The following is a 144,179-nucleotide window of genomic DNA, read 5'->3' on the forward strand; positions in this document are numbered from 1 at the left end:
AAACTGAGGATTTGAGTATCTGCCCTACCTATCGTAAAGGGCTAGTATGATTATTATAAGCACGTACATAAGAAAGTATTATTATAGATTTAAGTTAGTATTCATATTAAACTAATCTAGAGATAAACCCTTCGTATTTCAGCAGTTGTGACTTAAGCTGCACTCTCAATTTATAAATAAAAGTATAAATTGTATCAGCATGAGATGTTCACGGTTTTTCATAGAAGATGTGTGGCTTACATGATACCCACAGAAAGTCTTCCAGTGAAGATATATTACCATGAGTATCCCCAGAGCTTATGCAGTAAATTCCCTCAAAGCCATGCACATAGCAAGGATAAAAATAAACGTTATCTATGTTTATTACTTGGCTGTCATTATCGAGTCCCATAATTTTTCTTTTTCATAATTCATGTTCAAATTTTTCAAAAAAACAAAATTAGAATTCAAATATTGAAAGAGGCATAGACTAATTTAGTAAATTAGTATATTTATACATATTTATATGGATTTATACACACATATCCACACACACACACACAGAGAAAGAGAGATAGACATTTATACACTATAGGAGCAGGAAAAAAAATCTTCCTCTACTTATTTAAAGTTCTCCAGTTGGAACGCTGGAAAATAGGTGGGCCAAAGACAGATTAACAAAAGAAACACAGATTATTAACATGTGCATTGCATGGGTAACTCAGGGGAGAACCTAGAGATTAGTAAATGAAAGGATCTTTTAGAAGTTAGGTTTACATAATGTTTTAGGTTAAAGGAAAGGGGGTTTGGGGCTTCTTACCAGGGAGGTGTGTTTTGTGAGGGTGATTAGAAAAAGCTTTACAAACAAGGGTCGCTTAGTAAGGTTCGTTGTGCAGATTTAAGTTAGTACTTTCTCCACTAACAAGTTGTGTCCTCCTCTTCCTGATAAGGAGGAGAGAGACACCTCTATGAATGGAAATTTCCTTTTTAAATGTACATTTTCTATACAAGAGGAAAATTTGTACTCTGTTTTTAGAGCTTTTCCTAGTATGCTGGTTGCTAAGGGCCTTTAGCTCAAAATAATTCACATGCTAAAGAGGCATATTTTGGAGGTGACTATTCTGGCTTATGTCAATGCATAATTTGCTAATATTTATGCACATCTATGCTGAGATATCTATTAAGTAAAATTTATCTATTTATATACGTACTTGTCAATATACCTTAGGAGGGAAAAAGAAAGGAAACACATCAATATTTAACAGAGCTGACTTTAAATATTGATTTGATGGGATTCAAGACATGCTACCCCAAAATGTGGCACCTTGACGTTTGAGAAAACCACAGAAGCAGCAAGGTCTCTCTGACTTTCTCCCTGCCTTTCTTCCCTGAAGCAGGTCATAAAACCTAGGAAGAATTCTCTGACATTCTCCTGAAGGAAGTCATAAGACCTTCATTTGGGAAGTGCCTTCCCTATACCCAAAGGAAAGGAACAGAGAAGAATTTCAACAAACAGGCCTTGCTTGGTTTCCTATCATTTATTATCCTTGAACATGTTTTTTGTTTTTTATCCAATTATATTTCCCCAGTACTATATACTTCATCATCAAACCTAGCATAAAAAACATACAGGTCTACCTATGTCTTCAGGTCTTCATTTTCTTATAAACGTTCATGTGTCATGTAAAACTTACATTAAATAGATATGTATAGTTTTCTCTTGTTAATTTGTCTTTTGCTAAAGATGCCTTAGCCATAAACCTAAGATGATTAAGAAAGTTACTTGGTTTTTCCAACAGGTTATTCTACAGGTGGTTTATATTTTGTACTGTATACTATATATGTATGTGTGTGTGTGTGTGTCTGTGTATGTATTTCAATTCTTCAAGATTTCTGTAATGATTATATATTTTATATTCATAAAATAATATATAATTTATTTTTAAGCTGAAATTCAGCTGATATAGGACTATCATGCCACAGAGATAAAGAGCTCTTGTTATTACTGTATTGGGACATAACAAATTTCAAAAGATCTGCTCTTCTAGTTTACTAAATATTGACTTTAGCAAATCAATCACTTGTCTAAAAGATTTTATTTGGTTTGAAGTAAGTAGGAATAACCTTATAAAGAATGAATCACTCTTCTCTGTTTCAGAGTTAGTTTTAAGATATGGTAAATGATAAGTAAAGGGACTGCTTTCATTCCTTTTACCAAGAATGCATGGCTCAGAACATGAGAAAAGTTAGAAATAATTTTTGATTGCTCAGTTCTGTGGACCCGATTTTTTTTTTAAATAAGTAACAACGGATACTGAAAGACTTTTTATTTCCACGGTGCTTTAACATGATTTATTCAAATTTGATATGCGGAGTGCAGAAAGATAAACTTTTCACTAGCATTAGTAAAATAAAGAATAATAATTAAGCTTCTAATCTTTAACGTATATCTATAGAAATTAACTACTTCTTCACATGTGTTGTGAAACAGCCATTAAGCAGTGCTCACGTTTCAAACATTTTGCACGTGTACAGGCTTCACATCAAAGCCAAGCATAGTGAACGTATGAATCGAATTGAATAATCCTTGATGAATACTTATTTTGCATGATCCAAAATATAGCTGCTGTTGTTGTTTTCAAGAGGAAAAAGCATTTTTTTCTACTTTAAAATCCATTGACTATAAGAAGAGAAGATACAACAATAAAATAACTTCCAGAATTAAAATCAGAATAATGGCAAATTCATACTTCAGTATTTTACTGTGGCATTTAGTATTTAGTATCTTACTTTATATACTACTGTAAAAAAAGATTTCTATTAGGTTATTATACTTAAAAGATTAGAATTATATATATTTCCTGAAAAGCATTCAGTAAATTTACTTATTTCCACTAGCTGTTAACACCATAATTGTTATTGTTAATTCATTTTGTCTGTTTGTTTGCCAAATCTGTCAAGATTTTTTTAATTCTATCCTGAAAACTAAAAATGATTAAATATAATTAATTCTGCCACAGTAAAAGGCAATGAGATGGCATGTAATAAACAATTCTGCTGAGCTTTATTTCCCATTCCTGGGTGATAACCTCTAAATCTTTGGAATTTTTCAAGTGGTAGCAGTATCTTTTGTTACTCAGGGTGGATCCCTAGGACCACACCTGATAGTTTATGCTAACGAGCTGACTCCGAACGGCGGTTAGTTACCCAGAAAGACCCTTCATGGCAATGGAAGGCTGGGGCTTTCAGCTTCATGATATCAGCCTACCTTTCAGAAGGGGAGGGAGGCTGAAAATTAAGTAGAACCACATGGCAAATGATTTAATCATGAGTACATATCAAAGCTGCAATAAAATCTCTGGACAAAGAACCTTGGATAGGCTCCCCTGGTTGGCAGTTCTCTGCATATTGTTGTAAGTTTATGTGCCAGGAGGGTAATATGACCCTGAGAATTATGGATCATTTTGGGGATGTTGCCAGACCTCGCCTTATGTGTCTATCCCTTTGGCCTGTTTTTATTTGTATCATTTTGTTCTAATAATACTGTGATCATAAGTAGAGTACTTTCCTACATTTTGTAAAATCTGAGGGAATAGTGAAACATCCCGAATCTGTAGCTAGCTTGTGAGAAGTGAGAGTGGTCTAGAGACGTCCAAACTTGTGGGTGCTACCTAAAGTAAGGGCAAGCATGTATAGGACTGTGTCCTTAACTGTGAAGTTTAGTCTAACTCCTTGTAGTTAGTGTTAGAACCTATTGCAAATGGAGATTCAATATCTATTTGGGACAGCAGAAATTCTCTTCCAAATTCTCCCTTTTGCCAATTTATTATGACTCATCTAAGTTTCCATTTCAATTTTTTGGTATAAGAGGCATGCCTGCTTTCTTTAGCAAATAGGTTAGATTGCCTGATCTGATTTACTAATGGCTACAATCTTTATTCCAGACAAGAGCTAAGATAGAAACTCATGTTTGTCTACTTCTTAATATATTCCATTATCAGGATTTCACTGGATGCCCAGCCTCAAGATGACATCAAAATTACTCTTTCTATAATCTGATATTTTCCACCTTTTTTTCAATTCCAAGTCAATGTCAAAAGAAAACAAAAATGAAGGGAAGGTAAATAAAGACACTGAAAAAAAAAAACAGAAGAAAGGAAGAAAAATAAATGAGATAAATATTTATGTACGACTAGTATATTGTCTCTGAAAACAACTCTAAAAGTAAGCCTCCAAATTATTTGAAACAATGCAACATCACCTGAGGAAAAAGTGTTGCTTTCTAATTATTCTATTTTGCAAAGTATTTGCTTTGATATTTAAATTCAAATGAGAGTAAGTTCAGTCTCAATGCATTATTTCATTCTTTAAAAGTTATTGGTAAATGAAATGTGCAGAAGCTGGGTGGTGGTTACAATTCACTATATATATATATTCACATATATTTATATATATTCATATATTTATATTTTTATATATTCATTTTATATATATTATAAATTCATATATATTCATATATAGAAAGAGGACGTGGTATCAAATGCAGGATATGTCAGTTATGTTTGGTCATCACTAAAGCAAAAATCTGAGATATTGTTAACCTTTAAGGCAACAGTGGAGAATTTAAAGAAAACAAAAATATGGTTTAAAAAAACAGTGCTAATTGCATATTAAAGAAATAATTCTTTTTTTCTGATAAAATGTAGCTCGACAGAAAAATGTTCTATATAAAAGCAGAAAGAAATTAATGATGCCAAAGTTATTTATATCCATTTGCCTTGAGTAGTAGGTAGCAAAATGGAATTGTCTAAGTCTCTCTTTTTTAAAAAAAGATGAGGCCGAGGCGGGCGGATCACGAGGTCAGGAGATCGAGACCATGGTGAAACCCCGTCTCTACTAAAAATACAAAAAAATTAGCCGGGCGTAGTGGCGGGCGCCTGTAGTCCCAGCTACTCGGAGAGGCTGAGGCAGGAGAATGGCGTGAACCCGGGAGGCGGAGCTTGCAGTGAGCCGAGAGCGCACCACTGCACTCCAGCCTGGGCGACAGAGCGAGACTCCGTCTCAAAAAAAAAAAAAAAAAAGATGATTCTGTGATGTGGCTAAATTATCTGCCATACCAGCTCCTGGATTTCCAGATATTCATGCAAACCATTGTGTAATATGTGTTAAAATATTAATAAAATAAAATTATAGATGAATAAACTATAAATGTTGCTTATCATTCTATTTAATAAAACTTTAGATGTATTTTATGTGACTGCTGAGTTTGTTCTGTTTTGTCAATTTCTTCATGCATTTAAATATTTTATTCTTCTATTAGTCTGTTCAGGGTGCCATGAAAATATACCAACAGACTGAGTTGCTTAACCAACAGAAATTTCCTTTCTCACAACTTTGGAAGCTAGAAGTCGCAGATTAACATGCCATCGGGGTTGGGAACTGGTGAAGGCTCTTTCTGGCTTGCATATGGCCACCTTCTTACGACGTCCTCACATGGCCTTTTCTATGTGCACTAGTGTCGCAAGAAAGGTTTCTGGAATCTCTCCTCTTCTTATAAGAACACGAATCATGTTGAATTTGGGTCCCATCTTTATGATATCATTTTACCTTAATGACCTTTCCAAAGGCCCTATCTCCAAATACCATCACATTAGGGATAAGGGTTTCAACTTACAAACTCGGAGGGGACAGAATTCAGTCCGCAGTAATACTACACAATAAAGTGATTTATTGTCTCGTAATCCCAGCATCTATTCAGGAAACTTTTTAACTAAAATTAGATCTGAGAGACTTGCTTGCTTGTAGATAAATTTGGGAAACAAGACTCTTCAAAAGCCATTTTTTCAATATACAATGCTGAAAATACGGTGACTTTTTTTTTGCATAATACGAACACTTGCATTTCTATTATATCCCTGAAAGAGGGGAATATGAATACTACTTCATATCTAACAGAGAATAAAAATTGCCCATCAACCATATTTTGGCAATTTGACCAATATGACAAATCAAGTAGCAATAAAGCCAGAACCGAGTACCTGACTCCTTATTGCTACTAGAAACAGTCTGCAATTTTGCCACCATTTTTAAAGCAAGATAGAATAGAAGTCAAGGGAATTCAACTAAATTGGAAGTTAGGAGGAAAGAAAGATAGTGAATAACTGATCTCATTTATGTTAATGATTTTGAGAGTACTATTATCCCTAAAGTAAAAGTCTACTCCTCCCAATTAGAAAATTATGAGATTTTCTATTAATTAATTAATTAATTTATTTATTTATTTATTTATTTATTTTTGAGATGGAGTCTCACTCTGTTGCCCAAGCTGGAGTGCAGTGGCACAATCTTGGCTCAATGCAACCTCCACCTCCCAGGTTTAAGCAGTTCTCCTGTCTGCCTCCCGAGCAGCTGGAATTACAGGCATGTGCCACCATGCCCGGCTAATTTTTGTTATTTTTAGTAGAGACAGGGTTTCACCTTGTTGGCCAGGCTGGTCTCAAACTCCTGACCTCAGGTGATACACCCACCTCAGCCTCCCAAAGTGCTGGGATTACAGGCATGAGCCACCATGCCCGACTGAATTATGAGATTTTCAATAGCCTATTTTCTCAGGTTTATAACAGGGGGGGATACAGAACATCTTAGGTGAGAAGGTAAACTACAAGGAGGGTGTAGAACCTAACTTTAATTATTTTTATATAGTGCATGGAAAAACAGATCTAAGTGAACCCAAAGCAGATGTCAGTAGTAAGAAGCAGCAAAATAAGGTGCCATTTGAAAATTACCCTTGACTTTATATTACTAGGCAAGTATCTAATTAAGTTCATGTATGTTAAATAGATGAGTTAAAAATCACTCTCATTTTGCATAATAAAATACCAAAGCTAGAGACAGAGTGCTTTGGATTGTATTCTTCCTCATAAGAAACCTTTATACTAACTCAGAAATCAACCATTTCTATGAAAATCCTTTGTAGAAAGTATAACATGATTGGATTACCATTTATTTTCAGCATAGCCTAGAAATTGAACAGGTGGTAGACTTACTACCACTGTGATTCTGACAGCTGCATTGACTTTCAGCAATTTAAGGCAAAGGATAGTGCAATTTAAAGGAGGCTGTGTCACATACAAGAGTTATTGTACAACACATGCATGGTGATGTATATTTTTTATGAAATCATGAGCTATGGCCACTAAAGTCAATGTCCTATTATTTGGAAATTCTCCCATAAAAAATGTTTTGCATACCAATGATGCATCTGGCTTAACTAGTTGCCATGTTAGGCTTTGGACCCTTCAACTTCTGTTGCTTGGTACCAAAGCCCACATTTGGATGAAGTAGACATAATACTTTAAATTTTTCACCTAAGATTTTTTAAATCATCATCTTGAAGTATTAAGATGTCTCCAAATATTCATATCCTGATGCCTATAATCCCAGATTTTCAATTTCTCTACCTTGGTAAAGCAGCTGCTGATCATATAATCTATCTTACTGACACAGGCACACTACCTTGGGAGTAACTCAAACACTGATTAAGAGTAATCAAACACTGATTAAAACATCAGGACCCTGACTCCTGAAATGTAGTCATTTTATATAGCTAGTTGCTGTAAGCAGAGTATTTATTAATCAGCGGTTTTCATTGCTGTGAAGGGTAGAAATTATTAAGAATTTTAACATCTGCTTATAGCATTCTCTTTTATTTAAGTAGTTTTAAGTCTAAAATTAAGTTTTTAAATCTTTTGTGTGGGGAAACCCACCTACTTTGGATGAAATTATTTTATATTCACTCTCTATATATTCTGAAGAAGTTTTTGCACAATGATTTTTAAGACAAGGTCTGCTAACATGCTGCTTTTAATTTATCACATAAAAGTGAAGAACACCTGTTAATAAATCTATAATTAACTGTCTTTAGGTGTCCATGGTCTGAAACATTAGTAGGGTTTTGATACAAGCTTGGTAATTATTCACTTGTTAGTCTCTTTGTTTCAACCTCTTGATATTGTATAAATTCATCTTGCCACCACATTGATTAACCTACAAAACCCATAATTCCCAGAAAATTGTATTGTTTTTAGTAAAATACACTACAAATACAAATAAGAATGTATTTGGATATATCAAAGAAAATACAAGATATTTTAATTACGTATGTCTTGACTGATTCTCCAAGAGGTTCACAGTTAAATGTATTGCAGGAATTTTAGTGAAAATACCAACTTGTTTGGTTGTCTTAATATTGATAATAGTGTTGGAGGTAATGGGGAATTGAAAACAAAATATAAGAAGGGCTCTGACTGACCTTTTGAACATTTGGTAAGACCAATTGCTTCTGGGTAATTAATTACTTGATTAGAACATTATGTTCTGTAGCAATGAGCCTATGGCTACAGCTATTTTTTTGAAAGTCAACTATTTGTCCAGAAAAAAAGATGTGAAGGATATCATTCACTGAGTATATTTTACAGCATTCCCTAAGTCCCCAAATAGCACTGCTGGCAGAAGTGTCTGTAGGAGAAGAGGCAAATCCATAGCAAGAATTAGTATCTATACGAGTAAGAACAACCTTCTCCTTCCTTCATGATTGAAAAAGTCTTGATATGACAAGCTGCTTTCAAGCGCTTGGCTAGTCCTTACTAAGAATAGTTATACACTGAGGACTCATGGTATTTTCCTGTTGTTGGTTGGTTGGACACAAAGCAGTGGCAGGAAATAAATTAGCCCCAATCAGGAGAAGCCCATCTTGCTTAGCTCATGGAAAATTTCTGAGCCCCGTCTCGGCAATGAGCACTGTCTAGAGACAAGATACATGGGACACTGATATTCTATACTTTATACTCATTGTGAAAGATACATCCACATGTCTCTTCTTTAAACTTCTTTGGCATATTCTAATCACATTCTTCCCATATTTTGACTACCTCCCCAAACCATAAGCCACTGCCCCAAATTTAATACAGACTTGCACCTCTGGCCATCTCTTCATCTAAGCAAAGTAGCCAAGATGTAGTAGAAAATACCTACCCAGTTCAAGAATTTCCTTTTACCATCTTTCAGTATCATCTCAAATTGCCATGGAAATAATAAAACAATACCCTTCCGTATCTGTCAGAATATCATGCAGATATTTTCTTCCTCGGTGATGTAGTTAGAGAGAACTCAGTAGGAGACTATAGGTGTGGATGAAGACAAATAAATCAATGTGTATGTGTGTGTGTGTGTGCACTGGAAGTGAGGTAAGGCATTTAAAATCTGATCTTTAATTCAATTTCAAGTAAGCAATACAGTATTATTAACTACAGTGATCATACTGTCTATTAGACCTCTAGAACTTATTCATCTTATAACTGTAAGTTTTGTACCCTTGACCAGCATCCCCCCATCTTCCCCATTCCTCTAGCTCCTGGCAACCACTGTTCTCCTCTCTGCTTATATGCTTTAGATTCTACACACAAGTGAGATCATACAGTATTTGTATTTCTGTGTCTGGCTTATTTCAATTAGCAAAATATATTCCAGGTTCATCCAAGTTCTCACAAATAGCAGGATTTCCTTGTTGTTGTTGTTTTATGGCTGAATGACATTCGTGTGTGTGTGTGTGTATGTGTGTGCATTTTTATATGTATACTACTTCTTTTATTCATTCAGCCATCAACAGACACTTAGGTTGCTTTCATGTCTTAGCTATTTTTAAAATTCTGCAATGAACCTGGAAGTATAGCTCTCTCTTCAAGATACTGATTTTATTTCCTTTAAACATATACCCAGAAGTGGAATTGCTGGATCATATGGTAGTTCTATTTTTAATATTTGAGAAAACTCCATACTCTTTTCCACAATAGCTATCCCAAAGTACATTCCCACCAACAGTGTACAAGAGTTCTCTTTTCTTCAAACCCTCATGAATACTTGTATTTTTTGACTTTTTGATAATAGTCATCTTAGCAGATATGAAGAGATATCTCCTTGTGGTTTTTATTTGCATTTCTCTGATGATTCATATTGTTGAGAATCTTTTCATATATTCACTAGCAATTTTCATGTCTTCTCTGGAAAAATGTCTATTCAGTATAAGTCTCTTATTGTTAAGTGAGTGAGTTCTTAATATATTTTGGATATTAACTCCTTATCAGCTATATGTTTTGCAAATATTTTATCCCATTTCATGTTTTGCATTTTCATTTTGTGAATTGTATCCCTTGCTGTGCAGAAGCTTTATAGTTTGGTATAGCTCCACTTGTTTATTTTGTTTTTTATTATCTATGATTTTGTGTGATATTCAAAATAATCATTGCTAAGACTAGTGTCAAGGAGATTTTTTTTTTTTTTTTTTTTTTACGTTTTCTTCTAGGAGTTTCACACTTTCAGGTCATATGCTCATGTCAATAGATGCAGAGAAAACATTGAAAAAATTCAACATTCTTTCATAATAAAAACCCAACAAATTAGATACAGAGAGAATGTATCTGAACACAATAAAGACCACATATCACAAGTTTACAGTTACGATCATACTCAACTGTGAAAAATTGAAATATTTCCCTCTACAATCAGGGACAAGACGAGGGTAACCACTCTCTCCACTTCTAGCAAGATAGTACTGCTGGAGGTCTGAGACAATGCACACAAGTGAATGAAGAACAATAGCAAAGTGAAAAAAAATCAAAATTTGTAAATAGGCAAGTGATTAGAATCATTCAAATAGATGTAAGCAATGTATGTATGCCTTAATGAGATAATAGGAAATTTTCCTGGAAAGCCAATAAGTAGCCAATCAAAATTTAGGCAAAAAGAGCATTATGGGGATTGTGTGAGAGGGAGGGGAATCAGGCTTCCTGATAAGCAGTATCCAGTAGCCTTGTTGTTCCCCACAGAAAATCATCCAAACGTATTGAACTTAAAGAGGTCAGAATTTTGGTTCAAATGAAGATTTGGAGAAGCAGAAGAAGATCGCTATGAAAAGAAATACATAAATTCTCTATCTTTAAAATGTATAATAAAGAAATACCTTTGATATAATCTATAAATATATTGACTTATGAGTAAAGATAAACATGTAAAAACTGCAGCTAATTTAGAACTTTGTTTCTACTAATCTCTGAGATGTGTTTCTGTATAGGGGTGGGAAGGGGAAGTGATGCATCTTATAATGTTTTAATTAGATAGCATCTGTTTGAATTAAGTTCTTCATAGTACATACCACCTGTAGGTGAACACAGCTGTCTCTCCCCATGAAGAAACATCTGTGATGATATTGCTATTGTCTATCCTATGAAATACCTATAAAGAGACAAAATTATGTATAAAGATCATTTCAACATAATGTAAAGGTGATGAGAGAGTTTAAAAAATACAGCAGTAACACTAAATTCCAACCTGTTCTCTGGATGGGGATTGCTTATGAAACATCATCAACCTCAGATGAGGTTTACCTGACAAAGTGTTACATATAAAAGTTAATTCTAATTTGTTAAACTCTCTTCATGAGAGAGTAACAAAATTCATGAGATTAAATATTCTAGCCAGATATCTATTAGCTACTTACTCTTCACTATTAGGAAGCACCACCTCCTTTAATCTCCCTGTGGTTGTATCTTGCAGCAAGGTTTCTCCTATGGGTAGAAAGTGGTTTATATGGTATAAAACTAAAATGAGGTACTCTATTCATCAATATATGTCCCAAAATAGAACCTTGTTTCTGTTAAGTTCTGAGATATATGACAAAATGCTAAATTCAAAATTCATAACTATTTGGATTATATTTTCATATATTTAGTTTTTCTCATCAGCCTTTAAAATTATCAGAATTTTAGAACTAAAATATGTCATAAAAGTCTTTAAAACATATATATATATGTACTCAGGTATGCCACAATACCAGGAAGTGGGTTTGAATATCACATGTAACTTTTGCTCCTTTCACAGTATGGAAGGTAGCTTTCCTTTAGTTAAAAATAAATAGTTTATTTAAAGTTTATCATAAGTTGGTTAATGGGACCAATGAAGGAAAATGTGCATATGTAGACTATGCTATCAGGTTTTCTTTTTCACTAGTTCTTCAATATTCTTGGTGCCATTTTTGATACATATGTTTCATTGAAGGTTCTACTGAAACGTGATAAATACTACTAATAAAAAGAATTACTAATATCTTAGTACATTACACTGATTCTAGCCCTTAGGAAAAAAAAAAAAAAAACATGACATAGAAACTATACAAGCTTAAATAACGTTATTTTCTTCTGCATTTCTCAAGATTGGTAAAATAAGTTTTCTTTACCAAAATCCCTCTGAGATAGCATAAAAATAATTACATGGAAAACATTTTTGTCCAGGAAGATTATAATCAATCAGTGACAGCAGCATAACTTTATAAAAATAGAAATGAGCTAGTTCTCAGCAGAACTGGTTTTGGCCATTAAACTTAACTCATGTAACCTTTCTGGATTTCAGTTTTCTCATATGTAAATAGGCACAGCTACATTCACTTTCATTTCCCTTTTTGAGTGTACTGAGAATCAAATGATTAACATAAGACCTATAAAAGTTTTTGAGAAAATTCAAAATTTGGTGATAAAAGTTAAGATAATGCCGCACAGTCAAGACATGATGGAAATGTCAACAGAGGCTGAGCCTTCTTTCCATTCAATGAAGAGGACAACAGAAAGATGATCACACCGAGGATGCACAATGAGAAACTTTGATGAAAAACTCTTAAAAATATCCACCCTCCAAGACTACTAATATATTTTGTATTGGTAATGAAACCTGGCCAACAGAATCAGAGGTAATTAATCAGTGTCTGTCCTTATTGTAAATGAAGAACAGAATGAGCAATAGCAGCACTGTGTGGAGTAATTACTAAGAATATTAAAGAGGTAAGAATAGCTTGGCTCACAGCCTTACAAAAATTCAGTCAACAGATCTGAAGAAAAATATTCCCTCAACGCCCATTTACAATCATTTGACTAAAAGCAAGGAGATAAATACCTATTTATTGTGATTTGGAAGACAAGGAAAAGTCACAAAACAACTTTGATCATACAGTAAATAAAATATTAATTATAATATAACTTCTCAATGATCTTTTATAAAGGAGTTATCTTTAATCCTCAAGGTATGCAAATATTTTAAAAGATTTCTATGAAAGTATAGCCGGCTGATCTATAAATATAGACTTTCTTTGCATAAAAGTAAAAAGTGCAATTGCTATATTTTCCAGCTTATATTGAAGATTTGCTCATGAGGACTTCCTCTGGCATTTCTACAAAAAACTTTAATCTTCTTCTAACATAACTGCTATTTGACTCTTTTCTGCAACAGAATAACAATATCTGGGGGATATTCATAATTATTAGATTCGATGGTTGGTACACACATGAAACATGTATATTTAATGAATTACATGTTGCCAAATTTTGATCAGCAAATTACATTAAGTATTTCGCTCAATTCAACACATATTTTCTGAGTAGAAAGTTCATGCAAAAACGCTTAGAAAGGTACTAGATACAAAAATAAAAAGACCAATCTCTGCCCTCAGAAGACTTTTCAAGAAGTATAATGCATATATACATACAAAGACTACAATAAAATAATGACAGGATAAAGTAACATTAGTAAAAACAGTTAGAGATTAAACCTCTATTGTGGGAGGAAGAGTTCCCCCAAATATGTGGTATTTGTAATCGGATAAATAATATCAATAACTTAGATTTTATTGGTAACAAAAAGACATTTGACATAGACATGGACACATACACAATATTTGAGAATCAACAAATAGTTCTATTTTGTTGCCTAAAAGAATTTGGGTGACATCGGAATAAAAGAGAGAAAAGCTTACTTTTAGAACACTAGGTGGAGAAGAGTCTAGAGGCATAACTTTTAGCTAGAAAGCTATCGCAGTGGATTTGTTTAAAGATCCTGAGAATTTCATGTAAGGAGATGGTGTAGAGAAATGGGGTGCTGACAATTTACTGACAATTTACTAACTGTAAGGTATAAAGAAAGACAATGCCTGCAAAACTGACACCAAAGTTTTCAGCCAGGTGTCAGAAACAGAAATGGGAAACAGATTTGAGATTGAAAAACGGTGGGAGTATACTGAAATTTAGCTTCCAGCAAGATAGCCATCTTTTGATAATTTCATGTATGTATGTATTACAATATTCCAAAATCTATTCCTCCATAAAAGCAAAAAATAAACCGGAAATCCTGCTTAAGTCAAAATTTTTGGAACCCTAGAAACAAAAACTTACAGCAGCCATGGGAATGCATAACCAAAAAAAAACCTCAATAAATAAATTAATCCATAAATAAATTATGAAAATCTCAGTAAGAAAAAAGAGTTTTGTGACATTTAACTTACCCTGTTCCCATTCCCACTCTCAGTTCATTGGTTACCTTGAAGATAACAATGATATTCCTGGTTCAGGTACTGGTGCACAAAGTTGCAGAATGAAACTTACCTGCCAAGAATTGTGCTGGTGTGCTTGTGCTTGTGCTAGTGTGCTTTGAGCTATGTGTTGGCTCAATAGAGGATGTCCAAAGGACTGGTCTTTGGTCTACCTCAGAACAGTCTCAGTGCTGCAGCAGCTGCTCGGGACACATTTGTTTAAAGCCTTTAAGAGGCAAATGTATTAGCCATTATTGCCTGGGACAGTGGCTAATTGTGGGGAAAAACAATAGACTAAACAAAAATCTTGAAGGAAAGCTGGGGAATACAATTACTTGGGCACTAGGGCTTTGAAAATCTCCAAAACATTTATGGGACTCTAGAAAGCCATGAACACATAAAGATATGCACATGCTTAGGAAAGTTCTGAAAATGCTCTAAGCTCTTATGTCTGGGTGGCATTTAAGCTTAGTGGAAATCAGAAATAAAGGCTCGGACAGACTTGTAAACTACCTAGCTGTGTCTCAAAGGCATGTGTGACCACTCAAAAAGCCTATGTTCAGAAACTGGAACACATATTTTTCAGTCCCAGACACTTAAGAAAACTTCTGGCCAACCCTAGCTAACAACACAGCTAATGAAACAGATTCTTCAATAGCCATCCATATCAAAAAATATATACACTACAAAATTAGTTCAGTAAAGTTACTAAAAAGGCAGATCTACAAGAAGCAACAACTACAAAACCTGAAAGATAATGTTTTCCAAAAATTAGTATATTCGAATATACATAATATTCTATTTTCAACAAAATTTATAAGAAACACACAAAAAGTAGTGTGGTTGCTACATGGGAAAATTCAAAAACTATAAAAACTCTTCCTGAGAAAGATCAGATACTGCAGTTACTAAATTAAGACTTTAAACCAACTATTTTAAAAATGCTCAAAAGATGTGCAAATAACCCAAAATTACCATGAGGAAACTTTCATACCAAGTAAGGAAAATGAATAAAGATACATAATTTATAAAAATGAAACAAATTCTGGAGACAAAAATTACAAAACTGAAATGGAAAAAGAAAAACACTAGAGAGTTTCACTGGCCGATCTGAGTAGGCAGAAGAAAGAATAAAGCAAATATAAAGATAGGTTAATTGAGATTATTTGATCTGAGAATATAAATAAAAAATATGAGACAAAATAAATAGATACTAAGAGTCCTGGGACACTATGATGTGTTACCAATATCTACATAATAGAGTTCCAGCAGAAAAGAAGAGGAAAGGGGGACAGAAAGAATATTTGAATAAATAATAGTTGACAGCTTCCTAAATTTAATGAAAAACATTAATCTATACAGCTGAAAAGCACAATGAATTCCAAATAGAATAAACTCAAAGAGATCCACACCAGACATGTTATAATCAAACTTTTGGAGGACAAAGAAAAAAAGAAAATCTTAGAAGCATTGAGAGAGAATCAGCTTGCCACATACAAGAGATTCTCAATTATAATAATAACTAATTTGTATCAGAAATTATAGAAGCTAGCACGTAGGGGAACGATATTTAAATTGCTAAAGACAAAACTCTTAACCAAGAATTCTGTATTTGGTAAAACTCTTCTTGCAAAATGAAGGAGGCGTTACAGATAAATAAAAATTGAGATAGTTTGTCATTAGTAGACCTTTCCTACCAGAAATGTTAAAGAATGTCCTTTAGGCTGAAATAAAAGAAAATTAATAATCTGAATACATACGAAGAAAAGAACACCAGTAATGGCAACTTCATAAGCAGATATGCATGTCAGGATAGATATATCTTTTGTTTGAAACTCCTCTTATTTCCTTATGATTTAAAAGGCAAGTACAAAAAACAGTATTATAAATCTGTGTAGATAAAAACACAGTGTATAAAGATGATACTTGTGACAAAAACATATTGAGGGGACAGGGCTATGTTTTCATATACTAATGAAACTAAATTGTTACTAATGTGAAATGAATTATTATAAATTATGTTAATTATAATTCTAAAAGCAAATACTAAGAAAATTACTCAAATATGTATAGTGAAAGAAATGCTAAGGCAATTAACATGGCACACTAGAAAATATCTATTTGACACAAAAAAAAGTCAGTAATAGCAGATCTGAGGAATGACAAAAAATATAAGACATATAGAAAACAAATTACTAAATGGTAGAAGTAAGTCATTTGTTTCCAGTAACTATATTAAACAATAATATACTATACAATTAAAAAGAAGAGATTGAAAGGAACACACATACACACACACACACAAACACACACACACACACACCAACCTAATCCAACTATATGCCATCAATAAGAGACTCATTTCAGATTCAAAGATGCAAATAAGTTGAAAGTAAAAGTATAAAAAAAGATATTCCACGCAAACAGTAACACAAAACAATTTGGAAAGGCTATGCTAATGTGTAGCAATATAAACCTTAAGACAAAACTGATGAGAGACAAAGGAAGACAGTAAATAATAATAAAAGTGTGTATCCATTAAGACAGTATAAAATTATAGGAATATATGCACATTTCAATGGAGCCCCAAAATACATGAAACAAAATGTAACTGAATTGGAGAAATATATATTTAAATAAAGATTGTTGAAGACTTTAACATTCCACTTTTATTAGTGAATAAAACAAGATAAATCACCAAGGAAATAGAAAGCATAAAAACACTATACACCAATTAGATCTGATAGACATCTTTAGAACTATCCACCTAACAAAAGATTACATGGTTTTCTTTAGTGCATGTGGCATATTCTTCAGAATAGACCATATTAGGCAATTAAACAAGCCTCAATAAATTAAAATTTGAAGTCATACAAAGCATATTCTTTGATCACAATGGAATAAATTTAGAATAGTAAAAGAAAATTTGGAATATTTGCTGCTATGTGGAAATTAAACAACATAACATTAAATAATTAATAGCTCACAACAATCTGTTGATTGTTTCTTTAGCTGTGAAGAAGCTTTTCCATTTCATTTCCTTTTATTTATTTTTGTTTCTGTTGCATTTGCTTTTGGGGCCTTAGTCATAACTTCTTTGCCTAGGTCAATGTCTAGAAGAGTTTTTCCTAGGTTTTCTTCTAGAATGTTTATGGTTTCAGGTCTTAGATTTAAGTCTTTAATCCATCTTCAGTTTATTTTTGTATATGGTGAGAGATAGGGATTTAGTTTCATTCTTTCTGCATGTGGTTATCCAATTTTCCCAGCACCATTTATTGAATAGGGTGTCCTTTCATGAATATGTGTTTTTGCATGCTTTGTCAAAGATCAGTTGACTGTAAGTATTTTACTCTGTTTCTGCTTTCTCTATCCTGTTCCATTGGTCTATGTATCTACTTTTACACCAGTACTATGCGGTTTTGGTTTCTATAGATTTGTTGTATACGTTGAAGTTGAGTAATGTGTTACCTTCAGATTTGTTCTTTTTGCTTAGAATATTTTGGCTATTCTGGCTCTTTCTTTGTTCTATATGAATTTTGGATTGTCTTTTCTAATTCTGTGAAAACTGATGTTGGTATTTTGATAGAAATTGTATTAAATGTATCGATTGTTTCGGGTACTGTGGTTATTTTAATGATATTGGTTCTTCTAATACATTAGCATGGGATACGTTATCATTCATTTGTGTTATCTATGATTTCTTTCAGCAGTGTTCTGTAGTTCTTGTAGAGATTTTCACCTCTTTACTTCAGTATGTTCCTAAGTATTTTATTTTATTTTATTTTATGTGCCGCTCATGTAAAAGAGACTGAGTTCTTTGATTCTTAGCTTGGTCACTATTGTTGTATAGCAGTGATACTAATTTATACTAGACATTAAATGAAGAATTGGTACCAGTACTACCTAAACTATACCAAAAGATTGAGAAAGAAATGAAATAACCAAAAAAGAAAGGAAAAGAAAACAATTATAGACCAACATTCCTAATGAATATAGACGCAAAAATCCTCAACAAAATAGTAGCAAACCAAATCCAAAAAGATATCAAAAAGATAATCCACCATAATCGTGTAGATTTCATCCCAGGGATGCAAGGGTAGTTGAAAATATGCAAGTAAATAAATGTAATTCATCACATAAACAGAATTAAAAACAAAAACCATATGATCATCTTAAAAGACATAAATAAGCCTTCAATAATATCCAGCATCCCTTTATAATAAAAACTCTCAACAAACCAAGCACAGAAAGAATATACATTAAAATAATCAAAGTCATACATGACAAACCTACAGCCAACATCATACTGAATGGGGAAAAGTTGAAAGCGTTACCCCTAAGAACTGGAACAAGACAAAGGAGGCCCACTTTCACCCCTTGTATTCCACATAGTATTGGATGTCCTAGACAGAAAAATCAGGCAAGAGAAAGAAGTAAAGGACATCCAAATTGGAAAAAGGGAAGTCAAACTATCTCTGTTTGCCAATGATATAATGATACATAAAGAAAATCCTAAAGACTCCTCTAACGGAATCCTATATTTGATAAATGAATTCAGTCAAGTCTCAGGTTATAAAACCAATGTTTGTTTTCAGTTGAGTTTAGATCAGTTGTTCTCTCATGTAAGGGGTAGAATGATTTTCATTGACTATCAGGCCTTAAGTATGGAATTTTGTAGTCTCTGGGTGATTTTTTTTTTCCTCTTACCTAGAGAGTTCACCTATATCTTTGCTTGAAAGACGGAACCACTAATCACCTTAATCGAATTTGGCGTCATCATGACTAAAAGTTTGACTACATTTTGAGTTAAGTCTCTACTCTTTGCTTCACCATGGTTCTAGAGCATAGACTTCAAGAGGTTCCAGCTGCGAACCTGGGTTGGTCTGTAACTGATCTGCATTCAAGCTGCACTGTAATTCAAGGGCCTTGAGTATCTGTGGTCTTTGGTGTTAAAGATGGCTACAAGATCTCTTTTTCCATGCTTCTTAGTATAACACCATTTCTCAAGTGTTGCTGAGATTCTCAACTTTGTTCTCAGAATTGGAAAATATTATGAGGGAAATAGCTGCTGCAAAATGTCATACCAAATTCCAGCACAACTCCCATTTTCTTGAAATTGTATTTCCTCAAGTCCTAGTTGCCTTACAAGCTCTCTGTTACCTTCAAGTACAAAGGAGATTTTAATTTTCTCTCACACAAAGGTCCACATGTCGCTGCAAGTTTATTGTCCTTTGGCTATGATTAAAACACTGATATTGCCGGGCGCGGTGGCTCACGCTTGTAATCCCAGCACTTTGGGAGGCCGAGGCGGGTGGATCACGAGGTCAGGAGATCGAGACCACGGTGAAACCCCGTCTCTACTAAAAATACAAAAAATTAGCCGGGCGTGGTGGCGGGCGCCTGTAGTCCCAGCTACTCAGGAGGCTGAGGCAGGAGAATGGCGTGAACCCGGGAGGCGGAGCTTGCAGTGAGCCGAGATTGTGCCACTGCACTCCAGCCTGGGTGACAGAGCCAGACACCGTCTCAAAAAAAAAAAAAAAAAAAACACTGATATTAATAGCGTATGCTTCTTATGTATGTTTGCTTATAATACTATAGCATATATGCAACTCTTACTATTTCAACTAAATTATTTTTCCTAAGGCAGCCTTCTTACATAATCCATTTATATATCAGCCTAACCTAAACCTGAGACAATAGTCAGGGCTTAATCATTGTTTATAGCTTGATTCACTGATGTACAAGAACTGACACCTGTGTTGTTGAATTTGCTCTTCTTGCATTCTTCTTTGTATAATAACTTCAGGGAAGTTGGTATAACTTACAATAGGGAGATAATACCTTATAGATGTAGAAAAATAAAACCTAGAGCAAAGATAATATGCTCTATACATTATAATTCCTAGAGCAAAATATAAGCATAATAAAATGAAGAAAACAATTGACTCCTATAACTCTGATTTTTCTGAAAATAGCTTCAATATTACTCCTCATAATTTGTCAGTATTGCCAATTTTAAAATAACTAAGTATTTATTAGCCAGCCCAGGCTGCAAAAACAAAAGACTGTGGACTGGATAGCTTAAAAAACAGAAATTTGTTTTCTCTCAATTATAGATGCTAGAAGGTACAGATCAAGGTTCTGACCAATTCAGTTTCTGGCAAGGGTATTTTTCCTGGCTTACAGACAGCCTACTTTTTACTGTGTTCTCACATGGCCTTTCCTTGGTGCATGTGCATGCAAAGAAAGAGAAAGGGCTCTCTGGTATCTCTTCTTACAAAAATACTAATCCTATCAGTTCAGGTCCCCTCCCTTATGACTTCACTTAACCTTAATTACTTCCTGGAGGACCCATCTTTAAATATAGCAACACCATCGGTTAGGGTTCAACATATAAATTTTGAGGAAACACCAACATTAAGTCCATAACAAAGTATATAATTAGAATGCTAATTTGGCTTCATTTTGTTCACGCAGATTTTTATTTAGAATTCAAATGAGAAGAGTCAAAAGTAAAGGGAATTCCTATAAATGTACAGATGAATATGTCTTAGGGCTATATCTTTATTAATTATGTGGTGATCTTCTAAGACATCAGAGATCTAAGCCAGGGCAGAATTCAAAATTCTTCTTTGTATTTTATGCACGCTTATGCTTTCTAATCAAGAATTATTTGTAGTTAAATGTCTTCAGTTTCTCCAATAAACATCATAGAAGTTTCTTTAAATATAAGACCACTTTCCACAAAGAAAAACGTGTAATAACCTTACAATATTTATTTCATACCAAAAAGGCAAATAGTCTATATAATTTACCACCACAATTATCTGAAATAAGTTATTATTGCTATGATTTTATAGTTGCCAAGCACGATATTTGGAGAGGTTCAAGTGACTTGCCAAAGGAGTTATAACTAACAATTTGTTGAGGAGGGGTTTTAAGTCTATAAGATATACTCCTCTCTGATGATAGTTTCTTTTGCTGTGCACAAGCTCTTCACTTAGATCCCATTTGTCAATTTTGGCTTTTGTTGACATTGCTTTTGGTGTTTTAGTTATGAAGTCTTTGCCTGTGCCTATGTCCTGAATGGTATTGCCTAGGTTTTCTTCTAGGGTTTTTAGTTTTAGGTCTTATGTTTAAGTATGTAATCCATCTTGAGTTAATTTTTGTATAAGGTGTAAGGAAGGAGTCCAGTTTCAGTTTTCTGCGTATGGCTAGCCAGTTTTCCCAATAGCATTTTTGCAATCTATCCATCTGACAAAGGGCTAATATCCAGAACCTACAAGGAACATAAACAAATGTACAAGAAAAAAACAACCCTATCAAAAAGTGGGCAAAGAATATGAACAGACACTTCTCAAAAGAAGACATTTATGTGGCCAAGAAACATATGACAAAAAGCTCATCATCACTGGTCATTAGAGAAATACAAATCAAAACCACAATGAGATACCATCTCACGCCAGTTAGAATGGCAATCATTAAAAAGTCAGGAAACAACAGATGCTGGAGAGGATGGGGAGAAATAGGAACACTTTTATACTGTTGGTGGGAGTGTAAATTAGTTCAACCATTGTGGAAGACAGTGTGGCGATTCTTCAAGGATCTAGAACCAGCAATAACATTTAACCCATCAATCCCACTACTGGGTATATAAGTCATTCTACTATAAAGACACATGCACACTATGTTTATTGCAGCACTAGTCAGCACAGCAAAGACTTGGAACCAACCTAAATGCCCATCAATGATAGACTGGATAAAGAAAATGTGGCACATATACACCATGGAATACTATGCAGTCATAAAAAAGGATGAGTTCATGTCCTTTGCAGGGACATGGATGAAGCTGGAAACCATCATTCTCAGCAAACTAACACAAGAACAGAAAATCAAACACTGCATGCTCTTGCTCATAAGTGGGAGCTGAACAATGAGAAGACATGGACACAGGGAAGGGAATATCACACACCAGAGCCTGTTGCAGGGTGGGAGGCTACAGGAGGGATAGCATTAGGAGAAATACCTAATGTAGATGACATGTTGATGGGTGCAGCAAACCACCGTGGCACATGTATACCTATGTAACAAACCTGCATGTTCTGCACATGTATCCCAGAACTTAAAGTATAATAAAAAAGTGGTAAGAAAAAAAAGAAAGATATACTCCAGAAACCCCACTTGATATACTTTCTTATGGCTCAAATTCATAAAATTTAATTCACACTATGGCAAAGAATCATAAACAGTCAATAAAAGTTTACTTTTCATGTTGTCTAGATGCTTCACCTCTAGATAAACTGTTGTTTATCTAACTTATGTACAATTTTATTTTTCAAGTGTATTTCTTTTTGGAAAACATAGATGGCTGTTACTTTTAGTATGACAGTCTCTTCTTTTTGATTGAAATTTTACAGCATTTACATTTAATATATTATTCATATGTTGGGGTTTAGATATCTAATCTTGCTATTTATATTTCTTTTGTCTCATTTATTCTTTTTTAAAAATGTTTCAACTTATATATTAGATACAAAATGGGATCCATCTCACATCAGTCAGAAAGGCTGTTAATAAAAACTCAAAAACAACAACAACAACAACAACAACAACAGATGCTGGTGAGGCTGCAGAGAAAAGGAAATGCCAATACACTGTTGGCGAGAATGTAAATTAGTCCAGCTACTGCAGAAACCAGTCTGGAGATTTCTCAAATAACTTAAAAGGAGATACCATTTGATCAGGTGATCTCATTACTGGGTATATATCCAAGAGAAAATAAATCATTCATTTGTTCTTTTTACTCCTTCTCTCTTCTTTCCTTTTAGATTTTTTTATGATTTATTTTATCATCTTTATTGACATATTAGCTACACTTGTTTATTAATAAGTGGCTGCCTTCCAAGTTTACAGGATACATCTTTACCTTAGCACACTCTGTGTTAGAATAACATTATATCATTTCCCAATTTCACATTGTAAATGAGAATCTTATAACAGTAAACTTACATGTACCTTCTCTCAAAATGGTATTTTCATATGTATTTTACTTCTATACAGGTTAAAATCTGTATAATGCATCGTTATTTTGCTGAATCTTTTAAAGAAATTTCAAAAATAAGGTTATGTATCATATACTTTTATTATTAATAGTTCTAGTGATATTCCTTCCTTTGTGAAGTTATAGGTTTCCTTTTGTTACTCACTTGGTTACATTTCTTACAAAGGGCTTGTGCTAGTAATAAATTTATTCAGCATTTTTAGGTCTGAAAATGTATCTTTTCTTTTTTGTTCTTCACAGATATTTTTATACTTTTACTGCAAATAAAATTTTAGGTTGACAGTTTTCATCTTTGGCTCTTTAAACATTTTGTTTCAGTGTTGCTTCTGATGAGATATATTCTGTCATTCTTATTTCTAAGCTTCGTTATACAATATGCTTCTTTTTCTGGTTGCTTTTTAAAACCTCTCATCATTATTGTTTTTAACAGTTTTCATTACGATGTATCATGATAAAGTTTACTGAATCTTTCATGTGCTAGAAGTTTTTTGTATTTTGGTAAAATTTTTATTTAACTTGAAACATTTTTGGCCATTAAATTTTCAAATATATGTTCTACAACCCCCTTTCTTTGGACACTTGAATTACATGTATATTAATTCCATGTGTGTTGAAGTATTTAATAGTTCTCTGATGCCTTATTAATTTTTCATTTTAGACAGTTTCTGTTGCTATGTCTTTAAGTTCAATAATCTTGTCTGCCATAATGTCTAATCTGCAAATAATTCTCCCTTAGGAGTCAGTATTTTTCCTATCAGACATTGTGTTTTTCATCTCCAGAAGTTTGAGTCTTTTAAAAACATATCTTTTTTCTCTTTAATGTATTTATGCTTTTCTCTACATTCATGAATATATGAACATTTATTTATGACTACTTAATGTATTATTTAACAAATTCTGTCATCAGTGTAATTTGGGGGTATTTATATTTTTCCACATTATAAAAAATACATATTTTTTCATTCCAGATAATTGTTTATTGGATGCTAGGCATTTTGAATTTTAAAAGTTTGGTAGCTGTTTTCTTTTGAGTGCATGTTCTTTTAATTATTTTAGAGTTTCGTTCTGGGAGGAAGATATATTCCCTGAGAAGAAATTTTGCATACTCCCTCTTCCCTGCCCCAGTCTTGCTTTTGAGCTTGGTTAGGTGGGGTTAGAGCAGGCTTTAGTCTGTGGCTAATGCGTCCCCACATTGACGAAATACCATTCTTAATACTGAATCCAATGCCCTGTGTATTTCAAAATTTCTCCACTCTGCTGCTGGATCTTGGACTATTTCCAACGCTATGGAAACCCTGTTGATTGTTCTGCCTTCTCCTTTCTACTGGATCTTTCACCAGCCTCAGGCAGTTTCCTTACATATGTGTTTATTAATGTGCAGCTGGAAATTTTAGGAGATCTTCATTAAAGGTGTCTCCAATTTCATCCCCCTCTTTTTTTAAGCCTTCTAATCCCAGGTACATCCTCCTAAAAATTCTAGCCACTTTAGCCTACCAAGTATTTATCTCCTTTTTCTCAATTCAGAAAATGTGCCAGGTTTTGTTTAGATTTACTGTGACTGTGGGGCATGTACTGCAACCTGGAAACACTTTCCAATCAGTAAGTTCGGATAATTTAGAATTCACCTTATTTGTTTCTCAACCCTCAGGGATCTCTGTATTGTGCTGCCTGCTGTCCATTGCCTGAAAATATTTTTATTTTCAAACATTCTCCCAAAGTTTCTTAGTTGTTTTAGGCTGGGAGGTATATCTGGTGTATGGTACTCTGTCATTGTCACAAATGGAAGTCTCTGCCATCTAATTTTGTGTTTTCCATTTATTATCTTTTCCTTAGCCCTTAGTTCTTTGTCCCCATTTCTCGAGGCTTCTATTATATTGATCAAGGTTTTTCCTCATTTATCTATGGAACACACACAATCGAGTTAATCATAATGTCCGTTCACAATAAATCATCATTTTTTAAATTCATATTTTATCATTTTATTTCATATATGCTTTTCTCCTCCTGTCTGATTCCCACTGCCCTAGCCCTCACCCTCATAGATATTTTAATAAAGGTTGATACAGTTCCTTATATGTGCATGCATGGATTGTGTATTTGTGGGTATTTACTTTTAATAGATATGTCACCTAAATATTATTCTATTTTTCTACTTCTTTTTACTCAAACTTGTTTTGATGATCCGCCCATTTAGCTGCATTTTATTGTACTCAATTACTGCATAATACATACACAGCATAATTTCTCTACATATTTCTAATCATATCTCCTTAATCATGGACAGTGACTTTCTACTAGTCTCTTGTGAGGACAAACAATAACTAATTTACAATATATGAATGTCCCTTTTTGTTATGCATAAAAAGTCCTTCTGGGAAATATGCCAGCAAATGTGATAGTATGATAGGATATACAAATATGAGTATCTTTAAACTCTGCCAGATTACTTTCCTGAATGGTTTCTAAGATTCAATTCTTTGCCAGCAGTCTCCAGGAATATTCTTCTGTGTACATATTATATTTATACAGCCTCCCAATAATAACGTTTTAATGGCACAAACAGATATTTTATTACATAATTCGCCATTTTCTGATTTCTATCATACCTTAGTCTTTTAATCTTATGTGATTGACTATTGATATAATTTGACCATATTGCCACCCTTCTTTTTTTTTTTTTTTTTTTTGGTCTCTTGTTGTTGTCGTGCACAAGTTCTTTGTGTATTCTAAATGTTAATCTCGTCAAATTTTGTAAAGGAAAACTCTCTCCCCTGTTTATCAACTACTATTGGATTATTTGTTAAAAACAAATCCTTAACTTTAATATAGTTAAATCTAAAGATCATTGAAGTAAAGATATTTCACCCACACTAGGTCAAAAATATATCACTGGACATGCACTGCAATCTTACCAGGTGGTATGTAGTTACAAATTTGTTTTTTTTTGTTTTGTTTTGTTTAGAATCTCTTTGTGATATTATTTTGAGAATGTGACTTTATTTAATTATAGAAATTTTTAGGTTATTTTCTCTTCTTATATTGACTTCTTTCATTCTCTCCTATTGTGACATCATTTCATTCTGTTCTCCCAAATCTAAGGTTTTCATTTTCCACATTTTTATTCCAGTCTGATGCAGAGTTAGTAACTTTCCTTTTTATATTCCATTCATTAATTCTCTGTCTTGTTCTAACTAGTTGACTATTATTCTTACCCATTTTTCTTTTAATTTCAATGACTAGCTATTTATTCACTTTGAAAATAAATTCATCCATTCTCATTCATGTTATATAATTTTTATTATTTTATTTATATTTTTTGAACATTTTTAAGTACACTCATTTTAAATTCCCTAAGACTGTGATCCTCTGTATTTCTTGGAGAGTAAATGTTTCACACTGGTTCAATCTATAGGCATTCCATTATAATGTTTAAAGTAAAAGTGGAAATTTTTCTACTGTGGTTTAGTCCATCATGTTAACGGAAATTCACAAAGTATCTTAATAAAGGGAAAGTTTTAACAATTGACTTTCCTTAAAGTTACTTCTGATTAGAAAAAGCTTTAATGGATTTCTATTAAATACATTAAAATTCAAAACAAGAGAAAACTTTAAAACTAAGGGTTTTCCTAGATGAACATAAACATTCTTCTATTTCCTATCATTATTTTCCTATTATGCTTTCCTAGAATAGCCAAGGTAACTGCTTACTGTATATTCCTTCCAGTTGTGTTCTATATAAATAAACAGACAAAAAAACACACATAGAAGGCCCACCTAACCTGCCTGCCTTCTTTAGGTATGTAAGTCATGTCATATATATGTCTGCAACTTCTTCAACTTATTACAAACATCAAAATTCTGCCAAAAATTATATAAATGTACATGTTAATCAAAATTGCATAATAATACCTGTTTCTCTAAATCCTTGTTATATTGGTTTTTCCACATCTAATTCAATTTTTTTCACATATCACCTATAAAATAGGAGAAAATAGTATGCTTTTCTACTAATCAAAGTCTTCTGATATAGTTCTATTTAAAGCATCAAGCTTTCCTTTATCTAGTTGCAAAGTTAATATTTAAATTGGAGATAATGTTTTAACAACATTTTAATTTTACAGATTAGAAAAACAAACATCATAGAGTTCAATTCTAGAGGTGAGACTCATATTTTCTGATATATCTTTTGAGACCTGTGGTGTCAAATATGGTCTCAAATTGCCTTTTTAAAAAATCTTTTAATCTCTGCTTTTCAGGTCTTCCCTCAAAATCAGAATTGTAAAGTTGAAGACAAATCGTGCAACTTTCCTCCCTTTACTGTCTACATAACAACCCATGCAACCACATTATACTCTTTTATCTAAGAAATTAAATCATTTTTCCTAGTCTCTTTTGCTTCCTTATTAGCCCGTTTCTTTCTTTACAAACTCTTGTTTTGAATACACTTCTCTCATCAATGGTACCTTAGTGTACTTTAATGTTATCTCTACTTATAGACCTTTGCTGTGCTTTTATACCTACAAATGCATTTACACTATTCTCAACCAACAGCTATAAAAGTAAATGTTTTCTTTAATAAATGTTCTTGGGTGTGATATCTCTTGGTGCCTCTTGAGGAAAGGAAATAGCATAAAGTATCATTAGTTAGGATGACAAGCCAAACAGAATTAACATCTGGCCTATGAAATGCTAATTTTAAAAGTCTGTATCCAACAACCAATTCTGACCAGAACCACACAGTACTGCAATAATTGCATAAATTCATTGCAGACTAAACAATGTCTAAATATTCAATATTGGGGTTGATGGATCCTTGATGACTGGAAGACAGCCACTACATTATGTTTACTTCAAAGGATCTCAGGAAGTTAAAGTGAGTTTTTTGTTAACTCAAGGAATCTTACAGAAATCTAGAGCTGCTCACATCAAAATATTTTCTTAGGGAAAGTTTGGTCTCTGATGATAAATTTAACCTGCAACTACTTGGAGAATTTTCAGAGCAGATCCTTTTCCCTTGAATGGAAAGAGAACTACTCACATAGAGAACATTTTCATTAATTTTATGATTCATCATATTGTAAGTATTTTGATAATCTGTTATACATGCTCTGTTGGGTGATGCCAAAAGAATTCTATGAGATAGGTGACATTTATTTACATTTATTTTTCTCACTGGGAAACTACCATAGTGAGGAAAGAAAATGACAACAACTTGTCTATATTCCATAGCTAGATTTCAATATATGCATTTTACATGTGGTAAAATATTAATGACAATACTTAGGTGGTGGATATATGGATATTAAGTTACTTTTCTGCTACAATACTTCTATTTAAATGTTGGGGAAAATATTGCATAGATAATACCTAGAAAACTTGGAATTTCTATCACCCCTGACTGCTTCTGAAAATAACTGCTCTACCCCACCTTTGCTCACCAGTTTTGCAGAAATATCACCAGAACATAGCTTTTATCTTCTTTTGGAAAGAGAATACCTACTGGGAACAGAAGATCTGAGTTCAAGTCTCTGCTCTTTCCACCTTTTATCTTTTTTAATCTTGATTACTAATCAAAAAAGTCAAACACAGAGCACTTGCAACATTGCCTGTAATAACATTTGTGAATTAGTATAATAGTTGTATTTAAGTACCATAAAAACCAAGTTTTAGAACAAATATGATGCAGAGAAAGAATCAGTTTCTTAGTTTCATTACTATTTTCTGAGCACAAGACTATCAAGGTGGATAAACAGTGACTCCTTTTCAGTAGGACCCTGTAGGCCTTTTTTGAGAATGGCGAAAAAGACTTCCAGATTTAAACACTGTAAGGGAATGAAGACACAAGTCTCAATAAAAAGGGGTCAGGAAACTTAGGGAAGGGAAGTACTGTGGGCGATCAAGAATTCAGCCTGAGAAAAGAGTGAGTTGTGTAATCCAGGCTTTTTTTTTGGAAAATTAGTTTGTGGACTTTGGGAAGGGTCATTTTGAACACGGATACTGGCTGAGTCTCCTTAAGCAACCTATGTAGTGGAGAAATGCAGAAACAGACATCAGGGAGGTATAAGACTTGGACGTACTTGAAATGTGGTTCACATGGCAAACTGATATGGATTTAAGCTATCAGTAAGCACTCAGTTGCATGCTGAGGTTGTTCCTGTACCTCGCACTAGTGGGCAGATAGTTATTACAATTCCGATCCTCAGAAAAATCAGGAAAGAGTGAAAACACAGAAGATCTACCAGCAGAATAACAAAGATTGCTTCCTGAAGAATTTGATTATTCTTGCCCTAATCAGATAGCTTTATTAGCAACAGCAACAATAAATTAGGAATCATAAAAGCAAAAAGAAAGTTGCTACTTCATGGGAAGTGCTATTCTCTATGACTTCTACATGTGAAATGTACATGGGAAGTTGGACATTTTTACCCACGTTATACTCCTTAATAGCATCAACTATAGATTTTTCAGTCAATCACATTTTCTTTATTTTGGGATGGTCATAGAGAAGACTTCCATAAAAGGGTCTACTATCTCCACAGATCACCTCTTCGAATAACTTGTTTCTTGACCAGTGATCTCAAGTATCTGCTCTTTGACAGAAATAAGAATATCAGAAATCAGGGCCAAGATGAAGTCAAAACTTCTCAACACAATATACTCAAGTAAAATGAGTACTCCTGATGGTTAATGACCAAGTGATATTATATTTCTTAGGAGGTTTGAATATGAAATTATCTAGGATACTTAGTTGTTGGCATTGAAGCAAGATGAAATAAGTAGAGTTACGAGGCGGGAGAAATAAATAAGACTATTAGAAGACTGCTAGAGTTTTAACTACTATATGGAAGGAGCAAAGTTTTAACCACTGTACAAGTAGACTGGAAGAAGCAAAACAAGTAACAAGAAGAGAGAGAGAAGAGCTAAAGTAAACAAAGAGAGCAGAGCTGCAGTTAGAGAAGGAAAGCAGCAGATAACCCTGAGGCCCAAAGATTGCTAGGAAGATAGAATGACATCTAGGAAACTCAATAGCTGCTAGCCATTGAGAAACAAACAGAAGCCAGCGGGTAGCCAAGAAGAAAGAAGGATGAAAGCCTCTCAGACGGCCTTTCCCTCTGCTTTGGTCATTCTCTTTGGCTCATTTGGCCTAGAGGAAAACTGCTATAAAGAGACAGGTACTATGGGCTTAGAACAAAGTAAAAATTTATATTTCCCAAGTCAAAGTAAAGTTACACATACTGAATATAAAAGTTGTTTTAATAGATACTTTAAAGAGAAAGCAGCGCCAAAATATTATAATAATCTATATCACTGAATCATATAATAATTTCAAATAGGATCTAGAGATTTTATGTTCATTAATGACATGCAATAACTATTTTCTATTTCAGGGCGTCTATGACCTGGGCCTGTGATAACAACTTTACATATAGTTTCATGTAATCTCAGTTATAACCAATCATGTGGGAATGCTATTAGTCCCATATTATGCTTAAGTAAACTAAGTGCTACTATGTAAACAGGCCATTGTTTGTACCAGTAAAGTCAATAACACATATTTTATTACAGAGACCAAAAGTGTTTTTTTTCTTCATAAAAGTGAAAATGGGCATAGTGTAAGATTCCTTTCAATTATCACTAAATACTAAGGAGAATACATTTCAACTGCTGTATTTAACATTTGACCAAGATGGTTTTATGTTTTTTTGTTTTTGTTTTTTTGACGGAGTCTTGCTCTGTCACCAGGCTGGAGTGCAGTGGCGGGATCTTGGCTCACTGCAACCTCTGCCTCCCGGGTTCAAGTGATTCTCCTACCTCAGCCTCCTGAGTAGCTGGGACTACAGGCCCATGCCACCATGCCTGGCTCATTTTTTTTTTTTTAGTAGAGACAGGGTTTTACACTGTTGGTCAGGATGGTCTCGATCTCTTGACCTTGTGATCTGACCAAGATGGTTTTAATGTACCCCTCAGCTTGATTAAACTTTAAACATATTTCTTCATGACTATAGGCCTGGACCTTTTTTCTTAGAAAACTTTAGAAATCTTTCAAAGGTAAATTCTTTCCTCACCCCTTTGAGAATTAAATCTTTTCCAAGCCTTTTGCTAGTTTTACAACCAGGAGCAGCTTTCTCAAGGACCAGGGAGCCATTCTTTGAAATGTAATCCTCGAAAAAAAATAAATAATGCCCTTATCTCCCAGTTTCTGTGAGAAAGTAGGAGGCTAACTTCAATTAGCAAACACTGGGGGCCTCTCACGTTGCCAGAAGTCCAACATGCTTCAGTACATTTTCACTAGTTCACCCAGTGCTTTAAAAAACTCATGTTTTGTTTCTGCAGACTTGAGTTTAATCTCTGTCCCTACAGCAATAGTCTTGAATAAAATCTTTCTTACCTGCTTAATTTGTCCAATGGATTTTTCTTTGACACATTACACACAGAACTTAAAATTGAATGAAGCCGCCAGACATCTCTTAACAATTTAATAAGCTCAAGCATCAAACTGACATTTATTTTCTAATTATTTATTTGCTTTTCCACTAGAATTTAAACTTTGAATATACGATTTAATTCTACAGGATGCATTCAAACAAGCTTTGGAAAGAAATAATGATATTAAAACTTAGTGTTTTTCAGGCTTTTGGTAAACCTTTTGTAAAATGAGAAGTGATGTGCCATCTCAAGATTAGTGTTTTGATTTAAAATAAGCTGCATTGCATCACTGAGGTTAGGGAGCATATTGAGTCTGTTAGGATGAGAATTTATCGCACTCAGGTTCTGCTAAATTTGAGTGGGTCAAGATATAGGTTTTCTATTGCTTTCCTATAAGCAGGTATTAATTTCATCCATTTCTTCTGCATTGCAGCTATATTTATACAATGCCAACTATGTCCTAAAAAAGTAAGATAAATCCATGCATAGATTCTCCTAAATGTCCAACTGTTGCGTGCTATATAAATAACCATCTGAATATTTTGTCTATGCTATGAGCACAGTGTGATATGCACAAGGGTAATTCTGTGTGGCTTCGTTCCCAGGAAACTTACTATCAAAATGAGTCTCTCTTAAGACTCTTTTGGAGAAGGCAACTTAAAATAAAACTTAAAATCAATAAAGATTCCCAGATATGCTTTGGTTACCAGAATCAAGAGAAAGCAAATAATATTTTAAGTGATGAGAAAAACATGCATTTGGAGTCTGTATTGATTTGCTTAAACTCTGTTTTAGCTTTGTGTATGCATATACACTTATTTTAAATGTAGATTGTTCAAACTGTCCATATTAAAACATTAAAAATAAGTTTAGTAATTTTTTCACTGCTTTAATATATCCATCAAGACTCCATGTTTCCTACATTTATTTTATGTCATCTTTTTAATCAAAGCAATGTAGCATCTTCTATCATAGTACTAATATTGCCCCATCATGTAGTTTGTATTAAAATTATAATGATACAACAAGATCTCTCCTAGGGGACTCTTAGTTCCTGTTTTCACAGATGTTCCTGCTGCTTGTGAAAACACGTTTGGATATGGTAAGTGGGCAAAGCTAGAGCGGCAATAAAGCGATGATGAGTTCAAAATGGCAATGGAAAGTATGAAAATGGGAAATTAAGGCTTTTACATTCAGAAACTTTGTTTATAATTAAACTGTGTTATTTTCCAGGTGAATGTCGTTTCCCTGGGTTTCCAGGGAACCTGTGTCTAATGATTATTACTGCTTCCTGAAAATGGCCACTCATTAAGATCACTATCTTCTGGCAATCTTACCTTATAAGGCATTTCTTCATGTTATGGAGCAGATTGAAAAATAAAGAAATTTTTTCTGGTTGGATTTGTTAATATAAAATAATAAAGTGAAAGAGTCACATTGAAATATCTTATTTACAAGAAGACACTGGGGATGGGATATAATAAATACATATTTAAAATATGAAGAATATAATTTACAAAAATGTAGCAGCATTTGAAGATACAAACAAATAATAGTCATGCAAATTAATACAAATTAGCAAAGCATGAATAAAATTTAAGATTTAGGATACGTTCAAGTTTGTGGTAGAAATGGTTATTAAATACATATTTTTCTATTTGTATATTTGTTATGAAATGATTGAACACAGGCTGGGCGTGGTGGCTCATGCCTGTAATCTCAGCACTTTGGGAGGCCAAGGCAGATGGATCATGAGGTCAAGAGATCGAGACTGTCCCGGCCAATGTGGTGAAACCCCATCTCTACTAAAAATACAAAAATTAGCTGGGCATGGTGGCATGTGCCAGTTTTCCCAGCTACTCAGGAGCCTGAGGCAGTAGAATCACTTGAACCCAGGAGGCGGAAATTTCAGTGAGCCAAGATCCCACCACTGTACTCCAGCCTGGTTTCAGAGTGAGACTCTATCCCCCCACCTCCCCCCACAAAAAAAGTAATGATTGAACATTAGACAGGACTACAGGATTCATTTTACATTTGGTATACCTCTGGATCTATGAGCTACACATAAATAATGGAGAAAAAGTAAATATGAATATATTTTAAAAATACAGATTACTAATATTTTTCATATTGGCAATGAGGTCATCTATAATATCACATTATCAGTTCTTTAGTATTACAGCTTTATATCTTCTGGAAAAAGAATTCTGAGTACTTTTATTGGAAAATATCACCATGCCTTTTGTACTTAAAGTATAGCACATTCACTGTAAATACACACACACACACACACACACACACACACGTACTCGCATGCTTTTGACAACAGCAGTTAATAGGTCATAAATAATTGAGAAAAAGTCATATCTAATTCATAATATTGTAATTTAAATATAGCGTAACACTATTTCAAAATTTACATAGTATTGTTTTCATTCAAAATAGTATCTAATCATGTTATTTTCTTCATGATTTGAAACCTCCTGAGCATCACAATCTACTAAATATATATATAATTTCATTTATTTTCAACATAGTTGTCTATTTAAGTGGCACCAGAAATTATACTAGTTCATATTTTAAAAAAATAGTTAGTGATATATATATATATATACATATATGTATATATATATATGTGTATATATATATATATATCAACCTCTCTTAAGGAACTCCTCACATCTGTCAAGACTTGCTGACATCCATAGGGATTCTCAACCAGTCTACAGTTTCTGCATTGATTTCGGACCCATAGAATTGAAGAAATCCCAGACTGTGTCCAAGGCTCCACTAGGTGCTAAATATGCCTGCCATGACCACTTGAACCGCTCCCTTCGTGTGCTATAAGGAACTTGTTTGTCTTGCCAGCATGTTTGTGAAACTGATCGTGTGCAAGCAATTCAATTAACTCAATATGTACATACCCATTATCAACTTTTTTTAAAGCCCTTATTTTTCAATTTTCACTTTCAACGAACATCTCTGATGGTTTTACATTATTTTTACATTATTTAATCTTATTAAAATCTAAGATCCTTGCTTAGGAGCTAAAAATCTTCAATAAGTTTTCTGAATTTACCTTTACAAGCATACCTTTGACTGTGCTTATAGGTAGCAGTAAAGGATTAGCAAGCCCTCAGCATGAATTCCTAACCAAAATATATGTATATTTTTTCATAATTTACAAAGTAAATTGAAAGTAGAAATGATTGTGACTATAAATATGCTTTGTAAACAATTACATTAAAAACAAGAGATCAATGGATTCAACATCATGGTTAGTTGAAAATACACAAAAGGAATTTTTCAGTTAGTATTTGATTCCAAGTTCTAAATACTGCATTTCAAATCATCATTTTCTTTGTAATCCGAGCAATGAATATAGACAAAAGATCAATCTCAGCCAAATTCAGCTAGTAACTAATTAGTGGCCTGATTGTGAATGAGCAGATGTTTCAAAGCTGTTTGTTAACAAAATTGTACGGTAAGTGAGCATTGTTCTACCAACCATATGATAGATATGATTTCTTTTAGAGCCAATTGAAATATTGTGAAGAATAAGCAATGTAGGAACCATGATGATCTTTACCATCCTAATTCCTCCTCTTGGCAGAAAAGAAAACTCCTCCTTAAAACATCAAGGCCGAACTGGCAGATATGAAATGTACTCAGGGACTTGACTTCTGCTCCACATGTGCAGAAATGCAGAAGGAATTATATCCAAGCTGACGGCTCGCACTGACCAAATAGAGTCCAACCAAGAAGAAGAAAATACATTGACACTGTCCATCTATGACTCTGGTACTTGTTCACATGCTTGTAGAATAAGAAAGTATCAGGTTTTCTTAAGAAACTCTAATAACTGGAGAGTAATTGAAGATGATAGTATTTAGCAAGCTCCAGGAACCTTCCTACACCTGTTACCAGGCAGTAGAAAATATCTCGATTCTAGAACGGATCTTTTTACCTGGAACAACTCTATGCTTTGTGAAGAAAGGTTTGATTTGACATGCAGAACGGTCTACAAGGCAAAAGGTATTAGACAACTACTTAACATAAGAATAATTTATATGGGGACTCACCTAAGGTATAACACATTATTTCAGACCTTCGTGAACACACCTTCGTAGCAGTTCCATAAAAGTATCGTCTCATTATCATAGATGTCAGCACAAAAACAACAGAATTTTGAAATTCACCTGTTAATTTAATATCATATGACTGTCTGGAAAGTTAAAGAAGACAGATTTTGATGGATTTCAGTTCCTGTCTTCAACCTTCATACCTGCTTATAGGACATGTTGTGGTCAAAACAATGATAATACAAAAGATTTCTTATTTAGAAATAATCAAAGGAAAGCACAACATGCTCCCCTTGGAGGGAAAAACACAGTCTTGCGAGATACTTGTAACGTTTTAAAGTGTTTTCTTACATTTCTGGTGTTTCAACAATATTGATTGTCTAATTATGCTTCACAACTAACTTGGGAGGTAGGGTATGTAAACATTGTTATTCTCATTTTATAAATTAGGCAACTAGAAGCGATGTGAATTATTTAAGGTTTACATTTAGTTGATAGCAGAACAGTGTTGCTCAGGTTGCTATGCTTTGCAGTTGTAAGAAAGAACTCCCTCACTAGAAAGCGAGGAATTATAATAAATTTTAAAATCAAGACAAAATGATTCCAACCACAGGTCATCATGTAAAAAAAATCTTTTCTGTGTCAGCAAGCCTGAACAATAAGTTATAAGTTATTATGGTATATGCTTGTGGGACATATATACAAACCAGTAGATTGAGAAATCCCTAGTAATTTTCTCGGTATCATTGAGGAGTAAATGTTTTTAATCATAGCTAACACAGAACTATGTTTATATTGATGGCTTCATCTGTAAGTAATCGTCACACAAAGGATTATGATTTAAATTTCACTTAGAGTCTTACAAAAATATGTTATCCTTAGCAAGAAATAACAGCAAGCTCTACTTTACCCAAAAGTCTTGTGTCCTCCACAAGACTTTTCATGTGGTAGGACCTAACCTGAGTCGTCGTTTGTATGTAATCACATGCTCTGAAAGAATGCCAAATGTTGTTATTCACTAATGCCGTGAGGAATTACTGACTCTGAACCACAGCAAACAATGCCCATGCTTTTTGGAATACAGATGAAAATGACATTATTCTTACACTCTAGAAATTTCCATTTTCTAATAAGATAACACATGTACAAAAATAATTACAGCACATTAAGATGTGTGTTCTTACAGACATGGGCCATTGCTTACACAGAACAGTGAAAGTGAATAAGTATAGCCATTCATGAGCTACTTTCCAGAAGATCTCTATCTTTGACCTTAAAAAGTAACAAGAGTTTTGCCAGGCAGCAGAGAGACAATGTGAGCAGAGAAAATACATAAAGACATAAAATAGGCCAGGCACGGTGACTCAGCCTGTATTCCCAGCATTTTGGGAAGCCGGGGCATGTGGATCACCTGAGGTCAGGAGTTCAAGACCAGCCTGACCAACATGGAGAGACCCCGTCTCTACTAAAAATAGAAAATTAGTCGGGCATCATGGCACACACCTGTAATTCCAGCTACTAGGGAGGCTGAGGCAGGAGAATTGCTTGAACCTGGGAGGCGGAAGTTGCAGTGAGCTGAGATCACGCCATTGCACTCCAGCCTAGGCAACAAGAGCAAAACTCTGTCTCAAAAGAAAAAAAAAAAAGACATAAAATACAGGGGCTTTTTCTTTCAGAAAATAGAAATAGCTATATGTTAGTAGTACACAGAACATAAGCCAAAAGTAGGGAGTCTAGAGGAATAAACAGGAGTTAACAATTTTGAAAAGAAAAGATTTTGGTAATTTAAAACATTTGTAGATTTTCATAGAGATTTAGAATTTTTTTAAAGATTAATTTTAATTTTAATTATTAGGAAAACTGAAACGATCGGAACTGAATTTTACCAAATTATGTGTATCAGTGAGGAAACAGAGACTCAAGGAAGTTTAAGTAATTCCCCTGGAACCTGAGATTGAAATGTACTGCTAAATGATGCTATCGTATGCCGCTTCCCTATTTGAGACACTATAAAAAGGATACGTAGAGGGCATAAATTAAGAATGGCAAGAGGAATGGATATAGAATTGTGAGATTTGTCTGGATGAATTAAACACAGTAGATACAGAGGGAAATATTTACTGCAAAAGTGATGCCAAGAATAAATAGAAGGTGTTTAATCAAGATGGATTATATAAGAAAATGATGAGTGTGAGGAATACTTTTTTCAGGTACATGTTGCTCAGTCATGTAGGTAGAAATGCTGAAGAAGCATTGAAAAAACTGGAAGGTGAAACAGATGTATATGTTGACAATGTTAGGCATAGTATAATAAACTCATATGTCCTAAGGCTTGAGACCAAACAAGCTCTTAAAAGATTGAATAATGAAAGAAAAGAAGGGGACTAGGGATGGACTCTGTTAGTTTTCTAGGGCTGCTGTAACAAAGTACTAGAAACAGAACGACTTAAACAACAGAAATTTATTGTCACACAGTTCTGGAGGCTGGAAATTCACATATACGGGGGAAACACACACACACACACACACACACACACGAAACTAGCTAGTTCCCACAATTGTGTAAGCCAATTCCTTAAAATTACTCTTTGTTTTTTCAAAGTCGAACAGCAGGCTGAAAATACCAGCAGGAGTTTACGTTGCAGCCTTGAGTCTAAATGCAATCTGGAAGCTGAACTCTCTCCTCTTCCAAGAACCTCAGAGTTTTCCATTAAGGCCTTCAACTGATTGTGTGAGGCCCACAGACATTATGGAGGGTAATCTGCTTCATTCGAATTCCACAAATCTAAATGTTAATCACATCTAAAAAAGAAAATCTTCACAACAACATCTTGACTGGTGCTTCACCAAGCAATTAGGCACTATAGCTCAGCCAAGCTGACCCACAAAATTAATTCTCACAACTGAGAACAACAAAACTGAAGGAATAGGCAGAAGATGATTTTGTTAAAAAAAAAAAAAAAGGCTGAGAAGTATGAGTTATAATTATAAAAGGTAATGAGAGAGTCACAGGGTGGAAGCCCAAGAAATCAAGATGTAAAGATTTTTTTGGTCAGCTATAGAAGTATAGAGAGAAATTCTAGATTTTTAAAAAAGAAATCTGGATTTTTAAAAAAATGTTCATTATCTAAAGAAAGTATTGATCTTGAAACTTCAAAATAATGGCATAAAATCTAGATAGGAATGAATAAAAAAGAAAATTTTGTTTCCTGCTGTATAACTAAACAGATAACCTGAATAAACATGGTAAAAGCAATAAAAAATGTTAAAATATATTAAAACAAGTCATACTAAAACTTCTGCTGGACTAAGAAAAAAAATTAAAATAAATATTCAGAGGCCTTAAAACCAAGTAAAATAAGTTCAGATAAAGAAGCTTGTCCTCAGGTGGGTTTTTGACCTTGGGGTTCTTACAAACTCTAGTTACTAATGAAATTCTTATTAATGATGTCACAGGACAGAGAGACAAAGGTGAGCGTAAAATCTAACAGGAGATTCCATGCAACACAGTGCTTCCGAAATATGAACTAGAAACAAACTAAACATATGGTGATATGGTTTGGTTTTGTGTCCCTGCCCAAATCTCACTTTGTAGCTCCCATAATTCCCACGTGTTGTGGGACGGGCCCAGTGGGAGATGACTGAATCATGGGTGCAGGTCTTTCTTGTGCTGTTCTCATGAGAGTGAATGGGTCTCACAAGATCTGAAGGCTTTAAAAATGGGAGTTTCTCTACACAAGCTCTCTCTTTGCCCACTACCATTCATATAAGATGTGAATTGCTCCTCTTTGCCTTCTGCCATGATTGTGAGGTCTCCCCAGTCATGTAGAACTGTAAGGATATGTCTTTATCAGCAGCATGAAAATGGACTAATACATATAGGAAAAAGATAATGACTATTTTGACCCTGGGTCTGAGGAAAAAGGAAATAAGGAAAAAGATTGTCCATTGAAATTTGTATGCATAATCTGAATTTCTAAGGAAACATTGTATTTGGCATATTATGTAACCTGAAACTCCTTAAGGTGAAAAAGGGATCTGAGATTTTGGATGCCCTCAAGTATCTGGCAGATTCAAATAAAAATCTGTTTTGGAGAAGACTATCTTTTTAACCCAGTCATCAAAGAATTGCCACAAATGAAATTCCAAGGAATTTGAGACCATAAAAAATAACTGAAATACATAGAAATAGAATGCAGAATGAACAAGAGCCAGCAGTAACTGCAAAAAAGAGAAACAAACCAACAAAGACGTTAAATATTGAAATAATCTCCTAATGACGAGTTAATGGGTGCAGGAAATCAACATGGCACATGGATACGTATGTAACAAACCTGCACATTTACCCTAAAACCTAAAGTATAATAATAAAAATAAAAATAAATAAAATAAATAAATAAATAAAAAAGACCCTAAAGGTAAAAAAAAAAATTAAAAGACTGAAAAAAAAATAATAATCACAAAATAGAAAATAATTACATTTAATTTGTTGAAAATGTAAAAAAAATTATAAAAAATAAAAAAATAAGAAATTCTAAAATCAGCCAAGAACAAAGGAAGCTCTCCCTCAACCAAATGCCAATTTAACTGATGTTTTTCTTAACAGCAACCATGGAATCCAGAAGATAGTTGATTAATATCTTCAATGAGCTGAGAAGAAAAACTGCCAATCTCAAATTATTTTTCCATTATGAACGTCTTTCCAAAAAAGGCCAAAATATGCATTTTTATAGATATAATAACTGACAGATTTTTATCCCAACAGAACTTTATTAATGAGATTGTTAATTAGTGTACTTCAGGGAGGAATATAATTTCACAATTAATATACAAGATGAAATAGCAAGTACAGAATTTTGTAACTACATGTAAATTTAAACTAATATTGATTGTTTAACCCATAAGCATATCAAATTTGTGGTATTAAAAACAAACAAGATAAATCCAAATTACAGAACAACAAAAGTATATAAATCAGGTCCAGGGAGATAAATTAAGGTGTTTTTGCATCTTTATATTGTTTGATATTTAAACTGTTAACTTTGGACTTTACTAAGTTATGTATGTTAAAATATTCAGAAAAGTAATAAAATGCCATAGAATATATATGTAGCAAAAATGCAACAGAAAAAACACCTTAATAAATTCAAAGGAGTTAGTATATAAGAAGGCAGAGAAAAACCTTCATTTGAAAAAATGTAGATTTGAAGAGACAGATATAATTAAGTTGACAGAGGGTTTTTTTTTCTAAATAATGGAAGACAGTATACTTAGAAATTTAGGAAATGAAATGACCTTACTATCATTACTCATTCAACAGTTATTCCACAAATGTTCACTGCATCCTAAGCATGTGCTTAGGATTACCAGACACCTTGCTAGACACTAGATATAACACTGGTCGAAAGACAGTCCTTGACCTAAAGGCATTTGCAATAGGAGCATCTTATTAAGGATTTGGCCTTTTTAATGAGTTTGGAGAGTATCCTAGCAACAGGTAGGTATCAGAGAGTTTTAAGCAAGGGGATGACATAATTAAATTTGTATTGTAGGAATTCACTCTGAATTCAGGACAGATAATATATAATAGATTCCCAAGACTTGGGAAGCTTTGTGCCCAAGAAATGCTGATTACCTGAACAAGGTAGTAACACTGAGCACTGAAAGAAATGGACAGATTTAAATTTGAATATATGATAATTAATATTTTTTTTGAGATGGAGTCTTGCTCTTGTCACCTAGGCTGGAGTGCAATGGCACGATCTCAGCTCACTGCAACCTCTGCCTCCCAGGTTCAAGCGATTCTCCTGCCTCAGCCTCCCAAGTAGCTGGGATTACAGGTGCCCACCACCATGCCTGGCTAATTTTTGTATTTTTAGTAGAGACAAGGTTTCACCATGTTGGTCATGCTGGTCTCGAACTCCTGACCTCGTGATCCGCCCACCTCAGCCTCCCAAAGTGCTGGGATTACAAGTGTGAGCCACTGTGCCCAGCCGATAATTAATATTTTTATTATCAATAAGAAAACTGCAATACTCCACTGAGTGGGTATTATATAAGCAAGTACCTGCAATATAATGGAATTCATCATCATATATACAATTATGAGTTTATATGAGTTTAGAACACAGGCTCAGAAATAAAATGTGCTTGTAAGCCTCAAGTTTAATAGGCGGTGCAAGTAAATTCCCCAAATATTTTTCTGATGGCATCCTGCCCGATGAATGATGCAACTTATAATAATTAAGGAGGTATTTGCAGGAAATGATGTTCTATGAATAGACAAACTTTTTTTTTTTTTAAGTTTGACTTCACTTTTGACTTTTAACTTTGGAATAATGATGGGAAAAGTTAAAAGTTTCAAGTATTAGAGTGTTATAAGTTTTCTGCTTTAGAACATTTTTTTGAAATGCTTTATCTGAAGCTGCAGTTAATGATGTCCTCAGCTCTGCAAATTAAGCCGATACTCTGACATCAATGAAAAGAGGCATTGAGAGAGATGGAAATGTGCGGATATTGAATCTCAAGGACTATAAACCTTTTTTTTGCCTCAATGTTTCATCTCCAGAGTTTCATATTTTGAAGAGTCGGCCCAAAATATGAAAGGATAGATCAAGGGGATATTGCCTGTGTGACTCAAGAGTGTGGTAACCAAGCTTCCTTGACTCTCATCACAGAAATTCCCTGAAGCTGGGAAGCCAGTCTCTCCTTTTTTTTGAAGTTAGTTTTGCCAAAAGCTATAGTTAAAAGTACACGGGGAAACTAATATGGATAATTAAATTATTAATTATGCATTCATAATTAAAGAAAAATTATCAAACAAAATAATCAAAGAATAGAGCAAAATATTTGATATTTGTCTAAATTAATGCTGGCTTGTAAAGCTAAAACTCATTAGTATTTATTTTTACCATTCCTGAAAGAAGCTAAACCATCAGAGCTGTGCTAAGGGAAACTAAATTCTACTATATGTGTTCATTTAAATACTTCCCCAAATTCCTCTTTTTTTAAATTATGATCATTTTTTAAAAGAAAAAAATGTCTTTCTCAGCTATTTCTCTGCCAATTCATTATCGGTGTTCCCAAATATGATTTTTTCTGGATTGTCCGATAAAAGTTAAGACACTCAGTGTTTTATAGGCCTTCCATGGAGAGGCTTTTACAAGTTACTATTGGAAAAATGGAAAAAGCCATGACAAACTAATTAATTGTAAAATCCTGGTTAGATTGAAATTTGTTAAAGAGAGCCCAATTATTCTACTTTGGAAGAAAGAGAAAATTATAAAAATATCAGAAATTTAGCTGAAAAACAGAATTTCTAAGTTATAGTTTTTAATCTGTCAAGAAACAGTACAGTTTCTACCTTCAATTTCTGCACATATTTCTCCATCTAGTGAGACTTTAAATTTGTAATGCTATCATTTACGAAAGATAAAAATTGACAGATCGGTCGAGTGTGGTGGCTCATGTAATCCCAGCCATTTGGGATTAGGTCAAGAGTTCGAGACCAGCCTGGCCAGCATTGTGAAACCTGGTCGCTACTAAAAATGCAAAAATTAGGTGGGTGAGGTGGTCTGTGTCTGTAATCCCAGCTACTCAGGAGGCTGAGGCAGGAGAATTGCTAGAACCTGGGAGGCAGAGGTTGCAGCAAGCCGAGATTGTGCCACTGCATTCCATCCTGGGCAACAAGAGTGAAACTCCCCCTCAAAAAAAAAAAATTGTGACAGATCATATAATAAACTATTTTTTTCCTTTACCATACTTACTAATGGTAACTGGAGAAAAATGTTTTTCCATTTTAGTTTGCTTATATTGAAATCCCGCTTGATAACTTGATAAAACTTCACAATCTCCGAACTGATCATTTGCTGAATAGATTTTAATAGGTTATTATTATGTGTTTCATTAATTTCCACTCTCAATACATCTGATGCTAATTTTTTGAAGGTTTCAGTCATGCTTTATGCTTTTATTACACATTATACAGCATTAGAAATGTGAAAAGCACATGTCCCAAGCATTGTGAGAACCCAAAATTGGAAGCCTAAATACATGCTACAGTTAAAATGTTTGAAAAATTCAAATGAAGGTGCATGATTAGGCTGGGGTTATATTATTTTCGGCTACTAATCATTAAAAAACAAATGGCCGGGCTCGGTGGTTCATGCCTGTAATCCCAGCACTTTGGGAGGCCGAGATGGGTGGATCACGAGGTCAGAAGTTCAAGACCAGCCTGACCAACATGGTGAAACCCCGCCTCTACTAAAAATACAAAAATTAACCGGGCATGGTGGTGTGTGCCTGTAATCCCAGCTACTCGGAGGCTGGGGCAGGAGAATCACTTGAATCCAGGAGGCGGAGGTTGCACTGAGCTGAGATCTCACCATTGCACTCCAGCCTGGGCGACAGAGTGAGACTCTGTCTCAAAAAAAAGAAAAGACTTATCGGGAGGTAATGTTTGAGCACATAATTTAAAGCTAACCTAGAAAAATAAAATAAAATGGAAAATCAAGTAACCTGAAGACAAACTAAGAACAAGAGAGGGGCATACAAAGAAAAGAAAGTAATCTGAGTAAAGGTAGACTCACAGAGATGTGGGAGGTGTGAGGGACATAGGTTCACAGGAAAAGTAAGAAATATAATTGGAAGAGTAAATTTGTTATCAATTTTGGAGAGAAATAAATGCTACTCTGCGAAGTTTAGATTTTCCCTACACTCACAGAGTAGATCTTGAAGAGTTTTAAACAGAGAAGTGACAGGACCAAATATATGTTAGAAAAAGATAAAACTAGGTACACTGTCTTGGAAGGTTAATGGATAGAAAAAGAAAACTGGCAATATTGCCTTCAGAGAAGGTGATTCTGAAATTTGAAATCGTATCTGACAAGCAGAGATCTTGTATGCCTGCTTGTATATCTTCTTTTGAAAAGTGTTTGTTCATGTCCTTTGCCCAATTTTTAATGTTTTTTTTTGCATGTTTATTTGTTGAAGTTGCTTATAGATTCTGGATATTAGTCCTTTGTTGGATGCACAGTTTGTAAATATATTAACCCATTCTGTAGGTTGTCTTTTTACTCTGCTGATAGTTTCTTTTGCTGTATAGAAGTGCTTTCGTTGAATTAGGTGCCACTTGTCTATTTTTATTTTTGTTGCAATTGCTTTTGAGGACTTAGTCATAAATTCTGTGTCTAGGCTAATATCCAGAAGGGTGCTTTCTAGGTTTTTAGGATTTTTATAGTTTGAGGTCTTACATTTAATTTGAATCAATCTTGATGTAATTTTTTTTTTTTTTTGAAATAAGTTATCACTCTGTCACCTCTGCTGGAGTGCAGTGGCATGATCATGCTCATTGCAACCTCAACCTCCTGGGCTCAAGTGGTCCTTCCACCTCAGTCTCCAAAGTAGCTGGTGATTATAGGTATACACCACCACACTTGGCTAATTTTTGTATTATTTGTAGCGATGGAATTTCATGATGTTGCTCAGGCTGGTTTGAAAGTACTGGTCTCAAGTGATCATCCTGCCTTGGTCTCCCAAAGTGCTGGGATTATAGGTGTGAACCACCATGACCAGACAAGTTAATTTTTGTACATGGTGAAAGGTCTGAGTGTAGTTTCATTCTTCTGCCTATGGGTAGCCAGTTTTCCTAGCACCAATTTTTAAAAATAGGAAAACCATTTCCCATTACTTATTTTTCTCAACCTTGTAAAAGATCTGTTGCTTATAGATGTGTGCGTGTGTGTGTGTGTGTGTGTGTGTGTGTGTGTGTGTGTATGTGTCTGTGTGTGTTTCTGGGTTCTGTATTGATATGGTTAGGATTTGTGTCCCCACCCAAATCTCATCTTGAATTGTAACCTCCATCATCCCCACGTTTCAAGGGTGAGACCAGGTTGAGGTAATGCAATCATGGGGGTGTTTTTTTCCCATGCTGTTCTCATGATAGTGAATAAGTTCTCACTAAGTTCCCACGAGATATGATGGTTTTATATGGGGCTCTTTACCCTTTGCTTTGCACTTCTGTCTGCTGCCTTGTGAAGAAGGTGGCTTATGCCATGATTGTAAGTTTCCTGAGGCCTCTGTAGCCATGCAGAACTGTGAGTCGATTAAACCAGTTTCTTTTATAAATTACCCAGTTCTTGGGAAGTTGTCTTTCACAGTATGACATTAGAGTAATACAGCAAATTGTTACCACAGACAGTGGGGTGCTGCTATAAAGATAAAATGTGGAAGTGACTTTGGAAATGGGTAACAGAAAGAGGTTTTAAAAGTTTGGAGGTCTCAGAAGATGAAAGGACAATGTGGGAAAGTTTGGAACTTCCTAGAGATTTGTTTAATGACTTTGACCAAAACACTGATAGTGATATGGACATTGAAGTCCAGACTGAGATGGTCTCAGATGGAGATGAGAAACTTTTTAGGAGCTAGAATAATGGTGACTCTTGCTACGTTTTAGCCAAGAGACTGGTGGCATTTTGCCCCTGCCCTAGAAATCTGTGAAACTTTGAGCTTGAGAGTGATGATTTAGGGTATCTTACCAAAGAATTTTCTAAGCAGCAAAGCATTCAAGAGGTGCCTTGGGTGCCCTTAAAAGCATTCAGTTTTATTCATTCACAAAGAGATTATCTGGAATTTGAAGTTATATTTAAAAGGGAAGCAGAGCATAAAAGTTTGGAAAAGTTGCAGCCTGAACAATACAACAGAAAAAAAAATCCATTTTCTGAGGAGAAATTCAAGCTGGCTGAAGAAATTTGCATAAGTAACAAGGAACCAAATGTAAGAAGGAACCAAAATGTAAATTTGCATAAGTAACAAGGAACCAAATGTAAGAAGGAACCAAAACGTAAATTTGCATAAGTAACAAGGAAACAAAAGTGACAAGGAACCAAGACAATGGGGAAAATGTCTCCAGGCATCTCAAAAATCTTCATGGCAGCCCCTCCCATCACAGGCCCAGAAGCTGAGGAGGAAAAAAATGGTTTCATGGGGTTGGCCCAGGGCCTTGGTGCTTTGTGTGGCCTGGTATGCAGTGACTTGGTGCCCTGCATACCAGCTGTGGCTAAAAGGGCTCAATGTACAGCTCAGGCCATTGCTTCAGCAGGTGCAAGCCCCAAACCTTGGTAACCTAAAAGTGATTTTGGGCCTGTGGATGCACAGAATTCAAGAACTGAGGATTCAAAACTCCCACCTAGATTTCAGAGAATGTAAAGAAACACGAGGATGTCCAGGCAGAAGTTTTCTACATCGTTGGAGCCCTCATGAAGAACCTCTGCTAGGGTATGACAGAAGGGAAATGTGGGGTTGGATCCCACACACAGAGTCCCCACTGGGGCACCACCTAGTGGAACTATGAGAAGAGGACCATCATCCTTCAGACCCCAGAATGGCAGATCCACCAACACCTTGCACCATGCTCCCCGAAAAGCAACAGACACTCAACGGCAGCCCATGAAAGCAGCCAGAAGAAGGGATATACTCTGAAAAGCAACATGGTGGAATTCCCTAAGGCTGTGAGATCCCACCTTTGCATCAGCATGACCTGGTTATGAGACCTAAAGGAGATCATTTCAAAACTAAGATTTGACTGTCCTGTTGGATTGTGGACTTGCGTGGGGCCTGTAGCCCCCCTTTTTAGACCAATTTCTCCCATTTGGAACTGATGTATTTACCACATGCCTGTACTTTCATGGCATCTAGGAAGTAACTAACCTGCTTCTGATTTTATAGCCTCATTGACAGAAGGGACTTGCCTTGTCCCAGATGAGACTTTGTTCTTGGACTTTTGGGTTAATGCTGGAATGAATTAAGACTTTCTTGACCTGCAACAAAAGATGCATGCATAGCCTTGCCAGATGTCACTGTTAAGGTGAGGGCACTGATTGGAAAAGAATGACACCTTGCAATTTGGAATGGGGATTTGTGAGAGGACTCCAACGAAGCTGAGGACACTGCATTTGTAAACTCTGATGAACCTTATTTTGCCAGAAGAAACAGCTTCCCTATCAACATCCCCTCCCAGACCCATGCTGTCATTAGCCTTTCCACCTTTGTCTGAGGAGGTAAACCCTCTGTTGCCTGAGGCAACAGAGATGGCCTCCCCTGAGGCAGTTACCAGAAAAGATAATGTTGATTCTCCTTGGGAGCCACCCCCAACACCCCTTTTTGCTCTAGACCTGTAACTAGACTAAAGTTCTGGCAGGTCCCTAGAGGTGAGGTTGAGAGTGACCCATGAGGAGGTGCACTACACTTGAAAATAACTGGTTTTCTTATTTATATAAGCAGAAATCTCAAGAACAGGCATGGGAATGGATATTAAGGATATGAGATAATGGTGAAAGAAACATGGAGTTGGATTAGGCTGAATTTATTGATTTGCACCCACTAGGTAGTGACTCTGCATTTAATGTTGCAGCTCAGGGAGTTAAAAAGGATTCTAATAGTTTATTTGCTTGGTTAGCAGAAATATGGATTAAAAGATGGCCCACTGTGAGTTAGCTGGAAATGCCTGATCTTCCTTGGTTTTATGTAGAGGAAGGAATCCAAAGGCTCAGGGAGATTGGGATGGTGGAGTGGATTAGTCACTTTAGACCTACTCATCCCAGCTGGGAGGATCCAGGAGATATACCTTTGATCAGTGCCTTGTGAAATATATTTGTGAGGGCAGCACCTCCATCTTTTAAGGGCCCTGTAATTGTTCTTCTCTGTATGTCAGATCTAATAGTGGGAACTGCAGTCACTCAACTACAAAATTTAAATACAATGGAAATAATTGGGTCCTGAGGTGGCAGGGACCAAGTGGCAACACTTAACCATCAAAGGTAAGGTGGGCATACCTACAGTAATTGACAGCAGAGGTGAAGCAGCAATCAAAATAGTCTTACTTGTGTAGAGCTCTGGCATTGGCTAATAAATCACTGTGTTCCTAGAATTGAAATGAGTAGGAAGCCTACTGCATTCCTACTTAATTTATATAAGCAGAAAACTTCTAGGCCAAATGGACAAAAGACTTATTTGAAATATAAAACCAGAGAATCATGGCCCCTCAATCAATTTCCAGACTTGAACCACTTTACAGATGCAGAACCCCTTGAATGAAAGGGAGGCTGGATACCCTTGAGGAAGGGCCCCAGTACACTACCAACAATGTATGCTGTTAATCTTCCTCCCACCCTTCCCCAAGAAGACCTCTGGCCTTTTACCAGGGTAACTGTGTATTGGAAAAAGGGAAATGATCAGACATTTCAGGGACTACTGGACACTGGCTCTGAGCTGACATTTATTCCAGGGGACCCAAAACATCACCGTGGTCCTCCAGTTAAAGTAGGAGCTTATAGAGTCAGGTAAGTAATAGAGTTCCCAGGTCTTACTTACAGTAGGTCCTTGAACTCATCCTGTGGTCATTTCCCCAGTGCCAGAATATATACTTGGCATACACATATTAGCAGATGGCAGAACCTCCACATTGGCTTCCTGACTGGTAGGTGAGGACTATTATGGTGGGAAAGGTAAAATGGAAGACATTACTGCCTCTACCTAGAAAAATAGTAAATAAAAAACATTGTCGCATCCGTGGAGAGACTGCAGAGATTAGTGCCACCATCAGCGACTTGAAAGATACAGGGTGGTTATTCTCACCACATCCCCATTCAACTCTCCCATTTGGCCTGTGCAGAAGATAGATGGATCTTAGAAAGTGAAAGTGGGTTATTGTAAGTTTAACCAAGTGGTGACTCCAAATTGCAGCTGCTATACCAAATGTGGTTTCATTTCTTAAGCAAAGAATCAATACCAGCTACAACCAGTGACTAGCTGCAGAAATGGGGACTGTAATTTTCATGAGTATTTCCTTTCTTTTGTTAAGAACATGTTTGTGCATGTGTACACTTGTACTACAAAAATATCTTCATTGTATTTCCTTTCTCCTTTATTATGTGACATAAGATTTACTGACTTCATATCAACATTTAAGTATTGTTAACTTTGTGTAATAGTATTTGAGTTGGGGATTGGTATGTTTCTAGTTGTATTAAGGATAGCTGTATTATGTTAGGTTTAATTATGGCCTTATTATTTTCTTTATTTGAAGATCATATATGATCTCAGGAGATGTGTATGGGTTCAAGTTGACAAGGAGTGGACTGTGATGGTTAATACTGTGTGTCAACTTGATTGAAGGATGCAAAGTATTGATCCTTGTTGTGTCTGCAACGGTGTTGCCAAAGGTGATTAACATTTGAGTCAGCAGACTAAGAAAGGCAGACCCAACCTTAATCTGGGTGGGCACCATCTAATCAGCTGCCAATGTGGCTAGAATACAAAGTAGGTGAGAAATGTGACTAGACTAGACTGGCCTAGCCTCCCAGCCTATATCTTCCTCCTGTGCTAGATACTTGCTGCCCTTGAACATCGACCTCCAAGTTCTTCAGTTTTGGGACTGAGACTGGCTTTCCTTGCTTCTCAGCATGCAGACTGCCTGTTGTGGGACCCTGTGATTGTATAAGTTAATACTTAATAAATTCCCCTAAATAATATACCTTATTAATTCTGTCCCTCTAAAAAACCCTGACTAGGCTGGGCATGGTGGCTCACCTGTAATCCCAACACTTTGGTAGGCCAAGGCAGGTGATTCACCTGAGGTCAGGAGTTCCAGACCAGCCAGACCAATATGGTGAAACCTGATCTCTACTAAAAATACAAAAATTAGCTGGGTGGTATGTACCTGTAGTCCCAGCTACTTGGGAGGCTGAGACAGGAGAATTGCTTGAACCTGGGAATTGGAGGTTGCAGTGAGCCAAGATCATGCCACTGCACTCCAGCCTGAGTGACAGAGTGAGACTCTGTCTCAAAATAATAATAATAATAAAAAAAATTTTTAAAAGGAGAACCCTAACACACTAGGTCCTTGGTCTATGTATGTGTTTTGTGGGAATTATTGTTCTTTCATTTCTATGTTTAGAACATCATTAAACAGCTCTTGTAAGGTTAGTCTATTGCTAACAAATCCGCTTAGCTAGTGCTTGTCTGGGAAAGATTTTATTTCACCATCACTTATTTACGAAATTTAGTTTGGCAGACATGAAATTCTTTTTAGAATTTCTTTTCCTTAAGAATGATAAAAATAGGCTTCCAATCTCTTCTACCTTGTAAGGTTTCTGTTGAGATGTCTGCTGTTAGCCTGATCAGTTTCTCATCATAGATGGTATGGCCCTTTTCTCTAGCTGCTTTTAAGATTTTCTTCTCACACTGACCTTGGAAAGACTGATTACTGCGTGCACTGGGGATTGTTATCTTGTATAATATGTTACAGGGGTTATCAGAATTTTTTATATTTTCATGTTGACCTCTCTAGGAAGACAGAGGGAAATTTTCAAGGATTATCTTCTCTAATATGTTTTCCAAGATGCTTACTTTCTCTTCTCCTATCTTAGGAATGCCAGTTCATCATGGGTTTTGTTGCTTTACATAATTGCAGGTAGTTTGGAGGGTTTGTTCATCATTTTAATTTCTTCATTTTTCTCTGAGTTGATTTGAAGGAACAGTCTTCACACTCTGAAATTCTTCCCTATGTTTGGTCTAATCTGTTGTTAAGGCTTGCAAATGTACTTTGAAATTCTTGTAGTGAATTTTCAATTTCAGAAGTTCAATTTGGTTGTTCTTAATATAGCTATGCCATCTTTCAAATCTTGTATTATTTCTCTGGCTTCCTCAGATTGAATTTCAACATAGCTTAGATCTCACTGAGCTTCTTCACTATCCAGATTCAGAATTCTGTGTCTATCATTTCAGACCTTTCAATCCGGTTAGGGTCTACAGCTAGGGAGCTATTGCAATCCCTTGGAAGTAACAAAACACTCACTTTTTGAACTGTCAGAGTTCTTTCACTTATTCCTCCTCATCTGAGGGAGCCGGCATGTCTTTTTCTTTTTGAACATGCTGTCACTGGATAGGGATTTTTGTTTTTACATTATTTTTTCCCTTGAAGAATTGACTGCGATATATGCTGTATATAGTCAATTGGCTTTATTTCTGGGTGCTTTTAGCGGGCCAAAGCTCTGTGTGAATTCCTTGGTTGTAAATAGGTTCCTGTGGTGGGTTTCCCAGGTGGTGTGTGTTGAAACAATGCCTTTTTGTTTGGTGGTATAATTTAGGGTACAGTCCAGTAGGTTGCACTTAAGAGTATGAGCCAGCACACAGGCTTTTAGCCCCTTAGGTTAGGTTTGGGACGAAGGCCAGTCCTTGTGCCCAAGGACTCCAAAAAGGCTTCCCAGCTTTCTCACTCTTCAACCATGGTGTCTGTTGCCTCTCTATCAACTTTCAGTGCTTTCTCTCAAAACATCTATTTCAAGTGTGATGGTTTACGGATATTTTGGATACTCTTAGCGGAAGAGTCTCTGAGCTGTGTCTAGTGGGCCATCTTGCCTCAAAGTTACTATCTCTCTCTACTGTAGTTATTAACCACTTTTGTTGCTTGCTATAAGGCAACATGCCTTTGAAGAAAAAGTTGCATCTTAAACTAATATTGAAGATAGGTTTATCTTTTCACTTGTCTCTGAATTACTCAGAAAATTAGTATCAAATAAAAGTGAGCTTAATCACAAATTCTTATAAAAAATCAATTTTATCAACAGATTGAGCAAGATAAAACAGAATACAGCAGCAGAGGAGAGAAATTTCATGTGAAAATAAGTTACTTAACTAAAAATCTCTAATTATAAGCATTTTAGCTTACAAAAAGTTCAAAGACAGAAAAGTACTATGTTATAAAGCAATGGGGGAACCTACCCCAATATAGTAGATTAAAGAAAGAAGACATTCATGAATGAGAGGTCATGAACATGAATAGAGTTTGCCCACACATTCTCATAGGCGTGGGTAGGTTTAAATGGGAAAAAATTTTTTTTTTTAAATATATAGGCCGGGCATGGTGGCTCATACCTGTAATCCCAGCACTTTGGGAGGCCGAGTTGGGCGGATCACCTGAGGTCAGGAGTTCAAGACCAGCCTGGCCACTGTAGTAAAACCCTGTCTCTATTAAAAATACAAAATTAGCAGGGTGTGGTGGTAGATGCCTGTAATCCCAGCTACTTGAGAGGCTTAGGCTGGAGAATCACTTGAACTCGGGAGGCAGAGGCTGCAATGAGCTGAGATTGCGCCATTGCACTCCAGCCTGGGTGGCAAGAGTGAAACTCCGTCTCAAAACAAACAAACAAAAAATATATATAGAGAGAGAGTTAGTTTTAGTTCTGCTACTAACTTGTTATATAACCAAGAAAACGTCACCTAATACGTCCCAGTTTAAAATGGGAATATCTAGATTCAATGAGCTTTTAAATTTTTGTTTGTTAATTTTCATCTTGAAAACGATTTATGGTTGTATCATGGCTTCAGGGGGTCCATCATTTATTTCTACTCCCCTATTAAAAGGACCAGTTGACTTTTTTTTCTTTTTTTTTAGCTAACTTTTTTAAGCTTGAGAAGAGGAAATAATTACGTACTTTAATAACTTTTTTTCCAAATAAAATAGGGGAAGTATTAGAAAATTACCAAAGTATCTATCTCAGAAAATTAAAAACATTTTAAAAATTTAAGGTGTCTTAGACTTATACATGTGGAAACATATCTACAGCCTGATATGTTGCATTATTTTCTAGAAAAATCATAGAGATTGAACTCTAATTAATACTTGTCTTATATGGATAATTTTAAAGTGACATTAGCTCTTATCTGTGCCTTTATCTTTTGTCTTTTGGCCATAATTTCTCTATCTTTAAAATAAAATTTAAATGAATGTTTCTCAAACATTCCTTCCAGTTGTATGATCCCATGGAACTATAAAATATTTTTAAAAGCATTACTATTTCCCTTTTCAGTATGCGATCTCTATAAGTTGCTCTTACAAACTATCAGTAGTCACAATTTCAAAATGACACCCTTGGATACAGAAATAAAGGAATGAGACAACATGTCGTATTTAGAAATCATTTTAAAGAACATTTACTACTTAAGATTGTCTAGATTATTCTGTGGAAACAATCCTGGTATCTCAGTGGCTTATGATAGATTTATTTCTCATTCACACATGTCTAATACGGTTTGGAAGGTGAAATTTGCTATATCACTCGAGACCTAGGCCAATAGAGGGACCACCACCTGAGACTGCATCATGCGGAATGCACTACCTCCTTGGTCCCTGTGGCAAAGTATGAGCACTCCTGGTTTTCCGACCCTGGTTTGTGGGGGCTTGGTTTTGTTGCTCCTTGGTTTTCTATGTTTCTGCCTGGAAATGAACCCTGTCACTTCAACTGATAATTAGTCACATGGTATGTCTAACAACCAGGGCCTAGGAAGATAAAAAGAGCCATAAAAAGTGGCCATTAGCCATGCCTCCCACTGAACCCTGAAGTCTTAGAAAAAATAAGCTATTTTATAACATATTAACTCCAATACCTCCTTTAAAGCAGCAAGCCGACCCCAGAGAGATGAATTGAGTTCATCAGCCATATAGTCAGGTGGAGGCAAAGACGGAATAGACAAAACTAAACGGTCCTAACCTTTCCCTTCATTTCAAAATCTAAAGCTTTTTATCTTAATGGCCGTGATAATATTTTGTAAGACCAAAAGAGAGCAGGACAATGGTAGACACTGTGTATCTATCCAGTTCCATGCCTTTGAAGGTGACCCTTTGACCCTAGAAACTTCTCAGGTGCATTTTAGATCTAGTCTTATTTGGGTATGACATTTACTTTCAAGGTCATTGCCGGAATTTGAGGCAAGCAAAATCCAGATAAGGTGGACAAGGATGTAATTTCATTACCCCCTTTTATATATTAATTGTATAGCAGAGTTATCTTTTTAACACAAGCCTATTACTCATTTTCAATGGTAAATGACTAAGTTCACTACAGATACTTAAGTGCTAGCCAGGCGACAGTCCCAGCAGTTTCTCTTGAATATCATCATATTAAAAGGACTATTGCTCTTCCTGACCCTGCCATAATATCACTGTGCTCTCTAAAGGTTATTGATAAATGCTTTTGGCCACAGAGGACGCTCTCCTGCTTCATCTCCCTAGTGATCATTTTTATATTATTTTCTGAACAGAGATGATAAAGAAAAAAAAATTACCACACTTGAGATTCTTTTTCCTGTTACACATTTCTTCTACTGTCCAAATCTCTAGTTTTTTGAATTCTATATGTATGACCACTCTTTGATCTGTCCAAGAATTTTAGGCAGTAATGCTCAAAATGTTTGATCTCTTAAACTATGTCTAGCTCTATCAATTTTGCCATCTGTCTGTTCATAGTCTCAGTTAATCGTATATTAATTATTAAGAACTAGAGCTCTGCATTTTATTCTCTCAATGCTTAACTGCCTTGCCTAAACCCTTCCCCATGAACCCCTTGCTTTGAGTTCTGGACAGTTCATAGTCCAGAAGTCTTTTCCTATCTCATCTTCCCATCCAACTATTTCTGTTACTGTCTTATCTAATGAACTCACATGCATTAAAATCAATGCACAAATGGTTGAAGTTAGAATAATGCATTGTCGATCAAGCAGCTTTTGCACTTTAGTATAAACCGTTAATAAAGAAAGGTGAATATTACAAATTTCTGGACACTTCAACCTGTTAGTGAGGGGAAATCTTTTTTCCTGAATTAACTTTTAGTTTGTATTTCAATGATTTTCCATTGTGGTTTTCTTCACTGTACAAATCCTATCCCTCTTGCTTACTCTGTGAAGGGAGGTCATGATGGTACCTCCCATTGCACTGGTGTCAGCTGTGTCATTTTCGCATTCTGACAAAGCAGCTCCATGAAGACCTGGCACATAGGTTAATGGTGGGCTGTTTCTTGAACAGGATGAAGGACATTTTCTATTTCATCTATGGAAGAGGGCTGTCTTAAAAAGGAAACATGTAAAGAAGACTTTAACAGAAAATATTCATCTCCATTTGTAAACCATGTCCTTGGATCTGATTTTTTGAGGACTTGAAACCCTTTTACAGATGATTAAGAAATGAATTTAAGGGGAGGGACCAAGATGGCCAATTAGAAGCAGCTCGTCAGCGGCTACCACCAAGAAGAATGAAAACTGAAAGTGAATCCTGCACCTTCAGCTGAGGTATCCGGGTTCCCTCCTCAGGACTGACTAGGTGGTTGGCATGACCCACAGAGAGAAAGGAAAATCAGGGTGGAATAATGGCCCACCCAGGAGCCACATGGAGTAAGAAGAACTCCTGCCCCAGCCAATGGAGGCAGTGAGTGAATGTGCTAACCCACCAGGGAGATCCATGCTTTTGCCATGGATCTGTGCAACCTGTGGATTAGGAGATCCCCTCGTGAGCTCACACAACCACTGCACTTGGTCCCAAGAGCAAAACTGTGCAGACTCTCAGTGGCCGCTTGGGTTATAACTAGCAAGAGCAGGCTGGAGAATGCCTAAGATGACTGAGTTCCCCGGGGGAGGGGCGGCCACCATCACTGTGGCTCCAGTCGGCCGTTTTCCCCTGCCAGTGCCAGGGAGACTGGGCAATTTGGACCGGGAGGAATTCCCCACAGCGTGGTGCAGTGGCTGTGGCACATCATGGCCAGAATGCTTCTTTAGATGGGCCTGGATCCATCCCTCCTAATGGGGCAGAATCTCCTTGCAGGAATTTAAGCAACTCCAGCCAGGGGTTTAGGGACAGAATTCTGATCTCCCCGGCAAGGAGCCACTGAGGAGAAGAGCAGCCACAGTCCTGAGCTCAGGGGACTTGACTTAGTCTTTCCCAAGTCCAAGCAGTCCAGACAAGTGGGATTGCCCCCAGTGCAGTGCACCCACTCTGCCAAGAAGCCAGACCGCTTCTTCAGGTGGGTCCCTGATCCTGTGCTACCTGACTGGGTGAGACCTCCCAACAGAAGTCACCAGACACCTCATAAAGGAGAGTTCTGGTGGCATCAGATCACTGCCCCTCTAGGAGGGAGCTCCCAGAGGAAAGAGCAGACAGACATCTTTGCTCTTCTGCAGCCTCCAATGGTGACAACTCCAGTCGTCGGGTGGGGGACACAGGTGAAAATGGTCTTCAGTGAACCCCCCATCCACCACAGGCACCCTGTAGAAGAGCAGCCTGACTGTTGCAAAAAGAAACAAACAGCAACAACAAGAAGACTAACAACAACAAAAACACCAAAAAAACCCATCTGAAGTTCAGCAGCCTCAAAGATTGAAGGAAGATAGATAAACCCACAAACATGAGAAAAAATCAACACAAAAATGGTGAAAATTTAAAAGCCCAGAGTGCCTTTTCTCCTCCAAATGACTGTAACACCTCTCCAGCAAGGGCACAGAAGTGGGCTGAAGCTGAGATGGATGAATTACCGAAGTCAGCTTCAGAAGGTGGATAATAATAAACTTTGCTGAGTTAAAGGAGCATGTTTTAACCCAATGCAAAGAAGCTAAGAACCATGATAGAACATTACAGGAGCTGTTAACAAGAATAACCACTTTAGAAAGGAACACAAATGACCCAATGGAGCTGAAAAACACAACAGAAGAACTTCACAATGCACCCACAGGTATGAATAGCTGAGTAGACCTAGTAGAGGAGAGAGTCTCAGAGCTTGAAGACTATCTTGCCGGAATAAAACAGGAAGACAAGATTAGATAAAACAGAATGAAAAGTGACAAACAAAACCTCTGAGAACTATGGGATTATGTAAACAGACCAAGTCTATGACTGACTGGGGTACCTGAAAGAGACAGGGAGAACAAAACCAAGTTGGAAAATACATTTCAGGATGTCATTCAGGAGAACTTCCCCAACCTAGCAAGACAGGCCAACATTCAAATTCAGAAAATTCAGAGTAAGGCCAGTTCACCTACAAAGGAAGTCCATCAGACTAACAGCAGACCTCTCAGCAGAAACCCTACAAGCCAGAAGAGCTTAGGAGCCAATATTCAATATTCTTAAAGAATTTCCAACTCAGAATTTCATATCTGACCAAACTAAGCTTCATAAGCAAAGGACAAATAAAATCCTTTTCAGATAAGAAAATGCTGAGGAAATTTGACACCACCAGGCCTGCCATGAAAGAGCTCCTGATGGAATCACTAAATATGGAAAGGAAAAACCAACCACTTCAAAATACACTGAAGTACACAGACCACTGACACTATGAACCAACTACATTAACAAATCTGCAAAATAACCAGCCAGCATCATCATTACAGGATCAAATTCACACATAACAATATTAACCTTAAATACGGTTAATAAATAAATGGGCTAAATGCCGCAATAAAAAGACACAGAATGGCAAGTTGGATAAAGAGTCAAGACCCACTGGTGTGCTATATTCAAGAGACCCATCTCATGTGCTAAGATAGACATAGGCTCAAAATAAAACGATGAAGGAAAATTTACCAAGTAAATGGAAAGCAGAAAAAAGCGGAGGTTGCAATTCAGACTTTAAACCAACAAAGATCAAAAAAGACAAGGAAGGACGTTGCATAATGATAAAGGGTTCAATTCAACAAGAAGAACTAACTATCCTAAAAATATATACACCCAGTATAGGAGCACCAAGATTCATAAAACACGTTTTTAGAGACCTACCAAGAGATTTACACTCCCACAAAATAATATTGGGAGACTTTAACACTTCACTGTCAATATTAGATTACCGAGAAAGAAAATTAACAAGGATATTCAGGAATTGAATTCAGCTCTGAATACAGTGGACCTGATAGATATCGACAGAACTCTCCCCAAAACAACAGAATATACATTCTCACAAAAACAACTCCACCCAAAAACAACAGAATATACATTCTTCTCGGCACCACATGGCACTTACACTAAAATTGATCACATAATTGGAAGAAAAACACTCCTCAGCGAATGCAAAAGAACTAAAATCATAACAAACAGTCTCTCAGACCACAACTAAACTAGAACTCAAGATTAAGAAACTCACTCAAAATCACACAAGTACATGAAAATTGAACACCATAACCCGAATGACCCCTGGGTAAATCATGAAATTAGGGCAGAAATCAAGAAGTTTTTTGAAAATAATGAGAAGAGACAATGTACCAGAATCTCTGGGATGCAACTAAAGCAGTGTTAAGAGGGAAATTTATAATACTAAATGCCCACATCAAAAAGCTAGAAAGATCTCAAATTGACATCCTAACATCTCAACTGAAAGAACTAGAGGACCAAGAGCAAACAAACCTCAAAGCTAGCAGAAGACAAGAAATAACCAAGGTCAGAGCAGAACTGAGAGAGACAGAGACACAGAAAACACTTAATCATTGAATTCCAGGAGCTGGTTTTCTGAAAAACTTAATAAAATGGACAGCTCTCTAATAAAGAAGAAGAAAGAATAATCAAATAGACAAAGTAACAAATGATAAAGAGGATATCACCACTGGCCTCACAAAAATACAAACAACCATACGACAATACTATAAACACCTCTACACAACTAAAAAAAAAGAAAACTAGAAGAAATGCATAAATTCCTGAAACATACACCTCAGAATTCTGAACCAGGAAGAAGGTGAATCCCTGAAGAAACCAATAATGAGTTCTGAAATTGAAGCAGTAATAAATAGCCTACCAACCAAAAAAAAAGCAGGGACCAGACAGATTTACAGCTGAATTGTACCAAAGGTACAAAGAGGAGCTGGTTCCATTTCTTCTAAAATTATTCCAAACAATTGAAAAGAAGGAACTCATCTCTAGCTCATTTTATAAGGCCAGCGTCATCCTGATACCAAAACCTGTCAGAGATACAAGAAAAAAAGAAAACTGAGGCAAATATCCCTGCTGAACATCGATGCAAAAATCCTTTATTAAATACTGGCAAACCAAATCCAGCAGCACATCAAAAAGCTTATCCGCCATGATCAAGTCAGGTTCATCCCTGAGATGCAAGGCTGCTTCAATATACACAAATCAATAAATGTAATTCATCACATAAACAGAACATGATTATCTCAATAGACACAGAAAAGTCCTTCAATAAAATTCAACATCCCTTCATGTTAAAAACTCTCAATAAACTAGGAATTAAAGGAACATGCCCCCAAATAATAAGAGCCATTTATGACAAACCCACAGCCAATATCATACTAAATGGGATAAAGCTGGAAGCACTCCCCTTGAAAACGGGAGCAAGACAAGGATGTTCTCTCACACCACTCCTATTCAACAAAGTATTGGAAGTTCTGACCAGGGCAATCAGGCAAGAGAAAGAAATAAAGGGTATTCAAATAGGAAAAGAGTAAGTCAAATTGTCTTTGTTTGTAGATGACATAATCCTGTATCTAGAAAACCCCATCTTCGCAGCCCAAAAGCTTCTTAAACTGATAAGCAACTTCAGTAAAATCTCAAGATACAAAATCAATGCACGAAAGTCACAAGCATTCCTATATACCAACAACTGACAAGCAGAGAGCCAAATCATGAATGAACTCCCAAGTCATAATTGCTATGAAGAGAATAAAATACGTAGGAATACAGCTAACAAGGGAAGTGAAAGACCTCTTCAAAGAGAACTATAAACCATGGCTCGAGGAAATCAAAGAGGACACAAACAAGTAGAAAAACTTCCCATGCTCATTGATACAAATAATCAATTTTGTGAAAATTACCATACTGCCCAAAGTAATTTATAAATTCAATGCTATTTCTATCAAATTATCATTGACATTCTTCACAAAATTAATTAGAAAAAACTATTTTAAAATTCATATGGAACCACAAAAGAGCCCATATAGCCAAGACAATCCTAAGCAAAAAGAACAGGCCGGGCACAGTGGCTCACGCTTGTAATCCCAGCACTTTGGGAGGCCGAGGCGGGCGGATCACAAGGTCAGGAGATCGAGACCACGGTGAAACCCCATCTCTACTAAAAATACAAAAAATTAGCCAGGCATGGTGGTGGGCGCTTGTAGTCCCAGCTACTCGGAGAGGCTGAGGCAGGAGAATGGCGTGAACCCGGGAGGTGGAGCTTGCAGTGAGCCGAGATTGTGCCACTGCACTCCAGTCCGGGTGACAGAGCGAGACTCCATCTCAAAAAAAAAAAAAAAAAAAAGAACAAAGCTGCTGAAGGCATCTCACTACCCAAACTCAAACTATACTACAAGGCTACATTAACCAAAACAGCATGGTACTAGTACAAAAACAGACACATAGACCAATGGAACAGAATAGAGAACTCAGAAATATGACCACACTTCCACAGCCATCTGATCTTCAACAAACCTGACAAAAACAAGCAATGGGGAAGGGACTGGTGCTGGGAGAACCAGCTAGCCATATGCAGAAAACTGAAACTGGACCCCTTCCTTACAGCTTATATAAAAGTTAACTCAATATGGATTAAAGACTTAAACGTAAAACCCACAACTGTGAAATCCCTAGAAGAAAATCTAGGGAACACCATTTAGGACATAGGTATGAGCAAAGATTTCATGACAAAAACACCAAAAGCAATGACAACAAAAGCAAAAATTGACAAACAGACTCTAGTTAATCTAAAGAGCTTCTGAAGAGCAAAAGAATCTATCATCAGAGTAAACAGACAACCTACAAAATGGGAGAAAATAGTTGCAAACTGTGCATCTGACAAAGGTCTAATACCCAGCATCTAAAAGGAACTTAAACAAATTTACAAGAAAGAAAACAGAAAACCTAATTAAAAAGTGGGAAAGGACAGACATTTCTCTAAAGAAAACATTTATGCAGCCAACAAACATATGAAAATAAGCTCAACATCACTGAAAACTGCAAATCAAATTACAATGAGATATTATCTCATCATGGTCAGAATGGCTACTATTGAAAAGTAACAACAGATGCAGGTAAGGCTGTGGAGAGACAGGAACAATTTACATGGTTAGTGGGAATGTAAATTAGTTCAACCACTGTGGTAGACAGTGTGACAATTCTTCAAAGACCTAGAACCAGAAATACTATTTGATCAGCAATGCATTACTGGGTATATACCCAAGGAAATATAAATCATTCTATTGCAAAGATACATGCATGCATATGTTCATTGCAGCACTATTCATAATAGTAAAGAAATGGAATCAACTCAAATGCTCATAAATGATAGGCCAGATAAAGGAAATATAGTACATATACACCATGGAATACTATGCAGCCATCAAAAAGAATGAGATCATGTCATTTGCAGGGACATGGATGGAGCTGGAAGCCATTATCCTCAGCAAACTAACACAGGAAAAGAAAACCAAACACTGCATGTTCTCACTCATATGTGAGAGCTGAACCATGAGAACACATGGACACAGGGAGGGGAACAACACACAGTGGGACCTGTGGGGGTTGCAGGGGGAAGGAGAGCATCAATAAAAATAGCTAATACATGCTAGGCTTAATACTTAGGTGATGGGTTAATGGGAGCAGTAAACCACCATGGCCCACGTTTACCTATGTAACAAACCTGCATATCCTGCACATACACCCTGGAACTTAAAATATTTTCAAAAAGAAATGAATTCATGAAAGCTTCCACCAGGTGTCATGACCAACAGCTGGGTTTGGGGAGGTATTTAAGGCCAGTCCAAGCTGACGATGAGAGATCTATATTTTCTAAGCCAAATGATCTAATTGTGTGTTATAGCTCAGTGTTCATTTCTCTTGTGCTTGCTCTGACTCTTTAGTAACATATTGTTTAAGTGATCCTTTCTAATTTATCTCAGCTATAGATCGCTTGGGAAAAATATTTAAGTAATCACTTAGGAGGTACATCAAAGGAGCAAGGGTAACCCCTAAGGCCCATGTGGTAGTGACAGCATTAATAATAATAGCTAAAATATTTCAGACATTCTTTTTAAGTTCTACCCTGTATTTTCTCAACAATGATGTTTGTTAGTATTATTAGTAAGTCTTAATAGATGAGAAACTCAGGCACAGAAAATAAAGTAACTTATTGAAAGTCAAATAAATAGTAATCAGTAGAGGCTACAGCCTCAAAGGGAAGTAATTGTTTGGCAGTGCTAGACTCAACTTTCCTTTTCTATATGATGATTGTCTCTCCTGTGCTGGTCCTGGGTATCATGCTTTATTTTATCGAGGAAGGCAGCGGGCTTTAACACATCAAAACACTGTAACTTACCAAGCTTGGTTTTTTGGCTCCTCTATTTCCCTCTAATGGCAATACAATAAGTTATTTACCTCCTTTCAGTGATCAGATAATTAGGATAAATTACAGAGCTATCACTACATTGTTCAAATCTGCTTAATGTTATTTCCAAGAATGCCTTACTTTTTCTAGTTGTGTTTTCTCTCAAATATCTCAGGCTGTTGGAAAAATTCTTCTACTTTTACTTATTCATGCAACTAGTTTTCACTCCTTTCTTGTAAAGGATTCCCTCTCTATAGTAATGAAAAGCGTTTGCTTGGCTTACCTAGGCAGCGACTTTCAAAGATCAGTCTTTCTTAAGAAAATGATTAAATGAATTAATAAATTCTAATGTTCTGTCAAATAGCCCAAAGTTAATGGCGTTGTCTTTAACAGGATGGATAACACATGAATGAATGAGCAGCAATTTATCAGACATTTGAAGAACTAATGCATATCTATCTAACATCTTCCTAGTCTGTTAGAAGTAAAAGGGTTTTCCACCCTGGCCTTCCTGAGACATGACAGGGAACAGAGAGAGTGAAAGAGAGAAACAATTCAAAGGCAGACATTCGGGTACTATTCTAGAGGTGGTAATAAGGCACGAAACAAGAACAAGGGCAGCCTATCTACCATTCAGGCTGATTTTAACAGAGAAGCTAAAAAATAAAAACAAAAGAAAGAAGAAATGAAAGCCTTGATTACTTTCTAGTGTTCCCATGTATATTTTTCAAAGAAACCTTCATCCTAAAACAGCAATCAGTATGGGATCAAGTGAATATAATACTACAAAGGAATCGGTGTTAACCACCCTTAGATCTGTACCTTAAAAAGTATGTGCGTTCTAAAAAATACTATGTGGATAATTACTGTCCTTTTAAGACTGACATTTGAATATGTATTATTTCCTCATTATGTTCCTGAGTTGCCATGATTTGTAGAAAAGGACATGACGGTTATCTGAGAGAGGAAAAGATTTAGTCCCTTGTTTTGATCCTTAAAAATTGAGTTTTTAACTGAACAAATTGAGTGGTTTGAGGATGTCTTTTTGTGTTGCATACGTCATTGCAAGTATCTTTATTGCAGAAAAATCTTGGCTCAGGAACTGATCATGAAAAGAAGACCTGACGACATTCAAAAGAAAGATAGTGAATTTTCAGGAGGAATTGTTTCAAGTTTAGAAATCACAAGGGAAGAGTTAAAGAACTTGGCAATTGTTTTAGCTGGTTTAATATCCTGGTTTATTTTTGTTGTTTCCTTTTTTTTTTTTTTTTTTTGAGACGGAGTCTTGCTCTGTCGCCCAGGCTGGAGTGCAGTGGTGCGATCTCGGCTCACTGCAACCTCCGCCTCCCGGGTTCACGCCATTCTCCTGCCTCAGCCTCTCCAAGTAGCTGGGACTACAGGCGCCCGCCACCACGCCCGGCTAATTTTTTGTATTTTTGGTAGAGACGGGGTTTCACCGTGGTCTCGATCTCCTGACCTCGTGATCTGCCCGCCTCGGCCTCCCAAAGTGCTGGGATTACAAGCGTGAGCCACCGCGCCCGGCGTTGTTTCTTTTTTAAAAAAATCAGGGGCTCTCTTAAGTCTCTTACATCTCTATGACTATATTGCATGTTTGGGACAGGTTGTTGAATTTGCATCAGTCACTGATGGGAAGTTCTAAGGTCAAAAGTCATAGGCAATGTTTGTGGTATATATTTCTTACTCCAATCTGTGCTGAAATAAGTGACATTTTGGAGAAATGTTGTCTGGCAACGGAGTCTTTATTTTGATTAGCACTGGAAAGAGAGAGACTGATGACAGTCAAGGTTGCTACTTTCCCCATGGCATCCCCTTGTCTTTATATGTCCATTACACACCAATGAGATTTAAAAACATAAATATATGTCCATCTGTTATGCTTTATGGTTTATAGTTTCTTCAATTTTTTTTTATTTTCATTATTTGGCCTTGTAAGTTAAATTATGTGCAACTATGAACTAAGCAGTGTTTATGAAGTTTTAAGACCACATTGCTGTAGAGAGTCATGTCAGATGTCTATTGAAACAAAATGAAATTTACAATTTTCAGATATGGATAATAGAGATGAATGATCAGGAATAAAAATCAATCTATCTATCTATCTATCTATCTATCTATCTATCTATCTATCTATCATCTATCTATCTATCTATCTATCTATCTATCTATCTATCTATCTATCTATCAAATCTCCATAGATCTTTGTGGGCAAGCATAAACAGAGCAGGAAAATAATCTGAAGACAAAAGATTATCTAAATTTTGATTTCAGCATATGGCTTCAGAAGCTACTCATCCACACTGGCCTTTAGTTTTCTGCCTCAGGAACTCTGTACTTCCTATTACCTTTTTTTGAAACCTTTTCTCAATATACTTGAACTTATTCCTCCCTTCTCAGCTTTCAGGTGTCAACTTACATATCACCTCCCCAGAGGCTTTCCCTAAATAGCATCATATTCTAATTAGCTTCCCACCCCCTTTTACTCTCTATCACAGCAAACATCCTTTTGTTACCAACACAGCAAGGCTTGTCATCTGTCATTATTTTGTTTCCCTGTTTTTTAAAAATATAATTGTCTCTATCTCCCTCCCACTAAAATATAAAGGTTAGGAGAATGGGCTCGTGCTTGTTAACCTTCACATCTGAAACTTTGTACCTTAAAAAACATCCCACAGATAACTGTTGAATGAAGAAGCATTGGGATTATATGCTAATATGAAATGAATCAAGTAATAAATATAATTCCATATATCAAAAAGCAAAACCTCTATAAGAAAAGTTTCCCAAACAAATAAGATGCTGTTGTAGATATTTTCTAAATATTCCAGAAACATGATCTGTGAGCCAATTTTCTTGATGTTTTCTTTGAAGGAAGATGGCCATAAAGGGTCACAGAATTCTGTCTGCGAATTCTTTTGTATCCACTGTTTGTGGATCAGAGACCAAGGAACCTGAACCTGCAGAGCTCCATTTTTATGAATCTTAATTCTAATATGAGGGCTGAAGAAAAAGAGAACAAGGGCCTCTATATGTTTTCTATTTGTAATATTGCATCATAATATGCAGACTGCTATTTTAAGCTTCTAATTGTTGTTTGTGCTATTTTTGAAACTCTCACACAGGCTAACGGATAAATTAGCAACTAGAGAAACTAAGAGCTCTATATTTTTGTCTGTGATTCAAGCTAACCATCCCTTTACTAAGAGATCATGACTCAACTATAGAATCATTGAGGGGTGAGTTTAAGGATGTCCCAGCATGACTTGGTTCCTAATTTCTAGGTTATTCTTTCTAGACCAATTTCTTTCTTCTTCAAAGAAGCAGGAAGTATGCTAATGGAATATGTGGATTGAATCTTAATAATGAATTTTTTTCCTTCATTTTTTCTTTTGGGTGACTTTAGTTTTCTGGCATCAGATATAGAGTATGTTTTATTCAATAGTTTCCAGTTATAATATAGTGTATGGAATCTGATCATTTTATACCTGTTACTGCCCTTCAAACAATAGAAACAGTTTTGAATATCTTATTTTTATTGGGCAAGTAAAAGTTCTGATGTTGGTTTTTATCTTCTTGACCCACTGTAGAAGTTGTTCTAAGATTTTCCTCAGGACTGGAAGATATGTGGGTAAATCCAGCAATATTCAATGCTGATCACAGACTTGGCAACAAGGGAAATGGAAAATAGAACAATCCTAAGGTCAAGTTACCATGGTTATGTCTTCTAAATATATGCACGTACTCATTTTCCTTCTTCCAAATTTACACAGATTTGTTGAAAGGACTTTCTAGTTCTAGTGGTTATATATTATTATTTTCTCACTGTGTTACAGATAGAAACATGCTAGTGAGAAGGAAACAGGGTAGTCACATATTCATCATTCTTATTTGCCCTTTTTAGATATTCTTGTCAAACTTAACATCTGTCACTAAAGATGGAATTTCTTATCTTCCTAATTTTGGTCAATGTCTTTGAGAGAAGTAAGGTTTGATTGTAACATTCTTTCTAAGAAGTATTTATATGATACCTCTTCAGTCACTCTTACCATTTGTCACATCTAAGTTTGCCATATGCTCTTGTCTCTCTGAATTTTTATTCAAATAACTTGATGCTGCTAAGAGTCTTTATGTGTCTAGTTCAAAAGTCTCTCATTTTGAAATAAAAGAAGTTTGCACTGTACTAAAACCACATTGCTACATATCCGATCTCTATTAAAATAAAATTTTAGATTTTAATGTATGGATAGATACGAATTATGAGAAACAATCCTCAGATTTCTGTGAATAGTATTAATCCACATTAATAATATAATTAATCCACTTAAAAATAAATAATTCTAATTGTTTTGGATAAGAATAGTTGAAATTTGAAATTTAGAAATCTTATATCTTCTTGTTCAGCAACAATATTTGAACTCACCTTTCAATATCAGCTCCTTTTCCAAGACATAAATTTGCCTCTTTTCTCTTCTGAGGTAATTCTTAATTGTTCATTAGCGTCCTCAACATAAAGCTCCCAAAAAATGAGAGAATTACACACAACTTACATATATATAGTGATTAAAAATCACTTAGATATTACATCAATCCATACTGCATATTTCAGCATAATTGGTTATTGTCTTGTGATTCAACACATGACACCCTAAACTCTATCATAATTTTTTTAGGCTGAAAACTACCCCACATATTAATTGGACAACTGCCAGGCTACCAGGCCTAGTACTTTGCCTTTTTGCCCTGTACAAAAGATTGATTTATTTTAACTTACTATTTTTAGTGAACTTTTTTTTTTCTACTACAACTTGATCTAGAAATGCCCACTCCACTACTGCAAAAGTACACCTCAATTATATTTGGTCTTATTTTCATGTATGTTATATTATGCCCTGAGCCAACATCTTCTACAATGTAAACATTCTGCTGCAAACTTGTATTTTTAAGAAAATATTTAATATACATATTGATAATCCAAAACTTCCATTTTTCTCCCCTCTCAAAAACGTTAACAAATAATACAAAAAGGGAGCTTAGCACTTAAGCAGAGTAAATAAAGGGGACCATGTGTAGTTTGAAAAATCTCAGCAGATGAATTTAATGTTTCCTTTTTGGTTGAGAACTATGGCTTCAAAACATTCTAGTACACAGGAATCCTGGTTAATTTGCACTTTTAAAAATTTTCTTCAATATTCAATTGATTGTCTTTAAATTTATCCTAAGCATAAATGTGGGCTAGTGAAGGAGGACAAAAGTCCTAAGTTTTTAAGTGAATGATTAAGTGGTTTTGCTTTGTTGTAACTATGTGCAAAAGCCATCAGTCTTAAAACAACTAAAAGGTGACAGTTTTGAAATATTGCAAAGTGAAAATCTTTACATCTACTGCCCCATTTTTACCTTTTATATATTCCCTCTAAGTGATTCCGAGATTATATATGAATACTCACTTGTTTGTTATTGTTAATAACAAAATTGGAGGAACTTATAGGCTGTTTAAAGGAAGGAGAAAGGTAAGGAGGAGGCACGAAGAAAGAATCAGCAGTTATAAACAGGGAAATAGTTTACAAGTTTCACAAACAAAAAAAGTCATCCACTTCATATCATAGTCAGTTACCTTTCCCAATATCACTGGAGATTTGCTAGTTCAGACATCTTAGCTTCTGATGACATGATTGGACAGATAAAAATGTCACTCAGTGCATTGTTAATAGTCTACAAATCACTACACAATAGCGTCCAAGTTTCAAAAGTCTCTCTTCCATGGTTTTTAAACATCATTATTCTTAAAGAAGTTTCTATATATTTTTCTGAGATAATGACAGTGCTGTCAAGTTTTAGAGAAATTTCTGTATTATTTCAAAGATGGTAATTTCTAAGTTTCTATAAAAGGGTTTTTATTGCATTATGCAAGAACATCTCATTATTGCTTCACATTTGCCTCCAGTAAATTTTTCCATCTCCCTTCTTTTAAATATGTTGAATTGCCTGTCAATGTTGGTAATATATGTTTTGAAGAAAAATTTTGCTTGATCTAGTTCAGTTGTTCTTAGAAGTTTTTCTTTTTAATAAACGAAGCTCTAATATTTTTCTTTTAAAACTTTGCTGCAAATGAGACAGCAAGCTGACCTTCGTAGAGTGCTTTTTCTCTGATTTCTTTTTTCTGTCATCATCTTTAGCTGCTCATATCTTGATAGTCCAAACTGCCTGTGGCTTACATTTCATAATTAGAAAAGAAAAACTGAGCAAACTCTTAAAAGTGAGTACGTGGGCCCCCCACAACAGCTCATTTTCAATCAGTGACACATTCCTTCATTTAATACCATCCCATAATGCAAGTATTAATCAGCAAGTTCATGACACATACAGAGACTGTACTGTGATATATAGAAACTGCTTTATTATCCCCCTATATGCATGCTTACACATAAATTAACCTATCCTCATTCATAACAGCTATCATTGGCTGTGTTCATAAAAGCTATTTTTTTTTTTTTTTTTTTTTTTTTTAAAGACGGAGTCTTGCTCTGTCACCCAGGCTGGAGTGCAATGGTGCGATATCGGCTCGCTGCAAGCTCCACCTCCCGGGTTCACGCTATTCTGCCTCAGCCTCCCGAGTAGCTGGTAATACTGGTGCCTGCCACCACGCCCAGCTAATTTTGGTTCTGTATTTTTTTTTAGTAGAGACAGGTTTTCACCGTGTTAGCCAGGATGGTCTCGATCTCCTGACCTCATGATCCACCCGCCTCGCCCTCCCAAAGTGCTGGGATTACAGGCCTAAGCCACCGTGCCTGGCCTAAGGTTTTTGCCATTTCATGATAACCCATACTTTCTAGTCTACAAGTTTGGTCCAATACCTCAATTTCATTTCATAGAATCTTGCATTTATATTTTGTCCATTCCCATCCACAACCCTTAAATTATGTCACTGTTGTGCATGTACTAGCATAATGCTCATAACTTTCTCCAAACCAAATTTTTTATCACTCCATGTCCCCTGGCTGTATGGCCAGTCTTCTCTAACCAGCAGCGCCCCAGGATCACTGTGGGAATTTCTGCAGAACTTACCATTGCCACACCTTTTACATATAGTATAGATAACCTATCTTTGGCAATTAACTCAATTGTAATAGCTTTCATTTCTGTAGCCTTACGTCTCTTGGTTAGTACAGTGTATGTAGGCAATAGCACATAACATTGTTAACTTGATTAATTTATTAAATTACTTCCTGACATTACTTTCAGAGTAAAATCTGACAGTTTTAAACTTTTGTATCATTTATAATTGTTCAATTCATATTCTAAACACTTTTGCAAAAGTTATCAGAGATGGGAAAGGTAAACTAAAAAATGTCTTCTAGCTTTTCAAGGTGACAAGTTGGTTTATGGTGTTATATAAATCTTTTAAAATTGTACAGTTTTGTAAAATTCTCAAATGTCTAGAGAGAAGAAGTCCTCACTACGTAGCTTCTAGCGTGATAATAACATAGATATGATGGGTACTGAAATGGCTCAAAAGAACATTGTAGTGGAACAACTGTTATTTGGATCCACTTTTCATATATAAAAGAAGATAAAGAAAATTTTTGCTAGAAGACAGTGACTAACTCAGAAGGTTTTGACTGATATACTAATATAGAATATTTATTGGAATAATTGCCACAGATTAATACATTCCGTTATATGCCAGAACTTTAAGGATCCTTCAGATTCTCACAAGAACCTTAAAAGATATAGACGAGGAACTGATGGTCAAGAATGATAGTAACCATCTAAGGCCAAAGAGGTAACAACTGGTGCAGCTACTTGTCCTGTTTGTTCTATTCTTGATCCCATTTTCGTCCCACTATCTTAAAATAACTGAAGTTATTCAAGTAAAATTTTGGCTTGATAAAGAACAGGTATTTTGACTTCTATTGGATTTTGTGAACAATTAAAATAAAAATTTGCAACATTCCACAAAAATACCAAATTAAATATTCTGAAATGTAATAAATATGTGACTTCCTTGACAGATGTGATTCTGCTTCCCCCTTCTATCACTCATACTAATAACTTTCCAATTAGTTAAAAAAAATCAAACACACACAAGTGAAACACCATAGCCAGATAGAAATGGGCAGAGAGCCAAGGCTTAGAAGAATAGTAGAATGAACCCCGTGTTACATTCAACCAGAACACATTTCCAACAAATCAGATTAAAATCATAAAAGAAAAAAATAGGCTAGTTGATAAATGATATCCCTCATAAATAGATACAGGGTAAGTGAAATATAGGCTGGTATTATGATACTAAGATAGCAATTTCTTTTTTTTTTTTTTTTTTTTTTTTTTTTCTTTTTCTTAATGAGAGACAGGACACGCTAGACTAGCTAATCACTTAAATGTTTTTCAAGAGTGATAGTTCGTCTTTGTGGAATCACCATAATCTCAGCAGAGATATAGATAGCATCAGAAGATGGGATTTACAGGGATATTAAGTTAAATTTGATTATATGAAACAAAATAGAGCTTACATTTCAACTTATACATTAAAAGTGTAGAACTGGGTTACCTCTATCTCAAAATTAGAAAGATTCTATAAACTCCGGCATCTTGCTTCCATCCATCATTGCTGTGTCTGTTTACTCACCTGCTTCAATCTTCTCTTGATCTTTTTTTGATCCCTACACTGTAAGGCAGGACATAGTGGGTGATAAAACACTTAATTATGGGTCATGGAAACTGTTATTTTTCTCCATTTCTTTCTCTGATTCTTTTGTGTTTAAATTAATGAGAAAGAGATTCTGGCCCAACTTTGAAGAATCCTCCCATTCCAAGCCTGGTCACCCACTGGTGAGATCACCTGACGTAAACATGGCTGAAGAGTCTGTCCTCAAATGAGGCATGCAGATACAGAGCCCTCATAAACTGCAAGACAATCAAGTTCTATGTGAAGAATCTACTCATGTAAGGGATGGGGACATTAGACACTGGAGAACGCATTCCTAAGAAAATTGCCAAACGGCAGCTTACTATTTTTCTCTGGATAATTTATGTGGCAGGATACATATAGCAAATTATTTGATCAAAGAACTCTCCTCTAATTTGCTTATGATTTACCAATAACTGACGAAAGGTATAAAAAAGGCTGTAAGATATATAGAAAATTATCAGCAGTTGTTATCTTCAGTTGTTAGGGATAAAGTTTTGAATCTTCTTTGGTCTATTCAAATTTATCTGGGCTTTGAACACATTATATAAAAAACATAACATCAAAGATTTACATAATATTTATATACATACACATATACATATTATATCATGATGTATATAATCTTTAAGCTAAATGATATTTTTAAATGTTATTTACTTTTTAGAGTAACATGCCACATTCCTACTTATAAATACATGGAAGCAATGCATGCCCATTCTAGTAGTTCACCACTGAGCACTCATCTATAAACAGTGCTTCACAGTTTACTTCTTCTACCAGGGGTCATGCTGGAATCTAAGACCAGGTTAGAATATATTTGAAAGCCTTTCTCGACAATTTCTTAAAAAACACTTAGATCTAATAAAAATTTCCCTCTGATATTAAGGTTCTATCCTTTCTGTGATATTTGAGATGGGTTTCAGAGAAGATTCAATGCTAGATAAGACGAGGCGTAAAAGTTTGTCTTGTATGATAACTGCATGATCTTTCTACCTAATTGCTCTCCAGTGCAGCCATGACACTCTGCTGCGAGTCAAAAACAAGGGAAGTAACCTCTGTTATTTTTTTCCTCTGTTCTTTTTTGCCTCTGATATTAAACAATATTCCACACATTTCTTTCAGAAACAAGGCTTTTTTTGGATAATCTAATTAGTTGAAATGTGTGGGGAGAACAAAAACATAGGTTACTGATAAATGGTACTTAGTGACCACCAGGTACTTAGTGACAATTCTTGAATTTTTGGTGTGTTGGTTTGTAATATTTTTCATGAATTTTAGCATTATGATGGGCAGTCTACCAGCTTCTAAAATTGTGGTGAAAGCTATCTACAAAGTTATTCACTAGATTGATAAATGATACCGGCTACACCCTAGCCCATTTTTGATGGGAAGAAATTTTTCACCTGTAATAATTACCAACTTCTTATACTACATAATATATTCATTTAGGCAAAAACCTAAATCAACTATGGAATCAAAGATGTACAGTATCCTATATATTACAATGATGAGTTTTAAGAAAATAACTTGAAAATCATTGTCTAACGGAGTTTTAAAAAATTACCTTTCTTTGTAACCTGGTATTCTGTCATGGACTGATAAAATATAAACACTGGAAAAGAACCACAAAATATATTTTCCCAAACATACTGTTTCTTTAGCTGCTTCTCTTTCTGTTAGAAGGGAGTACGCTACACAAAAGGCATTTCACTTTAGCAAAGTGTTCTTGGCTTCTTGAAATACATAGTTTCTGTTAATTAATTTTAGATATCAATATTAACATAGAATTAGGAAAGCATATTAAACATATGAATCAATATCTGTATATTAATATTGCATGTAATAAACAATATTAATATACATCTAGAAAAGTTATATTTAGACTTGTAAACAATAACACACTAGAAGGAAAAATTAAGGACTGGCCTTTTACTATTCTTAACAACTAATAGGTAACTGATTCTGTTAATCTGAAAGCTGTAAAGAACTTCTGATTTAGATATGGGACCAGAATGGCCTTTAGTATGTATTCCATACTCAAATTATGACACCACATCACTTATTCGTTCACTGCCTCTGAGAATATCACCTGAATGCCTGTATTGACATTCAAATGTTTCCTCTGTAACAGGTACTCAATAATACATATTTTCAGAGTTATTGTGAGGATTAGATGACAACACTGTATGTAATATATGGTGCCTCTTCTAAAAAGTAATAGTTTCTCTTTTTACTAAAAATATCTGTTAGGAAAAAATTCATAGACATGACAACTCTGAGTAACAAGATATGTATTTATTCATTTTTATTGTTTAAGGGTGGCTATTTGTCTTATGGGTCAATGGTATTTGAATAAATATAAACAGGTCATTTAATATTAACATCCCCCAATACTATATTATAACAAAGGTAAATTTTCCAGAAGATAATTTGTATACTTCCCCAAATTCCACTCAAATCTTTAGCCAGTCTTCATTTTTTTAAATTTTAAAGTTTACATGGAAGTGTAAAACAACAAGAATAGCAAAGACACTCTTAAGGATGAAGAAACAAGTTGAGAGTATTACTCTACCCTGATTCAAAATATTTAGGTATAGTAATTAAAACAGCAATGTGTTGGTATAGGATTAGAAAAAAATAGAAAAGTAGAGCAAAACAGAGAAGCTATAAATAAATATGTGCCTACATTCAAACCCAATATATGATGAAGGTGGTGTTCTAAAAAGGTATTGAGTAAATAATGCTGTGACACTTGGTTATTCACAAGAAAAAAGTTAAAACAGGTGTCTTTCTCACACCATACTTAAAAATAAATTTCAAATCCATTCAAAGGCAAATATGTAAACATTTCAAAGAAAATTTAGGAAGAGTATTTTCATATTTTTAGTGTAAGGAATGATCTAACAAGCTATAATACATATATACTCTAAAAAATAACTCAAATTTAGAAGAATTAACATCTTTTGATTTAAAAATACAATAAAGGAAGGGTGGAAAATACAAATTTGGACAAAAGTGTTTTCAACATGTAAGTGACTGAGGCTTGTATTAATACAGGGAAAAGGATAATGGATAGAATGCAAGAGGCATATACAGGATACTTTAAAGACTGCAGTGAATTTCTGTTCTTTATATTGTCAATAATTGAATGACTGCTCATTTGATTATTCTGTGAAATGTTTACACAGACCTTACACAAGCTTTTTAACGCTAGTTAAAAGTGAAAATAATTTTATAACAAAAATGTAACTTAAAAAACAAGAATTTTAATACTTCCTTGATGATATAAATTGAGTGTCTGTAGTTGACATAAAAATGGCTCAAAAGCTGCTCCTTTCAAATGAACTTGAGACATTGTGGTACTTTTCCCCAAGCAGTCATCTGATTTGATGTATGCAGTAACAGTACTTTTGCTACCTCATATTTTCGTTTTCTACCTTTATTTAGGTTATGCTAGACCTTCAGGAGGTAAGGTGTGCTAGGAGACTTATTTGTATCCATAATATCATACCTTTATCAATTTTAAATATAATGTCGAGATGCCCGAAAAGCTAACTAAATTAATACAAGTGATCTCATGTTGAATAAGATGAAAATGCTATATTCCCTGTACCAATTTATGTTTCAGAATATCAGTATCAATAGGTATCTGTCTACTCTCAACAAACCTATGTTTTTAGCTGTACCTGACCTCTTGCCTGGAAATGCATGAAATCCCATTACACGTAAATTCTTAATCCATTTGTGAGAGACTGATTATGTTATCTATATATATATATTTTATTTATTTATTTTTTGAGACGGAGTCTCGCCGTGTCGCCCAGGCTGGAGTGCAGTGGCGCCATCTCGGCTCACTGCAAGCTCCGCCTCCCGGGTTCACGCCATTCTCCCGCCTCAGCCCCTCCGAGTAGCTGGGACTACAGGTGCCCGCCACCACGCCCGGCTAATTTTTTGTATTTTTAGTAGAGACGGGGTTTCACCGTGGTCTCGATCTCCTGACATCGTGATCCACCCGCCTCGGCCTCCCAAAGTGCTGGGATTACAAGCGTGAGCCACCGCGCCCGGCCCATGTTATCTATATTTTCTGGTCTCATGTTACATTCAGCATAGCAAAACGTGTGTGTGTGTGTGTGTGTGTGTGTGTGTGTGTGTGTGTGTGTGTGTATGTGTTCAAATTAGCTCATGACTGATTCTAGAGAACATCCATGAAGTTACTAATAATAAGACTTTAAAATTTATCTATTTTTCTGTAGACTTTGGGAATAAATGAGAGATAAAAATCATTTTCTAAGCTCGTAAATTTTTTGCAAATTTGGATTCAGACTTCTAGGGTACAGTAGTTTTTGCAAAAGAATAGTAAATGGATAAATGGTCAGCATGAGAAATATTTGCTCTAAGAGTGTGAAGGATTTTAATTTGATCATTCATCATCCATCTCTGCTGATTCTTTGCTCATATGTTGTGTGATAGACTAGAATGTGTTACTGAGGACATAGAAACAGTTAGCTTTCTTATTGCTAACATTTATAACCCTTCTGGAAACAAATTGTGACAAGCAGAAGCTTAGTGGGATACTAGCTATTCATTTCTTTGAAATGTTTCATATATACATTACTTACATCTTATTGTATGTGTTAACAAATGCAGTAAGATTGCATTGCTGGTGGCAAAGCTCAGCTGCCTTCTCAAAAATCAATAATAATTTTTAAAAATCACTTACATTTCACTAGATTATACATGCTCAGCAAACTTGAAAGACAAAATATTAATATTTATAGTTACAATGATGAAGCCAATGCCACTGAATTCTATTGAATCTCTGAAGAAATATATTTAGGGTAGTTAGAATTTTAACAATGGTGAATTTTCTTCATTAGCATGTTAGAAGAAAGAAATGGGAATCTGAAAGGGAATAAGGTCTTCATACTAATGCTTAATCCATTGTTAGTTCCATGAGCTGAGTCATGAATGGGCAGCCCATTCAATGGATATGTATTCCATTCTTAATCACTCTTTTTCTTTGAAGCATTAAAGAGCAAACGTTAATATATAAATTATATTAAAAAATCTCTATTGCTGGCCACATATTTCCATGGGCTTAAGACATAATTACAACTGGAAATATAATTACTTGGGTGTGGCTTTTCATTAAGTAGACATATAAATAATTATATAAAAAGTACCCTTCAAGACAGACCAAAAGAATATGGTAATCTGCTTCTTGTATAAGTCTTTAGTACATAACAAGCTACTTTCTCAAGAGATTTACTTCTGGGATCTAAAGAACTGTAAAATCCCCAGGGCCTTATATATGACCTATAAAAGTCAGAGAATTATGTAATTGAAAATCAATGTGCAGCCTTCACAATATGCAGATACATAAAATGAGGACTATAGAGATAAACTGATCTCTTTAGGGTCATACACTGACACTGTAGTACTGAGCACGATCAGACTTCAATTTTTCTAGTTTCATCAACATTTTTTCCTTCTCCTCTCTTCTTTTCTTCTTTCTTCACCTTTTCTTTTCTTTACTTTTGCTTCTCTTCCTCCATCCCTATCCTTTTCCTTAAATTTTTAACATAAAACACTATTCGTTTTTACTTCTTCACTTCCATCTTCGTGTTCTGTTTTCCCATCTTTAACTCCTACCTCCTTCGTCAAATAAAAAAGAAAATATTGTTCCACTGTCAGTTAAGTATCTAGTGTTGAGACCACATTGTAAGAGACTAGAGGCTGAATCATAAATTTATTACTTGAGGCAAGATGGGGTGCATCTTTGCATTAGAATAATGAAGGGAAAATATACACACCAGCAGATAAGAGGATATATCAAGTTTGGGAATCATAAGGACAAGAGTTTGAGGGAAAGTGGAAGAACACTGTAGTGAAATCAAAACATAGCTTAACCTAGAAATTTACAGAACAATTTCTGTGAACACCAGTGAATGTGGAAGGTTGCTCTTTGTGGGTCGAAGATAGAAGTGTGGTTTAAGTCAGATTTAAAAAAATTTACAAACTTTATATAATTGTAACATAATATGGAACAGCAAGAGGTGGTATACATAACCCTGTACCAACATATATCCCATACTTTCCAAACAGCTTCACATTTCTATAAACATGGACACATTTGATTAGCTCAGAGGCTCTCAGGCCGCATCTCCCTGGAGGTTGAGGACACAGCCAACTATTATAACAGCAATGGCTTCTAAAACTCATTGCAGCATTTATAATATGCTATATAATAATTGCTGCCACTATTTATCAGATGCATAGACTTCATCTTTCCATCTATAGGACAATATTTTTAGGCCAAGAGTTTTGTCTTACATATCTTTATTTTAGTCCTGACAGCTACTATCACCGTTTGAGACAGAGTACATGCTCATCAAAAGATACGTAAGCCTGACTCCAGCAATGAAGCCATTTAGTGATCTATGCCATTCTTAAGAGAGTAAGATGACCCTCACTGAACCAAATGCATAGGAATATGAAGAGATATTTGTAGTTTCATGAAAAACACAATTTCATTGCAATGGGCAATTCACATATTATTCAGAAGTTCTTGTGCCAAATCAGTCTTACATTTTTTGCAAGTCACATTTGATTCTAGATGTGTGTGTGTCTGACAGACCCATTGGAAAATAACCTTATGGAATCTATTCCATGCATGTTCCTCCTCATACTAGGATTTATATTTAGAAAACAAAACCTGGCTGGGCGCGGTGGCTCACGCCTGTAATCCCAGCACTTTGGGAGGCCAAGGCAGGTGGATCACAAGGTCGGGACATCAAGACCATCCTGGCTAACACAGTGAAACCCCTTCTCTACTGAAAATACAAAAAATTAGCCGGGCATTGTGGTGGGCGCCTGTAGACCCAGCTACTGGGAGGCTGAGGCAAGAGAACGGCGTGAACCCGGGAGGTGGAGCTTGAAGTGAGCAGAGATCATGCCACTGCACTGCAGCCTGGGCGACAGACTGAGACTCCATACAAAAAAAAAAAAAAAAAAAAAAAAAAAAGGAAAACAAAACCTCTAGGATAAAATTTATAAAAAGTAAATTATTTGGGCTGCCACTGAAGGATTTTCTAATTTTGTCCCAGCCTTTCACTTAAGTGACATATTGGTTGAAACTGTACTGTTTGATACATTAAAATACGTTCAGTAAGGTTTTATTTATCTCTACTCTACCTACATATGCACTATATTCTACCACATCATCGTATAAATTACATAAAATAAGAATCCCACAAGATATCTGGCACAAAAATCAGTATTAAAATGTAAGAAATCCTACATATTAAGTGTCATAATTCCCATCAAAAGCTTTGAAAAGACCAATAATAAAGAACTATGCTTAATTTTATTTAAACCCAGTTTCCTAAACATAACCTCTAGACCCATCTGTGTGTTTGCGTGTTTCTGTATGTGTAATAACTTCTGACATTCCCATGAAGCTTATTAAACAGATATACTTTAAATATGTCTTTATTCCTGGCATTCTACTGGGTACTGAACCCAATCTGAGATTTCAGTAATTGTGACTTCCAAGTATGTCTTCTGTTTCTTACTCGTTCAGCCATCCCCCACTGCATATGAATCTCAATCTGTTAGAGTCTTTGAAACATCAGTACCTTTATGCGTACTCTTAGCATTGGCTAGAACTGTACCTCTACATCTTATATTATATTCAAGTACCATATCAAAACATTCATTTTGTAAAACTTAACCCTAAATTCCTTCCCCACATCCAGAATTAACTTTACCCATCTCAAAACCTCTTGGTATTTTACTCACATTCATTGTATGGTGTAAGCTTCTCAACTGTTTCCCTCACTAGATTGTAGGTCACTAGATAGATATTTAGGTTAAGTATTTGGCGTGTAGATTAAATAAGAATATGTAGTGCTTATTTTAGCACATTGCCACTTTTTAAAATTTGATAATATTGGTAGAAAAAGAAATACTCGGTAAGAGATTGATTATGATCTCGAAAAGATATGTAACAATGTCATGTTCCTCCAAAGACAAGAAAGTAAGAAAATGATAGGACAGATGATGGTACCGTCTTGCGGATATTTTTTGGATAGATGAATAATAATATAAAAATTACATTATCTCAGAACTGAAAAAATATTTAAGTGGTGAGGCTCATGCTTTCTATTTTAATCTGTTTAGCAACATTATTAAATGCACTTTAATCTAGAAACTTAATTAAAATGGAGAATTGCCTGCTCAATTGTCAAAGGTGAAAATGGGAATGATAGTCAGCACAGAGTAAGAGAATCGACATGCTAAAAAAGACCCAGATAGTTGAAAAGATCTGATAAAACAACAAAATGACATTGTTATAGGTGTTAAAAGAAAGAACAAAAGAGTACTGAAAATCTGCTATGTGCCTAGGTAATTGACACCAATACAACTATACACATCAAGTGATTGAACAGTTCACTGAATCTTACACTGGTTAAGTTGTATCTTAAATATAGCATCAGTTTCATATTAGTGATTACTGTTCATGTGTGAGTTCTTCCAAGGTTCAGAAAGACCCTGATTCATCAAAAGACTAGATGAGAAGGAATCAGGAAAATAATTAATGTATTTACAAATTTACATTTATGCATTGAATGCTTTCTTTGTAAAAGACTCTAATATTTTAATCTTCTGAATTTTCAGTCATAAAGCACAGAGATGTAGTCCCTGCTCTTATCATGAAGCATACAGCATAGAAAAATGGATATTAAACACATAATAAAACGAATAACAACGTAACTACAAACGCAATATGCGTTCTAAAAATAAATTTCAGAGAAAACTGCTTTAATAGGAGTTTCAGGGAAGGACACTTTAAGCACTATTGAAAATAGTGAAAGGTTCCCTCATCCCCGTCGCAGGGCATGTGATAGGGGTGTGACTCACTTCTTCCGTGCCCCGCTGCTCAGACCTCTAGGGGAGCATATAGATGGGCAGGCTGCGGGGCACCGACCCCACAGCAGTGCATACGAGTGAATGTTTACAACTCCTGAAGGATCGGTAGGCATGTGTTAGAGGGTGCTCTTTAAGTTTGCCTTCTAGAGGCAGCTTGTGTTAGTCAGCTCGATTAGACCAACTATCTTGTCTCATGGACAGAGGGCTTTCTGTATCCCGGGGTTTCTTGCCTTGATGTACAGGAAGAATCGAATCACAAGTGGGCTTGGAGAAGGAATGCAAGGTTTTATTGGGTGGAAGTAGGCCTCAGCACATGGGAGAATCAGAAGGCAGATGGTTTTCCCCTGGAGGCGGGCTGCTTGGTGGCCCGGGCTCTTCTCTGACTGCCCCAGGCAAACACCACGTTATTCTGCAGGTTGATGGCCTGATGGCCTGCTACGGCCTGTCAGCGTGCTCTTCCGCCGGCGTGCTCTGGATGACCAGTCACTTGTGTCTTCTTCTACAGATGTGCTCTTCATGACATCCAACTGCTTTATGTCTCTGCCTTGCTAGGGTCTCGGGTTTTTTGTTTGTTTGTTTTTGAAATGGAGGCTCTGTCGCCCAGGCTGGAGTGCAGTGGTGCAATCTCGGCTCACTGTAAGCTCCGCCTCCCAGGTTCACGCTATTCTCCTGCCTCAGCCTCTGGAGTAGCTGGGACTACAGGGGCCCGCCACCACGCCCGGATAATTTTTGTATTTTCAGTAGAGACGGAGTTTCATCGTGTTAGCCAGGATGGTCTCAATCTCCTGATCTTGTGATCCGCCCGCCTGGGCCTCCCAAAGTGCTGGGATTGCAGGCATGAGCCACCATGCCCGGCCGGGTAGTGGGTTTTTATAGGCTCAGGATGGGGACATGGCATGCCAGGATGGTCTTGGAAAATGCAACATTTTGGTATGAAGGCAGAAATGCATGTCCTCACCTACATCCGTGGGGGTGGAGCCCTAGCCAGGGACCCGCCTTCTCTACCCAGCACTTCTCTGCCCCCCTCCCATATCACTAGGCCAAAAACAAACAAACAAAACTTTTGTCATGTGGGTAATTGAAGAAATGGAATGTAGTTATATAGAGAGATTGAGTGTGGATAAACCAGTGCTTTAAGATACTTGAAGAGTTGATGTTTAGAAGTTACATTTAATGACTGAGGGTAGAAATATTTGTTTCTACTCTGAAAATTTATTGTCAAAATAGGTACAAGTTATAAGAAAATTGATTTCAAACCCAATTTTTAAAAAAATTAAGTTAGAGCTACCCAGCATTGAAGTGATTCACATGGAAGTGAAATAGCTCTCAAAGTGTATAAGCAGATGCAATTTCTTGCTTTTTTCCTAATTGTAGGAATTTTTAGCATATTTTATAGAGAAAATTTCCTTAGTTTACAACAATCCTTTTAGCATTTCTGTACCATATACCCACTACATGCCGCACACACATCAGCATAGATACTATAGTACAATTATAATTTGTGTCAAATCAGTTTCAATCTTATTCCGTGAATTTGAATATGGCTTGGCATCTTCAGAAGTATTAAAATCTGTTGATAGTGAAGACTACTATTATGTTGAATTATTATTGTCTTCAAGACAGTATAGCATAATGGTTAAAAGTGAACACTAAGGAGTCAGGTTGCCTGTTGGCAAAACCCCATGCCATCACTGTGTGTTTTTAGGCAAAATTACTGTGACCCTCAGTCTCATTTTCTGCATAATGAAAACTACACACATGTTGCAATTTAGTTTGGATAATTCAATCAGACAATACATGCCAAAATTTTTAGCTACTGTTAATATCTTTTTTTGTTTTTGGAGATAGTGTCTTGCTCTGTTGCCCAGGCTGGAGTACAAGGGTGGATCCTGGCTCACTGCAACCTCTGCCTCTGGGGTTCAAGTGATTCTCTTGCCTCTGTCTCCTGAGTAGCTGGGATTATAGGCATGCACCACCATGCCCGGCTAATTTTTGTATTTTTAGTAGAGGTGGGGCTTCACCATGATGGACAGGCTGGTCTCTAACTCCTGACCTTAAGGATTCCCCCCTGCCTCAGCCTCCCAAAGTGCTGGGATTACAGGCGTGAGCCACCATACCCAGCCAATATCTTTAAATTGTTTATTTTCTAATATGATAGCCTTAACATCCTAGAATGGCACATAGATTGGTACCACTAGTATTTCCAAACTGAATTTAGAGTGTTTGCTTCTGTTATTTAGAAGCAAAACCACAATATTGAGTGATAAATATTTAATCTTAATATTAAATATCTAATAATGTGACTATTACAGAAAGTAACTAAATTATAAAATAACACAACTTTGAAAACCATTTATCTCAGCCCACACTACATATAAACTTACAAAATCCATTGAAGAACACAATACCATGCATAAATGGACTTGCAAAAAAAATCAGATTTAAATGCAATCACACTCTAATTCCAGTAATTAAATTTCAGGAAACAAAGAGGAACAGAAGAACATGACAAACAACATGAAAGAGGTACAGTCAGTGTAATCTAGACTGTGGAGAAATGTCAAGATAAACTACCCAGTATTTCCAGCAAGAAGAAAGTGAAAAAGAAAAAGTGAAAGAGAAAAAGAGTGAGAGAAAAATCACATATTAGGAGAGGCTCATGAGAACTATCAACCAATATCCACATATGGACCTAGTTTTGATCCTAATTAACTCAAAACAAAAATACTTGTTTACAGTAAGGCTGGGTGTGGTGGCTCACTCCTGTAATTCCAACAGTTTGAGTGGCCGAGGTGGGCAGATCACTTGAGGTCAGCAGTTCGAGACCAAACTGGCCAACATGGCAAAAACCCATCTCTACTAAAAATACAAAAATTAGCCAGACATGGTGGCGCATGCCTGTAGTCTGAGCTAAGTGGGAGGCTTGAGACATGAGAATTGCTTGAACCTGGGAAGCAGAGGTTGCAGTGAGCTGACATCATGCCACTGTACTCCAGCCTGGGCGACAGAGCAAGATTCTGTCTCAAAAAAACAAAAACAAAAACTGTTTACAATAAAACATAAAGGAGATAGTTAGAAATTTGAATACTGACTGGATATTTCAGAATATTTGATTTTTAGATGTGATAATGGTTAAATATGGATATGTTGTTTTTTTATTATTGTACTTTAAGTTTTAGGGTACCTGTGCACAATGTGCAGGTTTGTTACATATGTATCCATGTGCCATGTTGGTGTGCTGCACCCATTAACTCGTCATTTAGCATTAGGTATATCTCCTAATGCTATCCCTCCCCTCTCCCCCGACCCCACAACAGTCCCCAGAGTGTGATGCTCCCCTTCCTGTGTCCATGTGTTCTCATTGTTCAATTCCCACCTATGAGTGAGAACATGTAGTGTTTGGTTTTTTGTCCTTGCGATAGTTTACTGAGAATGATGGTTTCCAGTTTCATCCATGTCCCTACAAAGGATATGAACTCATCCTTTTTTATGGCTGCATAGTATTCCATGGTGTATATGTGCCACATTTTCTTAATCCAGTCTATTGTTGTTGGACATTTGGGTTGGTTCCAAGTCTTTGCTATTGTGAATAGTGCCGCAATAAACATACGTGTGCATGTGTCTTTATAGCAGCATGATTTATAGTCCTTTGGGTATATACCCAGTAATGGGATGGCTGGGTCAAATGGTATTTCTAGTTCGAGATCCCTGAGGAATCGCCACACTGACTTCCACAATGGTTGAACTAGTTTACAGTCCCACCAACAGGGTAAAAGTGTTCCTATTTCTCCACATCCTCTCCAGCACCTGTTGTTTCCTGATTTTTTAATGATGGCCATTCTAACTGGTGTGAGATGGGATCTCACTGTGGTTTTGATTTGCATTTCTCTGATGGCCAGGGATGATGAGCATTTCTTCATGTGTTTTTTGGCTGCATAAATGTCTTCTTTTGAGAAGTGTCTGTTCATGTCCTTTGCCCACTTTTTGATGGGGTTGTTTGTTTTTTTCTTGTAAATTTGTTTGAGTTCATTGTAGATTCTGGATATTAGCCCTTTGTCAGATGAGTAGGTTGCAAAAATTTTCTCCCACTCTGTAGGTTGCCTGTTCACTTTCTATTTTTTTGTATACTTGAAATTTTCCCTAATATAAAAAATGTTTCAAGAATCAATAAGAGAAACTAGGCAACTGTAAAGTTGGGAAAACAGTCTAGACAATTAAGCTCTTCAAACTAATTGTTTGAACTATGGCATTTGAGAAGAAGATATATAGATATAGACATAAATCTAGATATACCTAGAGATAGACTGCATTCTCATATAACAAATTCGCATTCTGACATTCATAATTCTCAGTTAACTGGAGCTAAAATACCCCATTACCCTTTTACCATTAACAAAAACTATTTTATTTTTCTGACTTATCCAGATAATTTCCCAAATCTTCACATTTCTTTCTGAGCATGTATATACTCAGTAAAGAACTACTTTGGGAATTCTTTATCAAAGCCACGAATTACAAACATTATCTTTCAGCTGTGCTAAGAAGAAATAGTGATGTTTTGTGAAGAGAAAAATGTGCCTGCTGAGGAAAGCTGATTAGTAAGCTTAAAAAAAATCTATTTTTCTGGAAATAGTTTTAAATCAAATGTACTAGATATAGTCCATGCACTACAGTATGACATATGAAGAGGATAACAAGATTAAAATCGTAAGGCTAGGCTAGGCTTGGATAATTTTCCATTATACTCTATGTCACGGGAATAGACACATTTCACGCCAATTTTGTTCTGTATACATTTTTCATAATGGGGAACATAAGTAAAAGAGCATTTTAGCTTTTTGGTTATTTGGAAATACTGTGTTATAATGCATAAGCTAACATATTACTTCAAACCAAGACAAAAATGATCTAGTAAATACCATATGTTAATTAACACACGTTCATCGAGCAAGGCTCAAGTGGCACCCATGTTGTGAAAGGTGCGGTATAAAGTTGTATCACACTAGGATTGATGCTCATGGTGTTCATTAATATATATAAACACACACACAATTGTGGCAAACATGGATCTCATACTTTGCTATTTCACTTTTTCATTTAAAATGGCAATATTAATATTCGGACAAAATGCCCTCCAGCATTCTTTGTAGACAGATGCCCTATGACAGTTCTCTCTAATGGGATGTATAGTCAATGCCTGATACCTGTGAGAGAATGATTCCAGGACCAACGCAACATCAAAATCTACCAATACTGATGTACCTGATACAAAAAATGGTGTATTAGGTTGGGGCAAAAGTAGTATTTGACATTGCTTTTAATGTTATTTGCTTATAACCTATGCATATCTTCCTTTATTCTTTGATCATCAGTAGAGTACTTAAACTACCTAATACAATGTAAATGCTTAAGTAGATACACTGTATTGTTTTCAGATTTGTATTATGTCTAACTGTCTTATTGTTTTTTCTTCTGAATATTTTCCACCTGCTAGTTGGCTGAATCTGCTGATGTGGAGCCCAGAGATAGACTGTAAATAGAAGTCACAGTTTAGTTCTTCTGGAAAAGCACTTTTAAAAAGAACAGACTCATTAGCATCCACATTTCACTTTTTGTCATTTCCTCTTTTTGCCAGAAACAAAGGAATAATACCTGGGAGTGCTGCAGCTGATTGTGACCATGAAGACAGAAGAAAAAGGTGAGGTTTCCACACTGGATCTTTGAATTGCTATATCATCCTCAAATGAAAACTACCTCTGGATTTCATATTATATAGAATTGATACAACTCTTACATGTATGCCACTATTTTGGGAGGATGAACGTTATCTATTAAAACAAATATGATTCTAATAGATTGCAAATTGTAAAATTTTATAATATTTAAAGGAATATATAATGCAAATTTATATTTATCATATTAAGAGGAAATATTTGTGCCATTTTAACTACCACAAATCTCAATTTAAATCTTGACTTATGACAACATATAAATGTAGATATATTTTAAATTAGTATATACCTAGATGCACAAGCCTGCTTGGGAATTATAATTCAGGGATGTGACCTTTGTGACTTTCTCTTACATCTAATATCTGTACACAGATAACTACAACCTTATTGTTCCACAGAAGGAAATCTCTAATGCTACATTACACAAGGAAGCTGATCTGATAAATCTTGTTTGCATGTGCACATTAAAGAATCAATCAAAACAAATGTGTATTTTAAGAAAGGATGGCTGCAGAGGACTAAAAAATACAAACGTAAGTCATACTAATATATGTACCAAACTTTTTATTGCAGCAGTGCAATAGGAGTACATAAAAATGGGAGTAATTGAATAAATTATAATACATCCACATGTGTATATTACATTGATATTAAAGCAAGTGTGTTAGATATATGGAGATGTGTAAAAATTACCATAATTCCACTTTCAAACTTTGCGTGTGTGTGTGTATGTATATCCTTTTGGGATTGTGATACACCAAAAGTCTGTATTAGCATAGAAAGAGAAGGATGTCCACCATACTGATAATACTGGAAAGACTTACAGGCATTGGGAGTAGGATTGGAGGTGAGGTAGTGGTGGAGATTTATTGTTTTATTATCTTGTCTTCTTCTGCATTATTTAACATAATGGAAACATATATGATACATACACACATAAATTTGTAAAGAAAAAGATTCGAGAGGTAAAGACAGAGGAAGAAGGTGACAGAGAAAGTGATTCTAAAAGACAACAAAATGGTGGGATTTCTGGCATTATCATACAAGGATACGTGAAAATAAAGAGGAGCAGACTGCATGTAGCTGACATACTACATTATGTAAGTGTTTATATGTGTGTTTACTATAGTAAGATTTGCATCCATAATTGATATCACAGTATAAATAGCACAGAGTATAATAAAACCCAAATTCTCAATACAGATCTGATATAATTTGGATATTTGCTCCTTTTAAATCTCATGTCGAAATATGACCAACCAATGTTGAATGTGGGGTATAGTGGGAGGTGTTTGGGTCATAGGGACAGATCTCTCTTGAATGACTTGGTGCCCTCTCCCTATAATAAGTGAGTTCTTACTTTATTAGTTCATCTAAGATCTGGGGACCCCCCCTTTCTCCCTTTCTCTTACTGCCTGTCTCATCATATGACATGCCTGCACTTCATTCGCCTTCTGTGATTAAAAGCTTCCTGAGATGCTCACAGAAGTAGATGCTGGCACCATACTTCCTGCACAGTCTGCAGAACTATGAGCCAAATAAAACTTGTTTCTTTATCAATTACTCGGTCTCAGGTATTCCTTTATACCAACACAAAATAGACTAACACAAGATCTTTGCTATTATGGCTTTTTGTTGTTACCTTTTATGCTGCAAACTGACCATCAACTTTGTTTTCTAAGCACAGTCTTCTGCCTTAATGCGTAAAAGGCAATTATGTCATTTAAAGAACATATCATGAATGCAGTGACTGCTCCTCCAGTCTTTATTGAGAATGCTCGGTTTATTTTCAAAGGCTGGTAATATATCTTGCTCTCTAGCACTTTTCAAATCCCTTAGCTCTAGGAAGTATCAAGTATTATCCTTCTTTTTATACTCCGTTCATAGTAATAAACTGTAGACAGAAAGGAGCTGGGAAGTCAAGCATCAGAATCATTCTGGGGACCTTTTAGATGTGATGTCGAGCTCCTCTTGCACAACAGATATTTTCCTAATACCTTCACTTAATCCCACTATGCCTCTCCAAGAGTAAAAAATCTCTGCTTCAATAGCTCTGAATAGTGGACTGTTAAAACTTCGTTGTTGATTATAAAAGTAAATTATTATTTAAATTAAAAGTTAAAAGAAACAGCCAAAGAAACATCTACCTCTTCTAAGACCCTATACAAACAACTGATAAAGTAATTAAACAATCCTAGCATAACGGCAAGAGCTTAAGGCCCTGGACCCAATCAAATCCCAATTCTTAGACTTACTATCTTCATAAATTTGGAAAAATACTCATTACTCAAAGGCTCAGATTACTTACCCAATGAAAGAATCATAACAATACCTAATTTATGGGGTCACTGGAGGATTAAATTAGGTTAGGCACATACCTCAATTACAGAATGTGATCAATGGAAGTTAATCATCATCATATTGTTCTTTCACCTTAATATGAATAAACGTTAGCATGATTTTCCAAGTGCTTACTGTATTATAATGCCTGGTATTTATTCAAAAGCTATTATGGCATTATTTGCAGTGTTGCATGTGCATTAATTAATTTAATCTATACAAACATCCTAAAAGGAGGTAGCGGGTATTATGCACTATTTATATACAAGGAACCTGAGGCACAGAGAAACTAGTCATTTATGGAGATGCGATTCACACTCTGGCAGTTTAGTTTCCTGACAGCAGTTCCCAAACTCTGAACCACTACAATATACTACCACTCATGTAGCTCATTATTCTATCTTTAAAGAACATCCATCACTTTTAAAACCTACTTTTGGCTAAGCAGTTTTGTTGAAATTACATTTTATCAAGCTTCTGCTTTTTCTAGGGCAGCCTGCCCTGAAATTTCAGATTTAATTCTGTACTTTTTTTTCCAATTTTCTAATTTAGTCTCATTTTCACATTTGCTTAATAACCTGAGGCTCACCCTCTCTCTACTACCAATCTTGGATCTTACTGGCATCTTCCCTATTTATAGGTACTTTGCTCACCAAAAACCACCCTGTTATACTCCCTCATCCTTTTGGGATTGCAATTACTCTTCCCTGCCTCATGCATGTAACTCTCTCCCTCTTTATAAGAATGTAGCATTATTAAGAATAGGCCAACACAGTGTTTTAAGAATAGAGATAGAATTGAATTACTATGGTGAACACACAAAGCCAAATAATTTACTGGGATATTTCTGTCCTTTGTACTTTATTCTCAGAATATATGACATATTATCAGATTATATGACATTCTATATAATATTTGAAATTAATTTGAGGTGAAGATGTTCTTGTTCAAGTTCAGTTATAAAAAGGACATGATATAACTAGAATTATGAATTCCATGGATTAAAAGCTCACAAATTTCTGAGAGAAGATATAGGAGTATCAGAATTGAATACAAATAGATTAGGATATAAAATTCAAAAGATCTCAGAATGTTAAAATTGTATAATATGATGGTAAGTGCAGGATGAAAATCAAGGGACATGGAGAGCACATCCTGAAGTTTCTTACCTGTATAAAAACATTCTAGTAGTTTACAAAATAAGAAATAGCCCTGATACAGAAAATATTTTTTTAAATACTAAAACAACTCAAAGAATAATTTCCATATTGAAAGGGCTCACCAAGTACCACAAAGGATGCCACACATATGCATATATATATATATGCTTCAATGTATGGCAGTGACGTTTAAGAACACCAGTAAAAAAATAGAATCCTAAAATATTCCAGAAACAAAAAACCTTCACAGAATAGGCAACAGAAAAAAAATTATCCCTCAGCAAAACTGATGCAAAAGTGAAGAAATATCTTCAAAGAGATGAAATAGAATAAATTTGAAAACTGAATTCTTATTCCAGCCAAAATAACATATATAACTCAAATAACAATTAAAATTTAAAAAAACATAGGATCTTGAAAACTCCATTTTGTTATTTGTGAATTCTTGATGTATTTGAATTAAGGTTGTTTTAAAAAATAAATGTTACCCTTCAGAGATAAAAAGTAGATAAAAATAACAACCTAGCAACATGTATAACTAAAAACAGTATAACATTAATCCAGAAATTTTAAAGAATTTATTGATGAGAGATATACTAAATATTTGAATGGAAAAATGCAAGTATTTTAAAGATTTCAATTGCCCACAAATATAAATTTTTCAATCCCAGCGACAGTGTTATCAGTAATTTTAGAGAATTTGACTATGTGATTCTATAATACACATATAAAAATAAATGTAATATAATATCTAAGCAGCTTATTAAAAGTAAGACTTTTAAAAAGCAGATGACTTGCCAGATTTAAGAACATTTAAAAAGATATAATGATTAAAATATTGTGGCAGCAGAATAGGAACAGATGACAAAATCCATGGTGAAAAAAAATAGGCCACCTAGAAATAGCATATCACAGATATGGATAGTATTACAGTGCCATTTCAAATCAGTAGAAAAATATTGGACAATTTAATAAGTGGCGTGGGAAAAACTGGGTATCTATTGCAATAATATACAATTACTTTCCTATTTCAAAGCATGCATGAAATAATTACAGAGTGACTAAAGGCCTAACAACATATATTTATTCTATTTCATTTAAAAGGACTCATAATCATGGCAAAAAAAGAGTCAATTCAAAATATGCATGAACAGATTATGTAGTAGAGTAACGCTACTTGCAGGAACAAGCAAATTCCAAACTTTTAGTAGCATAAGACTAAACCTTTCATTTCTTGCTCAAGTTAACAATCCATTTTTATACTTTCAAGAAGTGATTCAGGGTCTCAGGCTCTTTCCATTTTATAGGTCGGCTGCATGCCATGAGGCTGCCAAGGCCACACTAAATCTTTCGCTTTCTAAAGAAGATATTTCTAATTATCTGGACATTCTCAGTTAGCTTGACACTCCAGAATACGTATCCAGTTTTGTGATTCATCAAATATGGTTTCTCTTAAAGATTTGCTCTATAATGGAGAAATTTTCAACTATATAAAATACATTTATGAACTTGCTTCATTCTTTGAAATTGCTGGATAAATGGAGTATACTAATCAAATAATGCCCAAAGTTATTTTTCAAGCTTAGTGTTTTAGAATGTCTTAAAGTTCTTTGGCAGTCAGTAAATATTTGGTGAAGTGCTAATCAAATAATCATCTAACATATACACAGTTTAAAATAGCTTGGTCATTTAAAAAGAAATTTACCATCTAGTTCAAAAAATTATTAAATGAGAGCAACATAAAACATAGATAAGACAACAGTATGTTTTTCAGCATTCAAACAAATCAGACTGAAAATCATACATTTTAAAAATTCTCTTCTTGATTTTCTAGGGACTGGGTAAGACCAAAAGTTGACTTGCCAGAAAAGATTTAAAGGAAACGATAGCCTGTAATCCCAGCACTTTGGGAGGCCGAACCTGGTGGATCATCTGAGGTCAGGAGTTCGAGATCAGCCTGACCAACATGGAGAAACCCCATCTCTATTAAAAATACAAGATTAGCCGGGCACAGTGGTGCATGACTGTAATCCCAGCTACTCAGGAGGCTGAGGCAGGAGAATCACTTGAACCTGAGAGGTGGAGGTTGTGGTGAGCCGAGATCGTGCCATTGCACTACAGCCTGAGCAACAAGAGCAAAACTCCACCTCAAAACAAAACAACGACAACAACAACAAAAGAAAATGATAGCATTAAACTGTCTGATTTACTAGTTATAAAAGTAACCTTTACATTTTATCACTTTAAACCAACTTTCCTAGTAATCATGCTTAGAAAAATCCACTATTAATAGATACTTCACTTGTTTTCATAGATCATCAGTTTCTTTGTTTTTATTCAGTTTATTGACCTGGCTACAATGCAGAAAGAATAAAAAGCATAGGTCACTACATCTTTTTTTCGTTCATCTTTATACAGGACTTAATGACTATCCCAATATACAATTTTCAAAAGCATTGAAAATTGTAATTACTGTTTCCAAAATTTGGGTAAAAGACTACATGTAAGTGGAAGGTATTAAGTTATTGTTGTTGTCATAGTCATTACTGTTGTTACTATCTTGGAAGAAAAAGGAGAGTTATAATTCCATGGCTTGTAACTTATAATCAACTCAGAGCTAACTCAAGAATAGCCTTAATATCCCCTCTTATAATTCTATTTTTATTCCTACAGAGAACCAGAAGTGTGGAAAAACTTAGTGTAGGAAATATTGACAGTGGGAGTGACAAATTTGTTTGCCTTTCCAATAGACATCTTTTAACATGGTTTCATACCCAGGGAAAGATTTTTTTCCCAATAAAGAGCATCATATGACTGTTACTGTAGGAATTTTATTAAGGAACCATTGGATACTTTAGATTTGATAGGTTAATATGGGAGAACATTATATTTATGTGCTTTTGTATTTTTAAAAAAATAAAGTTTATCTAAGTGACCATCTTACAATGCTTTTTGGCAAGTATGTACTGTCAAAGATCAACAATAATTGGTTTCTGATTAAGGCATGAGGGGAAGCAGTAGAGATTTAGGGATTATGAATATGTTGTTTAGAGAGGATATAGATGGGAAATAGTTGCTTAGTTGCTACTTTAGTAAAGAGTGAGAATCACATTTACCCAAAGTAATATGGTTTGTACTGTTTATAAAGCAAGAATGAAACACTGAAATAATGGCACACAGGTAAATTGAAAAGAAGACATAAAATCCGCTGTGGAAGAAAATTGGCTTTGATCTGCTTAAATCCTGTTCCCCTATGTTCCTAAGGAACTCTAAGCATCTTTCTTAAGAATCTTACATATCCCAGGTAGATCCAAGAAGGTATTTGCTGCAGTCCATTTAGTCTTGCTGTAAAGGAGTAACTGAGGCTGGGTAATTTATTTTAAAAAGGGGGTTACTTTGCTCGCAATTCTGTGGGCTGTTGGCGTGAACCTGGGAGGAGGAGCTTGCAGTGAGCCGAGATTGCGCCACTGCACTTTAGCCTGGGCGACAGAGCGAGACTCCGTCTCAAAAAAAAAAAAAAAAAAAAAAAAAAAAAAAAAAAAAAAAAAAAAAAGCATGGTACCAGATCTGCATCTAGTGAGAGCTTCAGGCTGCTTCCACTTACGGTGGAAGATGAAAGAAAGCCTGAATGTTCATAACGAGAGGAGGAAGTGAGAGAGAAGAGAGGTGCCAGGCTCTTTTTAACAACCAGCCTTCATAGAAACCAACAGAGCGAGAACTCACTCATTACTTCAAGGATGATACCAAGCTGTTCATGGGGCATTTACCCCCATGAATCAAACATCTCCCATTAGCCCTGTTTCCAACACTGGGAACCAAATTTAACATTAGATTTGGCAGACAAACATCCAAACCAAAGCAGAACTTGTGTAACATTTAATAGTAATGTTGTGATCATTTGTCATATGCCAAATATTGCGATAAGAAATGTGTATCTTACAAAAACTTTTTGGCTACAAATTTTTACCCATATTTTACAAAGCAAGGAATAAAATTAAGATCTAACTGACACCAAAGTCTATCTTTGCCTTCCTACACGTAGACAACACTCTCTACAAAATACTTTGTTAAAAGGAGATAGCATAAACTACTTAATATCCTTAACATTATATCCTTAAGATAATAGATTATTTTCCTCTTGTTTTTGCTTTTTCAATTGTACGTGTATATATTTTCTCTTTTAGATCAATTAATTGCTATATAGCCTTTGCCTTCTTTTCAAAACATTTTAAAAGAATATGTTACTAGAATATTTCCAGTTGCTACCAACCAAGAATGACAGGGAGTGAATTAGCCGCCCTTATAGAAGCTACAAAAAATTAGGACAAAATACCTGAAACAACTAATCTCAAGACATCAGGCAAAGAAGGACAGTTCTCTGTGAATGAAAGGAAACAAACTATGCCCTGTATGTATCCAATCGTAAGGCCTAGAAAGAGTTTTTAAGTTATAATGAAGGGAGAGGTAATACAGACAGTTCAACAGTCTCCCTGAATTGAGGAAGCATCACTGGATGTCTGTGGAGACTAAATTATGGATTTAAGAGTATGAGAAAGGATAAAGCTAAACTGAGAAGTCCCCCTCCAGCTTTGAAACGATTCCATATCTGTGCATTCACGTGAAGAAACTACACAAGGATAAGAGAAGAATCACACAAAAATATTAAAAGAGTAATTTCCAAAGATAAGACCAACAGTAGTTCCTATTACCACCAATGAGAGTGAAAGAGCAAATAATTCAGGAAGCATTGATTAGAAAAGTCAAAAGTTTACGTGAGCAGTGAAACAAAATTAGCCCTAGACTTAACACTGCTCGTCTCATATAACAAATTTAAAGAGCAAGACCCAGATTCTCATACTACTTAAAAATAATTTAATATGCCTCCCAGAAAAAAAGCCCCAGATTATTTCTAGGAATAGAAATAGTACCCAAAAAAGTAAAGTGTTAATATTTAACTAAAAAACTATAAGATACGGAAATAAGATAATATAGCTCATGAGTAGAAAAATCAATTAAAATTAACTTAAAATGATGCAGATTATAAAAGCAATCAATAACAATATAAAAACAATTGTTATAAAAATGTCTTATATTTAATAAATTAAAGTTTGAACACATATTAATATTGAAAACATTAATACCATTCAACATAGCACTGGAATTCCTAGCAAAAGCAATTAGGAAACATAAAGAAATGAGAGGCATTCAAACTGGAAAGAAGGAAGCCGAATTGTCTCTTTTGCAGATGACATGAGCTTACAGATAGAAAATCCTGAAGACACCACAATAACTGTTAGAATTAACAAACAGATTCAACAAAGTTGCAGAATACAAAATCAATGTACAAAAATCAGTAGCATTTCTACACGATTAATAGGAACTATCCGAAAATGAAATCAAGAAAAGAATCCCATTTACAAGAGGTATAAATATTAAGACACCTAGGAATAAATTCAATGAAAAAAGTGAAAGATCTTTTCCTTGAGAACTATAAAACATTCATGGAAGAAATTGATATTCCATGTTAAAAGATTGAGTGAATTAATATTGTTAAAAAAATCATACTATCTAAAGTGATCTATGGATTTAGTGAAATTCCTATAAAAATATGAATGATATTCTTCAAAGAAATAGAAAAACAATACTAAATGTCATATGGAACCACAAAAGTCACCAAATAACCAAAGCAATAATGAGGAAAAAAGAACAAAGCTAAAAAACAGACACATGGAACAATGGAAAAGGATAGAGGACCCAGAAATAAATCCACACACCTACAGCCAATTGATTTTTTTAAAAAGTACCAAAACACATTGGAAAAGGAACAATCTATTCAATAAATAGTGCTGGGAAATTGGATACCCACATGCAGAAGAATGAGACTAGAAACCTCTGTCTCACTATATTAAAAATAATCAACAGAGAGAGACTCCGTCTCAAAAGAAATAATAATCAACTAAAAATGGATTAATGACAAACGTAGGACACAAAACAATGATACTAGTACAAGAAAACCTGGGGGAATGCTTAATGACATTGGACTACGCAAGAACTTTTTTTAAAGATCTCAAAAACATGGACAACGAAAGTAAAAATAGGCAACAAAAGCAAAAATACTTACATCAAATTAAAAAACTTCTGCACAGCAAAGAAAACAATCAACAAAGTGAAGAGACAACCTACAAAAAGGGAGAAAATATTTGTAAAGTATACATCTGACAAAGGTTTAATATCCAGAATATATAGGAATCCAAACAACTCAATAGCAAAATAAAAAGAAAACAATTTAATTTTTAAAATGGGCTTAAGACCTAAGTAGACACTTCTCAAAAGACAACAAATAGCCAATGGGTATATGAAAAAATTTTCGACATCACTAATCATTAGAGAAATCAAATAAAACCGCAATGAAGTATTACCTCACCAATTAGAATAGCTATCAAAAAGACAAAAAATAACAAGTATTGGCAAGGATGTAAACAAAAAGGAACCCTCATATACTCTTGGTGAGAATATAAATTAGTAGAACCATTGTGGAAAACAGCATGAAGGTTCCTCAAAAATTAAAAACAGAACTACTATGTGATCCAGTAATCCCACTACTGAGTATATCTAAAGGAAACGAAATTGCTGTGTCAGAGATATCTGCACTCCTATGTTTATTGAAGGACTATTCACAATAGTCAAAATATGAAATCAACCTATGTGTTCAACAATTAATGAATGGATAAAGAAAATGTGGGATGGAATGAAATCTATGAAATACTAATGACATGGTATAGAATGCTATGGAATAAAATAGAATACTATTCAGCCATAAAAAATTAATGAAATTTTGCTATCTGTGAAAAACATGGATGAATCTGGAGGACATTATATTGTGAAATAAGTCAGAACAGAAAGACAAATACTGGATGATCACACTCCTATATGGAATCTAAAAAAGCTGATTTCATAAAAGCAGAAAATAGAGCAGTGGTTATTAGAGACTGGGAGGGTATGGAGAGGAAGGATGGCAAGAGGTTAGTCAAGGGGTACAAAGTTACAATTAGATAGAAGAAATAATTTTTGGTGTTCTATTGCATGGTATTGTGATTATAGTTAATAATGTGTATTTCAAAATAACTAGAAAGATTTTTAACATTCTCACCACAAAATGATAAATGGTTGAGGTGATAGATATGTTAATTACTCTGATTTGATCAATTCATAATATACATGTATCAAAATATGACATTGTACCCCATAAATATGTACAATTGTTATGTGCCTATTACAAATTTTTATATGGAAACAGGGTTTGCAGCCTAGCCATTTAAAAAATGTATTACAGAAGTAAATTTATAAATGAATAAAAATAATTTTTATTTATCTAAAAAAATTCAGAGACTGAAATAATTCATCACCAGCAAATGCAAAGTCCAAGAAATGTTAGACAAAATCTTTACTGAAGAACGAAAATGACCTGAGTGGAAATCAATATCTATATTGATATAATATAATATAATATATAATATAATATTGATATAATAAATAATACAATATAATAAAAAGAACCAGAAATGGTAACTACATGGGTAAAATATATATTCTTTACATTATCAAAGGTCCAAAAGAGAAATTACAGTTTTAAACAAAGATAAAAGTAATGTGTTAGAGTTCATGTTACATGCATAATTTATGAAAATAATAGAACAGAGGACAAGAGGAAAGAAAAATGATACTGTTTCAAGATTATACTATACATCAACTTGTATATCACTTGAAGATAAATTATGACAAGTAAAAAACACATTTTATAAATCCTAGTGCACACACGAAATATTAGAGTTAAAATTTAAAAAGTGAAAAAGAGAAATAACTTGTAATCATAACAAAGCAAGTGTTGGTGTCCCTGATTTTCTGTTTTATTGATTCCCACTCATTTGTCATCTCCTTTCTTTTACTGTCTGCATTAATTTGCTCTCCCTCTACTAGTATTTATGGTGGATATTCTGTGGTAATTGACTTGGGATCATTCTGCATTTCTTACATAGCTATTTAGTGCATTAAATTTACCTCTAAATACAGCTTTGATTGCCATGTACTTGATATATTTTTACATTTTTATTTAATCCAAACCACCTTAAAATTTCTCTTTTGTTTCTTCCTTGACCCATGAATTATTCAGATGTATGCTATGTATGTTCCAAATATTGGGAGATTTTTGAGATACACGTCTGCTATTGAATTCTAATTTAATTCCATTAGGGTTAAGGAGCAATCCTAATATAGTTTAAATATGCTTAAAAGCGTTCAACTTGTTTTTATGGCTCTAATATGATATATTTTAAAAGATGTTTCCTGTATATATGAAAAGATTGTGGATTCAGTTGTGGGCTGTAGTGTTTCGTATTGACAATAAGAACTCTTTTGATCAGTTTGGTCAATTTCACCTACAGTGTTGTTCAATGCTTCAATAAATCCAATGACTACCTTCTGACTACTTGTCCTATTCTTGAAATAAATACATTGAAATCTGTCTAGATTTGCAGTTGTCTATTTCTCCTTACAGTTCTATCTGTTTTTGCCTATTTTTACTGGTTCCTTGCAAAGATCAAACAAATTTCTAAACCAGACTATCCAGAAAGAAGGAAGTAACAAATTAGAAACATCAATTGTGAGAGAGGTAACAATAATATAGATTTATTTCATAGATAAAAAAATAAAGTATTAATTGTTCTATTTTTGTTGAGATCTAAAGTTAGGTTGATTTATCTGAAATCTTATTTTTTTTACTTGTTTATTGGTATAAACTATCTGGGAACACCTTTTGCTGCATGTCATAAATAAAATTATGTTGTGTTTTCATTTTTGTCTCAAGATATTTACCTTTTGATTTTTCATTTGATGCATTGTTTTTTAGAATGTTTAATAATTTCCAAATATTCATAAATTTCCCAGTTTTTCTCCTGCTATTTCTAGTATCATGCCATTGTGACCAAGAACAATATTTGATATGATTTCATTCTTCTTAAATTTTTTAAGACTTGTTTTGGGTCTAACATATGATCTACCTCAGAAAATGTTTCATGTGCACTTGAGAAGAATACGTATCTGTTGGATGCGATGTTCTGTACATGTCTGTTAGGTCCATTTGACCTAAAGTGTACTTCAATTCCAATGTTCCTTACTGATTTTCTGTCTGAATGCTGTAACATAGAACATACCCCCAAAATTAAGAAAATAATTCCATTTAGGCCGGGTGCGGTGGCTCACACTTGTAATCCCAGCACTTTGGGAGGCCAAGGCTGGCGGATCACGAGGTCAGGAGATCCAGATCATGGTGAAACCCCGTCTCTACTATAAATACAAAAAAATTAGCCGGGCATGGTGGCGGGCGCCTGTGGTCCCAGCTACTCGGAGAGGCTGAGGCAGGAGAATGCCGTGAACCCGGGAGGCAGAGCTTGCAGTGAGCCGAGATTGTGCCACTGCACTCCAGCCTGGGTGACAGAGCGAGACTCCGTCTCAAAAAAAAAAAACAAAAAACAAAAAACAAACAAAAAAAATAATTCAATTTAAAATAGCAACAGAAAAGAAATAAAATACTTAGAAATAAATATAACCAAGGAGGTGAAATATGTGTACTCTGAAAACTACAAAACACTGATGAAACAAATTGAAAAAAAAATTAATGGAAAAATATTTTATGTTCATGGATCAGAAGAATCAATACTTTCAAAATGTCCATACAACAAAAAGTGATCTATTGTAAATGAGATTTTCTTACTTTCTTTTCCATATAGAATTACTACTGATTTTTATATGTTGTATACTGCAACTTCATTGAATTTGTTTACCAATTCTAACATATATTTGGGAGTGTTTTAGAGTTTTCTATGTATAAAATTATGTCATCAGCAAACAGAAAATTTCACTTCTTTCCCGCCTATTTGGATGTCTTTTATTTCTTTTTCTTGCCTAAATGCTCTGGCTAGGACTTCCATTACTATGTTGAGTAGAAGTGGCAAAAGTAGGCATCCTTGTCTGATTCCCAATCTTAGAGAAAAAGCTTTCAACTTTTTACCATAATGTTAGCTGTGTATTTGTTGTATAGGACTTCGTTTTGAAGTATATTTCTCCTATATCTAATTTGTTGAGTTTTTGTTGTAAAACAATGTCGAATTTTGTCAAAAGCCTTCTTTTGCATTAATTGAGATAATCACAAGATTTTGTCCTTAATTTTATTGTAGTATGCCACATTTATTAACTTGTGTATGTTAAAGCATCCTCACATCCCAGGGATAAATCCTACTTTATCATGGCAAATTATTCATTTCATGTAGTGTTGAATTTGGTATGCTGGAATTTTTTTTCTTAAGATTATTGCATTCATGTTCGTCAGTAATATTGGCTCATTGTATTCTTCTTTTCTTTTAGAATTTGACCCCAAAGTACACTCAACAAAATAAAAAATTAAAAAATGGGATACATCAAACTAAAAAGCTTCTGGATAGCAAAAGAAACAACTACCAGAGTGAATAAATAACCTATGTGTCAGGAGAAAATGTGTAACAACACATTTGATAAGGAGTTACTATCCAGAATATATAAGGAATTCAAATAACTGAATAGCAAGAAAATAAATGAGCTGATTAAAAACTGGCTGAAGAACCTGAATAAATATTTATCAAAAAAGACATAGAAATGGCCAGCTAATATATGGAAAGATGCTCAACGTCACAGTTATTGGGGAATTGCAAATTAAACCATAATGAGATATAATTTAATGTGAAAAAAAGGAACTCTTATATGCTGTTGGTCGGAATGTTAATTAGTATCGTCACTACGGAAAACAGCGTAGAGGTTTCCCCAAAAACTGAAATTAGTATTACCATATGATCCAGCAATCTCAATTTGGGGTATAGATCCAAAGTAACTGAAGTCAAAATGTCAAAAAGAGAACTATTCTCATGTTCACTGCAGCATTACTCACAAGAGCCAAGGTATGTAATCACCGTAAGTACCCATCAATGATGAATGGATAAACAAATTAGGTAAATATATAAACAAGAATAAAATAACGATGCTAACGAAAGAAACTAGGCAAAAAGAGTATACTACAGTCTAGAAAATGCATACTAAACTTTCGTGACTGAAAGGAGATGAACAGTTACCTGAGGGTAGCGTGTGTGTGCTAGAGTGAGAGATTCAAAGGTGTATGAGGAGACTTTTGGGGTGATGAATATATAATTATCTCAATTTTGGTGATGGTTTCCACATGTGCAGATGTGTGTGAGTGTGACAGATGATGTGTGTCAAAGCTTATCAAATGTACAATTTAAATATGTGCAATATATTTTATATTAATTATATGTCAATAATTTGATTTTTAAAAAGAAAAATTAGGGTTGAGGCTGTTGTAACAAAACTGATAACAATTTTAAAACACTTAAAGCATCAAATTGCTTTCCAAATGAAGACATTTAGATTCCTATCTAAAGCTTTTTTCAGTTCATGTTTGAATCAACAGCATTTTTAAAGATAATCATAAAATATCATATTATTGCAATTTAAGTATTTAGATTATTTTAAATAACTACTGACTGTTGTTCTTCCAGAATAAACCATAGCCAATAATCTCAAAGCAAACCAAATGACTCCATTTCTAATCCAACTGAGTAGGATGTGAAGGGCCATTTCTCTAATATTTAGAAAACCTACTCCCCCATTACTATTCAGAATAACAGTCATCAACTTCAACCTACTACAATTGTAAATTTTCACAGAAATAAATATTTGTGCTCCAAATATCTTTAAAATAGGATATAATAATAAATTTGTTAAAGCACATTCTGATGGTGAACAGAGGAATTCCAGGCATGGAAGTTTTTCCTGCTTACCCCCCAAGTTATTAAAATAATCCACTCCATTTCAGCACTTGATTTTAGGAGACATAGCATGAAAAATATCCTCACAAAAAATGCTCACAGTAAGCTCCATATTAGTAGAAAATTGAGCTTTATCTATGAACAACCTTCCAGAGTCTTTTATAGTACTTAAAAATTTTAAAACTGAAATTTGGACAGTAGACATTAAGCATAAGCTAAGCACTTGTGCTTATAAAACATAAGGCTCAGATCACCGAGTTATAATCAAATTTAATCAGATAGAATTTCCCAACCATCACAGATGATATTGGTCACCACCCTAAGTAACAAATAGGAAAAAAAAAATCGAAAGTACCCTAATTCTTTAATTAAAAAAATTAGATTTAGGGGGTACATGTGTGTGTTACCTGGGTATTACAATGTGTAATGGTGTAAGCTGGACTTCTAGTGTGCCTATCACCCAAATTTTGAACTTTATATCCCATAGGTAATTTTTTACCTCTCATCCTTTTCCAACCCTCTCCCCTTTTGGAGGCCCCGGGGTATATTTTCCTCATCTTTATGACCATGTGTACCCATCTGATATGGTTTGGATTTGTGTCCCTGCCCAAATCTCAAATCGAATTGGAGAAGGAGACTGGTGGGAGGTGACTGGATTGTGGGTCGGATTCCCTCTTGGTCTTCCCATGATAGTGAGTTCTCACAGGATCTAATGGTTTAGAAGTGTGTGGTACTTCCACCTTCGCTCTGTGTCTCTCTCTTGCCACAATGTGAAGAAAGTCCTTCCTTCCTTTTCACCTTTCAACTGATTGTAAGTTTCCTGAGGCCTCCCAGTCATGCTTCCCGTTAAGCCTGTGGAACTGTGAGTCAATTAAACCTTTTTTCTTCATAAATTATCCAATCTCAGGTAGTTCTTTAAAGCCGTGTGAAAACAGACTAATATGCCATCAATCGGCTCCCACTTACAAGTGAAAATATGTGGTATTTTATTTTTTGCTTCTGAGTTCTTTTACTCAGAATAATGCCCCTCAGCTCCATCCATGTTGTGGGTATTTACCCAAAGGAAAATAAATCATTATTGCAGCACAGTTTACAATAACAAAGTCACGGAAACAACCTCAGTGTCCACCAACGGTTGACTGGATAAAGAAAATGTGGTATGTATACTCCATAGAACACTATGCAGCCATAAAAATGAACATAAGCTACTAGCATTTTAAGAGATCCCTTGATCAAGGCTGAAGAGCACAGTGATCTCCTCCTTCTCAACATTGCTTCTTGACTTTTCTCCCCACTGAAATCTTCCTTTGCTTTTGTCATATCTATTTCATTTGGCCTACATTAGTGTACTCTTTACTTCATTATGTTATATTAGTATCTCATTATAATCAGTAATATAATCCACAAGCTTCTGTTTCTAAAGAATGAAAGCCAAATAATTATTCTAAGTCACCTTCTTAAAGATTTTAGCTTGTCTACCATTTTGGAAACTGTATTGTACCGTCTTTCTACCTGGATATTTATGTGGATGTCATACCAATAAATTCTTTCTACTCCTGGAATAATTCTTCTGACTTTTGTCGAGAATTATGTATATCCCTTCTTATCTAATTATTTTGAAATATATGTAGATATAATATATAAACTTTATAGATTTATATATGTAGTTCATAGATGCATATGTTTGTGTGTGTGCATGTGTATATGTTTATATAAACATACAAAAAGAAAAAAAAACTGTCTTCAATGAAAGTTAACATTGCCCTCTTCTTTGATTACTGATTATATTACTTATACAAATAAATGTTGAGATTATTTTTCACTTATCTATTTGGTCCCTAGTTATGTAATAATGATCATATATTATCACATATTATGCCAAATAAGGTCTTTACATATAAACTCCATATTTTATACAGTGTGTAAAACAGTACAGTTTTCTTGCATTCCCACTGTTGATTTAGCTTAGTTTTTAGTTTAAGCAACTTGCCTAATGGAATTTTTGATTGACAAAGAGGTGCTACAGTTTTTCTTCTGTTGATATGTGGACAGCAGGTGGTCAACTTCAGACAGTTGAAACTACACGATAATGTTTCAGTTGTGGATATGCTGGCAAATGATACTAAATTGCAATATGTTTGGAACAACAGTTGTTGTTGTCATCTGCAACAGGGATAATGTATTTTATTTACATGATAGTGTATTTTATTTACATGATTCACAGCTCATACAGGTCAACAACTAGATCACTTGTGTCACTCAATACTGAAGCAAAGATTTTCCTTGAAAGTCTTCTTAGCCAACCTAAACTTTCACAGATTTCCTTTGATTCCTCTAACAGTCCAGTGCATAAAAATACCCAAGCTTATTTGATTAATGTGATAAATCATAATGGTTTAGCACAAAAGGGCTTTAAAGATTATTTCCTTTATCTTCTTATTTTAGGTATAAAAAGGCCCAGAAATACTAAGAGACTATCACATTACTTTTTTAAAAAAGGAAAATTTGTCAAGTCCATAATAATGAACAAATCTTGATTTTTGGTCTAGTGTTTTGCTTTCTATTGCACATTATTAAGTTACCTAAAGTGGAATATTCAAATGTATTAATAAAATTAATTCCAGAATTGATCTACTTATTAAAATTATATTCTTATTGAATCACACATTTATTCCAGAAAAGTTGATGCAATTCTGGATATAGTAAGGAAAACAAAGCCATTTCACTGCTGAAAAAGATTCTGTTTCTGCACTCTGGAGAAAGATTTAGCATGTTATGGAGATGACAATAAATATTTTTATCATAAAAGAGTCCATGGCCGGGTGTGGTGGTTCACGCCTGTAATCCCAGCAGTTTGGGAGGCTAAGCCAGGCAGATCACTTGAGGTCAGGTGTTCAAGACCAGCCTGGCCAACATGGTGAAATGGCATTTCTACTAAAAATACAAAAATTAGCTTGCCATGGTGGTGCATGCCTGTAGTCCCAGCTACTCTGGAGGCTGAGGCAGGAGAATCACTTGAATGCAGGAAGCAGAGGTTGCAATGAGTCGAGATCGGGTCACTGCACTCCAGCCTGGGTGGCAGAGCCAGACTCTATCTAAAAAAAAAAAAAAAAAAAAAAAAAAAGGAGTTCATGTGGCTAAACAATCAAATGCAGTTATTAATGTTTTCATTTGGGTCAACAAAATTAAGATGCACAAAAGTGCTGCAGTGAATTATCTGTTGGAAAAAAAGGTTTAAAGATCTCGAATTTTGGTTTTTTGAAATGACAGCCAATTAAAAAGTTGTAGCAGCAATATCCCTGATGAACATCGATGCAAAAATCTTCAATAAAATACTGGCAAACCGAATCCAGCAACACATCAAAAAGCTTATCCACCATGATCAAGTGGGCTTCATCCCTGGGATGCAAGGCTGGTTCAACATATGCAAATCAATAAATGTAATCCAGCATATAAACAGAACCAAAGACAAAAACCACATGATTATCTCAATAGATGGAGAAAACGCCTTTGACAAAATTTAACAACACTTCATGCTAAAAACTTGCAATAAATTAGGTATTGAAGGAATGTATCTCAAAATAATAAGAGCTATCTATGACATACCCACAGCCAACATTATACTGAATGGGCAAAAACTGGAAGCATTCCCTTTGAAAACGGGCACAAGACAGGGATGCCCTCTCCCACCACTCCTATTTCAACATAGTGTTGGAAGTTCTGGCCAGGGCAATCAGGCAGGAGAAGGAAATAAATGTTATTCAATTAGGAAAAGAGGAAGTCAAATTATCCCTGTTTGCAGATGACATGATTGTATATCTACAAAACCCCATCATCTCAGCCCAAAATCTCCTTAAGCTGATAAGCAACTACAGCAAAGTCTCAGGATACAAAATCAATGTGCAAAAATCACAAGCATTCTTATACACCAATAACAGACAGAGAGCCAAATCATGAGTGAACTCCCATTCACAATTGCTTCAAAGAGAATAAAATACCTAGGAATCCAACTTACAAGGGACATGAAGGACTTCTTCAAGAACTACAAACTACTGCTCAATGAAATAAAAGAGAATACAAACAAATGGAAGAACATTCCATGCTCATGGGTAGCAAGAATCAATATCGTGAAAATGGCCACACTGCCCAAGGTAATTTATAGATTCAATGCCATCCCCATCAAGCTACCAATGATTTTCTTCACAGCATTGGAAAAAACTACTTTAAAGTTTGTATGGAACCAAAAAAGAGCCCGCATTGCCAAGTCAATCCTAAGCCAAAAGAAAAAGCTGGAGGCATCATGCTACCTGACTTCGAACTGTACTACAAGGCTACAGTAACCAAAACAGCATGGTACTGGTACCAAAACAGAGATATAGACCAATGGAACAGAAAAGAGCCCTCAGAAATAATGCCACACATCTACAACTATCTGATCTTTGACAAACCTGACAAAAACAAGAAATGGGGAAAGGATTCCCTAGTTAATAAATGGTGTTGGGAAAACTGGCTAGCCATATGTAGAAAGCTGAAACTGGATCCCTTCCTTACACCTTATACAAACATTAATTCAAGATGGATTAAAGACTTACATGTTAGACCTAAAACCATTAAAACCCTAGAAGAAAACCTAGGCAATACCATTCAGGACATAGGCATGGGCAAGGACGTCATGTCTAAAACACCAAAAGCAATGGCAACAAAAGCCAAAATTGACAAATCGGATCTAATTAAACTAAAGAGCTTCTGCACAACAAAAGAAACTACCATCAGAGTGAACAGGCAACCTACAAAATGGGAGAAAATTTTTGCAATCTATTCATCTGACAAAGGGCTAATATCCAGAATCTACAAAGAACTCAAACAAATTTACAAGAAAAAAACAAACAATCCCATCAACAAGTGGGCAAAGGATATGAACAGACATTTCTCAAAAGACATTTATGCAGCCAAAACACACATGAAAAAATGCTCATCATCACTGGCCATCAGAGAAATGCAAACCAAAACCACAATGAGATACCATCACACACGAGTTAGAATGGCCATCATTAAAAAGTCAGGAAACAACAGGTGCTGGAGAGGATATGGAGAAATAGGAACAGTTTTACACTGTTGGTGGGACTGTAAACTAGTTCAACCATTGTGGAAGTCAGTGTGGCGATTCCTCAGGGATCTAAAACTAGAAATACCATTTGATGCAGCCATCCCATTACTGGGTATATACCCAGAGGATTATAAATCATGCTGCTATAAAGACACATGCACACATGTTTATTGTGGCACTATTCACAATAGCAAAGACTTGGAACCAACCCAAATATCCAACAATGATAGACTGGATTAAGAAAATGTGGCACATATACACCACGGAATACTATGCAGCCATAAAAAAGGATGAGTTCATGTCCTTTGTAGGGACATGGTTGAAGCTGGAAACCATCATTCTCAGCAAACTATTGCAAGGACAAAAAACCAAACACCACATGTTCTCACTCATAGGTGGGAATTGAACAGTGAGAACACATGGACACAGGAAGGGGAACATCACACACTGGGATCTGTTGTGGGGTCGGGGGTGGGAGGAGGGATAGCATTAGGAGATATACCTAATGTTAAATGACGAGTTAATGGGTGCAGCACACCAACATGGCACATGCAAAGATATGTAACAAACTTGCACATGTACCCTAAAACTTAAAGTATACAAAAAAAAAAAAGTTGTAGCAGCTTCAGGAGGCAACAACCAGAATGATCTTGGTCAGTCATTATATTAGCATTTATTTATTTAAGTATTTTAGGTTACCACAAACTTATAATTCACAATTCAATTAATTAAGTTCAGGTCTTTGTTTCCCTTTTTAAACAAAACAAAGATTCTCCTTATATACATATACTAAAGAAGTTAGGAATTCCATGTTTGATCAAACCTTTGCTCATTAGCGTATGTTTTTGGTTTTCTGTTTTTACCTTAATCCTAATAAAGCATTGTCCTTCAACCCAAAGTGGTAGAGCTTTAAAATCAATAATAACTTCAGAGTTTGACATTAAGAGCCTTACCATTTTACAAATGACTAAAAATTAGTGCCTTGCCCAAGTTCACATAAAAGTTTGAAGGTGCAACTAGCCCCTAAATATTCTAGCCCTGAATCCAGTTTTACTTCCACTATGTTATGTTGTATCTACCAATCGGAGTAAGGAATTTAAACAATACTTCGTTTTACTGTCATTGCCATCAAGAGTTGATATTCTTTGGAGATATTTTGCATAAAGCCTACTTCAATTATTTAAATATAAACTTAAGAAAAAGCATTTTACCCCATTTAAATCTATATTGTTCATCTGTTTTAGCTTTAAAGCAGCCAGCAGGGAATGCAAACTAAGCCATCTGAAACCTGGACAAGTTCCTGAATGGAGCTCAGTGCTGTCTCCTTCTGAAACAATCATGAACATTTACATTTTGGAAATGGTTGAAGCCTTAGGAAAAAAATGAAGCCATAATGATCTGCTGTTGCTGATAGTCTAATGATACATAATAGTCATCATGACAACAATAATAATGATAAATCCTGATCAGATGATGAGGCGGAAACAGAAAGCAATGGGTTTTGGATGAAAAAATGGGACAGAAAGCATTCTAAGGAACACAGGTGCTCTTAGCTTCAGTCTGTTTTCTAGGCCTATATAGAAACATCAAGTGAAAAGTGACAGATGCTGCCTCCTTCCTGCTGCTTTTGAAAACTTACTTTTCTCTATTTCAGAATGAAGAGCTTGAGTTCTTGTACTTTCTAAATGGAATCCTTATGTCAAACTTTAACTTAACATAAAACTCTAGAGAAACTACCATGAATGTGAAACTACCACATTGAGTCGAGGTCGTTTTCTTCTGTTGTTCCCTTTATGTTTATTTCTGATCTTATCATAAAACCTTACTAATGCTCTTTGGAATTTGTTTGTTTTGCTAGTTTATATTTTGCTACTTCACATGGGCTTTTTAATTTCCATTAACATGCATATTCATATCACACTTAGTCTCACTTTTGTCTCTGATCCTTCACCATGATGATCCCGGCAACTTAATGAGTTTGCTGGCCATCCAACACATCTTTGTACGTTGCTTAAAACACCTGCTATACTAAGTATACTTTTGCCATTCTACATATATCTGATATTGAGATTAACCGTGTTCTATATTTCAGACTAATATTTATCATCCACTAGCCTATAAATTTCTGAGAAGTATGCAATCTAAGAATAACTTTTTGTAACTTTAGAAGCACTATGCAACTACAAACTAAACTTCTACCAATGGTTCATTAGTGATACTTTGACATATAGAGTGTCTTTCAACTAGAAGTCATCTTCAACCTGCTCAGACTACTCACATGTGATACTAAAAAAGATCAAGGAAAATGATTTTCTTTTTTATTTTATTAAGCTTTTTCAGAGGATAGGAGAACATTATAACAACTACACAATATACCAGGAAAAGGAACTTGGGAACTTGTTAAGGAATATTAAAAGACTATCTATGCAAATCCTGAAATGCTTCAGTGTTCACTAATCCATCATTGTAGAAATACTAAATGAAGGTTGGATTAAATGCTATGCAAGAAAATTAAGTTATCCCTGTCCCATTACAAAAAAAAAATTTAAAAGATAGGAAAATCTTAGAATTCCATATAACTGGAAAGAATTTGAAAGCACAGTGGACTTCCAAGGAAAGGCAAATAAATCTGATGAACATGTGGCAATTATGTAACTCTGAATCAGACTCATTATTCAGTGGACTGAAAAGACTAAAAATGATGGAGCTAGGATTTTGGATAGATGATTGGATAGAAACAGAAACATTATTTCCCATAATACCAATATTTTACTAAAACAATCATTGAAATGAAACATAATTTTTAGCAAAAACCAACCAACAAAACATAATCCTCTCAAGTTCATTTTGAACAATTCTAGGGAGATTGTTTCTGTTACTCTCTCTTCCTATTTCAATCTTCAGACTTTCCCTTTAGTGTTAGATGGTTACTTCTTAGTTGGGTAACCTCACTGAAAATGAGATAGAGGACCTACAGTTTTCTTCAGTGTTCTTTATGTCTTTACAGATGAAAACTGCAAGCAGTCAAGCAACTGGAGGTTAATGTTAGCTCTCCCATATAGCTTGTCCCTTAGATCCAGCACACTGTAGATCTCTTTATGTTGCAAAAGGTTAAATGGTATAAGCTTTGACATTGGCCCTCTACACATCTCTAAAATAACACTGTTAAAACAAACTCAATATTCAGTCAATGTGAGGGAAGAAAAGTAGGGCTTATCAAAAGGTGCTGCAGGCTTAAAAAAAAAAAGATGGGAGCATACGTTCATTGGAAGGAAACACACAAGCATTTCCATTAAAATGGCTATATAATAAATGTAAATAAGTTACGTAACGTCTCCGTGAAACTGCCAAAAGGAAGCTAGGTATTAATGTTAATTAAATGAGAAAATAAAGAGTGAAACAAAAACTATAATAGAGCAAGACCTACTATGACTGAAAGGACTGATATGTAGAGTCAACTTTGTAAATATTCAAGCTACAGATGACAGATGACGGAGGTTCACTTACAAAGAGAAAATAAAGTGTGATATAGTGAGTGGTGAATAATGGAACAGAGATATATAGCTTTTCAATTATGATCATTTTTAAAGGAGAAAATAGGAAATAAACCAGCAATGGCAAATTACAGATAGAAAAGAAGAAAACCTGTATGTGAGATTGAGAGTTGAAAGGCCTGATCATTAGATGCTAAAATTAATAAGCAGAGATGAATAACATTCATATGCTTAAAAATATTTCAAGATAAATATTTCAACTATTCAAGGAAGAGGAAAGGTTAATTTTACCAAAGGTAGAATCATATTAGCTTTAGATTTATCATCTAAAAAATTAAATGCCAGATGAAATAAAGTAGAGTTCAGAAGAAGATCCACTTCAATAATTTACTTGAGTCATCTCTGATTTTCATCCATAGATTTTTAAAGAAACACTTCTATTTTAGTATATAAATTACATAGTTAATCAAATCCAACATTCCATTCTTGAAAATTTGACGAGAGAACATTTTTCAAGAGAAAATTTTGTCTAACATTAAAATATTGAATGTTTAATTTGGGTTACCCACATTTTTTCCTCAGTATCTACAGTTTTTGTAAGAAACAAATGAACAAATAAAACAATTGTTTTTCTGCCTGTAACTCATTAATGAGATAAAATCTAATAACCCTAATGATCAAATGTAATTACAAGTTTTGAGAGCTGGAAGAGAAGTGACTTATTTTCAGACAGGTTTTTATTTCAATATCCTTGTGTTGAAGTCAATATGCAACCAGATAAATAACCTAGCAGTAGTTATATTTCACCCTTGCTAAACCTGGCTAAAGTTGAGCTTTGTTTCTGGTTTATGAGTCTTCTACCTATAGATGAAGTTATTTTGCCAGTAACTAACATCTGCAAAGTCAATTATAATTTGAAAAGAGAAAATGTAGCTGGCATATTATACAAAATGAGGATGCTTGGAAATAAAAATAATTTTATGGCAACATTGCAAAATAATAAAAGTTACTCTGATTTAATAGAAAAAAATGGTTTAATTTTTAATTTCTAAATAATGATTTAATAAAATTACCTGATACTGTGGCAATGCATCTCATTAGAAATTTTATTTTATGGCCAGAAATAGACGTTTGAGAGTTCAGTTGAATAGAGAGTTGGCAAATAATTATTTTTGGTTTATTATGTTACATTGGAAACACAAAGCATCCTTATAATAAAATGTTATACACTATATTAATGAATCTTAGAAGTATGATTAGATAATATCTAATGTTGCCATGCATGTAAAAAAATTAGCATGGGTATAAAATGTTAAACTGTCATTCTTATATTTCAAATAAGTTGACATGGGGAAAGGATTCCCTATTTAATAAATGGTGCTGGGAAAACTGGCTAGCTGTATGTAGAAAGCTGAAACTGAATCCCTTCCTTACACTTTATACAAACATTAATTCAAGATGGATTAAAGACTTAGATGTCAGACCTAAAACCATAAAAACCGTAGAAGAAAACCTAGGCAATACCATTCAGGACATAGGCGTGGGCAAGGACGTCATGTCTAAAACACCAAAAGCAATGGCAACAAAAGCCAAAATTGACAAATCGGATCTAATTAAACTAAAGAGCTTCTGCACAGCAAAAGAAACTACCATCAGAGTGAACAGGCAACCTACACAATGGGAGAAAATGTTTGCAATCTACTCATCTGACAAAGAGCTAATATCCAGAATCTACAATGAACTCAAACAAATTTACAAGAAAAAAACAAACCCCATCAAAAAGTGGGTGAAGGATATGAACAGACATTTCTCAAAAGAAGACATTTATGCAGCCAAAACACACATGAAAAAATGCTCATCATCACTGGCCATCAGAGAAATGCAAACCAAAACCACAGTGAGATACCATCTCACACCAGTTGGAATGGCCATCATTAAAAAGTCAGGAAACGACAGGTGCTGGAGAGGATGTAGAGAAATAGGAATATTTTTACACTGTTGTTGGGACTGTAAACTAGTTCAACCATTGTGGAAGTCAGTGTGGCGATTCCTCAGGGATCTAGAACTAGAAATACCATTTGACCCAGCCATCCCATTACTGGGTATATACCCAAAGGATTATAAATCATGCTGCTATAAAGACACACGCACACGTATGTTTACTGTGGCACTATTCACAATAGCAAAGACTTGGAACCAACCCAAATATCCATCAATGATAGACTGGATTAAGAAAATGTGGCACATATACATCATGGAATACTATGCAGCCATAAAAAGGATGAGTTCACGTCCTTTGTAGGGACATGGATGAAGCTGGAAACCATCATTCTCAGCAGACTATCCCAAGGACAAAAAACCAAATACCGCGTGTTCTCACTCATAGGAGGGAATTGAACAATGAGAACACATGGGCACAGGAAAGGGAACATCACACACTGGGTTCCCTTGTACGGTGCGGGGAGGGGGGATGGATAGCATTAGGAGATATACCTAATGTTAAATGATGAGTTAATGGGTGCAGCATACCAACATGGCACATATATACATATGAAACAAACCTGCACATTGTGCACATGTACCCTGAAACTTAAAGTATAATAAAAAAAAATAAAATAAAATAAGTTAACAATATACAGCAGCAGCCTTAAAATGTTGGAAGCTAGTTGGCATGATAATTCATTAAGAGTTTTCCTATGGGAATAATAGGAAAAAGGCATAAGTCTCTATATATAATATATACATATATAAATATATAATATATATTTGTATAATATGTATATATTATACAAAAATATTTAAAAATATATTATATATTTAATATATAATATTAAATAGATACTATTTAATAATTAATATATATTTATAAATATATGTTAAATAATATATATTAATATATAATTTATATCATTATAATTTATACAGATAACCATAATTCATATAATACATAATTATATATATATAATTAATATATAATTTTATAATATATATTTTATAATTTTACAATATATATTATATTTTATAATGGATAATATATATTTTTAAACATATATTACATATTTGTAATTATAAATTGTAAAAATTTTGTAAAATTTTTACAATAATATTTAAAATTTGTAAAGGTATACAATATAATTGTATAATATATTTTATATATAATATTTATACATAGCTTATAACATAATATATAATACATATTATATAATATGTAACATGTATATAATATATAACATATATGTTATATATAATTAAGACATTATATAACTTACATTTATTATATAGCCATTTTAATGGAAATACTTGTGTGCTTCCTTCCAGTGAACATTATATTATATAACATATTATGTTATATAACATACATTATATATTATATAATGTGTTATGTAACATACATTATATATTATATGTTATGTAACATATATATATCTAAACTATGTATATAACTAAAGCTTTTTGAGATATATTAATCACTGAGATAACATATATGTGTTACATAGCATATATATGTTATATAACATTTATTATATATTTTATATATGGAGGGAGCAGTATTCATTAGTTATTAAAACAGCAAAAATTGAAAGCAAACTAAATTTCCAGCAACAGAAAATTTCTGAATAATGAAAAAACAATTCAACATCATATTATCACAATAATATCATTTAGATCATATACAATATGTAGAATATTATTCCATTAAATAGAAAAAGTTCTAGAAAATATAAGAAAAAATATTAAAAATTGTTAGCTTTTTGACAGGGCGAGGAGGAGATTCTATAAGATTTTATCATTTTTTTCACCTGTACTTCCTGTGGAATTTAAAATAAAAACGTTAAGAGTGGAAGAAAGAGTATGGAAGTGCCTTAGGGTCTGGGCAGTCCTTTGGCCTTGTAAGATAGTCTGGATGTATGTGCATGAGTGGGAAAACATGGGTATCCACTCATGTATATGTTCTTCCTTGTTTAATAACCTTGTAACTACACAAGTTTATCACCAACGTATTTAGTGTTTCATATTTCCAGAAGACCTTACTATCAAGCTAAATTTTGACTAGTGCTTGATCTACGTATGTAGTCTTCTTATAGAGATCCAAGAGATTCACTTATGAAAGAGAAATAAAAGTTCAATATCCATTTTGAGTTACTAGACATAAGTTATTGACATTCTACTTCATGACATAATAGGAAATTTTATGTTCTAAGATTCATGGTCCTTTAGACTCACTTTAAACTGAAGTTATTTTTCTCTCGTAAAAGAAAACGGAAAAAAATTCTTTACCTGAGGGTACCCTTTTTTGAGCTTCTGTTTTAAGCATACAGAAATGTAGCAAGACTAACGTAGTTTAATCCAAATATCAGCAAAGTGTCTTAGGTTGGCCAAGTGCAAATACACAACTCTAGTAGGGCTCTCCATGTATGAAACTAAAGCCTTCTGAAATATATTAATCAGTAAGATAAACGACATATTAATAAATGAATTGATGGTAACAAAACATGTGCCTTTCCCCCAGAATTCTAGAAGAAATTATTTAAACTACTTTCTACTTTTTTTTTTTTTTTTTTTTTTTTTTTTTTTTTTTTGAGACGGAGTCTCGCTCTATCGCCCAGGCTGGAGTGCAGTGGCGCAATCTCGGCTCACTGCAAGCTCCGCCTCCCGGGTTCATGCCATTCTCCTGCCTCAGCCTCTCCGAGTAGCTGGGACTACAGGCGCCCGCCACCACGCCCGGCTAATTTTTTGTATTTTTAGTAGAGACGGGGTTTCACCGTGGTCTCGATCTCCCGACCTCGTGATCCGCCCGCCTCGGCCTCCCAAAGTGCTGGGATTACAAGCGTGAGCCACCGCGCCCGGCCTTTTTTTTTTTTGAGACAGAGTCTCGCTCTGTCGCCCAGGCTGGAGTGCAGTGGCGCAATCTCGGCTCACTGTAAGCTCCGCCTCCCGCGTTCACGCCATTCTCCTGCCTCAGCCTCTCCGAGTAGCTGGGACTACAGGCGCCCGCCACCACGCCCGGCTATTGTATTTTTAGTAGAGACGGGGTTTCACTGTGGTCTCGATCTGCTGACCTCGTGATCCGCCCGCCTCAGCCTCCCAAAGTGCTGGGATTACAAGCGTGAGCCACCGCGCCCGGCTAAACTACTTTCTCAATCTTCATACACTTGTGACTAACTTTGAATTGGTGGCTTTTCAGTCCCAAAACTGATAGGGGATGGATATTTTGGGATTATTAATGCTGCTCAGTGACTTCACATGATTTCATTCATTTACTATGAACACAATACAAGTCACACAGTTTACTTTCTAAATTTATACAACCTAATTATATGCATTTATTCTAATAAAATTATGAAACTCACATTTTGGTCTCCAATGATCTTTAACAAAATTTTATAAAATTATCTAGTGGTTAATGTGATACTATTTTGCTGACTTTTTTTCTTTTTTAAAAGAAAATAACTATTATAGCATTTCTATTCTACCTTTTTTTTTTCGAAAATAAAGGCAGCTTTAAAAGATGCACATAATATCATGAAACAATATCAATGGATATGATAGCATATTTCTATTAAAAACCTAACTGGGTTTTAGAAAAAATAAATCTGAGGTTGGCTTTGTTTCGGTGAATACTACCTCCTGTACCTGGAAGAATAGTGCTTATCCTTCAAAGCCGTTACCACTCTCAAGATAATCTCAACGACCAAAACTAGAAATAATTCCATATTACTCTATTCTTTAATACTTTAAAGAATTGTCCTAATCACTTTCAGTATTTTCAGTTTCATTCAGTCATTAGCTATGAGCTGCTTAAATGGAAAAAGACCGTGAATTTTATTTTCTTTACATTCTCAATTTCTAAGAGAATGCTAATCACTTAGTAGGCATTCAATTGTTTTGCGTGTCTAAAAGAATAAATAATTATTTTATGTCAATGACCCAACCTAAACATACACAGGAACCAACCCTGCAATTGCACACAGTGGATTTATTACTCATTGCAGCAAAGGAGAACACACGCTATGGGGAAACTAGGGTACCTCAGTAAAAGATTATTATAAAGAATCTATAAGAGTCTTTGGTTGCGTTACTGAGGGGTGCATCTAAGTATGTGGGGGTTCAGTCTAGATTGGGTGCTGTCAGAAAGCGGGGGAAATTCTATAATTGTCTACTTCAATAAATCTTACCTACAAGGAAGGGTAGACTAGTATAAAACTGTAATTGATCAAGAAATATCAATCTCTGATTTTGGCTGAGTAACGGGGCATTTTGGTATTTTTGTGGGTGGCAAACGAAACCTGCTTTTATTTCTGCTTAGAAAAAATTATGACATTGCCTTACTGTCTCATTTTATCATGGTCTCACAGTGTACTTACTATCGAGGTTGTGAGAGAGGAATTGTGAGGTTGGAATTCCGTAAGATTATTTATGTCTAGTAAGAGAATAGCACGCCCATGCTGTGAGAGTTAGGCCAGCTCATGAACGTCAAGAGTTACTCTTTTGTTCTTTTTCATTTACGTCTATCATTTTAAAATTTAGATAATTGTAGAATAAGTTTTAAACTTTTTAAAATAAACTTTTTAACTTAATGGGTCTATAAAATATTTCACAGACCATATTCTTGAAAAATGGTTATATACAAAATGAATCAAACTTAATATTTTAGTAAATATTGCCTCCGCCTACTTATTATTTTATAAAATGGGATATCATTAATAGAAGAATTTTGGTGACAAAACATCTATTTGATTTACATTTCTCTTCAGATATACTTATGCATAGAATAAAAATCTTGACAGAAAATGTCTTAGGAAATGTTCAATATTTTTATATTACCTTTTTAGGGAGCTTATCTTAAGAACTTCATTTCCGAATGTCATAAATTTTTATCTATTTGTACATAATAAGCCTTCTAACTTTTGCTAACTTTTAATTTTGCTATTTTACATAGTTAAATTACATAAGTCTTCTAATTTTTCTAGGCCCTTGTTTATAACCTCCAATTTATTTGCACAGTGCAGTCCCCGATACACATTAAGCACTCAACTTGAATGCTTACTCCAAGCAATGTGTTACAAATTTAAACTGTCTCTCTACCAATATCTGTCTAGTTCTTTTTATATTTCTGATCATGTAAAATAATATTTTAAAGAACTATACAAATGTAACCTACCACCCTTAATTATATCATAATTATTTCAGTTGTCCTCACTCATGTTTGTTTTCCCTAATCATTACTGGATTTTAGTCAGTCATACACTCATATTCCATAATGTTTAAGACATTTGATCTCTAGAGTCTGCTCAGATTTGACTGCTCACGTTTGAATTCTGGTGCCATCATTTACCAGCTCTCTCAATTCTCTGTGCCATGAAGAGTACATCTGAAAAATGGGAGTAATAATAGTATTCATCTTACAGGATGGTTGTGAGGAGTTATTTTATGACCTGGGGCAGAGTGTCTCATGCCTGTAATCCCAGCACTTTGGGAGACCAAAGGCAGGTGGATCACTTGAGGTCAGGAGTTGGAGATCAGCCTGGCCAACATAGCAAAAACCCTTTCTCTACTAAAAATATAAAAATTAGCCAGGTGTGGTGGGGCATGCCTATAATCTCAGCTACTCAGGAGGGATTATAAATAAAATGAAAAATGAAAAATAAATCAATATGATAGGTAAGACACTTAAAATAGTGCTGGAACATAATAAGCCCTTGAAAAAATTTTGAGTATTATACCTACACTTTTTAATTTATATTTATACTTAATTACTTTTCATTACATATTCTGTAATCATATCCTCTACGGTTTCACTCATCCTACCCCTACTTACCCACAATCTCTTTCTATTCCAGTCTATTCCTTGTATAAAATTTAGTCATTTTATACAAGTCAGGATGCATGACTTAATTATATGCTTACTGAAAAAAACATTACTTTCCTTATCCCAAAAATATTTAATAATGACCTTCAAGTTCAAGGCCTCAAACAATTCAACTTCATCTATTAATATGCTCAACCATTAACTTATTCATTTAATAAATACTGAGTGTCTACTACCTAAACATTTAATTTTACAATTGAAATTTTAAAAAAAACAAAAACTTCAAAATATTTTCATATGCTTTCCCTCATCAATATTTTTCTCATGGTTATAATGAATGAACTTTCTTCATTTGTAATTGTTGTATTTTGTTTGTAATGCCTTTTTGTTGTGTGCAACAGTGTGAACTCATGTTTTGAAAGTTCATAATTTTGCATTTTGTGTGCATTTTCTCTTACTTTTCTCTCTGCCTTGATTGTAGTTTTTTTTTCTTTTCTACTTCTAATAGTTCCTTGGTAATAGACTGACCTAAGGAAATACAGTTATGTATAACTTACAGTTGTTAGATTAGTTTTGAATTTTTAAGTATGAAATTGATTAATTTTAGCTATTCTCTACCATCTCATTTCAAGGTTTTAAAATTAAGTGAATCTAGTACAAACTCTGCCAAACATACATGTACTTATGAAACAAGTGTTTATTAGCAGTCACAACACATTCTTTTTTTTTTTTTTTTTAGACAGGGTCTTGCTCTGTTGCCCACTCTGCAGTGCAGTAGTGCAATCTTGGCTCACTTTGACCTCCACTTCCAAGGTTTAAGTGATTCTCGTGCCTCAGACTCCCGAGTAGCTGGGATTACAGGCATGCACCACCATTTCTGGCTAATTTTTCTATTTTTAGAAGACACAGGGTTTCACCATATTGGCCAGGCTGGTCTTGAACTTCTGGCCTCAAGTGATCCACCCACCTTGGCTTCCCAAAGTGCTGGAATTACAGGCGTGAGCCCCCTCACCCAGCCACAACACATTTTATGCAACATATTCAGTAAATCCAATAAATTCCAGCTGTATGTTTGAGTGGTATAAATATCACCTTATATGAAATGTTCATGCCAGGGATATGAAACAATTTCCCAGAAGCAAATATTTTTACCATTTTAATCGATATCATTGAATCAGAATTATCCCAAACCTTTGGCTGGATAGAGGACCATTGAAGGATGAAGCTTCAGATGCCATCCCTAAAGAAGCAAGGAAGTGATCTCTCTAGATGCTGATATCCTCCTCATGCAAAGATGAAGAGTGTGCCTAAAATATTTTTGTTAATCTATATTTCTTGAATTCTTTCAGTTCCATCAGTGAATGTCTATCTTTAATTATAATTATACTAATTAAAATGTTTATTTAAAAATAATAAATCAATGTTAATCTCAAGTGCTGATGGAGATATGAAAAAGCAAAGTGCTTATTGTAGTGGTACATTCTATGCAATGTAACATATCTGATATTGTAATCATGTCTCTCTCTCTTTAGGAAAGGTCTGGACCCTCTTTTTTCAAGGGCTCATCTAACTTTGTCAAGCCTAGCCAGGTTAATCTCCTTTCTAATTACCTTAAAGTCAAATGACAAGGCACCTTAATTATATAGGCAGAATCCCTTTACCATTGCCACCTTTCAGGGAGCGAAATCCGAGCACATCCACAAATCCTACTCGTGCTTAAGGGGCTCACTTCCATAAGTAACACAAGAACCTAAGAGATCTTCAACTACGTATTACATTCTTTGACTTTTGTTCCTTTATTGTCATGTGTTTTTTAACCTCATAAGACATTGGTGTTATCATAATTTTCTACAGTGAACATGCATTATACTCACAGGTTTATTTATTCTGTCTCCACTCTTTTTTTCTTGTTTTTGCATCTCTGTACTTCCATCTGTGAAAATGTTTCTTTTTCCTTTAGTGATACTTTTCACGTTTCCTGTTGTGCAGTTTCGTTCCTGATGAATTCTGTCAAATTTTTTGTCTTATTTATCATAATAATGTCTCTATTATCACTTCATTTTATAGATTTTTTAATAGCAGGATGTTCTCAGAAACAGATGACAAAAAAGTACTTGACATAAAAGAAATCTATTAGAGAAAATGACTGTAAAAGCAAATGAGGAAGGAGCAGGGAAAGGTTGGAAGTTTCCTCAGATAATGCAGGTCAGACTGTGAAAGATAAAGGGAAGAAGGGAGAAATGGGATAAAGGTAGTTGTAAGTATCTCAGTCTCATATATTTCTAGAAAAAATTTACTAAGCCTTTTTTCATGTGTCTGTTGGCTGCATATATGTCTTCTTTGGAAAGTGTCTGTTCATATCCTTTGCCCACTTTTTGATGGGGTTGATTTTTTCTTGTAAATTTGTTTAAATTCTTTGTAGATTCTGGGTATTAGCCCTTTGTCAGATGGGTAGATTGCAAGAATTTTCTCCCATTCTGCAGGTTGCCTGTTCACTCTGATGGTAGTTTTTTTTTTTCTTTTTTTGCTATGCAGAAGTTCTTTAGTTTATTAGATCCCATTTGTCAATTTTGACTTTTGTTGCCATTGCTTTTGGTGCTTCAGTCATGAAGTCCTTGCCTATGCCTAGGTCCTGAATGGTATTGCCTAGGTTTTCTTCTAGGGTTTTTATGGTTTTAAGTCTAACATTTAAGTCTTTAATCCATCTTGAATTAATTTTTGTATAAGGTGTAAGGAAGGGATCCAGTTTCAGCTTCCTACATATGGCTAGCCAGTTTTCCCAGCACCATTTATTAAATAGGGAATCCTTTCTCCATTTCTTGTTTTTGTCAAGTTTGTTAAAGATCACATAGTTGTAGATGTGTGGTGTTATTTCTGAAGCCTCTGTTCTGTTCCATTGGTCTATATCTCTGTTTTGGTACCAGTACCATGCTGTTTTAGTTACTGTAGCCTCATAGAATAGTTTGAAGTCAGGTAGCGTGATACCTCCAGCTTTGTTCTTTTTGCTTAAGATTGTCTTGGCAATGTGGGCTCTGTTTTGGTTTCATATGAACTTTAAAGTAGTTTTTCCCAATTCTGTGAAGAAAGTCATTGGTAGCTTGATGGGGATGGCATTGAATCTATAAATTACCTTGGGCAGTATGGCCATTTTCACTATATTGCTCATCATCACGGGTCATCACACAAACACAAATCAAAACCACAATGAAATACCATCTCACACCAGTTAGAATGGCCATCATTAAAAAGTCAGGAAACAATAGGTGCTGGAGAGGATGTGGAGAAATAGGAACACTTTTACACTGTTGGTGGACTGTAAACTACTTCAACCATTGTGGAAGACAGTGTGGTGATTCCTCAAGGATCTAGAACTAGAAATACCATTTGACCCACTGATCCCATTACTGGGTATATACCCAAACGATTATAAATCATTCCACTATAAAGACACATGCACACGTATGTTTATTGCAGCACTAGTCACAATAGCAAAGACTTGGAACCAACCCAAATGTCCATCAATGATAGACTGGATTAAGAAAATGTGACACATACACACCATGGAATACTATGCAGCCATAAAAAGTGATCAGTTCATATCCTTTGCAGTGACATGGATGAAGCTGGAAACCATCATTCTGAGCAAACTATCACAAGGACAGAAAATCAAACACCACATGTTCTCATTCATAGGTGGGAATTGAACAATGAGAACACTTGGACACAGGGCGGGGAACATCACACACTGGGGCCTGTTGTGGGGTTGGGGGATGGGGGAGGGATAGCATTAGGAGAAATACATAATGTAAATGACGAGTTAATGGATGCAGCAAACCAACATGGCACATGTATACATACGTAACAAACCTGCACATTGTGCACATGTACCCTAGAACTTAAAGTATAATAATAAAAAATTTACTAAGCCCATGCGTGAGTCCTCAGGTCACAGATGCCCATCAAAGAATCCTTAGTCTCTTTCCTAGAAATGGGCTTGCCTTAGTGACCTTGCCATGCAGTCATTAGCTAAGAGCAGTCTGTGGGAAATTAGCCTGGGAGCAAATTCAGGCATGGGTTTCAGAGCCCTGAAGCTGGGGGTTTAAGTCAATTGTAGTTAATGCAGGTGAAAATTTGAGAGGAGTATTCTGATGGCAGCGATATTAAAGAATTCTATTTTGGTATTTAATTCTTTCTGAACTCAGAGTCTGTCTGTCGTTTTCTAGCTGTCATTTTTTCCTTCAAGAAATATGCCCTCAGTCTTATAGCTGCAGGTTTGAAAGTACTGTCTTTTTTTTCCTTAAAATCTCTTTATTTTTATGAAGTTTGATGTTTTATAGGGCAGTTATGTTTTGTGCAAGTCATTGTTATCTACTCAATGGATGAAAAGATTTGAAGCTGGACTTCAGACTTTGTGAACAATCATACATTTCTTTATTCTTTTCCTTAGCTTTAGCCCTTTGGGACTCCCAAATGAGTGTGGAGCCCCAACCTTCTTGAGACTTAAACTCAAATACCCACTTTCTCTTTCCATGTTAGATGGAGAAAGCTCTCCTCAGCTTCCAAGTCGTTGCTTTTGAATGAGCAAATTCTCTGAAGAAAAAACGTGATTCAAAATAATGGGCTCACCTTTCTCATCTTCTCTTTTTGGGGGAATCTTGGTCCTTCAAATTCTTGCTAGCTTGGTAGCTTTCTGATGTTTCCAAACATATGGTTATTGTTATTATTTAGTACAGTTTTTAGTTATTTTCAGTGGGAAGGTTGGTCTGAAAACAAGCTAGGACACGATTGCTAAGAGCAGAACATTTCATTTAAAAATGTTTAAGAGAACAATTTGTATAAGTTGATCGCTTTTTTCCTGTATTTTTTCTAGCGAAATTCAGTGCCATTATTGTAATGACACAAATACAGCTAGGCTTTACTCCCCCCTCCTGTATTTGGTAATTCACTGTTTTTAACTAATTCTGATTAGGAGTACAACACAAATGCAAATGTAGTGTAAACCCTTTTTACGTTTATTCATTTATTTTTGAGACAGACTCTGGCTCTGTCAATCAGGCTGGAGTACGGCGGCACTATCTTGGCTCACTGCAACCTCTGCCTCCTGGGCTCAAGCAATCCTCCCACCTCAGCCTCCTGAGTAGCTGGGAATACAGGCACATGCCACCATGCCCAGTTAATGTTTTAATTTTTGTAGAGGTGGAGTTTCACCATGTTTCCCAGGCTGGGCTTGAACTCTTGAGTTCAAGCAATCCGCTCACCTCCACCTTCCAAAGTCCTAAGATTACAGGCATGAACCACTGTGCTTGGCCAAGTTCATTTATTTTTGGATAGAAAAACATGTATTCTACTCCTGTCATATTCTTTTTATTTTATCACTTTCCAGATATGTGACCTTGGCCAAGTTAATTAAATTCTGTCTTTTTACTGTCATCCATAAATTAAGAAAAATAAGTAAATGTACCTCAAATATATAGAACTAAAAAGAAAAAGCACATTTTTGAACTTAGGCTGTTTAACCTTAAAGAAATAAGTATTTGGATGAAAATAGACTTTGGTTTTCAAGATAATTTGTCATTTTGAAATATTACAGTCAGATTCTTTAGTAAGTTCCTCCCACCTATTTAGTATTCATTTAAAAAATATTCTTTTATTTACAAATATTAGATTTACGTATTTTAAACATAGCTTTATTATATAAAGTGAGAACCACATTTACAAAACTTAGATCATTCTTAATCCTAAAACCTAATTTAGATATAATTCCATTCTTTAGAATCCAATATAAAAGACTACAGTTTAAACAAATATAAGACAGTTAATAATGTAAAAGGATCTACTGCACTTTTAAATTGCATGTTAAATAGCAAAATTAAATAGTGAAAATTGCATGTTTCATTCTCAAAGTTAAGATCATATTGAGCATTTTTAACCTAGGCGTAGCTATTAAATATATGCCTAATAATTATCCAGTTTGGAAATAAAGATGTAAAATATAAGATACAAGAAGTACATTTTATTGGAAATTTATTTTCCCATAGTATGAGCATGAAAGAAAGTGAAACACATATTACCTAAACATAATTAACATTTCTAAACGCATGAATAAATGAAAAAATTTAGCTTGGTATCTGGAAGTGCTACAAATTATGTAATTGGACAGAAAATCAAAATGTTATCTAGGCTATGATTATGTTAAAAATTTTTACCTTTAACCATATGAGGTAGAACCATATTCATAAAACCAGTGGTCAGCCATACTAATCATTGCATAGCTTATTTGGGCTTGGTAATTCTTTTTAATAATAAAGTTGTTTAAATTTTTAAAAAGGTAAAATTCTAGTTTAATCCAAAGCATAGGTATAAGCCTAAGCAAAATTCAGTAATAAGTATAATTAACCCTAACAATATACATAACTACTGTAAAGTATACTACTAAAGACTACTCTCCACAGCCACATAAAACAATTGACAATGATGTCTTTTATAAGACTTGCAATTTTCTTTACAAAAATTGCTTGGAGAATGACTACTCATTTACAGTGGCTAAAATCCAAAATGACTACTCAGAATGGTTAAAATACAAAAATCTGGCAATATTAACTCCTGCTGAAGAGTAATAGGAACACTCAATCATTGGTGGTGGGAATAAAAAATTGGTAGGGCCACTTTGGCAGACAGTTTGGCAGCTTGTTACCATGCTAAATGTAGTTTTACCATGTGATTCAGTAATCTCACTCCTAGATATTTACTCATATGATTTTAAAATATACGTCTACACAGAAACCTGCTCATGAATGTTTATAGCAGATTCATAATCACCCCAAGCTGAAAACAATCAAGATATCCTTCAATAAATGAGTGGATAAACAAACTGCTACATATATATATACATATGTGTGTGTGTGTGTGTGTGTGTGTGTGTGTGTGTGTGTGTGTGTGTGTGTATACATAATATAATATTATTTAGCCATAGAAAATCAGTTACCGGCCGGGCGCGGTGGCTCACGCTTGTAATCCCAGCACTTTGGGAGGCCGAGGCGGGCGGATCACGAGGTCGGGAGATCGAGACCACAGTGAAACCCCGTCTCTACTAAAAATACAAAAAATTAGCCGGGCATGGTGGCGGGCGCCTGTAGTCCCAGCTACTCGGAGAGGCTGAGGCAGGAGAATGGCGTGAACCCGGGAGGCGGAGCTTGCAGTGAGCCGAGACTGCGCCACTGCACTCCAGCCTGGGCGACAGAGCGAGACTCCGTCTCAAAAAAAAAAAAAAAAAAAAAAAAAAGAAAATCAGTTACTAAGCTAGGGAAAGACATGGACAAATCTAGGGAAAGACATGGACAAATCTGAAATGCACATTGTTAAATAGAAGAAGCCAGTCTGAAAAAGCCACATACTCTACAATTCCAAATATATGACATTCTGGAAAAGGTAAACTATAAACATGGTAAAAAGACCAGTGATTTCCAAGAAAGGATGAAAGTTGAATAGGTGAAGCACAGGCAATTCTTTAGGGCAGTGAAACCATGCTGTATGACATTATAATGATAGATACATGACACTATGCATTTACCAAGACCCATAGAACTTTTTAGCATAGAGTCAACCTTAATTGTACATATTTTTAAGAAATCATTTAGGACCTCAAGGGATCCAAGGATGGAATGCAGTATGTAAAAAAAAGAAAACTTACTTATAAATGCATGAAATAACCTCAATGGAGTTAGAACAATATGTTAATATAAATAATTTTAGAAATGAGTGAATTTGGTACGATGAAAGGCAAAAGAAGCTATATGTGTGCACCGTACTCTACTTAATACAGATGTTTCCCATTTGGGTACAGGTTAATGATTTTGATACCACTATAGATGTATAATTGAATTGAACAATTAAGTAAATGAATGACAGGTGGTGGGAGCCAGATTTTATACTATCAGAGTGAAAAGTTACAGATAGGGAAGACAAGAAAGCCAGAATGACTCATGTGTTAATGGATTACAGTTGGAGAGATCAGTGTAAAATCGTGTTTAGCTTTACATAGGTACATATGGTTACATACAGAATATCGATAGAAATGTGAGTATATGCAAGTTAGCATATTTTTCTTTGCCTGTCAACTTTAAGGGCCTGGAAGTAATGATGCTCTGGTATCTATGCACATACCTAACAACTAGATCTTGATTTGTAATGCCATTCTAGAAAAAAGAAACCAAGACACTTTGGAGAGATTGTTGAATCTAAGTCTAGGGAAGGAAATATATAAGATGAGATGAATGTCTAGTAATGCTGGTAAGTAAAAATGTTTTTTAAAAAAAATGGAAGTATATCAAAATGACCCAGGAATCAACTATAAGACCTAGCAGTGGCCAAAGTTGGAAAACTTTGAGCTAAATAAATATGAAATTATAACCCAAACTTATAAAAACCTATGATTCCATACTGATATTAATAAATGTAGAAGAGCCAAATCATCCATGCAGAGCTTCAAATATTTATACAGAAGCTCTACCCTGGAGAAGACAGAGCATAGGGCTACATTTCTTCTTTTTTTATAATTTAATTTACAGTTCTGGGATACATGTGCAAGAGGTGCAGGTTTGTTACATAGGTAACGTGTTCTTAATATGGCTGCGTATAGTGTGTGCCTTACAGTGAGTACCACATGGAAAGGCAAAAAAATGAAAATAACTCTACAGTGGAGAAAAATGGTAAACACTACCCCAGTAAATGTTAATATTAACAGAAAGTCACGTTGAGACAATGTAACTTTGATATATTGGAAATGGCACTTTACGTTGTGGTTTTCCTCCCTGGAATACATAATCTCAGTATAGTTATGAGAACACCACCAGATAAATGCCAACTGAGTAACACTTTACAAAATGGCTGATTACTGCTTCTCAATATTGTCAAGTTTATCAGAAACAAGAAAATTCTGAGAAACTAACACAGCCAAGATGAACCTGAGAACATATGAAGACTAAATGTAATTTGACACCCTGGATGAAATTCTACAACAGTTTCTAAAAGTAAGAAACATATTTATCACTTATTTGTATAAACAAATTAATCAAGAATTGAGTGTCATTAGGATGAGAGTAGCTTTCCCAATAAAAAGTTGCAATATTTTGCCCAATTTTCGGTACGGATTCAGTTTTCAGATGTACAATCCACTGACTGATTTGGAGGTCAAATTCTATGATCACAAACTACAATATTGTGACCAGAGTATTCAGTAGTGGTTCATAGGAACATTCTACCCACATAAGCATGTAATGGGTAAAGGGAGTGCCAATATATTTTGAGAATTATTAAATATATGGGCTTGATTGAAATTGATATTCAAAGAACCAAATCACCAATTACTTTCACCATTTTTTTGTCGTTTGTTTTTTTGAGGTAGAGTCTCACTCCAACACCTAGGCTTGAATGCAATGGCATGACCAAGGGTCACTACAGCCTTTGCGTCCCAGGGTTAGTGATTCTCCCACCTCAGCCTCCCAAGAAGCTGAGACTACAAGTGTGTACCACAATACCTGGCTAATATTTTTTAATTTTTATTTTGGTAGAGTCTGGGTTTCTCCATGTTGCTCAGGCTGGTTTCAAACTCCTGGGCTCAAGTGTTCCACCTGCTTCAGTCTCCCAAAGTGCTGAGATTACAAGCATGAGCCAGCCAGGCCCAAGCCTGCCATTGTTAAGATGAGGGCACGTGGCAGCCAGATAATAAATGCATCCTGGCCTGGTACCAGCTCATAATTAATTTACAAGATCCAGAGACCCATATACTAGTTCTTTTCTCAGTGTATAACTGGATTATTCATTTTATACAATTAAAAAATGATATAAAGTGTATAGCTAAATAATGATTAAATAATAATTATACAATTTTGTAATTGGAGTCTATAAACTGGCTAGTTAGCAGAACACTTGCACTGGTTGCCTGATCTTGGGTTAAGATGAAAATATACATGTACAAAGAATGAATAAAACCTTCCTAAATATGCTTAAAAACATTCATCAACCCATCCAAGAAAATAAATCTAAATAGGAAAAATGCATAGAGATCTCCACCTAGACACAAAAAAGTAAAGTGCTTGAAAAATAGAGAAAAATTTTGCAAGCAAAAGGATGAAAATGATGAATCACCTACAGTAGAACAATACAAGTAACAGCTGACATCTCATCAGATAAGATGGCAATATAAAGGCAGTGAAATGTTATATTTGCAAGGTTAAAGAAAACAAACAAACCCCGTCAACAAAGAATTTTATGACCAGCAAAATGCTTGTTCAAAAATAAAGGTGAGGCCAGGTAAGGTGGCTCATGCCTGCAATCCCAGCACTTTGGGAGGCCGAGGCAGACAAATCACGAGGTTAGGAGTTCAAGACCAGCCTGACCAACATGGTAAAACCCTGTCTCTACTAAAATTACAAAAAATTACTGGGCACAGTGGCAGGCGCCTGTAATCCCAGCTACTCAGGAGGCTGAGGCAGGAGAATCACTTGAACCTGGGAGGTGGAGGCTGTGGTGAGCCAAGATCATGCCACTGCACTCCAGCATGGGCAACAGAATGAGTCTCAGTCTCAAAATAAATAAATAAAATAAATAAATCATAAATAAAGATGAAATAAAGACACTCCTATATAAACACAAATTAAAATTAAAATTAAATTAAATTAAATTTATCAGTAGAAGACTTGATTTCCATGAAATAACATAGCAAATCCTTTAGTCTGAAAAGAAATAACACCAAATGGTAACTTGAAAACACGTAGGACAAAATTAAGACAACCAGAAAAAGTAAATATATGATAAAAATAAAAGTTTCTGTTGTCTTTAAATTATTTAAAAGACATATATTTATATAGAACAGTAATTACAATACTGTACTTTTGGGTTTATGGCCTACATAGACATAATATATATGACAATAACAACACAAAGAATGAATAAGAAAATTAAACTTTATTGGAATACAGTTCCTACATTTAACCAGAATTAAGTTAACATTAATCTGATGCAGGATATTATAAACGTTAAGATGTATATTTCAACCTCAAATATTAATATTTGAAAAATAAATTAACAGAAATTAAATTGGTACACTAAAATATTTAATAAAAAAGGAAGTAGTGAAAGTATAAGAGAGAAACAGGTTATGAGACATATAAAAATCATACAACAAAATGACAGATACAAATATATCAATAATAACATTAAATATAAATGGACTAAACATACTAATGAAATAGCAAAATACTTAAACAGAATAAACAAAATAAAATCCATTTACATCTACAAGACATACACTTTAATACCATAGTTTGAGAATAAATGTATAGTAAAAGATATAGAATGCAAACAGTAACCCTAAAAGAGGTAGAGTGGCTATATTAGAAGCAGACAAAAAAGCCTAAGATAAGAACTATAACTTGAGACAAAAAGAAAAAAAGAAAAGGTCAATACATCAGAAAGATATTTTAAGACTACCTGAATCAAAAACCGACAGAAGTGAAAGGACAAGTAGAAAATTCAATAATATTAGTTGGAGAGTTCATATAGTAGTATCAGCAACAGAGCAACTAGACAAAAATTCAGCAAAAATATAGATAATATGAACAGTATTAAAAAGATATGAGCAGTAGTGTTAGGCAGCTTGATCTTTTATGGCATATTCCACCAAATGTCAGGAGAATTCACATTCCTTCCAAGTTCAAAGGGAACACATTTCAGGATAGACCATATACTGGATCACAAAGCAACATAACAAATTTAAAGTGATTAAAATGATACAAAGTGTATTTTCCAATGGCAAAAAGATTAAATTTGAAAGCTACAGAGAAAACGTAAGGGAAATAACTAAACACTTAGAAAGGAAACATGATGATTGTGGTTAACCAGTAACACAAATAAGAGAAAGGAAAATAGAAAATATGCTGAAAAAAAGGAAAATAAAGTTATAAGATATTAAAACTGATGAGAAACCACTAAAACTGTACATGGAGAGAAATCTGTCATTTGTAAAATGTGTCATAAAAAACAAATAGTTTCAAATCAATCATCTAATTTTCCACTTAAATAAACCAGAAAATGGAGAGGAAACTAACCCTGAATCTAGCAGAAGAAATGAAATAATAAAGTGAAAATTAATAAAATAGGAAAAACACTTGAAAAAAAGTAATGAAAACAAACGTTGGTTTTTCAGAAACAATTAATAAAATTAACAAATATTTAGCTAGTCTGAATAAAAAAAAGAAAAAAGAGGGAGAAGATACAGATCACTAAAATCTGGAATTAAAACAGACATTATCACTAACCCTTCCAAAATTAAAAATATTAAAAAGGAATACTATGAACAGCTCTATGCCCACAAATTTCATAACTTATATTAAATGGATATGTTTCTACAAAGATGCAAATTACCAAAAGCAACTGAAAAAATCAGATGTTAAAATAAATACATAACAAACACTGTAATCTAATGAAATATCTTCCAACAAAGAAAAGTCAAGCTCAGACCCAGATGGCCACACTGGTAAGTACTAAAAATATTATTCCCCTCGAAAACCAGCACAAGAGAAGGCTGTGCTCTCTCCCCACTCCTATTCAAAGTAGTACTGGAAGTCCTAGCCAGAGTAATCAGGCAAGAGAAAGAAACAGAGGGCACCCGAATAAGAAGAAAGGAAGTCAAACTATCTCTATTTGCAGATGATAAGACTCTTCGTCTAAAAAACAAACAACCCCATTAAAAAGTGGGCAAAGGACATGAACAGGCACTTTTCAAAAGACATACATGTGGCCAACAAACATATGAAAAAAAACTCAGTATCACTGATCATTAGAGAAACGCAAATGAAAGCCACAATTAGATACCATCTCACAATAGTCAGAATGGCTACTATTAAAAAATAAAAAAATAGCGATGCTGCTGGGGTTGCAGAAAAAATGGAACACTTATACACTGTTGGGAGGAGTGTAAATTAGTTTAATCATTGTGTAAAGGAAAACAATATGGTGATTCCTCAAAGAGCTAAAAGCAGAACTACCATTCAACCCAACAATCCCATTACTGGGTATCTACCCAGAAAAATATAAATCATTCTACTGTAAAGACACATGCACGTGAATGTTCATTGCAGCCCTATTCACAATAGCAAAAGACATGAAATCAACCTAAATGCCCATCAATGACTGATTAGATAAAGAAGATGTGGTACATACACACCATGGAATACTATGCAGCCATAAAGAGAATGAGATCGTATCTTTTGCAGGAACATAGATAGAGCTGGAGGCCATTATCCTCACCAAACTAATACAGGAACAGAAAACCAAACAGCATATGTTCTCACTTATAAGTGGGAGCTAAATGATGAGAACTCATGAACACAAAGAAGGAAACAGACACTGGTGTCTTCTTGAGGGTGGAGGGTGGGAGGAGGGAGAAGAGTACGAAAGATAACTATGAGGCACTGGGCTTAATTCCTGGGTGATGAAATAATCTGTCCAACAAACCCCTGTGACATGAGTTTACCTATGTAACAAACTCAAATGTACCCCCAAATCTAAAAGAAAAGTTAAAAAAACATAAGTTTTAAATCAAGACCTATCAAGTAGATAATTTCAACAGAATATTTACCGTTTGTTTTTTGTTTCTAAAGACCATAAAACTCTAATAATACTTAATAAAACAAAACAATTGTGTTGCTAACAAAAAATTAAAATAAAATACTGAAAAGAAAATGCTAACCCTTAACAAACCTCAAAAAATAGAGGAGAGAACACATCCCAAATCACTCTTTGAGGCTGGATTCTCCCTGATGCCAAAGCACACACAAACATCACAAGAAAAGAAAAATACATAATGTCCTAATAAGCAAATGTTCTTAAAATATTTGCATAGTGAATTCAGTAATATTTAAAAAGGATTACACACCATCATCATTTGGGATTTCTATAAAAATGCAAGACTATATTAGCATCCAAAAAATAAATCCATGTAATACATAATATTAATAATGGAAGAAAAGCATAAAGTATCATCTCAGTAAGTTCAGATACTGTATCTGAATACATCTATTTCCGATGAAATGCTTAGCCAATTAGAAATAGATGAGAATTTTCTCAAACTATTAAAAGGCAACCAACAAGAAAACCTACAATCAATATCATACTTAATGGTGAAAGACTGAAAGATGTCCACTTTCACTGTATCTATTCAATAGTATACAAGAATTTCTAGCTAGTACTTTCTTTCAAAAGAAAGAATCAAAACCATATATTATGTATATTAATTCACATATGTCATAATCCTCTATGTAGAAAATTCTGAGGAAATCACATACACATACCTATTAGATTTGATAAACACATTTAACATGGTCACAGGAAATAAAATAGATATGCAAAAATCAATTATATTTTTATATACTTACAATGAATATTCTGCACACATAATTTTTTAAAATTCCATTCACAAAAACAACAAACAAAATACTACTCAGGAATTAATTTAACTAAAAAATGCAACCCTTGTCCAATGAAAAACTATAAAAGATTGCTAGGAAAACTCTTCAACGATCTAAATGAATTGGTAAAAATCCCATGTTCATAGATCGAAAGATTCAATAATTCTTATGATGCTAACTCTCCCCAAATTGATCTATTGATTCAAAAAAGTCTCCATGAACTTATCAGATTTTTTGGTAGAAATTGACAAGCCTGTTATTAAAATTATTATTAAATATAATAGCTTTAAAATAGTCAAAATAATTTTTAAAAAGAACAAAGTTGGAAAGCATAGGATATCTGACTTCTAAACTTTCAAAATACAGTAATAAAGACAATGTAATCATGATGTACGTACAGACAAGCATACAGACTAACTGGACCAAATTCAAAGTTTGGAAATAAACTCTTCATCTGGTTATTTTTAGTAAAGAATCAAAGATAATTAAATGGTGAGAGAATGGGCTTTTCAAGAAACAGTAAGAGAACAACTTAGTATTCCTATGCAAAAACAACAGAAAAGAAGAACAAAGAACTTAGCAACTTACCCCATACTATACACAAAAATTAAATCAAAATGGGTGATAGATGTAAATATTGTGTAAGAACTAATATTATAAAACTTCTGGAGAAAACCTAGGAGATAATCTTTATGGCCTTTGGATAGGCAGAAATCTCTGGGCTACAGTACCAAAATATGATTTTTTAAAAACATTATATTGTTGAACTTCGTGAACATTAGAAACTTTTATACTTGAAACACACCATAAAATGAAATACAAGCCATATTTTTAAGTCATATATCTGATAAAGGACTTCCATCTAGAATATATCAATATTTAAAAGACAAAAATTCCAAGTAAACAATAGTCGAAATATTTGAATAGACATTTTACCAAAGAACACGTATGAATGCTTAATATGCACGTGAAAAGATGCTCAATATCACTAGTAATTAGGGAAATGTAATTGAAGAACACAATGATATACCACCACACACACAGTAATGGCTATAATTAAAAAGACATATAAAATGAGTGCTGGCAAGGAAGTGGAAAAATTGGAACCCTCACACATTGCTGGTGGGAATAAAAATGGTTCAGCTACTTTGGGAAAGAGTTTGGCAGTTTCTTCAGAAAAAAAGTACATTTACCATATGGCCCTACCTTTCCACTCCTAGGTATTTACTCAATAAAAATAAAAGCATATGTCCATGCAAAGACTTGTATATGAATGTTCACACTAGCATTATTCATAACAGCCCCAAACTGGAAGCAACCCAAATGTGTATCAACCAGTAAATGAGTAAACAAAATGTGTTGTATTCATACCACATTTGCCAGATATGAAGGACTGTATATGGTATAATATTTACATGAAATGTCTAGAAATGGCAAAGCTATAGGACGGAAAGTAGATAATTGTCTAGGACTGGCTATGGGAATAAGAATGGACTAAAAATGGGCAGGAAGAAACTATCATGTTAATGAAAATGCTTAATATTGGATTGTAGTGATGGCTGCAAAGCTTCATCAATTTACCAAAAATCATTTAAATGTAAATTTACAGTGTCCGAGTATATGGCATGTGAGTGTTACCTAAGCTATATAAGGTAGATATCACATTTTGGCAGAAGATGGCAGAAATTAGTGCCCCTCTCAAAGATTTATAAAGGCAGCCCTATTTATTTTTCTGTCTAATTCACCAACGTGACAACTATATACTGTATGGGCCACTCATTCTTCAGGATGAATTTACCTGTTGTAGGTGGATTAACGGTCCCTCAAACATGTCTCTGTTACATGGAAAAGAGGACGTAAAGTTGCCAATGGAATTAAGGTTGCTACTCAACTGACCTTGATATGGGTCGATTATCCTGGATTATTCAGGTAGGCTCAACGTAATCACAAGGTTTCTAATAAAGTAAAAAAGGAGAAAAAAGTGTCAGAGTTAGAGTCATGCAGCACGAGAAAAATTAGATTGTCCATTACTACTGACTTGGAAGACGTAAGGAGGCCAGAAGCAAAGGTATGACGGTGGTCTCTAAAAGTTGAAAAAGGAAGAAAGAAAATTAATTCCTCCCTAGAATCTCCAGCAAAAAACCCTCTTGACACTTACTTTTAGCCCAGTGAAACCAATCTTGTACTTTTGACCTTCAGAGCTTTAACATAATAAATATGTGTTGTTTTAAGCCACGAAGTGGTAACTTGTTACAGCAGCAGTAGAAAACGAATATAGCACCCAGCCTCTAGCTGCTGGAAATATTGGCTACTGATGAGTCATAGATATGTCTCTCACTGGGAATTGTCCTCAACTACAAGGAATTGTCTAGTCTTGTAGGTTTTTCTTCCTCTCCGGATGCAATGACTAGTCGATATGGAGTTATAAATACCTAAGTTGAAGGTAAATTACAGGTAAGCTTCTTAAGTCTGCCCAGTCTTACCTTCATTTTCTTAAAATTGAATATCCTGCGGTCCTTTCCTAATAAAACTTCTGCATGTAAGTCTTCCTTTTAGAGTCTATTTCCTGTGATACATATCGATTAATGCAAACTCAGCAGAAAGAGTCTATGCCTCTTCACAGACAGCTACACATAAATCTTTGTGTCTCAAAGTTTAGAAGTTTTAGAAACTCTAACTCATTAAAGTTTTTCCATAATATTTCTATTCTCAGATCTTCCTTAAGATAGCATATTTTGATTAATACCTACATTCCCAGGGTCACAATACTGTTAATGCAAACTGATTTTGCTAACTTGGGCTTTTAAAGAAGTTTTTGTTTATTTAAAACAGTGGTTTTGGTAGGCGAGGTTGAAATTCAGCACACATGTAGGAAAACAACTTAAAACTGTTCTCCACTGACAATGTCCTCCCAACAACACATTGTAAAAAGGACTATATTTTAAATATTAACTTCATGGTTGCCTATAATATATGGAGCCATGAACAACAAAGGCCTAACTACATGTTTTTTTTGCTTTGAAAATATCATTTATTAATTGCTCAATATTAAGTTGTGATTTCATTGTTATGGTTTATTTCTAATTTGGTATTGAGGGCTCTCTCTTGAAAGTGGTGAGAAGCCAAGATACCCCCTCTTTATGAGAGTCCAGATGAAAGGGGTAATAGGTAGGAGAGTTAGGTTTTGGTGTATGTCTCAGGTAAGAAACAATGAGAAAGTAAAATCGAAACACATAAAACAGAAGAAATTTATTACTCACAGGTCCTAAAGATGTTAGGGGCACTGATGAAAGTCTATGGGAAGCCTGGAGGAGGCATAGAGGTCAACTGGTGGGGGAGGGAGAGGAGTCTTTCCTTCAGGGGTTGTGGATTGGCTAGTTTACAGAAAACACACCTTAAGAGAGGAACTTATTTACAAGACTCTGATGTTTGACTATTAGGTTTTATCATGTTCAACAGCCGTGAGTGTGTGGGGTTTGGGCCAGTGGAATGAGGCCGTATTTCAAACAACTACACAGGGAGAGGAAGTTTTAGCTAGGCCAAAGGTGATGAAGTAAACTGACATTCAAAGAACTTAGGTGAGGCTTTAAAATTAATGTCAGGACAGCAACTATTTGAAACAAATTTATGACAAAGTCTATGTGGGTGACTTCTACAGAAATGGCTTCTGTTATGCCTTAGTTTTTGAGTGACACCAGTCTAATTAATTGCTGTTCATGACTCATAGCTATCACAGATACTAGGTTTCACATGAATCAACAGTTAATAAAATTCATGATTATTGCAAAGAGGTCATGAATCGGAGAGGCTCTATTAGTTTTGCTTAAATTCCCCCTATGTGAAATATGGGTAACTTGAAAAGCACTATGCATATTCATCTGTTTACTTTTTCTTATTTACTGAAATTTTATTGAGTATAATCAGAGAATCTTGCCATGTATTTGGCAAAAAGTACATCTTTATTACTGAGCTACTTGTTTAGATGATTTAAATTTAGGACCAAAAGAGACTCTAGAATGATTCCTATGTGTCAGGTAATCTGTTGGGAGAAAAAAATAATTTCAGTGATCTGATTCTATACCTAAGGAAAAGAAGCCTTAAAAGTTTACGTGGCCAGGCACAGTGGCTCACTCCTGTAATCCCAGCACTTTGGGAGGCCAAGGTAGGCAGACCATGAGGTCAGGAGCTCGAGACCAGCCAGACCAACATGGTGAAACCCCACCTCTAAAAATACAAAAATTAGCCTGGTGGTGGTGTGTGCCTTTAATCCCAGCTACTTGGGAGCCTGAGGCAGGAGAATCGCTTGAACCCGGGACACGAAGGTGGCAGGGAGCTGAGATTGTGCCACTGCACTCAAGCCTGGGTGACAGAGTGAGACTCCATCTCAAAAAAAAAAAAAAGAAGAAGAAGAAGAAGAAGAAAGGAAAAAGAGTTTACAGAGCCCTTAAAATCAGAAGAACAAGATGGAAGGGAAATCTGGGAGATTCAAAGTATGAGGAAGATTTGACCTACTCTTGTTGGCTTGAAGATAGAGTGGGTAGTGTCAAAAGCATGAGAAGAATATGAATTCTTAGAACAACCATTGATTTAGGGGAAAATCCCACACTGGAGATGAGAACCACAGTATTTGTTGACATTTTGATTTCAGCCATCTGAGACCTTGATCAACCATGCTTTGTTGGACTTCAGAACTATGAAATCAGAGATCATAAACAGACTTTATTATAAATAGCTAAGTTTGTGGTAATTTGTTGTGCAGCAAAAGAAAAGGAAAATTTGTTTATTCTGTCATTTCCACTGCATGAACCATGAGTAAAACATTTTTTCTTGGTGTTTCCTTCTTTCTAAAATCATAGATTGGGTCATCTAGAAACATGGAAGAAAGAAACACTGCCTGAAAGGTAATAAAATGCAGGTGCATAAAAGTAGAATGGACTTGGAAAAACTGCTTTTACATTCTGATTTGGTCACTTACTGGCTCTATGACCTTAAGCAAACCTATTTTTATTTTCTTTAAGTCTTACATTTCATGGCTGACGAAAAGAGAAAATAACAACTCTAGTTATTTCTTAGAGTTGTTGTGGAGATAAATAGAAAAAAGTCTTTTTGAAGGCAAAATGCACATTATATCCAAACTGAAAAGCAGAATTCTAAATGGGGAGCTGGGAAGAGGAATTTAAGAGCTAAATATGTCTTTTCTGCTATAGTCTTTGCCAGAATCTTAACAGTAATAGTAGAATAGGATCCTCCCACTCCAGATATCTATATATACCATTTCTTATGAGAGTCTGATTCTAGCCTGAAAAAAATTGGGCCTGTCTTAGCCCACTTTCACTAATGAGAACTATATTCAGTAAACCGTTTTCTATTTTCAACGTACTCTAAAGAACATGTAAAAAGCTCTGTCTGACATCAAGGTCCACTTCTTCATTGCTAAGGAATGGTTGGAAGTCAGGTGAAATGTCTGCTGATCACATATAACCCCAAATACTGTTCATTTATAACTCACACCCTTTGTTCTAGAAGATACTAGGACATGGTTTTTAAGGGTGTAAGCTCTGCATTTGTTAGTAAAGGTACAGTTCCTTATCCCGGCCCCTGTAAGTTAACTCCACCCTAGATAAGGAATTTAACTTTTTATAATCTATAAAATAGGTATAGTAATAGTCCCTGGAATAGTCAGGGTTCTCATATATATATATATACACACACACACACACATACATACATACACACAAACACATATATACACACACATACACACACACATATATCTGTATACACACACACACACAAAGGAACTGGCATACACAGTTGTGGGTGGCCTAGGCAAGTATAAGTTCCACATGGGGGAAAAGCTCTCAGGCATGGGCTGTAACTGCCATCCAAAAGCAGAAATTCTTCATCAAGACAGCCTCAGCTCTTCTATTAAGACCTTTCTACTGATTGATTCAGTAGAAACAAAATTATCTAGAATAATCTTTTTATTTAACGTCAACTGTCTCACATCTACATAATACGTTCATAGCAACAGTTAGTGTTTGGCTGAATAACTGAGGGCTGTAGACTAGACAGGGTGACAAATCAAAAGACCATCACAGCACCCAAATCATGGGCTTCTTTGAGGCATCAAAAGGAATCTATGCAAATAAAGGGTGCGTGTGTGTGTGTGTGTGTGTGTGTGTGTGTGTGTGTGTGTGTGTGTAGTGGATGCCTAATTTATTTCATATGCTCAGAAATTTAACCTATATTTTGTCATTATTGCCTGTTAACAATTGAAAAGGGATCAGTTTTTATAAACTACTAAACCATTACGCCTTTCCAAAATAAGGTGTTTTTCTGAATTTTTACTTCTAAAACAGTAAAATACAGCAGCATCTAATGGCTATATTTTAATGTTTTATTTGCCAATAGGAAGAGCAATTCTAAACACTTTTGATGGAAAAAGTAATTAGGAAAACAATCCCTTATTTCTTTAGTACCATGACACTTCTATGATGATATTACCATCAAATACTCCTTGTGAAGTACTAAATTAGGATATGTTGGTTTGAATATTTCATGTGCAAAATCAAAAAGACTTAAGTGTTATTGATGGGCCAATAATTATGATTATATATATTCATATAATTCTGAGTACCATTATAACAAATTGTTGAATATGTTGTCCCTATACTTGTCAGTTATTATGGCTTTCCTTTTTTTTTTTTTTTTTTTTTTTTTTTTGGAGCCGCAGTCTCACAGTGTCTCCAGGCTGGAGGGCAGTGGCACCATCTTGGTTCACTGTAACTTCCACCTTCCAGGTTCAAGTGATTCTCCTGCCTCAGCCTCCCGAGTAGCTGGGACTACAGGTGCGTGCCACCATGCCAAGCTAATTTTTGTATTTTTCGTAGAGACAGGGTTTCACCATGTTGACCAGACGGTCTCAATCTCTTGACCTCATGATCTGCCTGCCTCCCAAAGTGCTGGGATTACAGGCATGAGCCACTGTGCCTGGCCAACTTTCCATGTATTTTTGACACTTGGAGTACTGTTATCGATTACACTATCTTTTTAGAATTGTTCAGCATACTACTTATTTCTGGACAATTCCCAAAATCTAGTCAAGTCATCTATTGTATTGCATCTCAAACTATTCACCATTTTATTTTAAATACCAAGCCATTGTGGACCAATACACCTTTAAATCACAAAAATAAAAAAGTATTACTGGGAGAATAAAAGCTGAAAATACAAAGATCAATAACTTTTCACATACCCAATTTTTTAATAAATTCACTAGGCAGTGCAATGTTTCAATAAATTTAACAAAAATGAGAAAAAAGAAAAAATATATAAAATTTGAATGCTGTTAATTAAAAGTATCCAGAGGAAATTAATATAGATTATTGCTATTAAACATAATCTTTGTCATTAGAAAATTCTAACTTTGAGATAGGTTATAGGTAAAATAATGATTTCCATATTAAATGTCTGTTCTCACAGTTTGAATGAATACCACGTATATCAATATTTAAAATGCATAATCTGACAAATATCCAAGTTGGATTGATGACTATGCTCAGTGGATGATCTTTATCAAAATTTTTCTATATTTTGTTTCAGAAAGAATCACAGTAGAGCAACCAATTTCAAAGGGACAAGCGGATGGAAATGGAGTAAAAGATTTTAAAGCAATTTTGGCAAGCTCAGGATATTCACATCTAACTATTATCCGAAATGCAAGGGATGCTGCTTTCTTAAAATACCTTCAATTCTTCACCAGTAGTCAGTTCTAAAAATTTAAATTATCTTTTCATGAAATAAATGGACTCCACATTTAATACACTTCTGGGTTAAAGCTGGTAAATAAGTAACACACACATACGCATGACTAACATCCAGCTCACTCCACATGCAACTTGAATGATCTATACCTTGTTCAATGAGGTGAGTCCCATAATCAGACATTTAGAATGTGAAGGTAATGTCAAATGCCTAAAAACACGGCTCAATACTCCTGAGTTTATCTTTATCTCCTTGTGGAGTTGTAATAAACAGTTCATAAACGGGCACCAGTGTGGGGCCACACCTTTCACACTAGCATTGCTTTATTCCACAATTTTGCTATATTATTTGTAGAAGACAGCGGAGATTATAAGCAGCCTAACTTCTTAGCTACATGTGAATAAATATTTTCAGATTTCTTAGGTTTGAATCAACACGTTTGCTGTCAAATAATTTCTATTATTAGGTTTTGTTTGCTTGTGTGTGTGTGTGTGTGTGTATGTAAGAGAGACAGAGAGTGTTTGCTGTGTGCCTCCCAAAACTTGTATAAAATTATCAGTTTGTGACTTGTTATATATATGACTGATTTCTATTACCTTCATGTGTGCAGAACCAAAATATACCCTAACAGCATGTAAAATTAAGAAGCATATGATGTCATGTTTCTATTATTAGCTGTTTAAGGTTTTAGTAACAATTCCTGGTGTCATTTGTACATTTAAATAAGTCAAATCTGCATATTACATTCATTTCTTTTTCACATGTTAAATCTTATTTTCATGTTCGTAGCAAAATATATTAGGTGACTCAGTATTTTCATACAGGAAAAGTTTTAATCATGTCAAAATTTGGTTTAGTTAAGACTCAAAAGCCTGTGGTATTTGAATACTGAATACTAAATTATCAAGGAACTAAAATGACTTCAAATAAATATAAAATCAAGGGGCTAAACTGAAACACTAAATTATAAGCAGTGATTTGCATTGTAAAACATCCCGAAAACAATATAACATGAAGTGAATTTGTGTAGTGAGTTACATAGTAATCCCTAAAATAGATAGGTCCACCTGGAACCGCAGAAAGTGATTTTTTTAATAAAGATCTTTGCTGATATAATTACGGTAAGGATCTTGAGAAAAGGTCATTCTAAATTAGATTAGTCCTTAAATACAGTGAGTTTCCTTATAAGAGACAAAAAAGGAGAAACTGAGACACAATTAGAAAGGTCATGTGAAGATGAAGGCAGGGATTGGAATGAGGCCTCTACAATGCTGGGGAAGAGCAAGATTGTCTATAGTCACCAGAAGCAGAAGAGATGCCTGAAATATTCCTCCAAAGAGCCTCCAAAAGGAGCTAATTCACCAACATTTCAGTTTTGGACTTCTGACCTCATGAACTATGAGAGAATTAAAATATCTAGTGTTTAAAGCCATAAAATGTGTGATAATGTATGATAATTTGTAACAGCAACCCTAAGAACTAATACAATATGATATATAGTATTATTAATCCTCTATTTTTCCCCTCCTTGTATGCATACACACTTTGTCATGTTACTTTTCACTAAACAGAGAGTCTCTTTCTTTGCCCCTTGATTTTGGGCTTGGCCATCGGACTTGTTGTGCTAACAGAATGAGGCAGATGTCACAGTGAACCATTTCTAAGTCCAGGCCTTCAGGGTCCTTGTATGTTCCTTTTCTTTTTTTTTTCTTAAGTTGGTCAGGTCTGGAAAAAGAAGGTGCTTAAGCCAGCCCACTGGCCTGGGAGAATGATGAAAAACACATGGAATAGCATTGCTGTGGTCAAGCCAGTCTCAATCAGCTGGCTCCTAGCTAACATGGAGACTAATAATAAGTAATTGCAGTTTTAAGTCACTATATTTCAATGATGCTTTTTATACAGCAACTGTTTACTAAAACATTGAGGGAATGTAACACTTTTTAATAACAAAATATTTGTTAAGAACTATTCCAAGTTAATAACTAATATTTAATTTCCTATTTGGAGGAGTTTTTAATCGGCTGGTATAAAAATGGCCAAGAAAAAAATAAAAAACTTTTTTTTCCTCCAGATTAGCAGGTCTTAGGTACCATATCATGTGATCTTTTAAAAATTAACATGAACTGGAACTTGGTATTCTTAACTATCATATGTGCTTATGTCAAGGGCATGATGATGTTTTATGATGTTCAGAAAAATCTACATCTGGTCACATTGCTCTCTTACTCTAAATGGTTCAGTTCGTAAGGTAAACAGGTGAATTGCAAGCTCCCTAACAAGCCTTATCATGGCCTGGCCTCTGCTTATTGACCTGGAGCAGACACCTTTGTGCCCCATATCATATCCCCTTAGCCCATCTGTGATCTCAGCTACAGCTGCTAAGGACAGTTTATGTAAACACCAAGTCATCACATGATAGCAGCATCCAATATCAAGTGGACACAGCAAGTCTTTCACTTGCTTTCCAGCCTAGTGCCTCTCTTCCTATGGTGGAAGTTGTTGCCAGGCTGGCAGGGCTTCTAGGTGCACCCTGGAAATATGAGGGAGTTAATACCTCAGGACAACCTCAGTTGATAGAGGTTGAATGCATATAGGTAAACGCTGTAGCTTCCTTTCCTGCAGGAAGATAATTCTGGGTGGTGTTATTTACCATTCTCAGGAGGGCTGGTTAAATGGACCTCACTGTAAAAAGGAGTAACCTTAATAATTTAGTCATACATTACCTTTTCCTTCTTGCCTTTTACCCTTCCTGTCCTTTCACCTTTGCTTCCTGAGATCACCTCCAAAGAAAGTGTCTGTGTCCAAGTCCCTGGCTCAGGCTCTGCTTTAGAGAAAATCAAATAAAGACCTCCCCCCCATTTTATCTCTCACATCTCTTCTCCCTTTCCCTTTACTCATTTCTCATCATACTGAGCTTTAGTACTTAGAGTTCCAAGTAAGTTCTCACTGACACACCCTACTTTGCACATATTACTTATATGACTACCTGGAACACTTTCCCTAAAACCTTATCTTCTATACGTATCTTATCTCAATCAGTTTTGCTTACTCTTCAAGTTCTAGCTTAAGCGCCACCTCTTCCATGATGCTTTTTCGAAAGAAACCAAGTGTCCTTCCTTAAGTGCTACCATATGTGAATTCATATATCAATGTGCCGATCACCTTGAATAATAAACAAAAAATTGTCTTACTCTTTTAGTCCCTACCAGCTGTTAAACCTATCACTATTTTAAGAAAGGGTAGGGAAATTTGCTCTCAAGTGCATCAAGCGGTAAGAACACCATATGTGTGATGTTAGGAATCTTCTGTTGAACAAACATTTACAGACATTTATCAGCACTGTACTCAGATACATTTGTTTCTTAAGCCATGTTTACTGACAGCCTTGTTTTTATCTTCATTTGCTATAAAGATGTCTAAGTATAAACTTATGTTTCTGGATCAAACATAGCAAAGAGAAAAATTTATTATTTCATTAATTCATTCTTTAAAAAACTAGTGACGTTCATTTTGTGTGTCAGGCACTTTAATAAGCTTTGTTAAATAAGACATTGCCCATACCATTAAAGGCCCAGTAGGGAGATTCAGGTGATGAAGTAAGTCCAAGGATTTAACTGTATAAATGTTCCTTAGAAGAAGAAGGGAAAGCTTTAGAGTCTAGACATAACCTAAGATAAAGCATAATAATGATGAT

This window comes from Hylobates moloch, unplaced genomic scaffold, assembly GCF_009828535.3.
Source record: "Hylobates moloch isolate HMO894 unplaced genomic scaffold, HMol_V3 SCAFFOLD_15, whole genome shotgun sequence".
Taxonomy (NCBI): Eukaryota; Metazoa; Chordata; class Mammalia; order Primates; family Hylobatidae; genus Hylobates; species Hylobates moloch.